We start from the raw sequence: 144,179 nt of genomic DNA, 5'->3' as shown, positions 1-144,179 counted from the left end.
TCCAGAAGCAGTACGGTCATATTCCCCAGCCCTGTGCCAGAAGGCTACAGACTTAATCCATAACATGCTACAGAGTGGGATAATTTGGGAAAGCAACAGCCCATGGGCCTCCCCCATTATCCTGGTATGAAAGAAGGATGAGAGGCTGCAATTTTGTGTGGACTCACACAAATGCTAAATGCCTGCACCCACCAGAATGCCAACCCATTGCCCAGGGTGAAGGAGTCACTTATGGCACTGGGGCAAGCCAAGTTTTTCTCTACACTCGATCTGACTGAGCAATTTCCCTAGTATGTTTCAGCGCTTGATGGAAAGGTGTTTGGGAGATTTCAGTTTTGAGACTTTGATGATATCATAATTTTCTCCAAAACATTTGAGGACCATATCCAACATCTGGACCGGGTGTTGGAAAGAACACGAAATGCGAGAGAGGCAGCAAACTGTATCCCAAGTGGGAGTGCACACCCTATTGGATAAATAAGCAGCCCTTTCCTCCAACCTCCACATTATAGTCTCACAGGGTCCCAATCCTATAAAGAGGTGACTCCAACACCACCTGCTGAGACCCTACGTGCTGAGTGGCGATTGCTCCGCCAACCCTTGATATTGTTGTTTTGCATGGATATTTTGCTAGTACGAGAAGTTCCCCACCAAATGGTACCTGCCTCCACTCATACTAGAGCCTCCATCCCCTGCAGATCTTGGACCATCCGGAAGCCCCTGCGGGCCCTGCTAACCTCCTGGACTCTTTTGAGGAATTGGCCCCCAGTTTGAATGACAGGGTGTTGCTGACACTATTGTCTCCCAATAGCCTGAAGCTTTGAAGCCCCATGTGGAAAACAAAGACTCTGATGATGGCCCCCCCAGGTGATGGTGGGGTCCACTGTTCATTACGAACTAACAGCGGACAACTCCCTGCACAGTGTTCTGAATATGTTGTTTGAAGTTTCTCTTTTATGACTGTATTGTGTATTACTGCACTGTTCTTTGCTCTGTTTGATGCCAAGCACAGCATCTGTCAAATAGAGGGGGGTGTGTTGGCAAGTGCAGTCTGCACTGCAGGTGGCGCTCAGATGGGAGAGGAAGTTGAGAGAAGCTATGTTTCTCTATGATTTCCTCAGACTCTTAGGTAGTGATCCTGTTGGATGCACATGCCCCATATGACCCTGGCAGCCATCTTAGATCAAGCAGAGTTTATTTATGACTCTGACCCCTGGGTTCGGTGCACTTTTTGTGAGTGGACAGGCTAGGGACGGGTTCCCTGCCTGACAGGGACAGTGGCAGCAATAGGGAAAGATTTTGATGGAGTAGGGAGAGAGCAGGGACTATGTCTACCTCTTCAGGATGCTTCCCATTTTGGTCAAACTGGCCAGGTTGCATTTTGCTCCTCGCAGCAGACGCTGCATCTTCTGACTGCTGTCGATTTGCAGCATGGTTGTGTCTGTTTGTGCTGTTGACTTACTGTTTCAATACAACATTCTTTGCAGATTGGGATTCTGAGTGTTTACTGCCTGCCACACCACACTGCACCTACCCAACACAGTGGGGGTTATTTACAAAAGGCAAATCCACTTTGATTTATTTTATGTAAAAGATCTTGCATTGTTTCTTCGCTCAGTGATGAGCTAATGTGTCTGGATTCAGTTCACAGACAGTTCATTGAACCAATAGTTGAATGAAACAGAAGTCTACACAGTTCAGCCTGTGTGTGTGTGTATGCACTGAACGTCACTACCATTTTCCAAATCCTTGTACATTGTGTTAGCTAAGAAATACACCCAAGTTTTTAAATTTTTTTGCTGACAACACCAGCTGTGGAAGGGAGTTCTACATCCTTACCGCACTAATAGTAAAGAACCCCTTATACGGTTTAAGAATGAACCACCTCTCATCCAGCATCATTGTGTGGCTGTGTATCTTCTTTAGAGACCTTAGGTTAAATAGCTTCCTCTCATTTAAATAGTTGTATATGGGGGCGTGGCTGACCAGGGACTCTGAGCTTTGTGACTGCCGCTACACATTGAGCCTCTGTGCATCTTTCTCCAGCACAACCCAAATGCCCAAGTGTGGTACACAGAAGTAATGTGCATGACAAAAGAATTTGTTTTGTTTTGTTTCAATTCATTAATCGAGTTATTTAGTTTCGTTAAATTCGGTTGATTTGTTCAAATAGTATTCAGGATTCATATTCGGAATTCGAATCTGGAATTTTTCAAATTATCTTCGAATTTACAGATTCTTTTCGATTCAAAATGTTTGAATTGATACATTTTGAATTGGTCGAATAAAAAACTTTAGATTTTTATTTTTTCAGATTCAAATGTGGCAAAGTGAACAAACAAAAGAAAAATCTTTATTAAATTATTCCAATGACTCTTTAAATCACCGTTGGCTTAACTAAAACAGCATTATTTTGAAATGGCACTCTAATAACACACACAGTCTTTGATTTCAGCAATATGTGTACAATTAGAATTTGCATGGAGTTCGATGTAAAATTGGATTCAAATTTCAGTCCGAATTTCCGAAATTCGGACGAATTTCGCTTCATTATGCGGAGCATTCAGTACAATTCGTTTATATTATAATTTGGTTATTCAGATATATCCAAATCTCCAAATAACAAAAAATTTGTCCAAATATTAATGCACATATCTAGTACACAGAGGGGACAGCCCCGAGGACCAGGACCCACTATTCTGGATTGCTTTTGGCTTCTTCAACGCCCCGTACCAGATCTGCTTCCTGGGACAGCATGGTGCCTACAGATCTATCTAGGGACAGCGCGGCTCCCTCTTTACTACTCCCGAAATGCATGGTAGGACAGCCACCCTCCTGCATTGCCTCCCAGAGGCCACTGTCACCCCCAAGTTCAAGCTTGTCTGAGCTCCTTACAGTGTTTAGGGAGGATCGTACCCCCTGATCCTATTAGTACAGTACTGCAGGCAGCTGCAGCATTTACAAGTTAGTTTAGTGCATCCTCTGCACAGTGTGCACCTAAAGCTACCTAAACAAAATTAGTGGTGTTCTTCTGATCCTATTAGTACAGTACCGCAGGCAGCTGTAGTATTTACAAGTTAGCGTAGTGCATCCTCTGCACAGTGTGCACCTGAAGCTACCTGAAGAAAATTAGCGGTGTTCTTCTGATCCTATTAGTACAGTACCACAGGCAGCTGCAGTATTTACAAGTTAGTGTAGTGCGTCCTCTGCACAGTGTGCACCTAAAGCTACCTGAAGAAAATTAGTGGTGTTCTTCTGATCCTATTAGTACAGTACCGCAGGCAGCTGCAGTATTTACAAGTTAGTGTAGTGCATCCTCTGCACAGTGTGCACCTAAAGCTACCTAAAGAAAATTAGTGGTGTTCTTCTGATCCTATTAGTACAGTACCGCAGGCAGCTGCAGTATTTATAAGTTAGTTTAGTGCATCATCTGCACAGTGTGCACCTAAAGCTACCTAAAGAAAATTAGTGGTGTTCTGCTGATCCTATTAGTACAGTACCGCAGGCAGCTGCAGTATTTACAACTTAGTGTAGTTGTCACGTACCTGATGACAGAGCCCAGAATGCAGGAAGTAGCCTCTCGTGTGCCTCTGGCTCGAGAACCCATGATAGAGGAAAGAGGGACTCAAGAGCACAGGGGGCCACAAGTGGTTGGCAAGTGGCAGATGTAGAGCTGATCCGGACCTCTGGTGCAGCAGAAGTGGGGCAAGCAGGAACACTGGAACAGATGACTGTGCAGAGAGGTACCGTAGCTGGCAGGAACTCAGGAACTGCAGGAAGCAGGGAGGTGTTCTGTAGTTCCACTGGAGCACTGGAACAGCTGACTGTAGTGAGATGCACTGGAACTCTGGCAGGAACACTGGAACAGCAGACTGTGCAGAGAAGTATCATAGCTGGCAGGAACTCAGGAACAGCAGGAAGCAGGGAGGTGCTTTGTAGTTCCACTGGAGCACTAGCGAGGTCAGACAGGCCGGGTCAGAACTAGCAGGCAGAGCAGGTACCAAACAGAGGCAGAGAAGTAGTCAGGGCACGGACCGGGTCGGCAACAGACAGGCAGCAAACAACCATAGGAGAAGGCAGGAGAATAGTCAAACTAGCCGGGGTCAGGAACTGGCAGCAAAAAGGAGTAGTCAGGAGCAGGCTGAGTAACAGGTATCAGGTAGACAGGAATACTGGTAGCTTAGGGTCGCAGGGAATGCTGTAGACTGGACAGCAAGAAAGCATGCTGTCAGGGTCCTTTAAATAAGTCCACTGGTGCCAAACACTGTCACACTGCATGTCCGCGTGCCCGAGTACCAATCGTACGTGCCCGCTCGCACCATCGCGCACCCGCACACACTCGTTCGTGCTAGTGCGCACCTGCATGCGTCAGTTCGTGCTAGCGCGCACCCGCACGCGTCCGCCGGCTCTAACAACAGGAGTTCTGTGCACTGATCCTCCATCCACAACTGTGTTAACAGGACGTCTTTCATGACATGAAAGATGGATGCCCAACTGTGCCATCTTACTTGGATGGGACCTCTTAAAGGCAAGAATCAACCTTTTCGCATGAATGTTAGACTCCGGCTCCCAAGAGTTCTGCTCGGGCCTGTATCCCTTCCACTTTACCAGAAACTGGACTTGGTTATGTCTCTTCCTGCAATCCAGAATGGACTCAACCTCATATTCAGCTTCTCCATCAATAATCACAGGTTCAGGGGGACTGACCTTCCGGTTGACAAAAGGATCAGGAACTGTGGATTTGAGTAAGGCCATATGAAAAACCGGGTGTATCCGGAATGACTCTGGTAACTTTAGTTCGTAGGCCACATTATTAATTTTCCTTAGGACTGGGAAGAGACCCATGAACATAGGGCCCAATTTCTTGGAAGAACAGGCCAGTCTTAAATTCAACGTGGACAGCCAGACCTGATCTCCGGGCTTAAGGTCAGGCTCCCCCCTTCTCTTCTTGTCGAACACCTCTTTGTTGTAGTTCTGAGTCCTTGCCATAGTCTCCTGCATAAGTTTGTTATTTGACTCAAAGAAATTTAGGTTCTCTTGGACAGCTGGTACTGGGCACTCTGGGATGTTGTTAGACAGGAACAGAGGCAGGAAACCATAATTTGTAAAGAACGGAGATTGCTTTGTGGCGGAATGAACAGAATTGTTGTAAGCAAATTCGGCAAGGGGTAGAAGTGGAGCCCAATCGTCCTGGGAAAAAGAAGAAAAGCAGCGCAGATACTGCTCCAGCGTCTGATTTGTTCTTTCCATCTGGCCATTTGTTTGAGGGTGATAAGTAGAGGAGAAGGAGAGGTCAATTTTCAGAGACCCACAAAGAGCTCTCCAAAACTTGGAAGTAAATTGCACCCCCTGATCTGAAGTAATCTTTGCAGGGATGCCATGAAGCCTCACCACTTCCTTGATAAATGTCTTAGCAGTTTCAGCAGCGGTAGATGTGCCCGTCATTGGTAAGAAATTAGCCATCTTGGACAACCTATCCACTATTACAAAGATTGTAGTGTAACCCTCAGAGGGTGGCAGCTTGACAATAAAATCCATGGAGTTCATCCTCCATGGCTTCTCCGGGACAGGTAGTGGTTTCAACAGACCCCAAGCTTTAGACTTGCTGACTTTGTTTTGAATGCAGGTGGCACATGCTTACACATAGTCCTTGCAGTCTTTTCTTAACTGCGGCCACCAGAACGTGCGCTGAAGAAGTTCAGACGTCTTATGCACGCCGAAATGGCCGGCCAGCATGTGATCATGACAGGAACTAAGAACCGCTGCTCGCATCTCTTGAGGTACAAAGATTCTATCCTTAAACCACAGAAGGTCATCTCTGGCTTGTAGAGTTGTATCAGGTGGAGCAGAAATGTCTCTGGAGACTTGCTTGATTTGTGACAGTAGATCTCCTTGAAGCAACAGAAAGTTTCCTGAGGACAAGATGGTGTCTGGAGGGGAAGATGCTTCAGATCCGCTGTACATTTGTGACAGCGCGTCGGGCTTGGTGTTTTTTGACCCGGGACGATAGGTTATATGGAATGAGAATCTGGTAAAGAAAAGTGCCCATCTGGCCTGTCGTGGTTTCAACCTCTTGGCCGTCTTCAAATACTCCAGATTCTTGTGATCTGTATAAACAAGAATTGGATGAGCTGCTCCCTCTAAAAGATATCGCCATTCCTCAAGCGCGGCCTTAATCGCTAACAACTCTCGGTCCCCCACATCATAGTTCCTCTCCGATTCAGATAATTTGCGAGAAAAAAAAGTGACTGGGTGCAGAAGAGCCCTAGGCCCCTGTCTCTGGGAAAGCACTACACCGACCGCTATTTCCGAGGCATCCACCTCCAAAATGTATGGCAAAGTGGAATCAGGATGTTTCAAAACTGTGGCCGAGACAAACAGATCTTTCAGCGTGGTGAAGGCCACCTGTGCTTCAGTAGACCAGTGAAATTTAAGGCCCTGCTTGGTTAGCATTGTAATGGGGAAATGATGGTGGAGAATCCTTTGATGAATTTTCTGTAGAAATTTGCAAATCCTACAAAACGTTGGATTCCCTTCTTGTCCGAAGGAGCGGGCCAGTCCAGGATGGTAGAGACCTTCTGGGGGTCCATTTTAATGCCCTCTACAGAGATAATTAAACCAAGGAACTGAATACTTTCTTGTTCAAAGACACATTTCTCAGGTTTGGCGTAAAGGCCGTGCAGGTGAAGTCGGGTCAACACATTTCAGACATGTCCACGATGTTCAGCTAAGGAAGAAGAAAAAATGAGGATATCATCTAAATAAATAATCACAAACAGGTGATAGTCTCTAAAAATGTCGTTCACAAAATGCTGAAATGTAGCAGGAGCATTACAAAGTCCGAAAGGCATGACTAAATATTCAAAGCAGTGGCGGAACTACCGCCATAGCGACACACGCGGTCGCTATGGGGCCCGCGGTCGCTATGGGCCCCCGTCATGCAAGCTCCTGAGACTTCCATGGTGTTGCACAGAAGCTAGAACACCAGCCGACGCATCCCCATCCCAGCGGTGTGAGCCACGTGACGTCACTCGGCCGGAGGAGGGAGAAGTGTCGAGACTTGCACAGAGAGAGAGCCTGCAACGAAGAGGAGCCGAGCCAGGCAGCGCCGCTGAGGAGGAGGAACCAACCAACTGTATTGCAGAGCGCCAGAGACAGATTCAGACTGATAGCAGTGAGAGAAGATCATTCACGACCGTTTCACAGGTAAGTAAAAGAATGCAGCAGTACACTCCATCCACACACAGCTAAATTAATCTGAGATGATTCAGTGATCCCATACGGCCAGACTGAGGAATATAAACTAACTGTGTCTGTGTTCTCTAATATGCAGCATGGTGGGGGGTGGGGGGAGGGGGGTAAATGTCCTGCACTGGAGTCAAGTAACTGCTGTATTAATGTCCTGCAGGCTGCACTGGTCACCTCATGGTCACTGAGAAATGATTGCACTGGTCACCTCATGGTCCCTGAGAAATGATTGTACTGGTCACCTCATGGTTCCTGAGAAATGATTGTACTGGTCACCTCATGGTCCCTGAGAAATGATTGCACTGGTCACCTCACGGTCACCGATGAATGATTTACTGGTCACCTCATGGTCACTGGGAAATGATTGTACTGGTCATGTCACGGTCACTGATGAATGATTGTACTGGTCACATCACGGTCACTGATGAATGATTGTACTGGTCACGTCACGGTCACCGATGAATGATTTACTGGTCACGTTACAGTCACTGATGAATGATTTACTGGTCACGTCAGGGTCACTGATGAATGATTTACTGGTCACGTCACAGTCACTGATGAATGATTTACTGGTCACGTCACGGTCACTGATGAATGATTTACTGGTCAACTCACGGTCACTGATGAATGATTGTACTGGTCACGTCACGGTCACCGATGAATGATTTACTGGTCACGTCACGGTCACTGATGAATGATTTACTGGTCACGTCACGGTCACTGATGAATGATTTACTGGTCAGGTCACGGTCACTGATGAATGATTTACTGGTCACGTCACGGTCACTGATGAATGATTTACTGGTCACGTCACGGTCACTGAGAAATGATTGTACTGGTCACGTCAGGGTCACTGAGAAATGATTGTACTGGTCACCTCACGGTCACTGATGAATGATTGTACTGGTCACGTCACGGTCACTGAGAAGTGATTGTACTGGTCACCTCACGGTCACTGAGAAATGATTGTACTGGTCACGTCACGGTCACTGAGAAATGATTGTACTGGTCACTTCACGGTCACTGAGAAATGATTGTACTGGTCACCTCACGGTCACTGAGAAATGATTGTACTGGTCACCTCACGGTCACTGAGAAATGATTGTACCGGTCACCTCACGGTCACTGATGAATGATTGTACTGGTCCCCTCAGGGTCACTGATGAATGCATTTACTGGTCACGGTCACTAGGGCTGGGCAATTTTCTAAAAAAAAAAAAAAACAACAAAAAACTGCAATTTAAAAAAATAAAACTCGATTCACGATTCAAATTTATTTATTTTTTTTTTTGGACACCGCACTGGTCCTGAGGAGCTGTGGGCAGGAGTTTTTAGGCGAGGCCGCTGCTTCGGCCTAGTCCACGGTGTCCGGCCTCACGGACTAGGCCGAAGCCGTGGCCTCGCCTAAAAACTCCTGCCTGCAGCTCCTCAGGACCGGTGCTGTGAAAAAAATAAAGATCTAAAAAAAATCGATTTGCTTAAATTTTGAATCGATTTGACCTCTCAACTCAATTCAAGATTTAAATCGATTTTTTCCCCAGCCCTAACGGTCACTGATGAATGATTTACTGGTCACCTCACGGTCACTGATAAATGATTGTACTGGTCACCTCATGGTCACTGAGAAATGATTGTACTGGTCACGTCACGGTCACTGATGAATGATTTACTGGTCACGTCACGGTCACTGATGAATGATTGTACTGGTCACGTCACGGTCACTGAGAAATGATTGTACTGGTCACCTCACAGTCACTGATGAATGATTGTACTGGTCACCTCACGGTCACTGAGAAATGATTGTACTGGTTACCTCACGGTCATTGAGAAATTATTGTACTGGTCACCTCACGGTCACTGATGAATGATTGTACTGGTCCCCTCAGGGTCACTGATGAATGCATTTACTGGTCACGGTCACTAGGGCTGGGCAATTTGCTAAAAAAAAACAACAAAAAACTGCGATTTAAAAAAATAAAACTCGATTCACGATTCAAATGTATTTATTTATTTTTTTGGACACCGCACCGGTCCTGAGGAGCTGCGGGCAGGAGTTTTTAGGCGAGGCCGCTGCTTCAGCCTAGTCCGCGGCGTCTGGCCTTGCAGACTAGGCCGAAGCCGTGGCCTCGCCTAAAAACTCCTGCCTGCAGCTCCTCAGGACCGGTGCTGTGAAAAAAATAAAAATCTAAAAAAAATCGATTTGCTTAAATTTTGAATCGATTTGACCTCTCAACTCAATTCAAGATTTAAATCAATTTTTTCCCCAGCCCTAACGGTCACTGATGAATGATTTACTGGTCACCTCACGGTCACTGAGAAATGATTGTACTGGTCACCTCATGGTCACTGAGAAATAATTGTACTGGTCACGTCACGGTCACTGATGAATGATTTACTGGTCACCTCACGGTCACTGATGAATGATTGTACTGGTCACCTCACGGTCACTGAGAAATGATTGTACTGGTCACCTCACGGTCACTGATGAATGATTGTACTGGTCACCTCATGGTCACTGAGAAATGATTGTACTGGTCACCTCATGGTCACTGAGAAATGATTGTACTGGTCACGTCACGGTCACTGAGAAATGATTGTACTGGTCACCTCATGGTCACCGATGAATGATTGTACTGGTCACGTCACGGTCACTGATGAATGATTGTACTGGTCACATCACGGTCACTGATGAATGATTGTACTGGTCACGTCACGGTCACCGATGAACGATTTACTGGTCACATCACGGTCACTGATGAATGATTTACTGGTCACGTCACGGTCACTGATGAATGATTTACTGGTCACCTCAAGGTCACTGAGAAATGATTTACTGGTCACGTCACGGTCACTGATGAATGATTTACTGGTCACGTCACGGTCACTGAAGAATGATTGTACTGGTCATGTCACGGTCACTGAGAAATGATTGTACTGGTCACCTCACGGTCACTGATGAATGATTGTACTGGTCACCTCATGGTCACTGAGAAATGATTGTACTGGTCACCTCATGGTCACTGAGAAATGATTGCACTGGTCACCTCACGGTCACTGATGAATGATTGTACTAGTCACCTCATGGTCACTGAGAAATGATTGTACTGGTCACCTCACGGTCACTGAGAAATGATTGTACTGGTCACCTCACGGTCACTGAGAAATGATTGTACTGGTCACCTCACGGTCACTGATGAATGATTGTACTGGTCACCTCATGGTCACTGAGAAATGATTGTACTGGTCACCTCATGGTCACTGAGAAATGATTGCACTGGTCACCTCACGGTCAGTGATGAATGATTGTACTGGTCACCTCATGGTCACTGAGAAATGATTGTACTGGTCACCTCACGGTCACTGAAAAATGATTGCACTGATCACCTCACAGTCACTGATGAATGATTGTACTGGTCACCTCATGGTCACTGAGAAATTATTGTACTGGTCACCTCATGGTCACTGAGAAATGATTGCACTGGTCACCTCACGGTCACTGATGAATGATTGTACTGGTCACCTCATGGTCACTGAGAAATGATTGTACTGGTCACCTCACGGTCACTGAGAAATGATTGTATTGGTCACCTCACGGTCACTGAGAAATGATTGTACTGGTCACCTCACGGTCACTGAGAAATGATTGTACTGGTCACCCCACGGTCACTGATGAATGATTGTACTGGTCCCCTCAGGGTCACTGATGAATGCATTCACTGGTCACGGTCACTAGGGCTGGGCAATTTTCTAAAAAAAAACAACAAAAAAACTGCGATTTAAAAAAATAAAACTCGATTCACGATTCAAATTTATTTATTTATCTTTTTGGACACCGCACCGGTCCTGAGGAGCTGCGGGCAGGAGTTTTTAGGCGAGGCCGCTGCTTCGGCCTAGTCCGCGGCGTCCGGCCTCGCGGACTAGGCCAAAGCCGTGGCCTCGCCTAAAAACTCCTGCCTGCAGTTCCTCAGGGCCGGTGCTGTGAAAAAAATAAAAATCTAAAAAAAATCGATTTGCTTAAATTTTGAATCGATTTGACCTCTCAACTCAATTCAAGATTTAAATCGATTTTTTCCCCAGCCCTAACGGTCACTGATGAATGAATGTACTGGTCTCAGTCTCTAATGAATTACTGTACTGCCACTGCTGATCATGGTCACTGATGGTGATGATTATGAACTGTGATTTTTCTAATATGCAGCATGGCAGGGGGAGGGGGGTAAATGTCTTGCACTGGTCCTAGTAACTGATGTAATAATGTCCTGCAGGCTGTACTGGTCATAGTAACTGCTGTATTAATGTACTACAGTGCTCTCTGTATAACTTAAAACAATTCCTTTTATTATAAGACAGGTACTCACATCTGTAGCACTATACCCAGTGCTAGGAAATAAGGCGCATGTAGTTTACAAGTAGGGATGAGCCGAACACCCCCCTGTTCGGTTCGCACCAGAACATGCGAACAGGAAAAAAGTTTGTTCGAACATGAGAACACCGTTAAAGTCTATGGGACACGAACATGAATAATCAAAAGTGCTAATTTTAAAGGCTTATATGCAAGTTATTGTCATAAAAAGTGTTTGGGGACCTGGGTCCTGCCCCAGGGGACATGGATCAATGCAAAAAAAAGTTTTAAAAACGGCCGTTTTTTCAGGAGCAGTGATTTTAATAATGCTTAAAGTCAAACAATAAAAGTGTAATATCCCTTTAAATTTCGTACCTGGGGGGTGTCTATAGTATGCCTGTAAAGGGGCGCATGTTTCCTGTGTTTAGAACAGTCTGACAGCAAAATGACATTTTGAAGGAAAAAACTCATTTAAAACTACCCGCGGCTATTGCATTGCCGACAATACACATAGAAGTTCATTGATAAAAACGGCATGGGAATTCCCCAAAGGGGAACCCCGAACCAAAATTAAAAAAAAAAAAAATGACGTGGGAGTCCTCCTAAATTCCATACCAGGCCCTTCAGGTCTGGTATGGATATTAAGGGGAACCCCGGCCAAAATTAAAAAAAAAAAATGACGTGGGGTTCCCCCTAAATTCCATACCAGACCCTTCAGGTCTGGTATGGATTTTAAGGGGAACCCCGCGCCAAAAAAAAAAAAAAAAACGGCGTGGGGTCCCCCCAAAAATCCATACCAGACCCTTATCCGAGCACGCAACCTGGCAGGCCGCAGGAAAAGAGGGGGGGACGAGAGTGCGGCCCCCCCTCCCTCCTGAACCGTACCAGGCCACATGCCCTCAAAATTGGGAGGGTGCTTTGGGGTAGCCCCCCAAAACACCTTGTCCCCATGTTGATGAGGACAAGGGCCTCATCCCCACAACCCTGGCCGGTGGTTGTGGGGGTCTGCGGGCGGGGGACTTATCGGAATCTGGAAGCCCCCTTTAACAAGGTGACTCCCAGATCCTGGCCCCCCCCCTGTGTGAAATGGTAAGGGGGTACATAAGTACCCCTACCATTTCACGAAAAAAGTGTCAAAAATGTTAAAAATGACAAGAGACAGTTTTTGACAATTCCTTTATTTAAATGCTTCTTCTTTCTTCTATCTTCCTTCATCTTCTGGTTCTTCTGGCTCTTCTGGTTCTTCTGGTTCTTCCTCCGGCGTTCTCGTCCAGCATCTCCTCCGCGGCGTCTTCTGTCTTCTTCTCCTCGGGCCGCTCCGCACCCATGGCATGGGGGGGGAGGCTCCCGCTCTTCTCTTCTTCTCTTCTTCTCTTCTTCTCTTCTTCTCTTCTTCATTTTCTTCTCCGGGCCGCTCCGCAATCCATGCTGGCATGGAGGGAGGCTCCCGCTGTGTGACGGCGCTCCTCGTCTGACAGTTCTTAAATAACGGGGGCGGGGCCACCCGGTGACCCCGCCCCCCTCTGACGCACGGTGACTTGACGGGACTTCCCTGTGGCATTCCCCGTGACGTCACAGGGAGGTCCCGTCAAGTCACCGTGCGTCAGAGGGGGGCGGGGTCACCGGGTGGCCCCGCCCCCCGTTATTTAAGAACTGTCAGACGAGGAGCGCCGTCACACAGCGGGAGCCTCCCTCCATGCCAGCATGGATTGCGGAGCGGCCCAGAGAAGAAAATGAAGAAGAGAAGAAGAGAAGAAGAGAAGAAAAGAAGAAAAGAAGAAAAGAAGAAGAGAAGAAGAGAAGAGCGGGAGCCTCCCCCCCATGCCATGGGTGCGGAGCGGCCCGAGGAGAAGAAGATAGAAGACGCCGCGGAGGAGATGCTGGACGAGAACGCCGGAGGAAGAACCAGAAGAGCCAGAAGAGCCAGAAGAACCAGAAGAACCAGAAGAACCAGAAGATGAAGGAAGATAGAAGAAGCATTTAAATAAAGGAATTGTCAAAAACTGTCTCTTGTCATTTTTAACATTTTTGACACTTTTTTCGTGAAATGGTAGGCCATTTCACACAGGGGGGGGGCCGGGATCTGGGGGTCACCTTGTTAAAGGGGGCTTCCAGATTCCGATAAGCCCCCCGCCCGCAGACCCCCACAACCACCGGCCAGGGTTGTGGGGATGAGGCCCTTGTCCTCATCAACATGGGGACAAGGTGTTTTGGGGGGCTACCCCAAAGCACCCTCCCAATGTTGAGGGCATGTGGCCTGGTACGGTTCAGGAGGGAGGGGGGGCCACACTCTCGTCCCCCCCTCTTTTCCTGCGGCCTGCCAGGTTGCGTGCTCGGATAAGGGTCTGGTATGGATTTTTGGGGGGACCCCACGCCGTTTTTTTTTTTTTTTTTTGGCGCGGGGTTCCCCTTAAAATCCATACCAGACCTGAAGGGTCTGGTATGGAATTTAGGGGGAACCCCACGTCATTTTTTTTTTTAAATTTTGGCTGGGGTTCCCCTTAATATCCATACCAGACCTGAAGGGCCTGGTATGGAATTTAGGGGGACCCCCACGTCATTTTTTTTTTTTAATTTTGGTTCGGGGTTCCCCTTTGGGGAATTCCCATGCCGTTTTTATCAATGAACTTCTATGTGTATTGTCGGCAATGCAATAGCCGCGGGTAGTTTTAAATGAGTTTTTTCCTTCAAAATGTCATTTTGCTGTCAGACTGTTCTAAACACAGGAAACATGCGCCCCTTTACAGGCACACTATAGACACCCCCCAGGTACGAAATTTAAAGGGATATTACACTTTTATTGATTGACTTTAAGCATTATTAAAATCACTGCTCCTGAAAAAACGGCCGTTTTTAAAACTTTTTTTTGCATTGATCCATGTCCCCTGGGGCAGGACCCAGGTCCCCAAACACTTTTTATGACAATAACTTGCATATTAGCCTTTAAAATTAGCACTTTTGATTTCTCCCATAGACTTTTAAAGGGTGTTCCGCGGCATTCGAATTTGCCGCGAACACCCCAAATTGTTCGCTGTTCAGGGAACTTGCGAACAGCCAATGTTCGAGTCGAACATGAGTTCGACTCGAACTCGAAGCTCATCCCTATTTACAAGTGACAGTGAATGATAAGGCAGATGCAGCGACATCTAAATGGGATAAAACTACGTCGCTGCAGCTGCCTTATCATTCACTGTCACTTGTAAACTACATGCGTCTTATTTCCTAGCACTGGGTATAGTGCTACAGATGTGAGTACCTGTCTTATAATAAAAGGAATTGTTTTAAGTTATACAGAGAGCACTATATTATTTCTTCATTTATTTCATGCGAATTTGGATGAAATCTTTTAAGTCATATTAAGGAAGAGGTTTCCGGCTTTCCAATCAAGATATTACCCCGACCACTATTAAGTGGTGAATGCTTATGAGACCTTCCTGTTAATTCAGGGGTCACAGCAAAAAGGTGAGCGGTTTGACTGGCAAGAGAGGGGAGCACGTATCTAAGAGCACTTTGGATTTGCATGAAAGCACCCTGCATCACCGTTTATACTCTCTGGTTTTTTATTCATTTATGGACTTTTATGATAATTGATTAGTAATTTCAGCGCTGCACTATATTTGTTACTGTATTATATGAAAGGACTTATATATTTGCCTTTAGTGTTCAGCAGCTTTTCTTATCTGATGGTTTTTGCGCTGACTGTTTTGTCTTTGAGTATTAATGTATTGCCACTAGTCACAGTCACTGATGAATGAATTTACTAGTCACAGTCTCTGATGAATGATGTTACTGGTCACGGTCACTGAGGAATGATGTTACTGGTCACAGACGGTCACTGATGAATGAATTTTATTGGCAGTGTTTTTGTTTTGTTGTTAACTATGTAATTGAGGAGTAAGGGTCTTTCCTTGTACTGTATTTTTCAGTTTCAGCCATAATGTCCAGTTACCATCATCAAAGTGGCGCTCACAAGCGTAAAAAGAAAAGGGAAGACACCTACAAAACGGAGAAACTTCCAAAAATTACACATTTTTTTTAATGTGCCCAATGTTGGTCAGAGCTCTACAGCAGACCATGATGCAGAAAAAGTTGCTGAGGCAAGCCCAGAAAGCCTTGACCCCACAATTACTGACATGCCAGTACAGGAGCAATTGCTACTTAGCCAGTTTCCCCTGAATGAACCAAGTACAAGCCAGGAGTTAGGTGGTGTTACTAAGGGGAATATTGAAAAAGATAATCCTGAAACTGAGCCATTTGCAGCAGCCGATGTTCACTTGCCTAGTAGTGACATAGCTATGTTAACTGACATTGCATCTACAAAATATGTCACAGACAGGGCAAACTTTCCCATTACAATTACAGATGCACATGTGAAGAGATTTATCATCACAAATGGTCCTTGCAGACCTACAGGGCCCTTTAAGAGAGACAATGATGAGGAACAGAGGTGTTTTTCAATAAAATATTATGAAAAAACAACAAAAACAGGACTTAAACTCCCCATTATCTGGCTCTGTTATTCCCCCAAATTAAATGTTGCATACTGTGAACCATGCTGGTTATTTGGTGACCATAAAAAACTAGGCTCTGAACCAGCATGGGCAAAGGGGATACAAAAATGGAAAGGCTTGTCAACAAAAATACAGGTTCATGAAACATCTCAAACTCATATAGATTCTTGCATAATCTATGATCAGTGGCGTAAAAAGGGAACAATTGATGAGGAAAGCGAAAAACAATTAAGAAAAGAAATAAACTTTTGGAGAGATGTTTTAAATAGAATAGTGAATGTCACCTTGACTATGGCTATGAATAACATGGCCTTCCGTGGCCACAGAGAAAAAATAGGAGAAGTCAACAGTGGAAACTTCCTGGCAATAATTGAACTGCTAGCTGAGTAGGATCCCATATTAAAGCAATTGCTACAGTTACCACAGGGAAAAGTCAAATACCTTAGTCCAAAAATTCAAAATGAAGTTATAGATATTTTGTCAAAGCAAGTTCTGAATGACATTTTGTCTGAAGTACAAAACGCACAGTTTTACTCGTTGATTATAGATACTACTCAGGATATCTCTAAATGTGATCAAATGAGCCAGGTGCTCCGATATACTTCTATTGAAAGAGATACAAATACGAGAGCAAAACAAATTAACATACATGAGGCATTTCTTGGATTTCATGCTATTCATGACCAAAGTGCTGCAGGTATAGAAAAAGAAATACTTGCATTTATTGATGATAAAGGAATTTCTCTGGATAAGTGCCGTGGTCAGGGCTATGATGGCGCTGCCACAATGAGTGGAACCTATTCTGGTGTGCAGAGAGAGGAAAATGCACTTTATGTTCATTGTGCAGCACACAATCTTAATTTGGTCCTCCAAGATGCTGTGGCAGAGATTACGGAGGTCTCAAACTTCATGGGTGTGGTTCAACATTTACACAATTTTTTTGGGGACAGTGGAAAGCGGTGGGAGATCCTGTCTTCATTTACCAGTGAATCCTCTGTTACAATGAAAAAATTGTGTCCCACACGCTGGTCATCTCGCTATGAGTCGCTACTTGCCTTGTGTTTTCGTTTTGTAGATGTACTTAAAGCGCTATCAAAAATAAGCCTTGTAGCTACCAAAAAAAGTGAAAGAGAAGAGGCAATGGGGCTGAAAAAAAATTAGAGTCCTTCCAAACTATATTTCTAATTGTTCTACAAACCAAAATTGTGACAGACCTAGCCAGAACAGAGGCTGTTGGAGAGGACTGAATGCAAGCCTGTTGCCTTTTGATTATGGGCCCTGGATTTTCAATGGAACAATACTCTTTGTGAGGTGAATTAGAAATCCAGTCTGAACTGTACTAATCGGACTCAGTCGTGTATATATGTATGTATTGTATGTTGTTTGATTCTGTTGGGGACTCCTTACTGTAGATTTGTGTCCCTGAAGAGGGAGGGGGGATTCCTCCAGCAGCCCCCTGCTGATAAGACTGATTCATTCTGTTGGGACACATCCTGTGAGGAGATGCTGGTGTCATCAGCTCCAACTACCTGTGTTTATGTTAATTGAATGAGCTGATGACATTGTCCTCTATACAATGTAGGAGACGGGACGACTCCTATTGGAGCTGCTATTGTGAGAAATGTCCTGTGATAATTAACTCAGTCTGGGCAATAGGTCACGTCTCAGTCACCTAGGCTGTATAAAGGATTAGTTAATTAGCTCATGTCAATTATGTTAATTAGGTTACAGTTCTATTGTTAGAGGAGGTTCCAATGGCATATAAAGTCTTGTAATTTTGAGTCTAAATAAACAGTTCTTGGTAGCAACAAGCAAGTGTCGCCTTGTTTTGTGCTCAGAGAGGTTGGGATATCTGTATACAGACTGGGAGGAAGTGGTATATGATGGAAGCACTCAAGCGGAGTGTGGGACGTTCCGTGACATTGGTGGCAAGCAGCGGGAAAGCTTCCTACAGTCTGGGACATCCAAACTTCCATCTGGATCCAAGGTCCAGATAGCAGGAGAGGAGAGGTACAGATACCAGCCGTCATGGATGAGGAATTCAGAAGGAGGTTGCGAGAGATGCAGATACAGCACAGAGGACCAGTATCGGAGCAGGTCCTGCTGGGATGGTGTGATTCTATTCGCTGCAAACTCTAGAAGGAAGCGCTAGCCCGTGAGCAGCGACACCAGGGAAAAGTTCTCCCCTCCATCGAGGAAAGGTACTGGTCACGGTACGGACTGCGGGTGCGGTTTTTGGGAGAAAAACCACACAAGAAGCAGACAGCTGAATTAAGCAGGCTGGTCTGGGCAGAGATAAAGCTGGATGAGAGCTACAGAGCCCTCCGGTGGCATGTATCCCAAGCATGTCCCTGGATAGCGGATGACAGCCCAACGGAAGGCTTAAGCTACGGCAGCTTGGGACTGTTGTATGTGAAGCTGACAGGGGACTCTAACTTTGGGAGTGATTTGGAGTGGCGGGTGGACAAAATCATGGATTTCAGAGAAGGGCTACTGAACATTTCGGAAGTGCACTGGGCACAGGAAGATTTGGAGTTTCTGGCCATTCAAGAATGGGAGCTAGAGATCGCCTACAGACGGCTGCTAGACATTGCTCAGTGCCAGGGCTGGGCTCCCTTTGCCTGGGACTATCAGGAAATACCAGCTGACAACCCTGAAATCCTGGCTGAAGAGTCGGCAATGTGGCAGAGCAATAGTGTGCTTTGCCAACCTGCCCCCACAGCTAGGGAGGCGAAGGTCTTAATGCGGATGCAGCAAGTGCTGACTGACCTTGATGATCCTGTTTCTGCATGGGATGATCTTGGATGGAGGAATGTGCCTGTCCAGCAGCATGCCAGAGAATCTGCAGTGGAAAATCTGGAGATTGCTATCCCCAAACCTGAAGTGCTGACAACAGGGCAGAGCTCTGCTAACCTCTGCCCAGCACTGATAGCATCTTCTGGATTCCATGGACAGGAGATGGTGAACCTCCATCCCCAGACACCAGTTGCAGAGACAGGGGATTTGATAGACTTTTCTGCTGAGGAAGAACCATCGGGTGAGCCCCCAGCAGAAGAGTTGGGATTAGGGCCAAACTTCATTGCGCTCTGCTCAGCACTGATGGCATCTTCTGAGTTCCACGGACAGGAGATGGTGAACCTCTATCCACAGACACCAGTTATAGAGGTAGGGGATTTAATAGACTTTTCTGCTGAGGAAGAACAACCTGATGAGCCTCCAGCAGAAGAGCTGCTATTGGGGCCAAACTTCACTGTGCTCTGCCCCGCACCAACAGCAGTATCTGTGGAGTTACAGGGAACTTCCCCAGTTGAAGCACCGGCAACCGGGCAGAGTGCTACCAACCTCTGGCCATCACCGGCAACAACTACAGAGTTCCAGGGAGGTGGGGCAGTCAGCCTCCCTCCCCAACAGGTAGCCGGAGCAGATGGTGTGGGGTTTCCAGCAGAAGGGCTGGCAACAGGGCCGAGTACTGCTGGACTCTGCCCTCAACTAACAGAGGATGGATTTCCTGTGAAGGTGGATGGGACTTCAGTCTCCACCTGTATACCCCAGGGATGCTGGGCAGTTGGCTCAGATCCCCAACAGCATGACAGAGTGAGCCCAGTCCCCCTGTCTTCTCTCCAGCGGCAGAAAGGACTCCAGGGAGAAGGGCCAGTCCAGGCCTCTCCCCAGCGGCAGATATGTTCTCTGAGAGAGGCAGAGGTTGGCTGGGTGAGTAATACTCTGTTTGGAACAATTTATTTGGGGTACTGTGTGGGTACAGGCAGTAGAGGACTGGAACTACTGACTAACTTCGGAGTCAACCCGTCTGGGGTCTCCTCCTGTGTTAGTCTCCTGCCAAAAGGGGAGAAATGTGACAGACCTAGCCAGAACAGAGGCTGTTGGAGAGGACTGAATGCAAGCCTGTTGCCTTTTGATTATGGGCCCTGGATTTTCAATGGAACAATACTCTTTGTGAGGTGAATTAGAAATCCAGTCTGAACTGTACTAATCGGACTCAGTCGTGTATATATGTATATATTGTATGTTGTTTGATTCTGTTGGGGACTCCTTACTGTAGATTTGTGTCCCTGAAGAGGGAGGGGGGATTTCTCCAGCAGCCCCCTGCTGATAAGACTGATTCATTCTGTTGGGACACATCCTGTGAGGAGATGCTGGTGTCATCAGCTCCAACTACCTGTGTTTATGTTAATTGAATGAGCTGATGACATTGTCCTGCTATTATGAGAAATGTCCTGTGATAATTAACTCAGTCTGGGCAATAGGTCATGTCTCAGTCACCTAGGCTGTATAAAGGATTAGTTAATTAGCTCATGTCAATTATGTTAATTAGGTTACAGTTCTATTGTTAGAGGAGGTTCCAACGGCATATAAAGTCTTGTAATTTTGAGTCTAAATAAACAGTTCTTGGTAGCAACAAGCAAGTGTCGCCTTGTTTTGTGCTCAGAGAGGTTGGGATATCTGTATACAGACTGGGAGGAAGTGGTATATGACGGAAGCACTCAAGCGGAGTGTGGGACGTTCCGTGACAAAAATATTCTCAAGCATAAATTCTCTGTCTAAACTCCTCCAGTCAGAGAGCATGGACTTGTCCAAAGCTTCTCATTTAATTAAGACATCCTTGGATGAGCTATCCAATTTCAGAAGCAGTTTTGGGGAAGCCAGAAATAATGCTGTATTTCTTGCACAAAAATGGAATATTACACCCAGATTTGAAGCAAAACGAATTCGCACTGTCAAAAAGTATTTTGACGAATTGTGTGTTGATGAGAGATCAGAGGACCTTGAAGAACATTTCAAAATCAACGTTTTCTATAGGTGCTTAGACATAATAGTAAACCAGTTGTCAAACAGGTTCCAGGGACTTAATCGTGTTGTTCAGCGGTTTGAAATAATTCAACCTGCAGTTCTAGTATCAGCATCGGATGATGATTTGTTTAAAGCTGCATCAAATCTACAACAAAAGTATGAAAAAGACCTCTCATCAAGTTTGGCTGGTCAGCTTCTAAGTTTTAGATCAGCACTTAAAGAGGACATTCAGAAATTGTCCTCTGTGAAGGATCTTGCACATTTGCTCTTAGTTGAGAATAGTGCTCTTTCATCAAATCTGCCAGATGTGTGCACAGCGTTGCTTTTATTCCTAACACTACCTGTGACTGTGGCCTCAGCAGAAAGATCCTTCTCAAAACTAAGACTAATAAAGAATTATCTCAGAAGCACTATGTCTGAGCAAGGGCTTTCTGGGCTTGCTATCCTAAGCATTGAAAATGCTAGAGCAAAACAGCTGGACCTAAACCACATTGTGGACACTTTTGCAGAATTGAAGGCACGCAGACATGTTTTCTAAGATGTGGTGTTTTGTGAGTATACAAGTTGGAAGAGCTTTCAAAGTTCATGTTTGGTTTTGTTGCCAGCCATAGCCTTTCTTCTTTGGGTTAAACCATGGGGTCTATTTATAACCTATTCACAGAGCCATTCACCCTCTGAAAATGTCAAAACATTTCTTTTTTGCCACTTGGCACAAAAAGATATGTTCTTTGTTTTTTGGTTTTTCAGGTCAAACTTATGGAATATAATATTGTATTTTGACTATTAGATGAAGCTGAGGAGCATGGGAAATATGTTATAAATAGAACCCTTTGGTTCCAGTTTGGCAAATAATAAAGTGGAACTTTAGGCAAATATTTGAATAAATACATGGTAGAATTGGCAGCTTATGTTTGAGTGTGCAGTAAAGGTACAATGGTGCAAACCTGACTGGCTTTCTAAGATCGCTTTGATGTGTAAAACTGAAAACTGGCTGAACTGAATTATAAGTATTTGGCAAATATTTTGTCTGAATGCTTATATGTATGTCAGCTTTGTACTTTGTTGTGTTGACTAGAGTTCCACTTTACTCGTTTTTTTTTTTTTTTTTTTTCCAATAGATTTTATTGAAAGAAATTGCAATACAGAGTATCACATTAGTTGGTATACAGCATTTTTGAACATTTTACATATACAATTTTGAACATTGTACACATATATATTTACATATATATATATATATATATATATATATATATATATATATATATATATATATATATATATATATATATATATATATATATATATATATATATATATATATATATATATATATATATATATATATATATAAATATATATATATAAATACCAGCAGTCTATGCAGATTTATATATAGTGTAGAACCAAAATAACCAGGGTGGGATATATGGTGTGACTTTTAGATGGACATATCATGACGATATAACTGGATGAATCAACAGGGTGGGTCCTGTGGGAGCTACTGGTATCAAAAACAAAAAGAAAAGAATGGGTAGAATGGGGGGGGGGAGTGGAAGCATATATCAGTCGGTTAAAGTATTAAGTAGCTATAGCGTTACAGGAAGAAGAGAGAACGGGAGTGTCTTCCTCCTCAGGAGTGTTAATGGAAGTGTCATAATAAGCGAATGAAGTGTTTTCGAAGTTTTGTAGTTCCTCTTGGGACAGAGTTGATTGCATGAAGGCCCACCATCTTGAGTAAAATCGTGTGTGGGGGAGTTTTTTTTTAAGTCAGTATTGAGTTTGTCCCTGTGAAGCAAGGTTAGAAGCTCCGTTTTAAGTTGCGAGATCTGTGGGCAAAGAGAGGAGGTCCAGTTTTGTAGAATTAGTCTTCTAGCCAGTAAGAGACTGATCAAAGCCCAGTCCTCATATGTAGGGTGGGTGATTGGGGACCACGGGAGCAGTTGGTCATCCCAGTATCCGAAGATGAGGAGTAGGGGGTCTTTAGGTATTTTTAACAGCGTTATTTTGAAGATGTAGGAGATGATTTGGTCCCAGAAAGCGGAAATGGAGGGGCATGACCATAAACGGTGGGAAAGTGATGGTTTTGGCTGTCGACACATGGGGCAATTTGCTGCACCTTGGACAGTCTTGTCCAAGATGAAGGGTATGTAGGCGCGGTGCATAATCTTTAATTGAGTTTCTCTCCATACCTCATTGGGGGTCAGCTGAAGTGTTTTCTGGTACCCCTGAAGAACCTTTTTCACTATGTCTGAGTCAGGGAAGTCCTTTCCCCAGTTTGCTACCGATGAGGAGGCAAGTGGGGGAGTAGTCCTTATCAAGAAAGGTTTATAGATATCCGAGATTTTATAAGAGTCACTGTGGAGTAGTAAGTCTGTGATGGATGTCTGAAATCTCTTACTTTCCTCTCTGCATGAGTCTTTTATAAAGCTGACGCATTGTGCGTAGTATAAAGTATGAGATGTAAGGAGAGAGAAAGTTTCTGCGATGACAGAGAAGTTATGAGGGCGTCCTGTTTCCCGATCACATAGGGTGGAAAAATGTGTGAGGCCTTTTTGTTGCCAAATAGTGAAGGGTTTGTATTCCAAACCCGGTGGGAAGCTGGGATTTCCTTGAATCGGGAGATGTCTGGACGTAAAGGGTGAAAGTTTCAGTGCTTTCCGTACTTCCCTCCAAGCTATGGCTGTGTCTCTAAGGAGAAGATTGTGTTGTATAGGTGGGGGAGTTGATTTCCACCTGCAATGAAGTAATGCCACCAGGGAGTACGGTTGGGCCATTGAAGCTTCCATGGAGTAATTAGAGCAGCGAGAAAGTTGCGATATCCAGTCTAGGCTTATCCTGAGTAGGCAAGAGAGGTTATACGTTCTGATATTTGGGAGACTAATCCCTCCTTCGCGTCTGGGAAGATACAGTTTAGCAAGGGCTATACGTGGTCTTTTGTTCCGCCAGAGAAATTTGGAGATGGCTTTGTTTAAGTTTTTGATATCTGCATGTTTAAGAAGTAATGGTATCGTTTGGAGAGGGTAAAGTAATCGAGCGAAACTGACCATTTTTATTAGGTGACATCTTCCCAGGAGCGAAAGGGGCAGATCCATCCAGTTATCCAATTCTTGAGAAATTTTTTTCAACAGTGGGGGATAGTTTAGATGGTATATAGAATGGGGCAGTCTTCCTATTTTAATGCCTAGATATGTTATGTGTGACTTGGCTACTGTGAAGGGTGAGTGTTGTGCCCAGCGAGGGACAGATAAAGTGCCTATGGGGAGAATTTCGCTTTTGCTGTAATTTATGCGGAGACCCGAGCAGAGTTTAAATTCATCAAAGATTGTTTTGATGGTGGACATGTCAGAGGAGGGGTTGGTTGAGAAAATTAGGATGTAATCGGCGAAGAGTGACGTGCGGAGTTCTTGGGATCCTATTTTGATGCCGTGTAATGGGGCCTTTAGAGAAAGGTATCTAGAGAGGGGTTCTAAGGCGATGTTAAAGAGGAGTGGGGATAGGGGGCAACATTGTCTCGTGCCCTTGTAAAGACGGAATTCATCCGAGAGAAGGCCTGCCGCCACCAATCTGGCCGCGGGGGAGGCATACATAGCATGTATGAGGTGTTGGAAAGGGCCCATGAAACCCATTTTTGATAGGGCCAGTGATAGCCATTCGAAGCTGACATTATCGAAGGTTTTTTCCGCGTCCAAAGTGATGATGGCGTGGTCCCTCCCTGGGCTGATTTTGGCTTGTTCCAGAGCCATCATTACCTTACGGATGTTCATAGTGGCTGTTCTCCCCTTCACAAAACCTGATTGGGCTGGATGAATCAGAGAGGGAATGATGGTGGCAAGTCTGGAAGCTACTATTTTTGAGAGAATTTTAACGTCTAAATTTAGGAGTGAGATGGGTCGGTATGAACCCGGTTCTTGGGGGTCTTTGCCTTTTTTTGAAAGTAGTTTGACTATGGCCTGATTCCCAGTCGGTAAGTAGGGGCCGCCAGTCCATATACCATTATAGACGGCGAAGAGAGTGGGTTCGGTAATAGTTTGTAGGGCCTTATAGAATTCTCCTGTAAACCCATCTGGGGCTTTAGAGGGAGCTAGGTTCCGGATGACATTAGATATTTCTTGTAAGGAGATAGGTGCGTTGAGGACTTCAAGTTGGGAGGGAGAGATCGTGGGTAGAGACAGCCTGTCTAGGAAGTGTTTGGCTGTGTTCGTGTCGATAGGGTCGGTGGCATATAGCGAGGAGTAGTATTGTAACATTATTTTGTTAATGTCCTGTTGTGAGGTTTTTAAGTCACCTGCGGTGTCCCGAAGGGAGGTGATGTGTGTCGGGCGGAAAGGGCCTTTGCAGAGTCTTGCTAACAGTTTGCCAGCTTTGTTGCCAAATTTATGAAGGGTGGCTGTCATATGTGCCCTGTATGTCCGCTCAAGGGTATCTGCCCAGGTATCAAAATCCCTTTTTGCTACCTGCCAGTGTAGCCTGTTATCAGGGGAGTCCCTAATATAGAGAGAGCGTTGTGCCGAGCGCAGGTTGGCACTGGCCCTCTTATAATTTGCCAAAGTGTTTCTCTTGTGAGAGGCAGCGTATGATATGATTCGGCCTCTGAGGAAGGCCTTACCAGCTTCCCAGAAAAGGTTCGGGTTGTCCGCATGTGGGGAATTAGTCTCGGAGAATTCAGACCAAGCTTTCTCCATGTAGTGTTGAAAGTCTGAGTTATTTTGGAGATAAGTGGGGAAACGCCAAAGTTTAGGAGTAGGATGTAGGTCAGGGGTGTCTAGCGAGATTGAGATGGGGGCGTGATCTGATATGGCTATGTCATGGATATCAGAATTCGAGATCATGGGGATAAGACTGTCAGTGCAGAAGAGGTAATCGATTCTAGTGAAAATGTTGTGAGGGTTGGAGTAAAAGGTGTATTCTCTATCTGCTGGGTGGAAAAGCCGCCAGATGTCATGTAGGTGGAGAGATTCCATAGTGGATGCGAAGTGTGTGAGATCAGACAGAGTGGGAGATGAACGCGTTAGTTTGGAAGAGGATCTGTCGTCGATTGGGTGTATGATGGTGTTAAAATCTCCCCCAATTATATGTGGGAGGTGCGGAGAGTGTAGAATCCAGGAGGACAATTCATTAAGAAATTTTTTGCCGGGATTATTTGGGGCATATAAGTTAGAGATCACTAGAGTGCTGTTACCCAGTTTTATGTGTGTGGAGAGGAAACGGCCCTGGTTGTCTGTTTCCACGGACAGTATCTCGCAGGGAAGGTTTTTGTGGATTAATATGATAACCCCTGCTTTGCGATTGAGTGCACTTGAGCCTAGGACAGTACCCACCCAAAGTTTTTTCATTCGGTGGAGGTCAGAGGTGGTTAGGTGGGTTTCCTGGAGCAGGGCAATATCTGTTTTTAGTCTCTTGAGGTGACGAAGAATTTTAAGTCTCTTGACGGGGGACCTAAGCCCTTTCACGTTCCAAGAGGTGACTTTCATATGAGTAAGGTCGAAGGTAGGTTGTGTGCCGTTAAATTGTTAACAATATATGTAGACCTGAGGAGAGGAGTTGAACTGGTAGTGCTAACTAGGGTGGACTGGCTATGAGGAAGGAGTTGTGGCTGAGAGTCTAGTGACAGATGGATGTTGCTGGGGACAAATAATGGGGAGGGATAAGGGGGGGTAGGAGCAAGAAATAAAAACATCTCATAACAATAGAGGAACTTCTCTTTTTTCCGCATAGAGTCACTGTGCAGGCCAGCTCCCCTAACGATCCAGTCGCTGTAGTGGGTGCGCGCCCTGAATGGCTCAGTGTCAATGGCCGCGACGGAGGACCTCTCATAGGTGCAGGATCAGGAGGAGGCCATACAAAGTGAGGCTATAGGAGGTGAAGTAGTATAAAAGGAAAAGAAATCTGTGCCATAATAAAAGAGAACAGACAAACTTAAACAAGCCATATACCTGAGTGTCCAGACATTGGAGTCATTAATACCGAGGAGCAGGCAGAACATATGCTCCTAAAGAAAATATGGTGGGGTAGCAAATCTTCTCGTCAGCGGGGGGTGTTACGGTGGGTAGGTCCGGAGGATCTGAAGCGTTTCGGGGAATCTTTCCTCGGGCTTCGCTGGTCCAGAGGGCGATTGTTTGGAGAGGCCCTGAGCAGGGAATCAGAGTGAGATTCAGTGCGCAGTGAACGCAAGAAGGCTTCCGCCTCAGAGGTGTCCTGGAAGGAAAGCTGGTCTCCGTTGGGAGCTTTGATGCGGAGAGTTGCAGGGAAGGCCAATGTGAACTTCATCTGTCGCTGATGTAGCTCTGTGCAGATGTGTTGGAATGCTTTCCTCTTTTTTGAGACTTCTATGGAATAGTCCGCGAAGATCAGGATTTTGATCCCATCAACTTCCAGAGATCTGTTTTGCCGAAACTTTTGTAGGATGACAGTCTTGTCATTGTAGTTTAGGTACTTCGCTATGATTGGGCGAGGGGACTTGCGATCAGGGGCGAATGTTCCCACTCGGTGGGCCCGTTCTACCGTAAAAGGGTCGGGGAGGCCTAATGCCTCCGGGACGCGTCTGGCGCAGAATTCTGCAATAGCTGAGGACTGTAGTGATTCCGGGACCCCCACGAATCGCAGATTGCTCCTTCTAGATCTGTTTTCTAGATCGTCCAGTTTTTGTAGTATGTACTGATTGGTTTTCTCCTGTGCTCGTTCGGTAGCTTGTGCCTGATAAACATCTTCTTCCAGGCTTGAAAGGCGGTGTTCCACCTCGTGAAGTCTAGTTGAATGTTCTCCTAGTTGTGCCTTGACTTGCCTCATTCCCGCATCCACCGCCTTTTCCACTGAGGAAGTTATCATAGGGGATAGGAGGGCTGCGACGGCTTGAGCTATACGATTCATATCATTATCCCCCTGGTATGGGGAGGGGGAGGCCGGATGCAGGAAGAGAGGAGAGTGGAGTGAGGAGGGGGGTGCTGTGGGATCGCTCACCTCCATGCCTGGTTCGTCGGGCGTGGAATTCGGGAGGACTGGGGTCTCGGGTTGCGTCCGGGCCGGTTGCATCGTTGCGGCTGCATAAGAGCGCGCGCCAGTTTTCTCCACAAATCGGTCCATAGGGTAACTTGTGGGGGCTTTGGTGAGACTTCTGGCAGCAGGAGGGGGGTGTGCACTCGATATTGAAGTCCTGTTGTTGAAGGCCTAGACCGGGGCTTCAATTTGCAGCTGGGCCAGGCGTGTATAGGTTGTTCTTTTGATTGCCAACAGTCGATCCGTAAGGGACTGTGGGGACCCCTATGAGGTGTCAGGCGACGGGGGGGGAGGTCAGGCGGCTGTATTTGGGCCTTTTCTTGTCCTGCTAGGGCCGCGTAGGCCAAGATCGGGGCCTCCAATTGGCTGGGCCGGGCGAATCTGGCGTGGATCCGAGCCGTTCCCTTGGTTGTTGAATGAGGGGTCCCTGATGAGGAGCAGGCAGCAGAAGGGGGGGTCGGGCAGTTGTTTTAGTACCCAGATTCGTGACGTGAAGGCAGCGTAGGCCGAGACCGGGGCCTCAATTTGTGGCCGGGCCGGGTGAGATCGTTGTGGCCTAGTAGGAGGCCGGTACCTTGGCGATCTGGAGATCCTAGGAGAGTGAGGGGTCCTCGGTTAGGTTGCAGGCGGCAGGAGGGGGGTCGGGTGGTTGTTTTAAAGCCCCTGTTCGTGATGTGGATGCCGCGTAGGCCGAGACCGGGGCCTCGATTTGCGGCCGGGCCGGGTGAAGTCGTCGCGGCCTAGTAGGAGGCCGGTACCTGGCGATCTGGAGATCCTAGGGGAGTGAGGGGTTCCCAGTTAGGTTGCAGGCGGCAGGAGGGGGGGTCGGGCGGTTGTTTTAAAGCCCTTGTTCATGACGTGGATGCCGCGTAGGCCGAGACCGGGGCCTCAATTTGCAGCCGGGCCGGGTGAAGTCGTTGCGGCCCAGTCGGAGGCCGGTAACTGGCGATCTGGGGATCCTAGGGGAGTGAGGGGTCCCCGATTAGGTTGCAGGCGGCAGGAGGGGGGGTCGGGCGGTTGTTTAAATCCCCTGTCCGTGACGTGGATGCCGCGTAGGCCGAGACCGGGGCCTCGATTTGCAGCCGGGCCGGGTGAAGTCGTCGCGGCCCAGTCGGAGGCCGGTAACTGGCGATCTGGGGATCCTAGGGGAGTGAGGGGTCCCCGATTAGGTTGCAGGCGGCAGGAGGGGGGGTCGGGCGGTTGTTTAAATCCCCTGTCCGTGACGTGGATGCCGCGTAGGCCGAGACCGGGGCCTCGATTTTCGGCCGGGCCGGGTGAGGTCGTCGAGGCCTAGTAGGAAGCCGGATTCTGGAGCTCTGGAGGTCGGCAGGAGAGCGGGGAACACCCGCGGATATGTGCCGGCGTCAAGTGTGGATTGGGCAGGTATTTGTAAGCCGATTATTGGATCGTGGTGTGGGAGCTGTGAGGAGGCTCAGCTACTCCATACGGCGCCGGAACCGGAAGTATCCACTTTACTCGTTTAACTAGCCTCAGTTCTTGAATTGGCTTGTTAACCGATACTTTCCTTTTTCATACCTGTCCACAGCTGCCCCATGTGCCCACTTTGAGCATTGCAAATCAGGCAAAATTTCATCCTATGTGAATCAAATATTTTTTTTTTAATCCATTCAAAATTAGTTTTCTGCATACACTCTTTTGTAAAGTGTGTGTAGACCTTGCCCATTTACCCATCTAAATCTTCCTTTTTTGATGACAAATGACACCTTTCTAGTCAATTAAATTAAAGGATGGCAAGTTTTTTGGCTTCTGCACTGCCTGTTTGGCTGGAAAACAGCTTTGGAGAGAAATGGATAGAATCAAATAAAAGAAATATAGTAAGATATTGTTAATTTATCATCATCATATCTTCATATTTTAGATCAAGATTCACTCTTTTTCAGGTTGACTTTTTCTAATGTTCTGTTGCCCTACATTTGGCTTGTTTTTAGCTGTTGGATGTTGAAACCATGGCTTCTTTTCCTTTGGTTATTTTTAAAAGACATGTTGAAAATATGCACGTTAAGCATCAAGGTCTAAATCAAGTAGGTGTGAACTCAAAAATTAAGAATTTTATGCCAAGTTAAAGTGCATAGAATGTAAGACCTAATTTCTTCCTTCCCTTACAAGTTTGTCATCCTGTTAATTTTCCTCTCAAACCGGTGCAGTTTGCGTTGTTTGCCCTTTACAAAACGTAAGTATAAAAGAGTAAGAGTAGTACACACAATGCTTTGAATTTTGCAATTTATTATATGGTTATTTAAATTTTTGTTTTGTTGTTCGAAATTAATATAAGCTGTTGCCTGGGTACTGTGCCACATGAGCGTGGTAATCTGTTGTTCAATGGAATTAGTTATTTTTTTGTGGGGGGGGCCCCATACAACATTTTGCTATGGGGCCCTGTGATTTCTAGTTACGCCCCTGATTCAAAGTGCCCAAACAGGGTACGGAAAGCAGTCTTCCATTCATCTCCCCTACAAATGCGGACAAGGTTGTAGGCACCACGAAGATCTAATTTAGAAAACACTAATGCAGACCCCAGCCTTTGAAAAAGTTCTCGCACTAATGGCAAAGCATAACGGTTTTTAATCGTGATCTTATTAAGTGCCCGATAATCCACACAAGGGCATAGAGAATGGTCTTTCTTCTCCATGAAGAAGATTCCTGCTCCTGCCGGGGACGTGGAGGGTCGGATGAATCCTTTTTCGAGATTGTCATCAATGTAGGTCTTTAATACTCCTAGTTCTAGTTCTGACAAAGGGAAAATCCTCCCAAAAGGAACCTCTGCCCCTGGAAGGAGCTCGATTGGGCAATCATATGGCCAATGGGGAGGAAGAGTTTCAGCACCCTTTTGACTGAAAACATCCAAAAAGCTGTGGTAAACTTCAGGTACAGATCTCAGTGTCAGTCCCCATGCATAGTAGGGAAGAAGGGGCTTTGGTGACTTCTGGTAGACAGTGTTGATGGCAGTAAGAAGACGGAAACTCAATCCTCCCTGAGGTCCAGTCATTTTGCGGATTATGGGCGGATTATAGGCCTTGAGCCACAGCATGATTAATATGATGGGAAATAGAGGAGACTCAATGGCATCCAGACAAAGTAGCTCTTGATGAGTGCCGGCAATGGTGGTGTGCAGAGGTACAGTCTCCTGGATTACTGGCCCTGATCTGAGGGTAGAGCCATCGGCCAAATATACTGAAAGTCCTTTCGCTCTGGGCCGAAGGGGAATGTGATGTCTGGAGGCAAAGGACAAACCTATGAAGCCGCTGCAAGCCCCAGAATCAATGATAGCGCTGGTTGGTATATTCCCTCCTGGGAGCTGTAAGAGAATCGGAACAGCCAGATGAGAAACATTATTCAATACAGCAGGGGTAAGAGCAGGGGAAACAGAAAAGCACTTACGAAGCTTTGCCTGGCAAGTTCGTACAAAATGTCCAGGTTCCCCGCAATACAGGCACAGGTTACCAGCCCGACGGCGTTGACACTCTTCAGGAGTAAGTGAAGGGCGTAAGAGGCCCAGCTACATTGGTTCCGGAGTATCTGAGGCAATGGTGGTTAAAGCTGGAGGAGCAGCGTGGGGAGAACTAGGCACCTGGGGCAGCATCCAAACAGGACGAGAGGGACCAGAGGATCTCAGACTTCTGTCTATCTGAATAGAAAGGTCTATGAGGCCTTCTAAAGTCTCTGGAATACCCATTCGGGCTAGTTCATCCTTTAAATATTCCGAAAGGCCCATACGGAACTGATATCGTAGGGCAGCATTGTTCCAATTCGTGTCAGAACTCCAACATCTGAATTCTGACACGTAGTCCTCCACAGATCTGCGGCCTTGTTGTAAGGCGTGCAAAGCTGCCTCTGCAGTAGCGGTTAGCTGTGGGTCCTCATATAATGACGACATGGCCTGAAAGAAGGTGTCCAGGGTATCAAGTGAGGTATCCTTCTTCTCTAGAAGGTGGTGGGCCCAGAACTTGGGCTCGCCTGACAGCAGCGAGATCACGAACCCCACTTTGGTTGCCTCTAGAGAGAAAGTCCTTGGTTGAAGGGCAAAAAAGAGTTCACATGAGTTCCGGAAAGACCTGAATTTACTTTGGTTACCCGAGAATCTTTCAGGCGTGGGGACCCTGGGTTCAGGCGGCAACATCACCACTGAGGGTGCAGCAGAAGCCCCGGATGCTGGGGGTGTGGATGCTGCTAGAGCTTGGATTCAGCCTTCCAGCTGGGTATAGCCCTCTTGTAGGCTCTTTACTGCCTGGGTAAGTCCAGCAAGATGGCGACAGAGCTCGTCCATCGGAGAGGCTCCCTGCGTGGGCTCGGACATGGCTGTCCGGTACTGTCATGTACCTGATGGCGGAGCCCAGAATGCAGGAAGTAGCCTCTCGTGTGCCTCTGGCTCGAGAACCCCTGATAGAGGAAACAGGGACTCAAGAGCACAAGGGGCCACAAGTGCTTGGCAAGTGGCAGATGCAAGCAGGAACACTGGAACAGATGACTTGCAGAGAGGTACCGTATGGCAGGAACTCAGGAACTGCAGGAAGCAGGGAGGTGTTCTGTAGTTCCACTGAAGCACTGGAACAGCTGACTGTAGTGAGATGCACTGGAACTCTGGCAGGAACACTGGAACAACTGACTGTGCAGAGAAGTACCGTAGCTGGCAGGAACTCATGAACAGCAGGAAGCAGGGAGGTGTTCTGTAGTTCCACTGGAGCACTGGAACAGCTGACTGTAGTGAAATGCACTGAAACTCTGGCAGGAACACTGGAACAGCAGACTGTGCAGAGAAGTATCATAGCTGGTAGGAACTCAGGAACAGCAGGAAGCAGGGAGGTGTTCTGTAGTTCCACTGGAGCACTGAAACAGCTGATTGTAGTGAGATGCACTGGAACTCTGGCAGGAACACTGGAACAGCAGACTGTGCAGAGAAGTATCATAGCTGGCAGGAACTCAGGAACAGCAGGCAGCAGGGAGGTGCTCTGTAGTTCCACTGGAGCACTAGTGAGGTCAGACAGGCCGGGTCAGAACTAGCGGGCAGAGCAGGTACCAAACAGAAGCAGAAGAGTAGTCAGGGCACGGACCGGGTCGGCAACAGACAGGCAGCAAACAACCGAGGAGAGTAGTCAAACTAGCCAGGGTTGGGAACTGGCAGCAAACAGGAGTAGTCAGGAGCAGGCTGAGTAACAGGTATCAGGTAGACAGGAATACTGGTAGCTTAGGGTCACAGGGAACGCTGTAGACCGGACAGCAAGAAAGCATGCTGACAGGCTCCTTTAAATAAGTCCACTGACGCCAAACACTGTCACACTGCATGTCCGCGTGCCCCCGTGCGCACCCAAGTACACTAAATTAATTTAGTGTAGTGCGTCCCCTGCACAGTGTGCACCTAAAGATACCTGGAGACAATTGCTGTTGTTCTGCTCCTATTAATACCACAGGCAGGCAGCTACAGTATTTACAGTTAGTGTACTGTGTCCTCTACACAGTGTGCACCTAAAGCTACCTGAATAAAATTAGTGGTGTTCTTCTGATCCTATTAATACCACAGTCAGGCAGCTACAGCATTTACAGTTAGTGTAGTGCATCCTCTGCACAGTGTGCACCTAAAACTACCTGGAGACAATTGCTGTTGTTCTGCTCATATTAATACCACAGGCAGGCAGCTACAGTATTTACAGTTAGTGTACTGTGTCCTCTGCACAGTGTGCACCTAAAGCTACCTGGAGACAATTGCTGTTGTTCTGCTCCTATTAATACCACAGGCAGGCAGCTACAGCATTTACAGTTAGTGCACTGTGTCCTCTGCACAGTGTGCACCTAAAGCTACCAGAAGAAAATTAGTGGTGTTCTTCTGATCCTATTAAAACCACAGGCAGGCAGCTACAGTATTTACAGTTAGTGTAGTGCGTCCTCTGCACAGTGTGCACCTAAAGCTACCTGGAGACAATTGCTGTTGGTCTGCTCCTATTAATACCACAGGCAGGCAGCTACAGTATTTACAGTTAGTGCACTGTGTCCTCTGCACAGTGTACAACTAAAGCTACCTGAATAAAATTGGTGGTGTTCTTCTGATCCTGTATTATTACCACAGGCAGGCAGCTACAGTTGTTACAGTTAGTGTACTGCATCCTCTGCACAGTGTGCACTTAAAGCTACCTGAAGAAAATTGATGTTGTTCTGCTCCTATTAATACCACAGGCAGGCAGCTACAGTATTTACAGTTAGTGTACTGTGTCCTCTGCACAGTGTGCACCTAAAGCTACCTGAATAAAATTGGTGGTGTTCTTCTGATCCTATATTAACACCACAGGCAGGTAGCTACAGTATTTACAGTTAGTGTACTGCGTTCTCTGCACATTGTGCACCTAAAGCTACCTGAAAAAAATTGCTGTTGTTCTGCTCCTATTAATATCGCAGATACCACAGGCAGGCAGCTACAATATTTACAGTTAGTGCACTGTGTCCTCTGCACAGTGTGCACTTAAAGCTACCTGAAGAAAATTGATGTTGTTCTGCTCCTATTAATACCACAGGCAGGCAGCTACAATATTTACAGTTAGTGTACTGTGTCCTCTGCACAGTGTGCACCTAAAGCTACCTGAATAAAATTGGTGGTGTTCTTCTGATCCTATTAATACCACAGGCAGGCAGCTACAGTATTTACAGTTAGTGTACTGCATCCTCTGCACAGTGTGCACCTAAAGCTACCTGAAGAAAATTGATGTTGTTCTGCTCCTATTAATATCACAGGCAGCTACTGTATTTACAGTTAGTGTACTGTGTACTCTGCACAGTGTGCACCTAAAGCTACCTGGAGACAATTGCTGTTGTTCTGCTCCTATTAATACCACAGGCAGGCAGCTACAGTATTTACAGTTAGTGCACTGTGTCCTCTGCACAGTGTGCACCTAAAGCTACCTGAAGGAATTTAATCAGTGTTCTTCTGATCCTATTAATACCACAGGCAGGCAGCTACAGTATTTACAGTTAGTGTAGTGCGTCCTCAGCACAGTGTGCACCTAAAGCTACCTGGAGACAATTGCTGTTGTTCTGCTCCTATTAATACCACAGGCAGGCAGCTACAGTATTTACAGTTAGTGTACTGTGTCCTCTGCACAGTGTGCACCTTAAGCTACCTGAAGAAAATTAGTGGTGTTCTTCTGATCCTATTAATACCACAGGCAGGCAGCTACAGCATTTACAGTTAGTGTAGTGCGTCCTCTGCACAGTGTGCACCTAAAGCTACCTGAATAAAATTGGTGGTGTTCTTCTGATCCTATATTAATATCACAGGCAGCTACAGTATTTACAGTTAGTGTACTGCGTCCTCTGCACAGTGTGCACCTAAAGCTACCTGAAGAAAATTGATGTTGTTCTGCTCCTATTAATACCACAGGCAGGCAGCTACAGTATTTACAGTTAGTGCACTGTGTCCTCTGCACAGTGTGCACCTAAAGCTACCTGAAGGAATTTAATCAGTGTTCTTCTGATCCTATTAATACCACAGGCAGGCAGCTACAGTATTTACAGTTAGAGTAGTGCGTACTCTGCACAGTGTGCACCTAAAGCTACCTGGAGACAATTGCTGTTGTTCTGCTCCTATTAATACCACAGGCAGGCAGCTACAGTATTTACAGTTAGTGTACTGTGTCCTCTGCACAGTGTGCACCTAAAGCTACCTGAATAAAATTAGTGGTGTTCTTCTGATCCTATTAATACCACAGGCAGGCAGCTACAGTATTTACAGTTAGTGTAGTGCATCCTCTGCACAGTGTGCACCTAAAACTACCTGGAGACAATTGCTGTTGTTCTGCTCATATTAATACCACAGGCAGGCAGCTACAGTATTTACAGTTAGTGCACTGTGTCCTCTGCACAGTGTGCACCTAAAGCTACCTGAAGGAATTTAATCAGTGTTCTTCTGATCCTATTAATACCACAGGCAGGCAGCTACAGTATTTACAGTTAGTGTAGTGCGTCCTCTGCACAGTGTGCACCTAAAGCTACCTGGAGACAATTGCTGTTGGTCTGCTCATATTAATACCACAGGCAGGCAGCTACAGTATTTACAGTTAGTGTACTGTGTCCTCTGCACAGTGTGCACCTTAAGCTACCTGAAGAAAATTAGTGGTGTTCTTCTGATCCTATTAATACCACAGGCAGGCAGCTACAGCATTTACAGTTAGTGTAGTGCGTCCTCTGCACAGTGTGCACCTAAAGCTACCTGAATAAAATTGGTGGTGTTCTTCTGATCCTATATTAATACCACAGGCAGCTACAGTATTTACAGTTAGTGTACTGCATCCTCTGCACAGTGTGCACCTAAAGCTACCTGAAGAAAATTGATGTTGTTCTGCTCCTATTAATACCACAGGCAGGCAGCTACAGTATTTACAGTTAGTGCACTGTGTCCTCTGCACAGTGTGCACCTAAAGCTACCTGAAGGAATTTAATCAGTGTTCTTCTGATCCTATTAATACCACAGGCAGGCAGCTACAGTATTTACAGTTAGAGTAGTGCATCCTCTGCACAGTGTGCACCTAAAGCTACCTGGAGACAATTGCTGTTGTTCTGCTCCTATTAATACCACAGGCAGGCAGCTACAGTATTTACAGTTAGTGTACTGTGTCCTCTGCACAGTGTGCACCTAAAGCTACCTGAATAAAATTAGTGGTGTTCTTCTGATCCTATTAATACCACAGTCAGGCAGCTACAGTATTTACAGTTAGTGTAGTGCGTCCTCTGCACAGTGTGCACCTAAAACTACCTGGAGACAATTGCTGTTGTTCTGCTCCTATTAATACCACAGGCAGGCAGCTACAGTATTTACAGTTAGTGCACTGTGTCCTCTGCACAGTGTGCACCTAAAGCTACCTGAAGGAATTTAATCAGTGTTCTTCTGATCCTATTAATACCACAGGCAGGCAGCTACAGTATTTACAGTTAGTGTAGTGCGTCCTCTGCACAGTGTGCACCTAAAGCTACCTGGAGACAATTGCTGTTGTTCTGCTCCTATTAATACCACAGGCAGGCAGCTACAGTATTTACAGTTAGTGTACTGTGTCCTCTGCACAGTGTGCACCTTAAGCTACCTGAAGAAAATTAGTGGTGTTCTTCTGATCCTATTAATACCACAGGCAGGCAGCTACAGCATTTACAGTTAGGGTAGTGCGTCCTCTGCACAGTGTGCACCTAGAGCTACCTGAATAAAATTGGTGGTGTTCTTCTGATCCTATATTAATACCACAGGCAGCTACAGTATTTACAGTTAGTGTACTGCGTCCTCTGCACAGTGTGCACCTAAAGCTACCTGACGAAAATTGATGTTGTTCTGCTCCTATTAATACCACAGGCAGGCAGCTACAGTATTTACAGTTAGTGCACTGTGTCCTCTGCACAGTGTGCACCTAAAGCTACCTGAAGGAATTTAATCAGTGTTCTTCTGATCCTATTAATACCACAGGCAGGCAGCTACAGTATTTACAGTTAGAGTAGTGCGTACTCTGCACAGTGTGCACCTAAAGCTACCTGGAGACAATTGCTGTTGTTCTGCTCCTATTAATACCACAGGCAGGCAGCTACAGTATTTACAGTTAGTGTACTGTGTCCTCTGCACAGTGTGCACCTAAAGCTACCTGAATAAAATTAGTGGTGTTCTTCTGATCCTATTAATACCACAGGCAGGCAGCGACAGTATTTACAGTTAGTGTAGTGCGTCCTCTGCACAGTGTGCACCTAAAGCTACCTGGAGACAATTGCTGTTGGTCTGCTCCTATTAATACCACAGGCAGGCAGCTACAGTATTTACAGTTAGTGTAGTGCGTCCTCTGCACAGTGTGCACCTAAAGCTACCTGGAGACAATTGCTGTTGGTCTGCTCCTATTAATACCACAGGCAGGCAGCTACAGTATTTACAGTTAGTGTACTGTGTCCTCTGCACAGTGTGCACCTAAAGCTACCTGAATAAAATTGGTGGTGTTCTTGTGATCCTATTAATACCACAGGCAGGCAGCTACAGTATTTACAGTTAGTGTAGTGCGTCCTCTGCACAGTGTGCACCTAAAGCTACCTGGAGACAATTGCTGTTGGTCTGCTCCTATTAATACCACAGGCAGGCAGCTACAGTATTTACAGTTAGTGCACTGTGTCCTCTGCACAGTGTGCACCTAAAGCTACCTGAAGGAATTTAATCAGTGTTCTTCTGATCCTATTAATATCACAGGCAGGCAGCTACAGTATTTACAGTTAGAGTAGTGCGTACTCTGCACAGTGTGCACCTAAAGCTACCTGGAGACAATTGCTGTTGTTCTGCTCCTATTAATACCACAGGCAGGCAGCTACAGTATTTACAGTTAGTGTACTGTGTCCTCTGCACAGTGTGCACCTAAAGCTACCTGAATAAAATTAGTGGTGTTCTTCTGATCCTATTAATACCACAGTCAGGCAGCTACAGCATTTACAGTTAGTGTAGTGCATCCTCTGCACAGTGTGCACCTAAAACTACCTGGAGACAATTGCTGTTGTTCTGCTCATATTAATACCACAGGCAGGCAGCTACAGTATTTACAGTTAGTGCACTGTGTCCTCTGCACAGTGTGCACCTAAAGCTACCTGAAGGAATTTAATCAGTGTTCTTCTGATCCTATTAATACCACAGGCAGGCAGCTACAGTATTTACAGTTAGTGTAGTGCGTCCTCTGCACAGTGTGCACCTAAAGCTACCTGGAGACAATTGCTGTTGTTCTGCTCCTATTAATACCACAGGCAGGCAGCTACAGTATTTACAGTTAGTGTACTGTGTCCTCTGCACAGTGTGCACCTTAAGCTACCTGAAGAAAATTAGTGGTGTTCTTCTGATCCTATTAATACCACAGGCAGGCAGCTACAGCATTTACAGTTAGGGTAGTGCGTCCTCTGCACAGTGTGCACCTAGAGCTACCTGAATAAAATTGGTGGTGTTCTTCTGATCCTATATTAATACCACAGGCAGCTACAGTATTTACAGTTAGTGTACTGCGTCCTCTGCACAGTGTGCACCTAAAGCTACCTGACGAAAATTGATGTTGTTCTGCTCCTATTAATACCACAGGCAGGCAGCTACAGTATTTACAGTTAGTGCACTGTGTCCTCTGCACAGTGTGCACCTAAAGCTACCTGAAGGAATTTAATCAGTGTTCTTCTGATCCTATTAATACCACAGGCAGGCAGCTACAGTATTTACAGTTAGAGTAGTGCGTACTCTGCACAGTGTGCACCTAAAGCTACCTGGAGACAATTGCTGTTGTTCTGCTCCTATTAATACCACAGGCAGGCAGCTACAGTATTTACAGTTAGTGTACTGTGTCCTCTGCACAGTGTGCACCTAAAGCTACCTGAATAAAATTAGTGGTGTTCTTCTGATCCTATTAATACCACAGGCAGGCAGCTACAGTATTTACAGTTAGTGTAGTGCGTCCTCTGCACAGTGTGCACCTAAAGCTACCTGGAGACAATTGCTGTTGGTCTGCTCCTATTAATACCACAGGCAGGCAGCTACAGTATTTACAGTTAGTGTAGTGTGTCCTCTGCACAGTGTGCACCTAAAGCTACCTGGAGACAATTGCTGTTGGTCTGCTCCTATTAATACCACAGGCAGGCAGCTACAGTATTTACAGTTAGTGTACTGTGTCCTCTGCACAGTGTGCACCTAAAGCTACCTGAATAAAATTAATGGTGTTCTTGTGATCCTATTAATACCACAGGCAGGCAGCTACAGTATTTACAGTTAGTGTAGTGCGTCCTCTGCACAGTGTGCACCTAAAGCTACCTGGAGACAATTGCTGTTGGTCTTCTCCTATTAATACCACAGGCAGGCAGCTACAGTATTTACAGTTAGTGCACTGTGTCCTCTGCACAGTGTGCACCTAAAGCTACCTGAAGGAATTTAATCAGTGTTCTTCTGATCCTATTAATACCACAGGCAGGCAGCTACAATATTTACAGTTAGAGTAGTGCATACTCTGCACAGTGTGCACCTAAAGCTACCTGGAGACAATTGCTGTTGGTCTGCTCCTATTAATACCACAGGCAGGCAGCTACAGTATTTACAGTTAGTGCACTGTGTCCTCTGCACAGTGTGCAACTAAAGCTACCTGAATAAAATTGGTGGTGTTCTTCTGATCCTGTATTATTACCACAGGCAGGCAGCTACAGTATTTACAGTTAGTGTACTGCATCCTCTGCACAGTGTGCACTTAAAGCTACCTGAAGAAAATTGATGTTGTTCTGCTCCTATTAATACCACAGGCAGGCAGCTACAGTATTTACAGTTAGTGTACTGTGTCCTCTGCACAGTGTGCACCTAAAGCTACCTGAATAAAATTGGTGGTGTTCTTCTGATCCTATATTAATACCACATGCAGGCAGCTACAATATTTACAGTTAGTGTACTGCGTTCTCTGCACATTGTGCACCTAAAGCTACCTGAAAAAAATTGCTGTTGTTCTGCTCCTATTAATATCGCAGATACCACAGGCAGGCAGCTACAATATTTACAGTTAGTGCACTGTGTCCTCAGCACAGTGTGCACCTAAAGCTACCTGAAGAAAATTGATGTTGTTCTGCTCCTATTAATACCACAGGCAGGCAGCTACAATATTTACAGTTAGTGTACTGTGTCCTCTGCAAAGTGTGCACCTAAAGCTACCTGAATAAAATTGGTGGTGTTCTTCTGATCCTATTAATACCACAGGCAGGCAGCTACAGTATTTACAGTTAGTGTACTGCATCCTCTGCACAGTGTGCACCTAAAGTTACCTGAAGACAATTTCTGTTGTTCTGCTCCTATTTATACCACAGGCAGGCAGCTACAGTATTTACAGTTAATGTACTGTGTCCTCTGCACAGTGTGCACCTAAAGCTACCTGAATAAAATTGGTGGTGTTCTTCTGATCCTATATTAATACCACAGGCAGGTAGCTGCAGTATTTACAGTTAGTGTACTGCGTCCTCTGGTCATTGTGCACCTAAAGCTACCTGAAGAAAATTGATGTTGTTCTGCTCCTATTAATATCACAGGCAGCTACTGTATTTACAGTTAGTGTACTGTGTCCTCTGCACAGTGTGCACCTAAAGCTACCTGGAGACAATTGCTGTTGTTCTGCTCCTATTAATACCACAGGCAGGCAGCTACAGTATTTACAGTTAGTGTAGTACGTCCTCTGCACAGTGTGCACCTAAAGCTACCTGGAGACAATTGCTGTTGGTCTGCTCCTATTAATACCACAGGCAGGCAGATACAGTATTTACAGTTAGTGCACCGTGTCCTCTGCACAGTGTGCAACTAAAGCTACCTGAATAAAATTGGTGGTGTTCTTCTGATCCTGTATTAATACCACAGGCAGGCAGCTACAGTATTTACAGTTAGTGTACTGCATCCTCTGCACAGTGTGCACCTAAAGCTACCTGAAGAAAATTGATGTTGTTCTGCTCCTATTAATACCACAGGCAGGCAGCTACAGTATTTACAGTTAGTGTACTGTGTCCTCTGCACAGTGTGCACCTAAAGCTACCTGAATAAAATTGGTGGTGTTCTTCTGATCCTATATTAATACCACAGGCAGGTAGCTACAGTATTTACAGTTAGTGTACTGCGTTCTCTGCACATTGTGCACCTAAAGCTACCTGAAAAAAATTGCTGTTGTTCTGCTCCTATTAATATTGCAGATACCACAGGCAGGCAGCTACAGTATTTACAGTTAGTGCACTGTGTCCTCTGCACAGTGTGCAACTAAAGCTACCTGAATAAAATTGATGGTGTTCTTCTAATCATATATTAATACCACAGGCAGGCAGCTACAGTATTTACAGTTAGTGTACTGCATCCTCTGCACAGTGTGCACCTAAAGCTACCTGAAGAAAATTGATGTTGTTCTGCTCCTATTAATACCACAGGCAGGCAGCTACAATATTTACAGTTAGTGTACTGTGTCCTCTGCACAGTGTGCACCTAAAGCTACCAGAAGAAAATCGATGTTGTTCTGCTCCTATTAATACCACAGGCAGCTACAGTATTTACAGTTAGTGTACTGTGTCCTCTGCACAGTGTGCACCTAAAGCTACCTGAATAAAATTGGTGGTGTTCTTCTGATCCTATATTAAAATCCACAGGCAGGCAGCTACAGTATTTACAGTTAGTGTACTGCGTCCTCTGCACAGTGTGCACCTAAAGCTACCAGAAGAAAATTGATGTTGTTCTGCTCCTATTAATACCACAGGCAGCTACAGTATTTACAGTTAGTGTACTGTGTCCTCTGCACAGTGTGCACCTAAAGCTACCTGAATAAAATTGGTGGTGTTCTTGTGATCCTATTAATACCACAGGCAGGCAGCTACAGTATTTACAGTTAGTGTACTGCATCCTCTGCACAGTGTGCACCTAAAGTTACCTGAAGACAATTGCTGTTGTTCTGCTCCTATTAATACCACAGACAGGCAGCTACAGTATTTACAGTTAGTGTACCGTGTCCTCTGCACAGTGTGCACCTAAAGCTACCTGAATAAAATTGGTGGTGTTCTTCTGATCCTATATTAATACCACAGGCAGCCAGCTACAGTATTTACAGTTAGTGTACTGCATCCTCTGCACAGTGTGCACCTAAAGCTACCTGAACCAAAATTGATGTTGTTCTGCTCCTATTAATACTACAGGCAGGCAGCTACAGTATTTACAGTTAGTGTACTGTGTCCTCTGCACAGTGTGCACCTAAAGCTACCTGAATAAAATTGGTGGTGTTCTTGTGATCCTATTAATACCACAGGCAGGCAGCTACAGTATTTACAGTTAGTGTACTGCATCCTCTGCACAGTGTGCACCTAAAGTTACCTGAAGACAATTGCTGTTGTTCTGCTCCTATTAATACCACAGGCAGGCAGTTACAGTATTTACAGTTAGTGTACTGCGTTCCCCTACACAGTGTGCACCCAATGCCCTGTACACACGATAGGATTTTCCGATGGAAAATGTGTGATAGGACCTTGTTGTTGGAAATTCTGACCGTGTGTAGGCTCCATCACACATTTTCCATAAGAATTTCCGATACACAAAGTTACGAAGCTAGTCGGTCAGCTATCCACTTTGTAGACCTTGAGATCGCAGTGGTTGACGGGCACCTTACTACTAAAACCTTTTTCAAGGCCACCGATCGGAATGGATACATTCCGATCGATAGCTGCCACCACACAGCTTGGCTGAGATCCATTCCTCGGAGTCAGCTGTTGCGAATTAGACGCAACTGTTGACAACTCACTGACTACTTTGACCAAGCTAATATCTTAAAGTCCAGATTTACTGATAAGGGCTACAACGCATCGGAGATAGATGAAGTGATTCATAATGTTTCCTTAGTGGACAGGAATTCACTTATTTCTGAACAACCTAAACGTAATTCAGAAAACAAACATAAATGGTCTTTCCTTACTAACTTTTCGGTGCAGCATAAACAGGTTAAGGACATCTTCCATAGGCACTGGAAAATCCTAAAAAATGATACTATTTTGGGACCAGTTTTGCCAGAACAAGCGGGGGTGATTTATAGAGGTGCCATGTCCTTGAGAGGACAGATTGCACCCAATATAACTGACCCCCCCTCTGTCCCTTCATTTTTTCAGAATATGAAAGGTTTTTTTCCCTGCCGAAGATGTAGGGTGTGTAAATATAACACACACAAATCCCGCAAGGTTGAGACGTTCGGATCGACTGTTACTGGGAAAGAATATTCTGTCAAACATTTCGTTACGTGTTCGACTAGGTACATTGTGTACCTCATCACGTGTCCCTGCGGGAAACAGTACGTGGGGCGGACCATTCGTACATTTGCCATAAGGGTTAATGAACATATTAAATCTATCAAAAAAGGACGCACTAACCATAGTGTGCCCAATCATTACCTACTATGTCATAATCGAGACCCCACTGGTACTAGGTTTCAAATAATAGACAAGTTCACCCCTCATTGGAGGGGTGAGTCTTGCATAAGAGGAGTATCAAGGCTTGAAACTTTTTGGATACACCAATTAAGATGTTTTACTCCACATGGACTCAATGTGGAGTGGGACATCAATTCATTCATTAATCAATCGTAATTACAAGTTCCCCTTTCTTTGTATGTATTCTTTCCAGTCTTCTACTATCCAGCTGGTAAGAGTGTCTTACTTAATTGATGACTACTTTTGGGTTTTGTTTATAGAGGTGATGTGTCTTACAATAGGCAGGGGGTAGTTCTTTATCTACTTTTAGTCGGAATTATCAGGTCCTGGTCCTAGTTCTTTGAGCTTCTTTTTCATATTTTCTTCTTCTTTCTCTTTTCTAATAATTTTTAATGCCAGTTTTATTTTCATATTTTTAGTAATTGAATCTGCTAATTGTGGATATGTGTGCGTTTCAACATGTTTTTTTTTGCTTGGATAATATTACACTAGCTTTGTACGCCTTGTGACTGAATATGAGTTTAGATATCTCTATCTGTCTTATATCCATGTCTAGGAATCAAGACGTACAACATATATGTTTTTATTCTAGTATTTTTGTCATCACGCATACTGACTTCCTGATCCGACTTGAAATTTGAACATTTCAACATGTTAAATTTATCCCCGGACTCTAATTTTTATTTACCATTATGGCTGACTGTCTAGTGTGCCATATTTACTTTATTCAAACCACTTCCGGCCTCGATGATCCATTTGGAACGCAATCGCGCTCCAACGGCCTTAGAGATGTGTTCCTACTTCCGGGTTGACGCAATGAGGTATATCCAATGATACGTCAGACGGTATCACGTGACGCCGGTCACGTGTACGTCATACGCGATGACGTCTTACATTGGGCGGGTAACTGGTGAGTTTACACTCCCGCCCACTGAGAGTGCACTAGGATAGGATATTCACACTGAGGCTTGGTTGGTAGAGGCGGACTGGTCCCCTGATTGGCTATTGCGGGGAAACACATGACCATGATTGGAACGCACGCCTGGTATCCAGGAAGTTAGAGCGCGCGACGCTGTAATCAGCTGTGTATGGGTCATTAATTTATAGTATGTATAAAAGCGTGGTGGTGGCGGGATGGCATATACCCCAGCAGAAGTCTCTTCAGACGAAACGCGTCGGGTCTCCTTGCTGTACTCAGCCACCCACACCACGCTTGCCTTTTTTATTACTGGAATCGATTCTATTACATTTCTTTTATATTGTCATATTTTTATGGATTGTCTGATGATCGTGACTGATCAAATAAATACCAATTGAATTTTTGGATTTACACCATGTGGAGGCTCCTTGTTTCTTTCTTTATACATGGTTTACCAATGGTGACAAGGACGGTGATCGTTTAGACCATCCGGGCAGGATCCTGGTCCCCCATCAGAAGGAAGAGGTTTACCAACGCATGGTCCACTCTTATACTGTCTTCCATCTTAAGACAGTGCAAGCCTTTTTGACTCACCGCCGACGGCCTGTGAGTCCACCAAAGTCGGTAAGAGTACCTTATCCCTTATCTTTCGGATCATTACGGAGGAGATACTAATGTATCATCTGCACTGTATGGAATTCGTTTTATCTGCATGATATTTACTGGGACTAGATTATTTCCAGACTCATTTGGAGGCCATACCTCTCACTTAAATTGTGGACATTTTATTATTATTATTACTAAGCTTGCCATATATATTTCACTTTCTCTATGAATGTGGACACATTGAGTTATCACTTTATTTGTCCCAATTATCATTTTACACTATATATATTTTCTTATGTTTTTTTCATCACTGATGAATGTATGTTTTACATGTCATTAGATTACACATTTGGGACTCACTTCTCCAATTTATGTAATTTGGAGACTAGATACGGTTAGTCTTTATCTAATTGTGAAATAATTGTCACTTTATTTTCTCACATAGTTTGTACTTTAGCGCTACACTGTTTATCTTCATGTACAAAGTTTGAGAGCTTGCTATAAAATTTTCTGACAACAAAATCCGTTGTCAGAAATTCCGATCGTGTGTACACAAATCCGACGCACAAAGTGCCACGCATGCTCAGAATAAATTAAGAGACGAAAGCTATTGGCTACTGCCCAGTTTATAGTCCCGACGTACGCGTTCAGAACGATCGGATTTTCCGACAACTTTGTGTGTCCGTGTGTATGCAAGACAAGTTTGAGCCAACATCCATTGGAAAAAATCCTAGGATTTTGTTGTCGGAATGTCCGATCAATGTCCGACCATGTGTACAGGGCATAAAGCTACCTGAAGACAATTTCTGGTGTTCTCATACTAATAATACTACAGGCAGGCAGTTGATTCTGCTAGCTGCAGTATCAGTATATATATATATATATATATATATATATATATATATATATATATATATATACATCCCAGCTTTGTGCAGCTACATCTCACTGCAGGCCATTAGTATGTCTGGAAGGCCAACAAGGTGAGGCAGATAGTCACAAGCCAATAAAAGAGGGCAAGCGGGCTCTGTGTCTAGAGGCAACAGTGCTGGTCGTGGAGACAGTGCATCCTCATCAGCACGTGGCCGTGGGACATGCTTGTCCTTTTTTTTGGTCATGTTGAGCCGCAACATGCGGAAGACTTGGTAGAGTGGATGACCAAGCCGTCCTCATCCTCCTCATCCTCTCTCACCCAGGCTCAGGGTACTTTGTCTGGCAAAGCAGCTGCCAACGCGGCCTCTTCCCTCGGCTCAATGGCATCAGTCACTCCTTCCCTAGCCCCACCATGTCCTCCTGAGGAGTCCCCCGAACTGTTTGACCACAGTGTTGGGTACATGCTCCAGGAGGATGCCCAGCGTTTTGAAGGCTCCTATGATGATACCCAGCTAGAGGAAGGCAGTAACGTGAGCCCAGAGAGAGGGGGTGCCCAAGAAGGACAGCAATCTGGCAGTTATGTTCCCCCAGCTGCAGCATAGTGCCAGCTTTGCTCCAGTGATGAGAAGGGAGGGGATGATGAGGTCACTGACTCCATGTGGATGCCTGATAGGAGAGGGGAGGAGGAGGAGGAGGAGGCACATCACCAAAGAGGCAGGATGCCCTCCAGGGGCCAGCTTAAGGGTAGCACACTGACTGCATCACACCACAGAGCTCCGCATGTGCTATCTCTGCACGTTATTCCAAAAGTTCTTTGGTGTGGGCCTTTTTTGAGACGAGTACATCAGATCCCACCGCTGCTATTTGCAACATATGTCTCAAGCGTATCTCTCGTGGCCAAAACATCTCCCGCTTGGGCACCACATGCTTGACCAGACATATGTTGACCTGCCATGCAGTTTGTTGGCAAGCGTACATAAAAGACCCACACCAAAGAACAAAGAGGACCTCTCCTTGCGCCTCATCAGCTGGGATCTCCAACCCCACTATACCTTCAGTCCTCTCTGAGACCTGCACTGAGAGGAATGAAGGTGTAGAATTAGGTGTGTCACAGCCAAGTACTTGGGAGCAATCTGCTATCGGTACACCGACGTCAGATTGTACCAGGCAAATTTCCCTGCCCCAGCTGCTGCACCACCGAAAAAAGTTCGCTCCCAGCCATCCACATGCCTATCGGTTGAATGCTAGCTTGGCTAAATTGCTATCACATCAACTGCTGCTTTTTCAGTTGGTAGACTCTGCCCCCTTCCGTGAGTTTGTGGAATGTGCGGTTCCTCAGTGGAAGGTTCCCAAACGCCACTTTTTCTCACGGAAGGCGATTCCGGCTCTCTACTGACATGTGGAAGGCAATGTCTTGGCCTCGCTGGACAGGGTGGTCAGCGGTAAGGTGCATATTACCGCTGACTCATGGTCCAGAAGGCATGGACAGGGACGTTCCCTATCTTTCACCGCGCACTGGGTGACTCTTCTGGCAGCTGGGAAGGATGCAGGACAGGGTGCAATAGTGTTGGAGGTTGTTCTGCCACCACGCCTCCAAAATACTACTACCCTGTTTCCCCGAAAATAAGACCTAGCGTGATTGTCGGTGATGGCTGCAATATAAGCCCTACCCCCCAAATAAGCCCTAGTTAAAGTCCTTGTAGGTCTTGTTTTCAGGGTAGGGCTTATTTTCCGGGAAAGAGGGTAGGGCTTATTTGGGGGTAGGGCTTACATTGCAGCCAACACCGACAATCACGCTAGGTCTTATTTTCAGGGAAACAGGGTAGTGGTGATTCTGCCACACCTCTCTCCTCCACCCCCTCCTCTTCTTCTTCCTCCATGGCCTCTTCCTGTGCTGATTTGACTTTGGAACCAGCGGTGCTCCGTAGGCGTTCAAGGGGCTACGCAAGCACGCAGGCCAAAAGATGCCATGCGGTGCTTGAGCTGGTGTGCTTGGGGGACAGGAGCCACACTGGGGCAGAGATTCTGTGAGCTCTGCAGGGGCAGGTTCAGAGGTGGTTGACACCACGCCAGCTTAAGGCAGATATGGTGGTTTGCGACAATGGCACCAACCTCCTCTCTGACCTTCGACAGGGACAACTGACCCATGTGCCCTGTTTGGCTCACGTCCTTAACTTGGTGGTGCAGCAGTTCTTGGGCAGGTACCCGGGCTTACAGGATGTCCTGAGGCAGGCCAGGAAAGTCTGTGTGCATTTCCGCAGGTCATATAATGCCAGTGCTTGGCTGGCTGACCTCCAAAAGGAATTTAACCTGCCCAAGAACCGCCTAATCTGTGACATGCCCACCAGGTGGAAAGCAACATTGGCCATGCTGAAGCAGCTGCACACACAGCATCAATGAGTACCCGTGTGACTACGGCACCAGGACAGGGTCAGGGGAGCTTGTTTTTTTTCCCCATGCCAGTGGGACATGATCAGGGATGCATGCACTTTCCTGTCACCATTTGAGGAGGCCACGAGGATGGTGAGCAGTGACAGTGCATGCATCAGTGACACTGTTCCCCTTGTCCACCTGTTGGAGCACACTCTGCATGGAGAAATGAACAGGGCACTTGAGGCAGAACAGAGGCAGGAAGAGGAGGACTTCCTTAGCTCTCAAGGCCCCTGTCACGGAACGTCCCACACTCCGCTTGAGTGCTTCCGTCATATACCACTTCCTCCCAGTCTGTATACAGATATCCCAACCTCTCTGAGCACAAACAAGGCGACACTTGCTTGTTGCTACTAAGAACTCACTTTATTCAGAACCAGAATACAGTCTTATATACACAGGAGAAGATTACTCTAACAATACAAACGTAACCTAATTAACATGAGCTAATTATCTAATCCTTTATACAGCCTAGTTGACTGAGACATGACCTTTCACCCAGACTTGTGGTCACCGAGCTTCATACAGTTAATTAACACAATAGCAGTCGTCCCGTATCCTACATTGTATAGAGGACAATGTCATTAGCTCATTCAATTAACATAAACACAGGTTGATGACACCAGCATCTCCTCACAGGATGTGTCCCAACAGAATGAATCCATTGAAAATCCAGAGCCCATAATCAAAAGGCGACAGGCTTGCATACAGTCCTCTCCAACAGCCTCTGTCCCGGCTAGGTCTGTGACATTTCTCCCCTTTTGGCAGGAGACTAACACAGGAGGAGACCCCAGACGGGTTGACTCCGAAGTTAGTCCATAGTTCCAGTCCTCTACTGCCTGTACCCACACAGTACCCCAAACAAATTGTTCCAAACAGAGTATTACTCACCCAGCCAACCTCTGCCTCTCTCAGAGAACATATCTGCCGCTGGGGAGAGGCCTGGACTGGCTCTTCTCCCTGGAATCCTTTCTGCCGCTGGAGAGAAGACAGGGTGTCTGGGCTCACTCTGTCATGCTGTTGGGGATCGGGGCCAACTGCCCAGCATCCCTGGGGTATACAGGTGGAGACTGAAGTCCCATCCACCTTCACAGGAAATCCATCCTCTGTTAGTTGAGGGCAGAGTCCAGCAGTCTTCGGCCCTGTTGCCAGCCCTCCTGCTGGAAACCCCACACCATCTGTTCCAGCTAACTGTTGGAGAGGGAGGCCGACTGCCCCGCCTCCCTGGAACTCTGTAGTTGTTGCCGGTGCTGGGCAGAGGTTGGTAGCACTCTGCCCTGTTGCCAGCACTTCTGCTGGGGACTCCGCATCCTCCGCTCCGGCTAACTGTTGGGGCAGGAGGCTGGCTTCCTCCACTCCCAAACTGTGTAGCTGCCATTGGGGAGGTGAGCCGGCTGCTTCCTTTTCCATTCCCTCATCTGGCTGCTGGGACAACATGTCGATGGTACTGTCTCCCAGGTACACGGATCTTTGCTGGGGAGGAAAGCCCACTTCCTCCACCCTGGCCAACTGTTGGGGAGGGACAACACACACCTCCTCTCCCTTCTCCCCCTGTATCTGCTGCTGGGAAGTGATTGCCATCTTCTCAGCCTGAGCCTCCACAATTGCTGCAGGTGTGGGGCAGAGGTCTTGGACCCTCTGTCCGGTTGCCAGCACTTCTGCTGGGGGTTTGCCAATTGGTTCCTCCTCTACAGAAACGTCTATTAAATCCCCAGTCTCTGGAATTGGTAAAAGTGTGGGACAGAGGTCTTGGACCCTCTGTTCAGTTACCAGATCTTCAGCTGGAGAAGTTTGTTTTAACTCCATAGATGCTGCTGGCAGAAAATCACATGTCCCTGTCAGTGTTGTGGGAGAAAGGCCGACTACCTCTTCTCTCAGGAAGGCTGAAGCCACTGTTGGTGCTGGGCAGAACACAGTGAACTTTGGCCCTGATAGCAGCTCTTCTGCTGGAGGCTCATCAGGTTGTTCTTCCTCAGCAGAAAAGTCTATCAAATCCCATGTCTCTGCAACTGATGTCTGGGGATAGAGGTTCACCATCTCCTGTCCATGGAACCCAGAAGATGCTATCATTTCTGGGCAGAGGTTAGCAGAGCTCTGCCCTGTTGTCAGCACTTCAGGTTTGGGGACGGCAATCTCCGGATTTTCCACTGCCGATTCTCTGGCATGCTGCTGAACTTGTTCTAGCAGTTTCCTGTATGCCCTTTCCAGATGCTGTTCCTTCCTTAGCAAATGGTCCAGATCAGGTTTGAGCTCTGAGACCCCTGCAAGACCGAGCATAGACTCTCTATAGTCTCTCAGGTCCTCAAGGTCAGGTTCCCCTTCATCGCCAAACATAAAAAGATCTGTAAGGCTCTCCCACAGCAATCCAGGGCCGCCAAAGTCATATCCCTCCGCAGAGCATTCTGTTGTCTCCCCTAAATATCCCTCCTCTGCGTGCCATTGCAGAGCCCGATAACGATTGTCCAGCTCTATCTCCTGCTGGACCAACCTGTCCAACTCAGTCACCCATTGCTCCTGGGGCTGCTCTCCCAGGAATGCCATCCGCAATGCCCGTTGGTCACTGGCCCGTTGCTCTTGGGTTGGAAAGCACTTGCCCTGTTTTATACCAGCGAGACGGAGGGCTGCAATCCAGAGCTCCACCCGAATTTGCTGCCTAAGCTCCAGGTATTCATCCTCAGACACAGTCCTGGTGTATGTTGAAAGGATGATCCGCAGCAGCCCCGGGAATTCTGATGCCAGGTCCATATCTCCGCTGGGGTGACTGAAGTCTGCTATGCTGATCTTGGATCCAGTTGGAGGTTTGGATGTCCCAGACTTCAGGAAGCTTTCCCGCTGCTTGCCACCAATGTCACGGAACGTCCCACACTCCGCTTGAGTGCTTCCGTCATATACCACTTCCTCCCAGTCTGTATACAGATATCCCAACCTCTCTGAGCACAAACAAGGCGACACTTGCTTGTTGCTACTAAGAACTCACTTTATTCAGAACCAGAATACAGTCTTATATACACAGGAGAAGATTACTCTAACAATACAAACGTAACCTATTTAACATGAGCTAATTATCTAATCCTTTATACAGCCTAGGTGACTGAGACATGACCTTTCGCCCAGACTTGTGGTCACCGAGCTTCATACAGTTAATTAACACAATAGCAGTCGTCCCGTCTCCTACATTGTATAGAGGACAATGTCATTAGCTCATTCATTTAACATAAACACAGGTTGATGACACCAGCATCTCACAGGATGTGTCCCAACAGAATGAATCCATTGAAAATCCAGGGCCCATAATCAAAAGGCAACAGGCTTGCATACAGTCCTCTCCAACAGCCTCTGTCCCGGCTAGGTCTGTGACAGCCCCCTTTATCCAGACAGTGTTCCTGCATGCCCGCTGATCACACAGGAACAGGACGAGGAGGAGGAGGAGATGGAGGAGGAAGAGGAGGATTGTGTCAGCATGGAGGTGGAGCCTGGCACTCAGCATCAGCAGCAGTCTTTAAGGGATCATTTACAGTCCCAAGAAACCTATGGAATTGTACGTGGCTGGGAGGAGGTGGCTGTGGATCATGTCGTCCTTAGTGACCCAGAGGACTCCGGACCGAATGCCTCAGCAAACCTACGCTGCATGGCCTCCCTGATCCTAAAAAGCCTGTGGAAGGATCCTCGTATTCGTGGTATCAAGGAGAGAGATCAATACTGGCTGGCAACCCTCCTTAATCCACGTTACAAGGGTAAGGTTGCAGACCTTATCTTGCCATCGCAGAGGGAGCAGAGGATGAAACATCTTCGGGAGGCCTTACAGAAAGGTCTGTGCAACGCGTTCCCAGAGACTGGGAGTAGGGATGAGCCGAACACCCCCCTGTTCGGTTTGCACCAGAACTTGCGAACAGGCAAAAAATTTGTTCGAACACGCAAACACCGTTAAAGTCTATGGGACACAAACATGAATAATCAAAAGTGCTCATTTTAAAGGCTTATATGCAAGTTATTGTCATTAAAAGTGTTTGGAGACCTGGGTCCTGCCCCTGGGGACATGGATCAATGCAAAAAAAAGTTTTAAAAACGGCCGTTTTTTCGGGAGCAGTGATTTTAATAGTGCTTAAAGTGAAACAATAAAAGTGTAATATTCCTTTAAATTTTATACCTGGGGGGTGTCTATAGTATGCCTGTAAAGGGGCGCATGTTTCCCGTGTTTAGAACAGTCTGACAGCAAAATGACATTTCGAAGGAAAAAAAGTCATTTAAAACTACTCGCAGCTAATAATGAATTGCCGGTCTGACAATACACATAAAAGTTCATTGATAAAAACAGCATGGGAATTCCCCACAGGGGAACCCTGAACCAAAATTAAAAAAAAAAAATGACGTGGGGGTCCCCCTAAATTCCATACCAGGCCCTTCACGTCTGGTATGAATATTAAGGGGAACCCCGGCCAAAATTTTTTTTTTAAATGGCGTGGGGTCCCCCTCAAAATCTATACCAGACCTTTTAGGTCTGGTATGGATTTTAAGGGGAACCCCGCGCCAAAATATAAAAAAAAATGGCGTGGGGTCCCCCCAAAAATCCATACCAGACCCTTATCCGAGCACGCAACCTGGCAGGCCACAGGAAATTGAGGGGGGTCTAGAGAGCGCCCCCCCTCCTTAACCGTACCAGGCCACATACCCTCAACATTGGGAGGGTGCTTTGGGGTAGCCCCCCAAAACACCTTGTCCCCATGTTGATGGGGACAAGGGCCTTGTAACGACACCACGAGTATGAAAGGGGTTAAAGTCATTTAGGACATTCCATACCCAAACACAAAGACAGCTACCGAACACTCCAATCAGCCGAACAAGGAACCCATACAAATAATCCACCCCAAAAACGAGACAAGATGCTCTGTCTTCAGGGCCAAGCAGGAATCAACTCATTTTTTATAACACATGGTCACAACAGATAAAATAACTCAGAGACTCTTCCCCGCACCCTTGGAAAAGAGGGCGGGTTAAACTGTCCAATGACACACAGGTCAGGTGTGTTTAATGTCTCATCAGTACACAGTGTTAGCAGGGAGAGCTGTTGGAAGAATCCCCCCTCCCTCCAATGCAATACACATCCTGTGATCCAAGGCAGACAAACACAAACCCTCCAATGCAATACACATCCTGTGATCAAAGACAGACAAACACAAACCCTCCAATGCAATACACGTCCTGTGATCCAAGGCAGACAAACATAATAGAACATTGGTTTGCAGGAGGCTGGCATTCAGTCCCCTCCAAAAGTCTCTCTCCCGGCTAGGTCTGTCACATTTCTCCCCTTTCGGCAGGAGACTAACACAGGAGGAGACCCCAGACAGGTTGACTCTGAAGTTAGTCAGTAGTTCCAGTCCTCTAATGCTGGTATCCACACCATACCCCAAACAAATTGTTCCAAATAGATCATTACTTACCCAGCCAACCTCTGCCTCTGTCTTCAGGGCCAAGCAGGAATCAACTCATTTTTTATAACACATGGTCACAACAGATAAAATAACTCAGAGACTCTTCCCCCCCACCCTTGGAAAAGAGGGTTAAACTGTCCAATGACAATGGACAAACAGGTCAGGTGTGTTTAACGTCTCATCAGTACACAGTGTTAGCAGGGAGAGCTGTTGGAAGAATCCCCCCTCCCTCCAATGCAATACACATCCTGTGATCCAAGGCAGACAAACACAAACCTTCCAATGCAATACACATCCTGTGATCAAAGACAGACAAACACAAACCCTCCAATGCAATACACATCCTGTGATCAAAGACAGACAAACACAAACCCTCCAATGCAATACACATCCTGTGATCCAAGGCAGACAAACATAATAGAACATTGGTTTGCAGGAGACTGGCATTCAGTCCCCTCCAAAAGTCTCTCTCCCGGCTAGGTCTGTCACAGCCTCATCCCCACAACCCTTGCCCGGTGGTTGTGGGGGTCTGCGGGCGGGGGCTTATCAGAATCTGGAAGCCCCCTTTAACAAGGGGACCCTCAGATCCCGGCCCTCCCCCCTGTGTGAAATGGTAAGGGGGTACAAAAGTACCCCTACCATTTCACAAAAAAAGTGTCAAAAATGTAAAAAATGACAAGAGACAATTTTTGACAATTCCTTTATTTAAATGCTTCTTCTTCTGTCATCTATCTTCTTTCTTCTATCTTCTATCTTCCTTCGGTTTCTTCCTCCATCTTCTTCTTCTTCTGGTTCTTCTGGTTCTTCCTCCGGTGTTCTCATCTGGCATCTTCCTCCGTTCTTCTCCTTGGGCCGCTCCGCATCCATGATGGCATGGAGGGAGGCTCCTGCTGTGTGATGCTTCTCCTCTTCTGACGGTTCTTAAATAACGGGGGGTGGGGCCACTTGGTGACCCCCACCCCCCTCTGACGCACGGGGACTTGACGGGGACTTCCCTGTGACATTCCCTGTGATGTCAGAGGGGGGCGGTGTCACCCGTTACGTAACCCCGTCCCCTTCTGACGTCACGGGGAATGGCACATGGAAGTCCCCGTCAAGTCCTTGTGCATCAGAAGGGGGCAGGGTCACTGGGTGGCTCCGCCCCCGTTATTTAAGAACTGTCAGAAGAGGAGAAGCGTCACACAGCTGGAGCCTCCCTCCTTGCCATCATGGATGCGGAGCGGCCCGAGGAGAAGAAGGGAAGATGCCGTACGAGAACACCGGAGGAAGAACCAGAAGAACCAGAAGAAGAAGAAGATGGAGGAAGAAACTGAAGGAAGATAGAAGATAGAAGATAGAAGAAAGAAGATAGAAGAAAGAAGAAGCATTTAAATAAAGGAATTGTCAAAAACTGTCTCTTGTCATTTTTAACATTTTTGAAAGTTTTTTTGTGAAATGATAGGGGTACTTTTGTACCCCCTTACCATTTCACACAGGGGGGAGGGCCGGGATCTGGGGGTCCCCTTGTTAAAGGGGGCTTCCAGATTCTGATAAGCCCCCCGCCCGCAGACCCCCACAACCACGGGGCAAGGGTTGTGGGGATGAGGCCCTTGTCCCCATCAACATGGGGACAAGGTGTTTTGGTGGGCTACCCCAAAGCACCCTCCCAATGTTGAGGGCATGTGGCCTGGTACGGTTCAGGAGGGGGGGCGCTCTCTCATCCCCCTCTCTTTTCCTGTGGCCTGCCAGGTTGCATGCTTGGATAACGGTCTGGTATGGATTTTTGGGGGGACCCCACGCGATTTTTTTTATATTTTGGCCCAGGGTTCCCCTTAAAATCCATACCAGACCTGAAGGGCCTGGTATGGAATTTAGGGGGACCCCCCACGTCATTTTTTTTTTAAATTTGGTTCGGGGTTCCCCTGGGGGGAATTCTCATGCTGTTCTTATCAATGAACTTTTATGTGTATTGTCGGACCGATAATTCATTAATAGCCGCGAGTAGTTTTAAATGACTTTTTTTTCCTTTAAAATGTCATTTTGCTGTCTGACTGTTCTAAACATGGGAAACATGCGCCCCTTTACAGGCATACTATAGACACCCCCCAGGTACGAAATTTAAAGGAATATTACACTTTTATTGTTTCACTTTAAGCATTATTAAAATCACTGCTCCTGAAAAAATGGCCATTTTTAAAACTTTTTTTTGCATTGATCCTTGTCTCCTAGGGCAGGACCCAGGCCCCCAAACACTTTTTATGACGATACCGTGCATATAAGCCTTTAAAATTAGCACTTTTGATTTCTTCTATAGAGATTTTTAAAGGGTGTTCCGCGGCTTTCGAATTTGCCACGAACACCCCAAATTGTTCGCTGTTCATCGAACTGGCGAACAGCCGATGAACTCATGTTCAACTCATGTTCGACTCGAACTGGGAGGTTACAAACTCCTGTTCCTGGACAACGTGTTGCTGAGGCTTCGGTCAGTCAAAGAAGGAGCGGTGGAGAAGGTGGCCATCTGACCGATGCGATCAGACAATTTTTTAGTCCACAGCCCCAAGGTATGATCGGTTCCAGCAACCATCGCCAGCATCTGTTTTACATGGTGCAGGAATACCTAGGGGCAAGATTTGACTTGGACACCTTTCCCACAGAAAATCTTCTGGGTTACTAGGTCTTGAGGATGGATCACTGGCCAGAGCTTGCACAGTATGCAACTGAGCTACTAGCCTGTCCTTCATCCAGCGTTCTTTCGGAACGCACATTCAGTGCTGCTGGAGGTTAACCGATCACAGAGTGCGCCTGTCCACTGACTCGGTCGATCGACTGACCTTCATAAAAATGAATCAGTCTTGGATCACCACCAGCTACCAAGCACCTAATGGTGATGTAAACGAATAATTTTTTTTGAAATGTCAGATCCCTTCAAGACTGCCTATGCTGATGCTGAGTGACTATCCTGTTATGCTGAGTGATTATCCTCTTCCTCCTCAATGATCATGCTGATAGCTTGTAAGAACATTTGGTTCTGGGCACCGCCACCAGTGGCTAAGGCCCAATTTTTCAGCCCCTGTTTAACAGGGGCATGTAATTACAATTTTTGATGAAATACTTTGCAGCAGGGCTCATTCCTGCGCTCCAACTAGAGTATCTGTGAGGGGTTGCAGTGTTGTGGCACCAGCACCAGTGCCTAAGGCCCAATTTTTCAGCCCCTGTTTAACAGGGGCGTGTAATTACAATTTTTGATGCAATATTTTGCAGGAGGGCTCATTCCTGCGCCCACCAAGAGTAACTGTGGGGACTTACAGTGTTGTGGCACCAGCACCACCACCATCAAAGACCCAATTTTTCTGACCCTGTTCAACAGGGGCATGTAATTACAATTTTTGATCTAATATTTCACGGCAGAGCCTGTTCCTGCGCCCACCAAGTGTAACTGTGAGGGCTTACAGTGTAGTGGCAACACCAACACCTAAGGCCCCAATTTCTGCAGAGTATATAGGGCAGGCCCCTACTTTCAAACATCCAACTTACAAATGACTCCTGCTTGCAAACGGAAGGAGACAACAGGAAGTGAGATGAAATCTACCCCTAGTAAGGGAAATTCTCTACTGTAAGAGTTAATATGGGAAAAACGTGTCTCCTTTCCACTGATGCTTTATCACCAATCCTTGTTTCACTAAACACCCCAAATTGTCAAAAAACATTTGTCATTGGGACAGAAAGTGAGGTAAAATCTTCTGCAGAGGTGCACAGACAGCAAAACAAATGTCACAGGGGTGATAACCCTTCTCTATGTTTTCCAAAAAGCTTAAAAATAGATTTTTTGACTGAAGCTACACTTTAAAAATGTATTACAAACAGATTCTACTTAACAACAAACCTACAGTCCCTGTCTTGTTTGCACTGCCTGTATACTGCTGTTCAGAGGGCCCCACGCCTTTCCTTTTTTAATTTGGGTGCGGGGTTCCCCTTAATACCCATACAAGACCCAAAGGGCCTGGTAATGGACTTGGAGGGGTACCCATGCCCTTTGTCTCACTGATTTTCATCCATATTACCGGGACCGGACATTACATTAAAGCCGTAAGCAGTTTTAAATTACTTTTATTACTTTAAAAATGTCATTTTGTGCAGGGACTGTTCTAAGCATGGGAAACATGCGCCACTTTACAGGAATACTATAGACACCCCCCGGGTACGAAATTTAAAGGAATATTTCACTTTTTTTTCACTGTAAGCATCATTAAAATCACTGCTCCTGAAAAAACATCAGTTTTTAAAACTTTTTTTTGCATTAATACATGTCCCCTGGGGCAGGACCCCGGTCCCCAAACCCTTTTTAGGACAATACCATGCAAGTTAGCCTTTAAAATTAGCACTTTTGATTTCGAACATTCGAGTCTCATAGACTTCAATGGGGTTCTAACGTTCATGCGAATTTGCGGTCCGTTCGCAGGTTCCGGCTCATCCCTAATCAAGACCTGTGGTATCCCAGAAGCGAAGGGGGCGGCTGATTTAAGGACCACCATTACAGGAATCTTTAACGATCTTCTGGGAAGACCAGCCACTTCCCCTATTGCATTGGACAGGGTCCACAGGGTGAATGAATGGGGAAATGCTCTCAACCATAATGCACAGAGCCTGGAACAGTAACCCTTTTCAGGTTTTCAGGGCGACTATTCAGCTCCTTCCTGATTTATTGTGCAGAACCTTCTATATGCAATGCCAACTGTGACCTCTGCTGGAGAAAATCCGTGCATGTGGTGGCACTTACAAGTGGGTTTATCCCTTCAGTATCCTGGTGTGCCTAATTGGTGACAACTTAGCGCTATATGATCCAGAACAACTTCTGAACCTTTTCACCTTCCTGAATGTGGCACACATCGATCTGCTGGACTCGTTAGCACTTGAACAACCTCCTACCCCAAGGCCTTTACCGCAATGGAGATGCCGGACAACATCTTTCAAAGGCAGGCCCCGCTCATCCTCAATTCTCTGTCCAGAGAATTCTAACAACGGTTCTACTTTATACTCAAAGCCTAGTACATTTCCATTCCTAATAAAAAAGAACTCCGTACTAACAGAACTAGTACTAATAGATTATACTATGAAATAAAAATACATTTAAAGTTAAAAGCTGCTCCCCTCAAAGTGCTTGGTAAGCAGGCTTTGAGCTTGTGGGGGATGTATATTAATAAGGGGGCGCTAATAGTATTGAGCTTTGCAATAGAGTACTTGTGCTCAATAGTTCATAATCAATGCAAACAATAGCATACAAAATGTGTTCATGGGACCATGGCTTGGATGGCTTCTGTGTTGCAGAGTACGATTGCTGGGTGCAATTAATTCAGATTAGACATTGTGGAGTAACAGGAACTGGCTTCTTTATTGGAACATAACCACACTAGCAAAAATGTCACCTCACATGGTAAGAAGAACACAGACAGGAAAAAGAAACCAATGAGTACAGCATTATGTACAGGAAATACAACACATCACAAAAAAATGTATAGCATAGCATATCACTGAGCATTAGCGACATCTAGTGTCCTGATTGTGAACTGCTGTCAATAGGCTAAGCTGAAAGTTGTTGTATCTCCAACATTCCGGAGCGGATGTGTCTCCCTGAAGCACCCAGCCTGCCTGCACACAGCTAAAACATGCCTAACAGAGCCACTAACTATGGGCAAACCCCGCAAGGACAAAGCAGCCGACTCCCAGGAACATTCCACAAGGTCTTCCTAAGCTCCACCACCGCTCATCACGGAGTACTTTGGTCACAGAACTCCGACGGGACCACACGTGGCCAAGATGGCAATGGTGTCAGCTCCATGCACATCAGCCCTCTCCTCTTCATGGCCACAAGCCTCAACGGGACATGGGACCCACAGGTATGGCTTTGAGGGGGATCTCCTAGCTGTTCATACCCCAGCTCCCCCTGCTAGGCCCCTGATCGGGTCCCCCGCTCCCGCTGGAGGACACCTGTTGGGGAGCCTCTCACAGCCGCTCCCCCCTGTTTTGTGGACTCCCCACCATCTCCAATAGCACTCACTAATCAGCCATCCCCCTCTTGGAACTCATCCATACCTGAATGGGACCCCCGCTCCCTACCACAGCGATCCCAGGCTCACAGAGACAGAGCCCCAACCTCTCTCTCCCCATCAGAGGGATTCATCCCAGGCTCCGGTACATCCCCAAGCTCCATAGTCATCAGGGCTCCAGGGGGCTCATTCATATGCTGAATGCCAGCAAGGACCCTCCAAAAAAACAAAGCTTAAAGCCTGCACTCTTTCCTAACCACCCCAGGGAGGCTATCCCCCGTCAACACCCTATCCACCCCCAGCACAGGTTTTTTATGCTCACGCCGCAACGGACTCTGATGTGGAACCCGAGGCATGCACATTCTGGCGAGACTATGTTTGCTGCATGCCCACAAAGCAGGACTTTCGTATGCTCATCCATGAAGTATGTAAAACCTGCAGATCTGAGATTAACATGCTGCGCACTGACCTCCATCAGCTATCTACTAAAGTCACACCTCTGGAGGAAGAAGCCTGCGACACCAAGATTGAACTCTCACAAATACATGAACGCCTGGCCTCACAGGCCTCTACTCTCAGGGACTTCCAACGCCACCTCAAGGACCTCGATAATAGAGGCAGGCATAACAACAATAGGGTCCGCGGTCTCCCAGAGGCGACCCAGGATGAAGATTTACCCATGACTGTGCAAGCTATCTTCAACAATATACTGGGCCGCCCGGAACACCATAGAGTTAAATTAGACTGAGCCCATTGCGCCCTCCGCCCTTGTGGACCAGGGTCCAGACCACGAGATGTAATCTGTAGGGTGCACAATTATGCCCTCAAAGAGGACATCATGAGAAAAGCGCGCAACATGCACACCATTGACTTTGATGGCGCCTCCATACAGCTCTTTCTGGATTTGTCATGGATTACACTCCAGCAACGATGCTCCTTACAACCAGTCCTCACCTCACTAAGAGAACATGATTTCCGATACAACTGGGGTTTTCCCTTCAGCCTCACTGCAAAAAGAGACGGGAGGTCCACCACCCTACAATATCCTGAAGATCTCCAATCTTTTTCAGAGAATTGGATATCTCGGTTCCACCCACTCCTGGCTGGGACCCCCTACAGGCTCCTCTGCCTCATCCTGATCCCTGGATCCAAGTCACTGGAAGAAAGAGCCTGAGGCCGCATTCTGCTGGCCTCCCTCCGCCTGCCCACCAGAGATAAAACTCTCCTCTCCAAAGTCCTTCTTCATGCTAGTGACTTGTCAATCGGCTCCTCTCACCCTACTCCTCCAATAGGGCTCCTGAACGGGACCTGTTAACCCCCTTAACCAATTGCTTGGACTTATACAGCGAGATTATATGCCTATGATCTCACCTGGTATATTGCTATGGTTGCAGGTATTCGACACGAGCCCCTCAGCTAACAGATGTTTCTCCCCTCACCCATCCTCCCCCCACTCCACCACCCCCTCCGCCCCCTTTCCCCCTCCTCCCTTTTTTTTTCTCCTTTCCCCTTTCCTTCCCACCATGCAAGGGGATGATGCACTAAGCTTGCAAGGACCTCCTCCCCCCCAGGCGCTCTCTTGTGGAGCATCGGAATGGAGCATATACCTGTCCCGAATCCTGAGGCCTCTAGACTGCATCCCCCTATGACTGATCCCCCGAGTAAATAGTTTTATCAGTTCTTTTCGGGGTATAGTTATGTTTATAGATACAGCTGATTCCAGTTGATAAATGCAGGTTCTTTTTGCATTCCTAATTGCAACTGCAGGCAGGCCTGGGAGAGGATCACTCCTGTCCTGGGCCTACACCCCCCTCGGGGATCTCCGAATGGCTCCCTACTCTAATTTCTCTGACGGGGGCTTTTTTGCTGCCCCCCCCCCGTCGGGAGGAGACCTCCGGAGATTCCCAACACGCCACTTTTTCTAGGTGGGTTATACTGTAAATGGTTAACTAGTTCTCATTTTGTACTGAATTTTATGTTTTTTCTATGCCTCCTCCTCTCTTCTTCTGGATTCCTTTTCCCTCTTTCTCTTCTAATCTTTGACCTCTTGGACGCCTCCCACCTCTGGAGCTCAGATTCCACCCACAGGGTCGTGAATCTCCAACCCGAAACTGTCCCGGGGAAACTCCTAATGAACCCCCTGACCACCTGGACTCCACCAAGCCTGCTGGGTAAGCTACTTCCTCCCCCCCAACACATCCACCAAGATTGACATACTATCACTTAACGTGAAGGGTCTCAACTCTAGTATCAAGCAGAGCCTAGCTCTATGAGAGTTTAAGCGGTCCGCATCATTTTTATCCAAGAGACACATCTCTCTAAAACCGGCACCGTGGCATTCTCCCTTAAACACTTCCCTCAAATATACATGGCCTCCAATCCACGCAAATGTGCAGGGGTAGCAATCCTTTTTAGGCAAGGTTCCCCCTTTCAGCTACAATCCCTTTACTCAGATCCACTAGGACACTATCTTATCCTTAGAGGTTTCTGGAAAGGTACCAGCCTCACGTTATGTAACATCTATGCCCCGAACACTAACCAAAATTCCTTTCTGTCCAAAGCATATAAACAGCTATTTGCTGCTCCCCACCAATATTTGGTCATCGGAGGGGACTTTAACTTGACCTACTCTCCTTGTCTTGACAAACACTCCCTAGGGCATTGGAAAATCCCCACGGCCGCCGACAGAAAATCCACCCTCTTTCGACAATTGACCAGGAAGTATTCCCTATTCGATACTTATCACCACCTATCACCTATCCATCAGCTAAACAACTCACCTTCTAATCCCACCCTCACAAGTCCCAGTCACGACTGGACTATTTTTTCGTCAATGCTCCAACCCTGAGAGCCTGTACAGGCTCAGATATTCAGGCTATCTCATGGTCGGACCATGCTCCGATTAAACTCACCCTCGCACTCTCCCCAGGATCCTTTCGCACATGTCACTGGCACTTAAATGATTTTTTACTCAAACATGACCCTACCAGACTGGAATTGGAACAAACCCTGAAGCTGTACTTTGCAGAAAACAGCTCCCCTGAGGTCTCTATCTCCTCTCTGTGGGAAGGTCATAAAGGCAGTCTTTAGAGGTCAGTGCATATCACTCTCCACTGCTTTAAAGTGAAACGCTAATGCAGCCCGCCGAGCCCTGTTAGATAAACTCAAACACTTGGAAGCACGACTGCTTTCCTCCCCGTCCCTGACCATTCTCAGGGAACTTATAAGCATCAGGGTCAGACTGAATAGACCTGGGTAAGATAGAGAAAGCACTGCTTAGGCTCCGACATACCTACTACGACAGAGGCCAATAAACCACATACGCTTCTAGCCAGACAACTTCACGAACGGGTGGCGACCTCCTCGCGCACCCACCTTAAAGATGCAACTGGCGTCCTTCAATCCCACCCCACTAAAATCGTCCAACTTTTTCATGATTATTACTCGACTTTATACAACAACCCGAGTGTTCCGCACAATCCTCCCTCTCCTGATCTATCTCAGGACATCCGTTCCTACCTGGTGGACTGTGACCTCCCCGTGCTCTCCTCTTCTGCCCTGGAGAGCCTCAATTCCTCTATTACAGAAGAGGAAGTAACGGACACAATTTAATCTTTGCTGAATAACAAGGTCCCCAGTCCCAATGGCTTACCATACCTTTACTATAAAACCTTTCTACCACATTTGCTTCCCCACATAACAACCCTGTTTAACTCATTTCTTTCCAACCCACCTATACTGAGGGATATGCAAGCTTCCTTCCTCACGCTAATTCCCAAACCGGGAAAAGATCACACCCTTTCCTTCAACTATAGACCGATTGCACTCCTCAATACGGACTTAAAAATTTTCATGAAACTATAAGCAAATAGGTTGAACAACTTTATGCCGTCGCTAATCTACAAGGACCAAGTGGGATTTATTCCTCTTCGTCAGGCTGGGGATAACACTCGGAGGGTCATTGACCTCCTGGAGGTTGCAAACAGGACCAGACCGGAGGCAATACTGCTCAGTCTAGATGCGGAAAAAGCCTTTGATAGGCTGAGCTTGCCCTTCCTGTTTGCAACTCTCCATCGGGTAGGTATTGAGGGCTCTTTCCTCCGAGCCATCACTCGCCTAGGTTCATCCCCCTCGGGCCTGGTCCGCACCCAATTTGCCTCTTCCTCTACCTTCCAGATTTCCAACGGGATCCAACAAGGTTGCCCACTTTACCCTCTTCTATACGCCCTATGTATTGAGCCCCTAGCAGCCCATATCAGAAAGAACCTAAACACCCACGGTATCCCAGTCTGTATTAGAGACTTTAAGATTTCCCTATTTGCAGACGATGTCCTCCTCACCCTCACGCAGCCCCATGTCTCTCTCCCGAATCTACACATAGAGCTAGACCGATATAGTGCCCTCTCAGGTTACAAAATCAATAGCTCAAAAAAAGAGGCCCTTCCCCTTAATATACCACACCAAACACTATCGGCCTTCTCGCAAACATTTAATTACACATGGAAGATGTCTCGGTACCTCGGGGTCCACCTAACACCCACACACGACACTCTCTATAAAGCCAACTTCCCCCAACTCTATGCTTCCATCAGGGCCTCCCTGGCCAAGTGGAAATCTCTAAAGCTGTCACTTTTTGGTCTCCTTGCGACCTTAAAGATGACAATTTTACCTAAACTTTTATACTTTTTTGAGACATTGCCCACCCCATCCCAACTTCGCACTTTAAGAGATTCCAGGGCGACTTGTTAAATTTCTTCTGGAACTATAAGAGGCACTGGATCACTAGATCGGTCCTGTATGTTCCCCGCAATCAAGGCGGCCTTGCTTTCCCTAATATAGCCAAGTATTATGTAGCTGCCCAGTTATGTCCTGCAGCCTCTTGGTGCACTCTCCATTCCTATAACCGATGGACACAAATTGAGAAATTATGGTTAGTCCCCGTCCATCCGAATTCCATGCTATGGAGCTCTGATGTATTGGCTGGGGGTATGCAGCTATTAGGGCCAATGGCGCTCCTGCGCACGCTATGGTGGTGTGCAAAATTGACATATCCGCTTACCACCACCTCCTCTCCAGCCACATCATTCTTGTTCACACCCAATATCCCAGATAGTCTGACCTCGCAGATGTCCCACTTCTGGATGGATAAGGCCCTATTCCGCTGCGGTCAATTGATAGATCCCAGAACCAGAACTTTAAGATTCTTCCAAGATCTGCAAGACACCTTTAATATACCCAGACAGGCTTTTTTTAGTTACCTGCAAATACAGCATTATGCACAATCCTTGGTAACAAACCTTCAATTCATCCCCTTAACTGAATTCGAAAAACTATGTCTAGAGGGCTCGTCCCCTAAAGGTATGATTTTGCGCACCTATCAGCTTCTGACCATAGTTTTATCAACAACCGGACCACGGCATGCCTACATGGGAAAGTGGGAGCAGGTCCTGGGTGTAGATATACCCCTAAACGTGTGGCAGTTCATTTGGTCGCAGGCCTCTAAGAGCTCCATCTGTATGCTTTATAAAGAGAATCAATACAAGATTCTATTTCATTGGTATCAGATCCCTGGCCCGCTTCACTTCATATACCCCTCGGCCAACTCTCAATGTTGGTGATGCTATAAGGATAAGGGGATGTTATTTCATGTCTATTGGACTTGCCCTCTACTCACCTCCTATTGGCAGATGGTGCACTCCGTGTTTCAATCCATCTTTGGTACTGAGGTGCCCTTCGACCCGAAAACCTTCCTTCTGGGCCTACCACCTACCTCCTTTTCTAAACTGTCAAAGAAGCTTTTGTCACACGTGCTTACTGCAGCGCGGTGCTTGGTGGCCCTGAAGTGGAAAAAGAGGGAACCCCCCTCACTATTCGAATTGCATTCCAGGATCAGAGATATTAAAACAATTGAGTACCTGACAGCCTCTCTAAATGACACTCTTGATAAGCATATTAGAGCATGGGAGCCCTAGGTCCTTGATTTCCGTAACCCTTGATTTCACAGAGACTGACGATACTTTTGATTGGTGCCTTCCAGGTGGTGCCGGGCTCCTGGAGCGGGCGGTTGTCCACTCTTCTCCCTCCTTCTTCTCTACTTTCTATTCTGCTCCTTTTCTCTAATCTAGACTCTTCTCAACCTTTTCATTATATCTTTTTCTTCCTCCATTGATTAATGCGCCTTTATACAGGCTAGACTATGTCGCATCTTCCGAGTAACACGATACTTCTGTATACTGCCAATGGTTGTAAACTGCACAAGCCTGTACCGAACTATGCCTTTGGCTAAAATGTTTGTTGTTTATATGCCTGAAGTATTATCACCACTATAATGCGTATTTTCCTGTATTGTATGTTGGAAATTCCTTTTTTTTTTCTCTTGGAAAATCAATAGAAATTGTCAGTTTTCAAAAATAAAATGTGTTCATAAGTATGTATACAATAAAGTGCTTGTGCTCCATAATAAATGTGAACAAAAATGTACAAAATATAACGTGCAAATTATTGTGAATATAATATGCGTCAGTAAATAGCCAGCGGATATATAATAATCCTAGCAGACATAACACACACCTGCCTGCAGATAATCAGACTGGGCATCACAGATTGTGTGGAGTTATCTGGACTGCTAGACCATCATCTGTATCATTTTTAAACATGAATAAACACTAAACACAAACAATTCGAAAGTGCAATGTGCAGCAATGAACAAGCAAAGCATGTGCCAAGGTAGCGTCCATGAATAAAGTAAGGTGATCTGATCTTTCACACCATCACCACTACCAATTATTGATGTTGGATAAAACGACACCCGGTGAGTATAGGTAAGTAGCCTACTTACCAAATCACCATGACCTCTTTAATTAAAAAGATAGGTCAGGTGGGGCTTTATATGACCGTGGTCTGTGGTCTTTACTGGTGTCAGGTGGATATGCCAAATGAAGCTCCGCCAGAATGGTAATTCAGAAAAAAAGTGGAAAAGGCAATACCATAGTGTGATTCTGTTTATTAAAAAACGTCTTGTATATAGTATATATTGTATATAGGATAAACTCAAAAATAAAATGAATTTTAAACCTATTTTAATAATATGATAAAAATGAAATTTAGGAACATTAGTAATATCTAGATGGCATCTAATTGGTATCGCCATCTTGTAGATAATGACTGGTAACCCATTATCTATGACCAATAAGTAACATTAAATTAAATTGAAGTACATGAGATATATAAAAAAAATATAATGAAATATGTATGGGCCATGTTTATATCTTAAAAAAGACACAACTTCCTAATCTATATATTTCAGCGAGTTATATATAGTCTCCAAACCCAAATATTACTTTAATCAGTACACCAATAATTGCTGATACCACTCACAATCATTTAACCACTTCCCGACCGGCGCACGCCTATGTATGTCGGCAGAATGGCATGGCTGGGCAAATGGGCGTACAGGTATGTCCTTTTGAACTTGCCGGCGTGCCATTGCGTGTGCGCCGCCGGTGGCGCGCGCGCCAGCCGGGTGCTCCATGAGTTGGGTCACGGGTCCCGCAGACTCGATCGCCATGGGGATACCCACGATCACCTCATGGAGAGGACGAATGGGAAGATGCTGATGTAAACAGCATCTCCCCATTCTTCCTAGTGACAGTGTCGCTGATCTCTGCTCCCTGTCATCGGGAGCAGAGATCAGTGACATGTCACAGCTAGCCCATCCCTCCCACAGTTAGAACACATCCCTAGTACTGACTTAACCCCTCCCCGCCCCCTAGTGGTTAACCCCTTCACTGCCAGCGTCATTTAGACAGGAATCAATGCATTTTTATAGCACTGATTGCTGTATAAATGACAATGGTCCCAAAAATATTTCAAAAATGTCCAACATCTCCACCATAATGTCGCAGTCACAATAAAAATCGCTGATCGCCGCCATTACTAGTAAAAAAAAAAAAATAATAAAAATGCCATAAATCTATCCCCTATATTGTAAACACTATAACTTTTGCGCAAACCAATCAATAAGCGCTTATTGCGATTTTTTTTTACCAAAAATATGTAGAAGAATATGGATCGGCCTAAACTGAGTAAAAAAATTTTCGCTCTTAATTTATTTATAGCGCAAAAAATAAAAATCGCAGAGGTGATCAAATACCACCAAAAGAAAGGTATATTTGTAGGGAAAAAAGTACGTCAAATTTGTTTGGGCACGATCGCACAATTGTCAGTTAAAGCGACGCAGTGCCGAATCGCAAAAAGTGCTCTGGTCAGGAAGGGGGTAACATTTTCTGGGGCTGCAGCGGTTAAAGATGGTTGGTACATATCAATCATTGGTTAAAAAACTATTTAGATCAACATCTATATTGATTCTTGACGGCTGTAAAGTATCCAAATTATACAGCCATTTTGTTTCATTTTGTGATACTAATTTTTTTACTTCAAAAAGTTTTATTTTGTAGTTAATCAAAAGTAAACAGATGGTTGACAGTGAAGTAGAATCCAAACATAATACAATCCTCAGATATCAAAGTACAGTTAAATTTTGTTACATAACAGCATAACATAAAACTGATTTGCTTCGTTCGGGGTCTTATCCCGATAACATAACAAAGTATAAGCAGCCCCCTGAACAGGAATACCATAATATTTGCAAGCTGGCTTGTGAAAGTAAGGGGTATGCCTTGCTAATAGAGCTCTGGTAGGGATCGGAACGGTCAAGGGCAATCTTTTTAAACTCCCAGCACCCCCAAGGGGATCAGACTGTGCTGGGTGGAGTTTTCTACTTCAGGACCCCTCCCTCTTCCACCAGACAGAACCGGTTTGACTTGAACCTAGGGAGAAACGTGAGCTCCACTGTCTTCCCAAATAGACAGGGGAAGAAGAAGCGATAGAAAAGAAAAGCAATGAGAAGGGAAAGGATAGAAGTGAAGAAAGGAAATATGGGGGAGTCGCTAGTTATTGTCTACCAATAATAATTTATGCATAAGAAGTATTATCAAGTAGGCCCACTGACTGGGAGGAGCAGAATGCCCATGTATTGTGCCCATAGATCCCACGTGGCTTCAAATTCGGTGCGGGTATCTGACAGTATACTGGATAATTTTTCTTGGGACATAATCCAAGAGATTTTCCTCTTAGCAGCTGTGATGTTTTGCTCTTTCCACCCCTTAGCTATTGTAATTTTAGCACCCACTAGTATAAAGTGGATTAGCTTCCTCGAGTGAGTAGAGATTCTTGGAATCTGTTCATTGAGAAGGGCTATCATTGGAGATCTGGGTATCTGGCAGCCGACCAGCCTATCAATTATAGTAAATATTTTTCTCCAGAATGATCGTATCCTTGGGCATTCCCACCAAATGTGGGCCATTGTGCCCAAAAGTTGGCATTCTCTGAAGCACAGAGGGTCTGCTGAGGCAAACACGGATGCTAATCTACAGGGTGTGTAATATCACCTCAAGATTACTTTTAAACTGGCCTGAGAGATGTGTTAAGGATCCCCTTAAATTATTTAAAGCAGGTCGATTGCCATACCTCCAGATCCCAATTGAACTACAGCTCCTCCTCCCACTTCAACGTGCACGGAGATTTAGAGGCTGGGGTTACCAGTGATGAGCAAATGATCGATATTCCCCCCCCTCTGCTCCGGACCCTGCCAACACCATAGTTTGTATGCTGTAATTCTGAGTGGGAGTGGTTTTTCTGACCAAATGGAGTGTAAATAATGTACGATTTGTTGAAATCTAAAATGTTCTGTTGTGGAAAGCTCCAACTTGTTGATGCAGTGCTTGAGGGAGAGAGGACCTGCAGGAGAGAAAAAGTGCCCAATTCGGTACAGTCCCTTGTCCAGCCACCATTTAAATGCCACAACATTTTGGCCTGGAGGAAAGTCAGGATTGTTGAATAGATGAGCTAAAGGTTTGCTGACTGATGTTAGTGTTCTGAACTTGCTTAACTTGTCCCATAGTGCCAGGGAATGGGAAAGGGTCGGCGGATGTGATTTTGGGGAAGCCCACATTAAGAAATCTATAGTGTGGCATGGGACTGCTTGTCTTTCAGTTTGAACCCAATCTGGTTTTTCATATCTTGAGTATATGATTGAGATTTGAGCTAATCTGGCAGCATTGTAATATTGAAGGAGATTGGGAAGCCCCAAGCCCCCTCTCTTTCTATGAGTGTACATGGAATTTTGTGGTAGCCTGTATCCCGTTTTGCCCCATATGAATTGTAATATTTTGCTTTGAAAGGATTTGATGTGACTCCTATTAATTGGTATGGGGAGGCACCGAAAATCGGAAAAGGAGTTTGGGAAGTAGAGTCATCTTTATCGAGTTTATCTTCCCTATCCATGATAGATTGTGTCTAGCCCATAATTTAAGTTCCGTTTCCAACTTCCTAAACATGGGAGGCTAATTGGTATTGTAAAGAGATTCTATCTTGGGTGTTAAATTAATTCCAAGATATTTAATAGATTTATCATCCCATTTATAAGGGAAGGTAATTTGAAGTAGGGAGACAGTTTGTAGTGGGAGGGAAATATTCATGGCAAGAGACTTAGAGTAATTGACTTGAAGCCCTAAAATATTGTAGAATTCTTCTAGGGAGAGTCTTAAGTTTGGTAAAGTCGTTATGGGTGAGGTGATGAATAGGAGGATGTCGTCCGCATATAGTCCGCATTTGTGAATATGTGTGCCACAAGAAACTCCTGTTATGTTGGGGTTTTCTCTAATCGAGATCGCAAGGGTTTCAACTGCCAAAGCAAAGATTAGGGGGATAGTGGACAACTTTGCCTGGTGCCTTTTGCTATATGAATTGGATTAGAATAGTATCCTTGAAGTGGAATTCTCGCTTGGGGCTTCAAATAAAGAGCTTTGACAAGACCCAGGAATTTATTTCCAAACCCCCATTTTTGCAGTAAAGTGATAATATATGGCCAGGAAACCGAATCAAAGGCTTTTTTCAAATCTAAGGAGAGTAACATGCCTTCCTGTTTGAATTCCCCTTCCCAGTTAGATTGCAAAATAGATATTATGTCTATAGCGCTTCTAATTTGATCTGGGCCTTGTCTGCCTGGTATGAAGCCCACTTGGTTTTTGTGTATGTATTTGGATATAAAGGAAGTGAGACGATTGGCAAGGGTTTTGGTTAAAATTTTGAGGTCACAGTTAATCATATTGGGCGGTAATTATTTTATTTTATTTATTTCAGGTACTTATATAGTGCCGTCAATTTACGCAGCGCTTTACATATACATTGTACATTCACATCAGTCCCTATCCTCAAGGGGTAAGGGACAATCTAAGGTCCCTAACTCACATTCATACATACTAGGGACAATTTAGACAGGATCCAATTAACCTACCAGCATGTCTTTGGAGTGTGGGAGGAAACCGGAGTACCCGGAGGAAACCCACGTAGGCACAGGGAGAACATGCAAACTCCAAGCAGGTAGTGTCATGGTTGGGATTCAAACCAGTGACCCTTCTTACTGCTAGGTAAGAGTGCTACCACTACACCACTGTGCCACCCAACTAATTATTAACTTCTTCTGGATTTTGATCTGGTTTGGGAATCACAGCAATAAAATCTGAGTTGAGCTGGGCCTCCAGAGGGTCTCCCTGGGACATGGCATTGAAAAATTTGACCAAATGCTGCACTAGTGTGTTAGCAAAGGATTTATCATATGAATTGGACAGCCCATCTGGGCCTGGGGCAGATCCATTTTTTAGTTCTTTGATAACTTTAAGTACTTCACTCTTCAGTGAAAGGAGCTTCCAAGGAGTCTTTATGCTCTAAGGAGAGTAGTGGGATGGGTAGATTGTCTAAGAAGGTTCTTATATCCTCAATGTCTTTCAGGGTGGAGTCTTTATAAAGATCCGTGTAGAAGGAATGAAAAGCATCTAGAATTTTTGCCGGATTGGTGGAGAGGCCATAGCCAGAGATTCTGATTCAGGGCATTGAGTTTATTTGTATTCTGGGGGATAACTTGGCTTCTAGCATGGAGCCGATCTTATCCTTTTGTGTATAATATTTGTTTTTACTCCATCTTATGCTTTTCTCTGCTTGAGCCGTGAGGGCTAAATTAAGTTCCAATTTGATTTTATCTAGTTGTGGGATGTTGTTATTTGAGGGATTTTTTTATAGTGGGGGCTTAATGTTATATATTCCCTCTTAAGTTTCTCTATTTCTGCGGGTCTTTCCCTTTTCAATTGAGTGGACATTTTTATGATTTCCCCCCTAATGAAAGCTTTGTGAGCTGCCCACACAACTTCCATTGAAACATCTCCTGTCGTGTTAATTTTGAAGTATTCTGTTAGTGATTTTTCAAGCATCGTGACTCTGACAGGATCCGTTAAGAGAGATTAATTCAGTCTCCAAGGTTTGAGTCCTGATTTTGGGCTAGCAAGTCGCAGAGACATGCTTACTAATGCATGATCTGAGAGGATCGTGTCTCTAATACGTGAATGAGTAACTCCAGGAATTGAATGTGTATGCAATAGGATGTGGTCTATTCTATGTGGTCTATTCTGGCGAATGTGTTATGGGGGGCTGAAAAATGTGTGTAGTCAATGGAGGTTGGATTTAGTTCTCTCCACACATCAGACAATCCCTGAGTGTGAATAATTTTGGCAATTTTGTGGCTGGCCTTGAGGGGGCGTGTTGTCCCTGGGGTTTTGATCTATCTAAGCCTTGATCAAAGGCAATGTTGGAGTCACCTCTGAAGATTACTGTTTCTTCTAACATGGGATTAAGGATGTGAAAGAGGCGGGCAAAAAATAAAGCTTGTCCTTTATTAGGAGCATAGTAGGATACAAGAGAGTATTTTTTTTCTTCTATTGTGCCTTTGACCAATATGAACCTGCCTTCAGTGTCCTTATACTCAGAGATCCAGTTAAAGTTACAGGATTTTGAACAGAAGATGGCTACACCTTTTGTTTTGTTTTCCACGTTTGCTAGAAAGAATTTAGGGAATTGGCCGTGGATGAACTTAGGACTGTACCGAATTGGGAAATGTGTCTCCTGTAACATAATAATGTCCAATTTGAGAGATTTGTAAAAGTTGAAAATTTTATTTCATTTCACAGGCGAGTTTAAACCTTGCACATTGTGGGAGGTAACCTTTAAAATATGTGGGGTGTCACTGGCCATGGGAGCAGAGGGGAGGACCATGGAAGCATTCACCATCACTTACCCTTGTAGAACTTCGATCATGTTCATCAGAGTTTGTAGGAGCCTCCCAGGGCCTTCTCGAATGTTTCTCATATAGAATCCACATTGCGTTGTTATCGGCTGGAGATATAGAGGTTAATAGAGCTATGATAGACAGAGTAGGAAGGTAAGCAAGAAATGGGAAAGGAGAAAGAAAGGAAGATCTTCTCCCAGGAAGGAACGAGGAGCCCTGTCTAGCTCAAGGTTCTGTGTGCTGATGTTAGGTAGCAGGGATTTAAGCAAATCCTGGGTCGCTGAAGAAACATCCGTCACAGTCTCTGGAAGTCCCCGTATCCTAAAATTATAGCGTCTGGACCTGTTTTCAAGGTCATCTATGCGTGATAAAGCAGTTTCCAGTTGGTCTTGTAAGGTTTGAATCATGTCAGTGTTTTGATTGGATACTGCGGAAGTCAATTCCAGTTTGTTTTCTATTGCCTCCATTCTGGTTCCTATGTTTTGTAGGTCAGATTTAATGTCCCCAGTTATTTTAGCTGCCGTTGTGGCCAAACCTCTTTCCAGGAGGATAGAAAGTTTGTCATAAAGGTCCGCTGTGGAAAAGCAGTGATCCTGTGGTTGTAGACCTGGTGTGGGGGAGTCAGAGTATAAAGGCCTGTTAGGTCCCATGGGAGAGAAGGCCTGGCCTGCCATAGTGTGACCTATGAGTGATTCTGTGGAGCAAGAAGAGGGGTGGATACTTGCTGGCGGTTCCCAGATAGGAGCGGGGTATAGGTCAGGGTAGCTGGGGTGAGGACTTGCCTGTGATCCGGGACCCCTTCTGAGCTGAAAGCATGAGGCTGCATGTGGGGCTCGGGAGTGGCGGCCATCTTGGTACACCCAGCGCAAGAAGATGCCTCAAATTGCAGGCCCAGATCGCGATGGGCAACCGCGTTGATCATTCGTGGGGGCTCACCAGAGGATTGTGCAGCAGGTACCCTCTTTTGTGGTCGTGATAGGAGGTTCAGAGCCACCTTAGATGCGCCGTTGGTCTGGCGTGGTGCGGAGGATCAGACACTCGTGGCCATCTTGGATCCCTCGCGCATGTGCACTCCGATACTAATTTTTTTAAATTAGTCCCTCTCCAATGTTTTTTTTACCTTGTCGATACCATAGAATGTTAATAATGTGGGATCTTGATTGTGGAATAATCTAAAATGATTGGATACACTATGTTTTGGGAAGCCATTGGCAATGTTGGCTATCTGTTTGTTGATTCAGACACGTAATTTCCGTGTTGTTCTGCCTATGTACTGTTTTGGGCATGGGCATTCCAAAACATAGGTAACATTTTCTGGATCACAAGTGATTAAGGATTTAATTTTAAAATTATGTTTAGTTACTACTTATTGGAAACTTTCAATTTTTCTTTTAGCTCTTTATTAAGTTTTACATGCTTTACACCTAGTGCAATAATGGAAACCTTCCCTATCTAGGAAGGTGGACAAGATTTTAGGAGGATCAGGAACGTTGGGCGCGATTCTATTATGTAATCCTGGTGCTCTTCTATAGATAAATTGTGGCTTTGCAGGTAGTACACTTCTTAGATCTTTATCTTTGAGAAGAATGGGCCAATATTTTTTAAAAACTTTTTCTACCTCTTTGTACTGACAATTAAATCCTGTCAAAAAAGCTGTGTCTGCCTTGAAAGGTAATTTATTATTTTTAGTTAGTAGATCGGATCTGTTCAAATGTAAAACTTGTGTTTGGCATTGTTGCAATGCCCTAAGTGAATAGCCTTTTTTAACGAATCTTTCAGTGAGGATGAAGAAAGGGGGGCGAGAGGCTAACCTAAGTTATTAAAACAGTGCCACATCCAATAAACAGAATAAATATAAAGGAAGGTTCCCCTAGGCAGACTTTAAAGGCACTTAGTATTTGACTTAAGTAGAAATGCATCGGAATGTACAACAATATAATAATAAACACATTTTATTTAGAAACAACATTTTAAAAAATATTAACGGAACATTGACATATCTAGATAATTCGTTTATATCACCATACAGGATAAATACATGAAAAGGGGGAACTCTCCTCACACCCAATGCGTTTCGGGATATAGTTTAGTCCTTCTTCATGGATGCAGAAAAAAGAGGAGAGGAGTTCATCTAATATATAATTGAGATATATAGTCAATGGATTACCATAACATGTGAAGGCATAATGCTACATGCTTAAGTTAATATAATCAAAACACTTACATAGAATTGAGTGGTGAGACAGTTGTTACAGTGTTTCGTTATAGTGTTTCGTTAAATCACATTAAAAGCTTGGAGTCAACATAGCACCGGATATTGATACAGGTGGGATTGCTGTCTAACGACAAAGTGGGCATCAGAAAGGTCTGAAGGTATAGACTGAATAGTATTGTCTTCAGGTGAAGGAAGTTCCCCCCGCGTTCCGCGGCAACATGGCGGCCAGAGTGATATACTGAGGCAAATGGAGTCCCTGGGGGGAAGAAAAGAGTATACCAAAAGTATAAATCCAGACTGAGGCCACTGGACATATAGTTTGAGCATTTAGACAATTCATAAAGTGTATATACCTGTTGATGGTAGTGAATTGGTAAAAATGGTATTGTGGCAGAAAAGAGGGGGGATGTGGATCTGGTAACTGAAAATAAAGAACACACATAATACTGCCATAAGGGGTCTGTTTAAATGAGGTTCAAGACATGATTCTGTGGTACTTGGGGGTATGTTCAAGTATAAAGATGACCAGCAGAGTATTAATATATAATATTGTTGAATACAATATGTTGTATAATTACAAGTACCAAAAGAAAAATGATTAAACACTCCAACAACCGATAAGGGTCAGTGAGTAGTGTGTTAGAAATTTAATAGGTATTAGAGCCTATGTATATAGATTACCTGATCAATCTATGATATAGTGGGGGATGTCATAAGGAGTAACGTTTGGTTTTAAATAGACTTAGATTTTTTTTAGATTTGTCTGTAAACATGAGTTTGAGCAGAGGACTGACCAGTGGTTACATCAATTAATATTATAATGTAGACTAAGGTAAAGAGAGGAGTATATTAAAATAAAAATTACCTTGACAAGGAGAAGTTGAAAAGACCTGCCACACGTCCCAGCATCCCACTATCCAATGCTTGATTTGGGAGTGGGCTGGTCTGGTTTTTAAAGATAAGAAACTCCAGTCAGCTGGCACAGTAAATTGCACTCAGCGGAATGCGGGGGGAATTTCCTCCACCTGAGGACAATACTATTCAGTCTATACCCACAGACCTTTCTGATGCCCACTTTGTCGTTAGACAGCAATATAATTTTGATTATATTATCTTAAGCATGTAGCATGGCACCCCTGAAGAAGGACTAAACTATATCCCGAAATGCGTTGGGTGTGAGGAGAGTTCCCTTTTTATGTATTTATCCTGTATGGTGATATAAACAAACTATCTAGATATGTCAATGTTCCATTAATATTTTTTTAAATGTTGTTTCTAAATAAAATTTGTTTATTATTATATTGTTGTACATTCTGATGTATTTCTACTTAAAGCGGGGGTCCACCTATCTATCGTTTTTTTTTTTTTTGGAGTTCATTCACAAACTTTTCTTCTCATGATTATCTACTCACATGTTCTGTGTAATAAGTCCGCCTGTGTCCGAATTCGTTGTAAAGAATACCTTATAAAATTCACTGAAGGCGGTTTCCATCTTCATTGTGGGCATTTGAAGCCCACAAGCATGTATTTCCTGGATGCGGTGAATGCTGTGCTTCCAGCATTCACCGAGATGTTGTGATGACGCTGTTGCACAATGCATGCTGGGAAGCCTGAGACTAGCTCCCAGGGGACTGTGGGAGGTCTGGGAGAGGCTAGAAACACGCCTACTCCCATGGGAGGAAAACCAGGAAGTGCTAAGAAGATTAGAAAAAAAAAGGTAATTACGGCGATTTAAATTTTTTTTATACAGCATGTCAGCATCCAGGCAAGGAAGAGAGTGCATAGAGATAATGTTCAAAATTTGGGTGGAACCCCGCTTTAAGTCAAATACTAAGTGCCTTTAAAGTCCGCCTAGGGGAACCTTCTTTTATATTCTTTCAGTGAAGATGGAAGATTGTGCTTCATAATCCCTTACGGTGGCACAATTCCTCCTCAACCTCATATATTGTCTCTTAAGAATTGCTGAGAGCCATTTAGGATGGTGACAACTTTGTATGGGTTCAAAATAAAAAAATCATAAAAGTGTAGCGCTATATATATTAAAAAGGAGGTCTTACGTGCGTAGAAACAGTGAATAAAACCTTGTAGAACAGAGGTGTGAAGTGCATAATGAAGGGACACTGTGTAATTCAAAACAGCAATTGAAATACAATATAAATATTAGTGACCAATTATAAAAATGAATACAATATATCTGAAAAACCGTAGAGGTTCGGCAGATCAACCACTCAAATTCATATAAAAAGTCCAAAATATAAATGAATAATAAATTGTGAAAAGGAAACCACCACCGAAAGTCTATGGGGGTTGTGCATTTAAAATAATGGAAATATGACTCCCAAGTTCACACGTAGATGAAATTTGTCACATCCAGCAGGTTGGTAAACAATGAGGTAACCACAGGTGAACAGAGGGTCTAGATGGGTGGCAGTACCATCACCAGAACATCAAGAGGCTTACCAGAACTTAATGACTTGAAAAGACCTACGTCTTACAAGTCAAAAAGGCTTATTGACCAACCGGTCTGGACAGGGTAACTCGTCAAATATCCTCAACTTGCAATGGGAAGAGGGGTATCAACACAGCTTTCCACATCCACAAACGATCCAATAAGGCCAAACGAAAGTTTCATATGCCATGCGAGAAATAAAACTCACATAGCGTGATAACGTTTAAAACATCGATTTATTAAATAAAAAAATATAAACTCACATATTTCGGAGATCAAAAACAGCTCAAACGGTCAAATAGCGGTAATCGTGAAGGGTCCATGTCACAGACCTAGCCAGAACAGAGGCTGTTGGAGAGGACTGTATGCAAGCCTGTTGCCCACTGATTATGGGCCCTAGCATTTGAGGTGAATGAGAAATCCAGTCTGAACTGTATTAATCGGACTCAGTCATGTATATATTGTATGGGGACTCCTTACTGTAGATTTGTGTCCCTGAAGAGGGAGGGGGGATTCCTCCAGCAGCCCCCTGCTGATAAGACTGATTCATTCTGTTGGGACACATCCTGTGAGGAGATGCTGGTGTTATCAACCTGTGTTTATGTTAATTGAGAGAGCTGATCACATTAGCCACCAGCCCTGGCTAGGAGACGAATGGTCTAGGCTGAGGAGGGGGGAGATTGTTGTTTGTATTGTTAATTGTAATTAGCTCCAGCTATTGTGTTTATATTAATGTGTGAAGCTCGGTGCCCACAAGACTGTCATCTGGTCTGGGTACATTTTGTAGTAAATTAGCTCATGTTAATTAGGTTAGCTTTGAGTCATCCCTGCTGTATAAAGGTCTGTGAGATCTCAAAGTAAAAGACAGTTCTGATGTACTCCAAGACTGGTGTTGTCTAGTTCTTGGGGTTCCTATAGCCAGATCCATTGGACTCGTGTTCCAGAACTTAGGAAGCGGTATATGACGGAAGCACTCAAGCGGAGTGTGGGGCGTTCCGTGACATTGGTGGCAAGCAGCGGGAAAGCTTCCTGAAGTCTGAAGTCTGGGACATCCAAACCTCCAACTGGATCCAAGATCAGCATAGCAGACTTCAGTCACCCCAGCGGAGATATGGACCTGGCATCAGAATTCCCGGGGCTGCTGCGGATCATCCTTTCAACGTACACCAGGACTGTGTCTGAGGATGAATACCTGGAGCTCAGGCAGCTGATTCGGGTGGAGCTCTGGATTGCAGCCCTCCGTCTCGCTGGTATAAAACAGGGCAAGTGCTTTCCAACCCAAGAGCAACGGGCCAGTGACCAACGGGCATTGCGGATGGCATTCCTGGGAGAGCAGCCCCAGGAGCAATGGGTGACTGAGTTGGACAGGTTGGTCCAGCAGGAGATAGAGCTGGACAATCGTTATCGGGCTCTGCAATGGCACGCAGAGGAGGGATATTTAGGGGAGACAACAGAATGCTCTCCGGAGGGATATGACTTTGGCGGCCCTGGATTGCTGTGGGATAACCTTACAGATCTTTTTATGTTTGGCGATGAGGGGGAACCTGACCTTGAGGACATGAGAGACTATAGAGAGTCTATGCTCGGTCTTGCAGGGGTCTCAGAGCTCAAACCTGATCTGGACCATTTGCTAAGGAAGGAACAGCATCTGGAAAGGGCATACAGGAAACTGCTAGAACAAGTTCAGCAGCATGCCAGAGAATCGGCAGTGGAAAATCTGGAGATTGCCATCCCCAAACCTGAAGTGCTGACAACAGGGCAGAGCTCTGCTAACCTCTGCCCAGAAATGATAGCATCTTCTGGGTTCCATGGACTGGAGATGGTGAACCTATATCCCCAGACATCAGTTGCAGAGACATGGGATTTTATAGACTTTTCTGCTGAGGAAGAACAACCTGATGAGCCTCCAGCAGAAGAGCTGCTATCAGGGCCAAAGTTCACTGTGTTCTGCCCAGCACCAACAGTGGCTTCGGCCTTCTTGAAAGAAGAGGTAGTCGGCCTTTCTCCCACAACACTGACAGGGACATGTGATTTTCTGCCAGCAGCATCTATGGAGTTAAAACAAACTTCTCCAGCTGAAGATCTGGTAACTGAACAGAGGGTCCAAGACCTCTGTCCCACACTTTTACCAATTCCAGAGACTGGGGATTTAATAGACGTTTCTGTAGAGGAGGAACCACCTGGCAAACCCCGAGCAGAAGTGCTGGCAACCGGACAGAGGGTCCAAGACCTCTGCCCCACACCTGCAGCAATTGTGGAGGCCCAAGGTGAGGAGGTGGCAGTCTATCGCGAGCTGCAGATCAGGATCCAAGGAGAGAATGCAGTCATCACCTCACAACTGCAGCTTGATCTGGTGTTGGTTGATGGGGCTTCAGTCCCCACCTGTATACCCCAGGGATGCTGGGCAGTCGGCCCAGATCCCCAACAGCAGGATGGAGTGAGCCCAGTCCCCCTGTCTTCTCTCCAGCGGCAGAAAGGATTCCAGGGAGAAGGGCCAGTCCGGGCCTCTCCCCAGCAGCAGATATGTTCTCTGAGAGAGGCAGAGGATGGCTGGGTGAGTAATACACTGTTTGGAATAATTTGTTTGGGGTACTGTGTGGGTACAGGCAGTAGAGGACTGGAACTATGGACTAACTTCGGAGTCAACCCGTATGGGGTCTCCTCCTGTGTTAGTCTCCTGCCGAAAGGGGAGAAATGTCACAGACCTAGCCAGAACAGAGGCTGTTGGAGAGGACTGTATGCAAGCCTGTTGCCCACCGATTATGGGCCCTAGCATTTGAGGTGAATGAGAAATCCAGTCTGAACTGTATTAATCGGACTCAGTCATGTATATATTGTATGGGGACTCCTTACTGTAGATTTGTGTCCCTGAAGAGGGAGGGGGGATTCCTCCAGCAGCCCCCTGCTGATAAGACTGATTCATTCTGTTGGGACACATCCTGTGAGGAGATGCTGGTGTTATCAACCTGTGTTTATGTTAATTGAGAGAGCTGATCACATTAGCCACCAGCCCTGGCTAGGAGACGAATGGTCTAGGCTGAGGAGGGGGGAGATTGTTGTTTGTATTGTTAATTGTAATTAGCTCCAGCTATTGTGTTTATATTAATGTGTGAAGCTCGGTGCCCACAAGACTGTCATCTGGTCTGGTACATTTTGTAGTAAATTAGCTCATGTTAATTAGGTTAGCTTTGAGTCATCCCTGCTGTATAAAGGTCTGTGAGATCTCAAAATAAAAGACAGTTCTGATGTACTCCAAGACTGGTGTTGTCTAGTTCTTGGGGTTCCTATAGCCAGATCCATTGGACTCGTGTTCCAGAACTTAGGAAGCGGTATATGACGGAAGCACTCAAGCGGAGTGTGGGGCGTTCCGTGACAGTCCACCCGACATGTTTCAGCTACACAGCCGTCATCTGGGGTGTGGAGCCCCCCCACCTCACCGCTTAATAAACAAATAACGACCCCCACTGGGAGTGTCATAATACCGGATTTTACGGAACGTCCCTCACTCCGCTTGAGTGCTTCCCTCATATACCACTTCCTCCCAGTCTGTATACAGCTATCAGATATTCCAACCTCTCTGAGCACAAAACAAGGCGACACTTGCTTGTTGCTAACATGAACTCACTTTATTTAGAATCAAAATTACAAGACTTTATATGCCGTTGGAACCTCCTCTAACAATACAACTGTAACCTAATTAACCTAATTAACATGAGCTAATTAACTAATCCTTTATACAGCCTAGGTGACTGAGACATGACCTTTTGCCCAGACTGAGTTAATTATCACAGGACATTTTCTCACAATAGCAGCAGCTTCAATAGGAGTCGTCCTGTCTCCTACATTGTATAGAGGACAATGTGATCAGCTCATTCAATTAACATAAACACAGGTAGTTGGAGTTGATGACACCAGCATCTCCTCACAGGATGTGTCCCAACAGTATGAATCAGTCTTATCAGCAGGGGGCTGCTGGAGGAATCCCCCCTCCCTCTTCAGGAACACAAATCCCAGATGACCACAGCAAGGAGTCCCCAACAGAATCAAACAACATACAATATATACATATATACACGACTGAGTCCGATTAGTACAGTTCAGACTGGATTTCTAATTCACCTCACAAAGAGTATTGTTCCATTGAAAATCCAGGACCCATAATCAAAAGGCAAGAGGCTTGCATTCAGTCCTCTCCAACAGCCTCTGTCCCGGCTAGGTCTGTCACACCGGAAGTGTAACATTAATAACACTTCCGGTTTAGTAAAGATCTAATTTATAGTTGTTAAACTCCCACAGGCACAAGGATAAAAGGCAATAAATGACAATCAGTAAAACCTATCACCAGCATATTGCAGAAAGTAATGAGTAGTGATTATAGCAATGGCTTGGTCTGCTAGTTCGGAAGTAATCCGAACGCAAACCAAGCCTCGCTATCATTGTGGCCAGGCCTCATTGGCTATAGGGGTATAGCAGCGCCGCCGCGCTCCACCTCCCTAATCAAGCCTCGTTGTCAGTGTAAGCGCGATGACGTCACCTCCGCACTCCCAGTGCGGCGTCGATGCGCTCCACCTTACAAGCCAAGCCTCACTTTCATATTCTCAACCATATCACGTCTCGTATGGGAAAAAGAGACGCTGCTGCACTCCAATGGCCTCAATCCGGGAGCAGTCCACCAAAAGTGTCAGCAGAGATGGATCGAACATAAACTAATGGTTAAATATACCAAAGATGCCAATCATCATCAAATTTAATTAAGATCATAAAGGGGCATCAACCCAAAACTAAATGGTAATAATTTATAAAAAATGTTTTAAAATGACACTACCAATAAGGGGCATCATATATCATTATTAGTAACATAAAAAATTGGAAGAAACCTCATCATATTCATGAAGGGACATCCACCAGACAATAATAATATGTATATATGTATCTTAAATGACAGTAACTACATATAAACTGCTATAACAAGCTAAAAATCATATTATTCATGAAGGGGCATCCACCAGACAATAGTAATGTGTATATATGTGTCTTAAATAACAATAACTACATATAAACTGCTATAACAAACTAAAAAGGAGAGAATGTAAGTATAATTGTTAGGCTTGATTAATAAAAGAATTGATGTACCACTCCACATTAATACCTTGCGGAAGTGGGACCCCAATTCGTAGATCCAATATGTCTCCAAATGGGAGACAGCCCTAAGGGTCGACCCCCCCCCCGCCAGGGGGCAACATACCTATCGATAATGAGAAATTGAGTGCCCACAGGGTTTCGGTCATGGAATTCCCTGTAGTGTCGAGGCACGGTGTGTTTGGTACTACCTGCTTTAATAAGATTAATGTGTTCAGAAACTCGTGTCGTAAAGGATCTGATGGTCCGTCCCACATACTGCTTACCACATGGGCAAGTCAAAAGATAAACTACCCCTGTGGTAGCGCAAGTGCAGAATTGTTTGATCTTATAAGTACGACCGGTTACAGTAGAAGAAAAGCTATGACTTGCCTTTCTACCACAGGTGTTAAACTGGCATACTAAGAACTTTTGGCAGGGGTAAAAGCCAATACAATCATGGAAAAAGGAAGGTTTGCTCGGAGGATTAATGACATTGGGTGCCAGCTTATTCTGGAGGGAAGGGACACCTTTAAAGACCACCTTAGGGGTGCTGGGCAGCAAAGGGCCCAAAACCTTATCCGTCTTTAAGACATCCCAATGGTGTTCAAAAATTCTTTTAACGTGCTTGTGCTGAGTAGAAAAAGACGTAAAAAAAGACCACTTAAAATCTTATTTGATTGTCGAGGTCTATCCTCCAACAATAATTGGCGGTCATACCCATTTCTGTCGGTATCTTTGAAATACGTATGTGTGGTAATTTTATTTTGTATGTTAGTCAGTACCAAATCCAAATAACTGATTGATTTGTTGTTCCATACAGCTGTGAACCTCAATCCATAGTTATTGACGTTCATCAGCTGTATGAACTTAACTAGGCTACCTTCAGAGCCCTCCCACAGCAGCACTACATCATCTATGTACCTCTTGTATAATTTGAGGCCTTCCCATTGGTGTTTATAGATGAATTCTTGTTCCCATTTATTGAGTACCAGTTTTGCTATACTTGGGGCATAACGAGCACCTATTGCAACCCCTTTGATTTGGTTGTAGTGTGTCCCCTGGTACCAAAAATGGTTGTTTGTCGTAGCCAGTTGTAGTCCTTCTACCAAATACTTTATTTGTGCTGATTTAAGCTGGGATTGGTTTTTCAAAGCCCATCTTAGAGCTGTAAGTTAATCTTGTTGTTTAATGTTAGTGTACAGGGATTCTACATCCACTTTAATTAAAAATGTATTTGGATTGCTAGTTACATTGGGATGAATATTTATAAGTAAGTTCTCTACTATCTTTGAGATAGGATTGGCCATTCATCACCAAAGCCTGGAGAAATATATCTAAATTATTCCCCAACCCTTGAGAAAAGGGAGCCAATCCCACTCAAAATGGGCCATCCTGATGGATTATCTTTAGATTTGTGGACTTTTGGGGACAATGTAAAGAACTGGAAGTATAGGGGCTTGGGGAACATGATATTTACCGTCTTTTTTATATAAAATTTTCATTTTAATTCCCTTTTTTACCCAATCGGTGAGTTCAATTTTTAATTTTGGTGTGGGATCACCTTTTAATTTTCTATAGGTGGTCTTATCACCAAGTAGTCGAAGGACTTCTTGTAATATTCTTTAGTCAATATCGGCCGGTTTTATTACCACGTTTTTATTTTGTTCTAGTATTGTTTTTTTTTGTTTTTAATTTTTTCATTTCATCCTGAACCATGTTTTTAAACACTTCTATGAAATAATGAGTGCTTTTTTGGATTAAATACAGAGTTGTTTTTAAGTCCACTATGTATACAATTATCTGTTTCAATAGTGGGTGAAAGAAAGAGTAAGAGAGACAACTAAATTTAGGATTTTTTAATTAAGCAGGAGTTGAGTTTTCTAAAGAGGAGATGGAAGTCTTAGCACTAGGTCTCAAGTTTGTACCAGACAAATATCTGGACAAGTTTGAGACCTATATAGACATAGAAAAATTTGCCAGAAAACTAAATATTAAAAAACATTTTTGTGGACAACCCTCTGGGCCTCCACCCACTATTGTAACAGATAATTTTATACATAGTGGACTTAAAAACAACTCTGTATTTAATCCAAAAAAGGCACTCATTATTTCACAGAAGTGTTTAAAAACATGGTTCAGGATGAAGTGAAAAAATGAAAAACAAAAAAAAATAGAATTTGGGAGGTTATCAAGAAATTAGAACAAAATATAAACGTGGTTATAAGATCGGACGATTGGGAGGGGGGGGCTAGTAATATTGACTAAAGAAAATTACAACAATGAAGTCCTTCGACTACTTGGTGATAAGACCACCTATAGAACATTAAAAGGTGATCCCACACCAAAATTAAAAATTGAACTCACTGAGTGGGTAAAAAAGGGAATTAAAATGAAAATTTTAGATAAAAAAGAAGGTAAATATCTTGGTCCCCAAGCCCCTATACTTCCAGTTCTTTACATTGTCCCCAAAGTCCACAAATCTAAAGATAATCCCACAGGATGGCCCATTTTGAGTGGGATTGGCTCCCTTTTCTCAAGGGTTGGGGAATATTTAGATATATTTCTCCAGCCTTTGGTGATGAATGGCCAATCCTATCTCAAAGATAGTAGAGAACTTGTAAATATTCATCCTAATGTAACTAGCAATCCAAATACATTTTTAATTAAAGTGGATGTAGAATCCCTGTACACTAACATTAAACAACAAGATTAACTTACAGCTCTAAGATGGGCTTTGAAAAACCAATCCCAGCTTAAATCAGCACAAATAAAGTATTTGGTAGAAGGACTACAACTGGCTACGACAAACAACCATTTTTGGTACCAGGGGACACACTACAACCAAATCAAAGGGGTTGCAATAGGTGCTCGTTATGCCCCAAGTATAGCAAAACTGGTACTCAATAAATGGGAACAAGAATTCATCTATAAACACCAATGGGAAGGCCTCAAATTATACAAGAGGTATATAGATGATGTAGTGCTGCTGTGGGAGGGCTCCGAAAGTAGCCTAGTTCATACAGCTGATGGTATCCATAAAAATCTCACTGGCTTCTGGCGGAACATCTTTCGGTTCAATTCCAACATAACAGGAATTTTCAGATTGCCAGATCCTGGCTTAGCAATTCTTAACCTTGGCATAGATAACTTTCCCTTCTCTTGTCGCACTCTGGTCACTCATATATTATTGGCAGCCAGATTGCTTATAGCGAGAAGTTGGAAATAAGATAAAGCCCTAAACCTGTTGGAGGCCATTTAGATTATCCGCTTGCATTACAAATATGAAGCCATGATAGCTAATAAATAAGACAATAGGAGGAGCTTTGAGAAACAATGGCAAATGTGGACTGACTGGAACACAGTGAAATGTTTTTCTTCTCACTTTGTATTTTGACATTCAATATTTTGCCAGATGTTGTCTCTGTATACCCTGTAACTGTTGTACCCTTTTTTTCTCTTCTCTTTTTACACTGCTTGTACTATGTTTGTACATTTTGTCTTTAAAGCGGTTGTATACCCTTTTAGACAATTTTTCTGTATGTGAACAATTGCAGGTTATGAAATGTATTGCGCTCTATGAATATCTCCTTACCTGCTTTCCTTCCAAGTAATCTATATTTTTCTTTCTTATGACGTCATTCACACATGCGTCGTGTGTCCTAATTCTACGGCAAGCATAGACCCTGCCGGAAAAATGCAGGTCTATGACGGGGCTGCGTCATTTCCTATTGACTACATCAGCCTTGACATCCCGCGGTACAGCCTTATACTAGCTCCGCATTGAGAAGAGGGTCGTGGACATCTTGCTATTACTGTGCATGCGTGGGTATATGGACAGGAAAAGCTACAGCGGGCGGAGCTAGCTTACTGGACAGATGCAAAAGACCATAGTTGGGATTGTGCCGATGAGCAGCAGCTTTTCAAATAGACAAGCAAAAAGAAAGTTCCCCTAATGGTGGACTTTAAAGGCACGTATGGATAAATATAGGAGAAAATGTATAATATATAAAAAAAGTCATTTATTCATTTCAGAAACATCTTAAAAACATCAATAACAATATAGATATAGCAAGCAATGAAAGGAATGCGATTTATGCATTTATACATATGTTGGATATTGGTACCAATGTATTTGCACCCGACGCGTTTCGGAGATGTTTAGCCTCCTTCTTCAGGGGTGGATGTGAGTTATAGCAAGGGTTTCTAAATTAGAAATAATGTGTTTAGCAAAGAAATCATGAGTACGTATACATATTTAGGCTTTACAGACAAAGGTACATATCATATTTTCATTCCATTACACTCACATTGGCAAAATGTAGACTAGCTTCGCATTCCAGAAAAGCAGTTAAAAGCAGAGGCGCTGACACTGTCTGCCCATCCAGCGTGTTTCCCGAATGTGATCAATACAGGTTGATTGTCATACCCAAAGTCTTAGTATTTTATGCGTAGCAAGTACAAATGACTAGGTAAAGGTGTGTGTGGATAGATTTGATTCCTCATAAATCAGAGGAAAAAGACCACATATGTGGGACATAGAGAAGTTTTGGATCTGAGATTCCACTGAGGCCAGATGCGGGTCCTGTAATATGTAAAATGTAGAAGTATGTAGTAACCAATCAATGATTTAAGATATTACTTATTTGTGAGAAAAGAGGGTCTTATAGTAGTAGGGGTACAACATACCTGATCCAGCTATTGTAGGGGATTCAAGAGAAAGTGATGAAAATAACTGGTGTGAGTTGTATATCCTGAGTTGCTGGAAGAAATTGGTACAGAAGGGGAAAGGAAAGATATGAGGATATCATTAGATAAATATATAATTTATCCAATTAGGATTTGTTAACAGTTAGGGGTATATATTTTTTTCTCAAGGGTTAGTGTAATCCAGATACATCTGGATTATCCTTGGTAAGATAGTAGTGGTTGGTTAAATGTTATTCAGATTAGTGAAAAAAGGGGAAAGGGGGAGGGGGGAGGGGGGGAGAGCGGGGAGGGAAACAGGGGGGGTGGGGGGTGGAAAGGAAAAGGGGAGAGGGGGGAAGGAGAAGGAGAAAGAGGGGAAGAAAAGAGAGAAGGAACAGAGGATCTCAGCTACAGCTATAAAGAATCTCTCACAGCTGCAGCGGTATACTTGTATAAATAAAACAGCATGAGGGTAAAGTAGAGGCATAGATTGTGTATTAAAAACACAGAGACAGCATATGAGTTGAATGAGAGCAATAGATTGTGTATTAAAGATACTCACTTTTTTGTATAGACTTGTTGGGCATCAGCTCAGACCGACAGCGTCCTGCACACAAGAGCGGGCGCTCAGTCTGGGCTGTGTAGAAGTATATAAAGCCCTCCCCACCAATCAGCTGCTGATGTGATCACCAACAGCTGATTGTGGTAGAGGAGGGACGGACGCACTCAGAAAGGCCCCCTGGGTGGAGCGAACGCCGCCAGGCCCCCACCGCGCATGCGCCGGCATCCACGATGAGGCGTGGCCACGCCCACTACACCCGCCGGCACGTCTGGCTTCCCCGGCGCATGCCGCCGGGGTCGCAAGATGGAGGACAGTGTCAGCAACACTGTGTCCTCACACAATGCCACCATGAGCCAGGAACGCTCAGGCGGCTTTGTGTGCCGGGTAAACCACAGATCGCTGGTAGGAATAGTAAAGGCACAAGTAGCCATACATAAATAGGAATCATGTAAATCACAATTTTTTGGGAAAAACACCGCTGACTGACAGTTTTACAGGCTGGGATTTTTCATGTAATGAGAAACAAATTACAGGAAATAAATTATATAAATACATACATAGATTGCACTATTCAATAAAAACTGTTTTACAGGCTGGAATTTTTCATGTAGTGAAAGACAAGTTGTGGAAAATAATTGAATCGAATCGAATACAAATACATATATAGATCATACTAATCAATAGAAACTGTATAAGTTGGGGTGACCACACCGTACAAAAGTCATCGTACATTTTAACCATGTATGTATACAGTAAAGATCCTGTGAATGTGTCACAGTCTTCAAAACATATTACTTAGATTTAGCATACAGAAACCAAGTTACAGACTGAGATTGTATATACACTGAAGGCTCCAACTTTGTTGGACAGTGATCAAAATAGATGCATATAGGGGTTACACTACTTAAAGAGATGTTATATATATTTTAGTGGCGGTTATATTTTTCTGGGGCCTGGGCTAGATAAGGGTAGACGGTTACATGAGGAGGGGGGGGGGAGGGAAGAAGTAAACTGGTTAAGATGGCATATGGGGGAGGGGGCATGGGTGCTAGAGAGATGTTTTTAAAGGTCGTCATTTTGCTCATTGCTCCCTACCACCTGACGAAAAGCCTTCAAGGAAAGGCTTGAACCAGATGGTTTCGTTCAAGCCTGGGGGTTGGGTAGCTTTTAGATTGTATATCCAGCGGGATTCTAACTGTAACAATGTCTTGTTCCAGTCACCTCCCCTAGGCCCCAGATGTATCCGGTCTAAAATAAGGAATTTGATCCTTGGAAATTTACCCCCATGCACTATTGTAGTATGTCTCCCAAGTGGGAGGTCAGGGTCACAAGGTTGCATACTCAAGATGTGTCTATATGCTCTCTTCCAAAATTCTGTTTTGGTTTTTCCTATATAGAAGCATGTACATTTGCACAGGAGCATATAGATCACACTGTATGTTTTACAATTAGCAAAGTGTTTAGGATGGAAAAGCTGGCCATTCGGGAGGATCGGATTTCTGTCCGTGAGCATGTATTTGCAGTAGTTACAATCTCCACATCTAAAGGTTCCCTTGTATTTGCAATGTATTTTATCCACTTCCCCCCTTAAATTCACTCGTAGTGACTTTATCTCTTAAAGAGGAGGTTCGTTTGAAGGTAAAGAGGGGTTTCTGTGGAACAAAGGGCCCCAAAGTCGTCTCATATTGTAACATATGCCAGTATCTTTCCACAATATTCCAAACTTGTCTATGTTGGTTACTGTATTTTGTGATGATCCTAATAGTGTCTGTGTCATTTTTACCGGTTTTGTTTACTTTTTCAGAGTGCAGTAGCTCATTTCTTGGTTGCATAAGGGCTTTTTTGAAAGAGCGTTTGAGTAACTCATGAGAGTAGCCCCGTATTAATAGTCTGTCACGTAACTTGTTTGCTTCCATTCTAAAGGTGTCATCATTAGAGCAGTTGTGTCTCACTCTAAGGTACTGACTATATGGAATTGAATCAAGGAGGGGTTTTGGGTGGAAACTAGTAGCGTGTAAAATTGCATTACTCGCAGTGGGTTTCCTGTATAGTTTACTCATAATGTTACCTCCCTCTCCTCTAAAAATCTCCACATCCAAAAACGTGACACATTGCTTGTCAAATGACATTGTAAAATTAAGGTTAAATTCATTCCGATTCATTCTCAGCAAGCATTGTTGGAGGAGATCAATCGATCCATCCCATATAATAAACAGGTCATCGATGTATCGGTACCATCCACGTATGTGGTCCGTATACATCGATAAGCTTTCGTCACTCAAAAAATGCAGGTCTATGACGGGGCTGCGTCATTTCCTATTGACTACGTCAGCCTTGACATCCCGCGGTACAGCCTTATACTAGCTCCGCATTGAGAAGAGGGTCGTGGACATCTTGCTATTACTGTGCATGCGTGGGTATATGGACAGGAAAAGCTACAGCGGGCGGAGCTAGCTTACTGGACAGATGCGAAAGACCATAGTTGGGATTGTGCCGATGAGCAGCAGCTTTTCAAATAGAAGGATTTATGACAGTAAGAAATATTTTTGGGCATACTCTTATTATCAATTTAATTGTAAATAAATAGTTATATTAGAATATTGTTAAAATCCAGTATCATTGGGAGAGTTTACTATCGCTTTAACTATAACAAAAACAAATGGAACAAAAAAAAGAAGGGAATGAAGAGGACATTTCAGCAGTGTTGGAGGGAACTGCAGAAGATTTTTCATCCCCAGGTTGTGAAGAGAGTTTCATTGAATATGCTTGGTAACAAAGAAAAGCTTACTGTTGCTATACATAAAAGCCTTGGCATTGTGCAACTTGACTCTCCTCTGTATCCTTTGGGTACAAAAAGACCTTCAAAATCTTTTTAGGCATTCCCTGTTTATGAACAGATAGAATGTGAAATCTTTTATAACTATCCCGATGAGTGGAATGGAAGGCTGTATAAGCAGTGGCAGGCTCATTGTCTTGCCCTAGAGTATGGCTAACCAGACTGTTTGATTTAAAGTGAAAAAAGAAAAAAAGAAAGAATCTGTTTTCATGTAAGTGCATAGTATACTCAGCTGCCTTGCGTGTAAATAAACATTAGGGTAATAGGTGAAGTCCCCACAATATAGATTGCTATATCAGCAACTTCTAAATATGTTATTTTCTTCTATTTTTTTGCTTACTTTCTTTTGTTCGGATGCCTACAGAAGCCGGTGCCATATTAGATCCTGTCTACTGATTCCAGGGCGTTATTGCTTCTGCCCTCTTTCTATGCTGTTGGCCTGTAATCCCGTGCATGCATAGTAAGATTTAGCCAAGCCTTGTTTTCCTCCTTAGTTGCTATTGGAACATAACCCTGTATGATCAGTTCCAGCTCAGAGGATGGCCAAGCATCAGCACTCTCGTAATATTATGCTGCAATGTCGCGAGTGCAATTGACGGCACACTGATCATGCCGGGAATGAAGGAAGAATTGCACATGCGCTGGTGACATCACTAAAGATGAAAACGAGCGACATCTTTTGAAAGGCAGAAGTGCTGATGGTATAAAGGACAAAGGACAGTAAGTTGCTACACACAGTATGTATTGAAAAAAACCTTTGAATTCTGATTTTACTACCAATTTAATAAATATTTTGATTTGCGGAGAACACTATGGTGTTTCCTTTTGTATCACTCTGGGTTGGTTACATGGATTGATCCTTGATGCATGATAAGAACATTGGTGGAGTGACAGACTTGTCCAGGGTCTAAGGGAGATAAACGCATAAGACCTTTTTTTTTAGCGGTCAATAAGATAAGGTGATAGTGTGCCCATAAGAGGTGGTACACCAGAAAACAAAATGTAATGCCCCGTACACACGGTCGGATTTTCCGATGGACAATGTCCGATCGGAGCGTGTTGTCGGAAATTCCGACCGTGTGTGGGCGCCATCGGACATTTTCCATCGGATTTTCCGACACACAAAGTTAGACAGCAGGAGATAAAATTTTCCGACAACAAAATCCGATCGCGTCAATTCTGACCATGTGTGGCCTGTTCCGACGCACAAAGTGCCACGCATGCTCAGAAGAAATTCCTACACGGGACAGCTCGTTCTGGTAAACGTAGCGTTCGGAATGGATACAGCACTTTCGTCACGCTGCAATGTTCAAAATGGTTTAATACAGCGCACTCTCTTCTTCTTTATAATGTGACAAGAATTAAGTAGTTTTGCTGCTCATATTCACACACACTTCTCACAAACTTATTTCGTTACTATTTATCGGGATTCCCTCAATATATTTTGATTTCTCACATCTGACGACAACATTTTTTTTTTTTTTTGGACTTTAATGTAGATTCTTTTTTTGTGTTTCTCTTTTTTATTTTTAATTTTTTTGGTGATTTTGATTTGTATTCCCGAAAATGTTTGTGTGTTTTTGGTGACAAGTTCCCACAACACCACTAATATGTTGTTCTATTTAATCTGTAGGAGATTGTTTGGTGTTGTTGTCCCTTGTTAATTTCACATTGTACTTTAGAAATGTACCTGAATCGTCACCAACAAACTGTCCTTTTTGGATGAAAACACACACAGGAGAGTAGAATTTACCCCAAAAAATTTTATTAAGGGCTCACAACTAAACAAAGAGGGAGGCAACGCTGGAGAAACTGCAGAAGTGGGCGAAGCCTTGGACCCCTGGGGCAGACATCAACTATTTAAAAGCAAAATTGGTGGCCTGAGGAGTCCATATCATAAGGGAGGGCAGTCTGGTCCAGAAGTCCCAGAGATCCGGAAAGCAGCAGATGACATATATGTCCCCAGGCTGTGGTCATACGAGAGACTGCATCTTCTGTCAGACCAGACTGAACCCAGGGTCATCACTCTCAGGTCTTCCTTCCACGCTTCCTTACAGGCTTTGGCTGTGGTGGTGGAGTTGTGGCAGCAGGAGGAGGAGGAGGAGGAGGAGGATCATCCCTCTCAATGACATCCGTCTTGTGTGTCAGTTCCCCACTCTCCCTCTTACGAAGGACTTTATAAATCAGGTCCTCAGAGATCTTGCGTTGACCCTCCTGCATGCCCTGCAATTTTGTGGCAGCCATGCAGGCAAAGGCCTCTTCAGGACTGGGGAAGGCTCAGAGGGACGCCGAAGCCTCCTGGATCAGCCTGTACGCTGAATCCTGCACGGGACTCGGAGTGGCCTTCCTGGCTCGTTTATATGGCAGGCGGAGGGGAGGGACCTGAGACTCAGTCAGGCTGCGACTTGTCCCAGGCTTCTCTTGGCTGCCACTTAGCCCCGCCTCCTCCTGGCTGCCACTAATCCCCGCCTCCTCCTGGCTGACACTAATAATCCCCGCCTCCTCCTGACTGCCACATTCCACAGCCTCCTCCTGGCTGAGGTCTTCCTGTGTATGAAAAAGGGACATAGTTTTAGTTTTTTATTCATCAATCACACACAATTTTCACCTCCTGACTGCTGCAAATTGAATGTTAACAAATATAACAGACTATCCTTCTGAGCCCAGCAGTTTTCATTCTTTTCCCAATTTTGGGTGCCCACTACTGTCTATTGATATGTAAAGCACTTTTTTTAATCAGCAATTAGTGATCAATAATAACATCTAATAAACATCATTTATTTATTGACCAGAAATCTGTAGAAGAATGCTATACCTGACTCCAGCTGGGCTCCTCCATTTCTTCCTGGCTGGAAGGCCCAGGTTGGACATCGGAAGCCTCAGCTGGGGTGGAAGGAAGCGTGGAAGGAAGAGTAGAGAGGGATTCCCTGACTTCAGTGTGGTCTGACAGAAATCGCAGTCTCTCATAGTACCACAGCCTGGGGACATAAACGTCATCTGCTGCAGCTCCGGATCTCTGGGAATCTGTGACCTTCTTGCGCTCCCTAAGATAAGTGCTCCTCAGGCCACCAATTTTAGCCTTCAAATAAGGGATGGTTGCTGTGGGGACCACCGGCTTCACCAACTCCAGCAGTTTCTCCAGCGCTGCCTGCCTCTTCTGTTTGTGATTATAGTGGGGGTGTCTCACTTGCCACAGACAGGGCAGCTCCCTGTACTTGTCTATGAACAAGGGCAGGAAATTGTGGTCGTTGAACCCATCCATTTTCTCTGTAAGACACAACACAAGACAAAGCCTAATGTCAGGCCAAACTCCCCTAATCTTGTTACAATATAGGCTTCCATTTCGAAGCAGTATAGGCCCAAGTTTAGATCCTACCTTCGTTAGCACGATCGGCGTCTCCGATGCTCCTTCCTCCGCTCACAGATCGTACGTAAGACGCACGCGTTACGATTTATACACACTGCGCATGCGTATAACTCCGCCCGCCCCTGATGTTCTTTCTAGTCTATTCCCCGCCCCTTTTCGTTCGGCGCAGTGGGGGAAGAGCACATGGCGGATAGACAGCAGGATCGTGCTAATTGTAGCAACGAGGAGGAGGAGGAGGAAAGGCTGGAGCCTGAAACGTCCCGATCCAGAAGGAGATTAAAGGACTCAAATATGTCCTTTGGGGAGATGTTGGAGATGGTGGACATCCTGAAGAAGGCCGACTATGATGGAAAGTATGGGCCTTACCCCAACCCCAATGTCAGAAAGGCCAAGATCATGGCGAAAGTGGTCAGGAGTCTGCACCGGAAATTCGGGGTACGACGATCGAAAGATCAGCTCAGGAAGCGGTGGTCGGACCTGAAATTACGAGAACACGAGCAGTACAGAAAGATCCGGAGATTGCTGCAAAAAAGTAAGTAGTTGTGCTGTGCTCCTATTCTTTGTGTTTATTACGTTCGTGCTGCTCCATGTGCTTTTAGGAACTGTTGTACAGTTTAAAATGGCAACTTTCATGTTCATGGGCACATTATTCGTTCGGATCACACATTGTTATTTCGGACGATAAAATACCATTGTTTAGGCCATATGCATTTGGCCACCATTTTGACGCCCTATACTTGTCTTCAAAGAATTGGGTTGTGTAGATGGCTTTGTTACTAGAATGAAATGCAAACTAGATTGTGTGTAAGGAGAGGACACTGAGCAGCTGTTTTCACATCTGGACACTGGAGCACTAGTGTGAGACACAAGAACACCATTTTTATTAGGGGGGCCACACAGGTGCCCCAGTGTATACTATAGGGGGGCTACATCTGTGAAGCTTTTACCAAACAGGTAAAGTATTGCAGCTTGACAAAGGGCACTAAAAAAGCTACATCTTGGAACTCGGCTAAAATAGACAATTGTACCCCACTTCCAAGCAATGTTTCATCTTTATAGTTCTGACATTAAATATCTGTGTGCTAATTATACCATTTTTGTTTTACATAGGGGAGAAAAGACTCGGAGGACACCCCTCATCCGAGGAGACCAGAGCCCCCCCCCCCCTCTGGAAGAAGGGGAAATCCCCCCAACACAAGATGAGCAGGAGGATGAAGACGTGGTGAAAGTAGTTACCACAACAGGTGAGTGTCTGCGACCACAGGCTCAGATAAGAGATGGATTGCGGCATTTTTTTGAAACCTAATTTATTTTGGGTTTCCTCTCTTTTTAGGTGATCGTGAGGCTGTGGATCCAGATCCTTTCACATCCGAAAGTGCCCAGATCCTGATCGGGGAGATCATGGGGTGTAATTTACAATTGGAAAACATCAAGCAAAACATCAATGATGTTATTCCAAAATATAAAAACATCATTGATGTTTTGGGTCGAGTTTAAAACCCCTCCAAATCACTTTCTTCTTTTGTGTGCTACAATGTGCGAAATGTTTTTGTGATTTTTCCCAAAGCCAAATTTGGAGGATGCACACAGTGTGTCAACATGTGCTATCTGCCATCATGGGAGATCAATGGACGCGTTTTGGGGGTGCAACCCCTTCCTCAATTATAAAGTAGCGGTGAGGAAGGGCTTTCTCCCCCAAAACACATCCCTTGATCCCCCATGATGACAGATTGCACATGTTGACATTGGGAAATTTGTGTGCATCTTCCAAATTTGGCTTTTCCAGGGGTGATTTCCCCCCATCTGAACGCTATATCAAACACAGTTCCTAAATACTCATGTCTGATATAGCCTTCCAGTTCTACCAAATGTGAACTTTGTAAGATCAAGATTTGTGTCTTTCTTGTTGGTTTTACACAGGCCTGTTTTCTATAAAATGGACATTTTGATTTTGGATAATGACACCACAAAAATTGGTATACAACAAACATGTTGGTTTGTCAGAAAAACCTTTGGTAAATGCACATGTGATTGTGCAGGTATTAAAAAGATTGTTCATCAAGAATGTGTGGATTATTGTCTCACGCTACAACACTTTTGGGGTGATGTAATTGTTGTTTTATGAGAAAATGGGGGTTAAATCCACTTTGCACTACAAGTGCAGTTTCAGTGCAGTTGCAAGTGCACTTGTAGTGAAAAGTGTCTTTGCATTTAGTAAATAACAGCCAACAGTGCTTTGTATAAGGTTACACAATCACGACATTTTCTGCACTCCACACATTTCTGTCAGGGTCAGCTCAAACAAACACAAGCAGTAAATGTCCACAAAGAAGAGCCTGGGGGGAGATGCCTGTCGAGAACTTGAGGTCCTGCAGGCTTCTCCCTGTGGCCAAATACCGCAAGGTAGTGACCAACCTCTGCTCCGGAGTGATGGCTTGCCTCATGCAGGTATCCTGCCTGCTAATATAAGGGGTCAGCAAAGCCAACAAACGGTGAAACACGGGGTCCGTCATCCTGAGAAAGTTCCTGAAATCATCAGGATTATTCTCATGGATCTCACGGAGCAAAGGCATATGAGAGAACTGGTGACGCTGAAGCAACCAATTCTTGGTTCATGAACTCCTCCCCACCCTGTTCATGGACTGGACTTGTGTCAAGGTCAGGACCCCAACACCAAGCCCCCGCACAGCATGAACTGTACGAGGAGTACGCATATGAAACATGGCTAGAAAACGGTCGGTGCTCAGAACGAAGTAACAGAACGCACTGAAGAACAGCAAGGCCTGTGAAGAGCGACCTGAAAAACAGCAACGAGCAGGCAAGATCACACAGAAAACTCTGATACGAACTGACTGCACGCACTGAAGAGCAGATACAAACCCACAAGCACAAACTGAACAGCAAAAAACGATCTGAAAGCCACGAGTCTGACTCGAATCGTCTCTCACCAAACTTTTACTAACACGAGATTAGCAAAAGGAGCCCAAAGGGTGCCGCGCTTGGTTCTGAACCGGCCTTTTCTAGTCTCGTCTACGTGGTGTACGTGACCGCGTGGTTGTCGATTGGAAATTCCGACAACTTTGTGCGACCGTGTGTAAGCAAAACAAGTTTGAGCCAACATCCGTCGGAAAAAATCCTAGGATTTTGTTGTCGGAATGTCCGAACAAAGTCCGACCGTGTGTACGGGGCATAAGAGTTTTTCACTTATGGAAATTTTCTTCATTATTTATGGACACTTTTCTTTCTTATCACTTAAAATTGTTCAACACATATATTTTCATAAATAAATGTAGCGCTATGTGTAAAATTGTAAATATAAAGTGCAAATCTCTAAAATAAATAAATCCTACATATAAATGAATAGTCCTTAAAATGAAAAAGAAGAAATAAAACATGAAAAACTCTTCTTATGATCAGTGTATCCACACAATTCCACCAAAGTGATTGTTCGTCCTCAAAAGGAGTGCACACCACCCCCAGTAAAAATGCGCGCTCACCTCCCAGATGAGTCAAAACTCATATGCGGATCTCCCAACAAGCTCTTTGCTCTCACTTCCTCTTCCCAATCAATGGCGGGTAATCCAGATGGCTCTTTTCTTAATGGAAACTCAGCTCATTAATATCCAAGGAAACGGATCACCTCCCAGCTTGGCTCAAGTTTCCATGAGTTCAAGACATGTAAATAATAAGTATAGAGACCATAGTGTTCTCCGTATACAAATTTATTCAAAGCCCCCAAACAGACAAGTTGCACTTACAAGATAAAAACTTTTAAAATCACATAAAAACCTCCAGAGTGGTACCGCTGTGACCACATACACAGTGCCTGGCTGAACGTGACTATCAGCTCCTCCCTTCTAGACGCATATCAGCCCATCACAGGCCTTCTCAGTAGATTAGTAAGTCCAGGTCTTAAAAGATAGAGGGGTGTCTGACTTTATTTCCACAATGCTAAAAGCAAGAAAAGGCAGTTCCAGGAAGATCTATTATTGTACCTGGAAATCCATTCTTTGCCTCAACACAGGAACTTCAGTCCCAAAGAATACTCTGTGCCTCATATTCTGGCCTTCGTACAATCAGGACTTGACAAGAACTTGGACTTAGGCACCCCGAAAGGACAGGATTCAGCTTTGTCCATTATCTTTCAAAGACCGTTGGCTTCACTCTTCCTTGTAAAAGCATTTCTTCAAAGTGTATCTTCACTTGATTCTCTGTGCCTTGCAGAAACCACACTTTGAACCCATCAGGGATATTCCCTTAGATCAGGGGTCTCCAAACTATTGCCCTCCAGTTGTTCAGGAACTACAATTCCCATCATGCCTAGTCATGTCTGTAAATGTTGGCGTTTTACAATGCCTCATGGAACATGTAGTTCCGCAACAGTTGGAGGGCAGTAATTTGGAGAATCCTGCCTTAGATTATCTTTCCTGAATGTAGCCTTTTTGGTTGCTATCACGTCTGTCAGATTTGCCTCTGAGTTGGGGGATCTCTTCTGTCTTATGTTGTCTTGCGCCTAGGGCCATCCTTTCATCCCAAGGTGGTATCAGTCTTTCACCCTAATGAGGACATAGTCCTACTTTCCTTATGCCCTGCTCCAAAGTATCAAAAGGAAATCTCTCTTCATTGTCTGGATGTAGTCAGAGCCATTAGAGCCTACCTCAATGCTACTGCTTTGATCAGACAGACAGATTTCGTATTTGTCCTGTCCTCAGGACCTTGCAAGTGATACCCTGCTTTCCTGCTTTAAAGTCCACCATCACTTGATGAATAAGAAATCTGATTGCTAGAGATTACACTCCAAGACAAATTTCCTCCTGTGCTTTTACACACCCATTTCAAATGATCGATTGGTGTTTTCTGGGTATTTTGGTACCAGGTTCTTGTAGCCCAGCTGTGTAAGGCCACCACCTGGTCCTCTGTTCATTTTTTTTCAAAGTTCTACCAGGTGGATGTCCAATCTTTTGCAGATGCAGCTTTTAGCCACAATGTTTTTGCAGCAGCACTTATGTTGGGTCTGTTGGAATTGCTGTTGTTGGGCCTGTTGGCACAGTTCTTTTCACCTATTTGTTGCACACTCTTCTCATTCATTGCTTCTGGTCTATGAATACTTTACTCATGTTCTGTTCTCTACAATTAAGATATTAGGAATTTGGTCTTACATGAAAACTCCATATCTTGGAGTACAGTGCAGCCCACAGGCCACACTCCTTTCCATTCTTTGGTTACACTGCATTGCTTGTTACAAAACGGAGGACTCATGAAGTGGGGTAGGTTTATAGGGGAAGTGCCCAAGGTGGAGGACAAATCCCAATAAGCGTATATTGATTGGTTTGCGCAAAAGTTATAGCGTCTGCAAACTATGGAATATATATATATTTTTTTACTAGTAAAGGCGGTGATCAGCGACTTATAGAGGGACTTGTTACCATAGAAACATTTGTAAAGGGGAGGAGTTAGCAAGATGACCATGACCATGTGGGGGTGCCAGAAATATTTCTGCACCCAGGCGTCTGTGACCCGAGAATCGGCCCTGCCACTCACAGCTCTAGACAATTAGAAAAATATGCCAAAAAAAATCCCCTGCAAGGAAAACAATGAAACACATACTAGCACATTCTTAAATACTTACCTTAGAAGGAAGCCCTTCAGTGACACACCGTCACCACTGACAGGGCTTCCATCTTTACTTGGTCTTCTTTGCAGGTTTGCAGGCTCCAGCTGTATGAATGATCGAGCCGCGATGACGTAACACCCTTGCATGCACATGAAAGTCAAGACCCTGTGGGAGCTCAGAAGGGATGGCATTAAAGTTCATGTGCGTGTAAAAGCAGGTGTCCCAATACTTTTGACAATATAGTGTATGTGTGGTAGTAGCATGCAATTTACTAGAGTAAGGGAGATATCCAAAACAGAAACAAAGGCTATATGCTGCGCACGGGTAAAGTCAAGGTATCCATGAAAAACAAGTAGATAAATTGGAGGATGATGTATAAACAAATAAAACTCGTTTCCATATAAACCATGAAGTAATATTTATTATGTAGCCATGGATAAAGCACACAGTTCAGATAAAAACACAGTGAATGACACAGTCTAATATAAAAGGTAAAAGCCCAAGTCTCACCCAGCCTCAAAATCTAAATGGAGGGCCCAGCACTTGTGATGGAAACAGGCTCAAGGTTCACATACCAGCCAGAAGGCACTGTTTGTGTGTGTGCTGTGTAGAAAAGCTGGAGCCCAGACATACATACTAATACACTCACATACATACTAATTTCAAACCTAAATTATTTTTTCCCCTCAAAATCGAAAGGATCATTTATTGAAACTTTTTATGAAGCCACTTACAGCAATTAATGGACCACCAAACTCCTTTGTCAGCTTCACGTCAATGACCAATGATGACCAATAGAGAAATGCATGCCTGCTCAGTCTCCCTATAAATTTAAAGCAGCCTATGGGGTGGCGCAGACAGGGACAAGGCGCAGACTAGGGATGAGCTTCGAGTTCGAGTCGAACTCATGTTCGACTCGAACACTGGCTGTTCACAAGTTCTCCGAACAGCGAACAATTTGGGGTGTTCGCGGCAAATTCGAATGCCGCGGAACACCCTTTAAAAGTCTATGGGAGAGATCAAAAGTGCTAATTTTAAAGGCTTATATGCAAGTTATTGTCATAAAAAGTGTTTGGGGACCCGGGTCCTGCCCCAGGGCACATGGATCAATGCAAAAAAAAGTTTTAAAAACGGACGTTTTTTCAGGAGCAGTGATTTTAATAATGCTTAAAGTCAAACAATAAAAGTGTAATATCCCTTTAAATTTCGTAGCTGGGGGGTGTCTATAGTATGCCTGTAAAGGGGCGCATGTTTCCCGTGTTTAGAACAGTCTGACAGCAAAATTACATTTCGAAGGAAAAAACCCATTTAAAACTACTTGCAGCTATTGCATTGCCAACAATACACATAGAAGTTCATTGATAAAAATGGCATGGGAATTCCCCACAGGGGAACCCCGAACCAGAAGAACCAGAAAAAGAAGAAGATGAAGGAGGATAGAAGAAAGAAGAAGCATTTAAATAAAGGAATTGTTAAAAACTGTCATTTTTAACATTTTTGACAGTTTTTTAGTGAAATGGTAGGGGTAAGTACCCCCTTACCATTTCACACAGGGGGGGGCGGGATCTGGGGGTCCCCTTGTTAAAGGGGGCTTCAAGATTCCGATAAGCCCCCCGCCCGCAGACCCCCACAACCACCGGCCAGGGTTGTGGGGATGAGGCCCTTGTCCTCATCAACATGGGGACAAGGTGTTTTGGGGGGCTACCCCAAAGCACCCTCCCAATGTTGAGGGCATGTGGCCTGGTACGGTTCAGGAGGGGGGGGCGCACTCTTGTCCCCCCTCTTTTCCTGTGGCCTGCCAGGTTGCGTGCTCGGATAAGGGTCTGGTATGGATTCTTGGGGGGACCCCACGCCGTTTTTTTTTTTTTTTTTGGTGCGGGGTTCCCCTTAAAATCCATACCAGACCCTTCAGGGGGAATTTAGGGGGAACCCCACGTCATTTTTTTTTTAAAGTTTGGCCGGGGTTCCCCTTAATATCCATACCAGACCTGAAGGGCCTGGTATGGAATTTAGGGGGACTCCCACGTCATTTTTTTTTTTTAATTTTGGTTCGGGGTTCCCCTGTGGGGAATTCCCATGCCGTTTTTATCAATGAACTTCCATGTGTATTGTCGGCAATGCAATAGCCGCGAGTAGTTTTAAATGGGTTTTTTCCTTCCAAATGTCATTTTGCTGTCAGACTGTTCTAAACATGGGAAACATGCGCCCCTTTACAGGCATACTATAGACACCCCCCAGCTACGAAATTTAAAGGGATATTACACTTTTATTTTTTGACTTTAAGCATTATTAAAATCACTGCTCCTGAAAAAACGGCCGTTTTTAAAACTTTTTTTGCATTGATCCATGTCCCCTGGGGCAGGACCCAGGTCCCCAAACACTTTTTATGACAATAACTTGCATATAAGCCTTTAAAATTAGCACTTTTGATTATTCATGTTCGTGTCCCATAGACTTTAATGGTGTTCGCGTGTTCGAACGAACTTTTTTCCTGTTCGCATGTTCTGGTGCGAACCGAACAGGGGGGTGTTCGGCTCATCCCTAGCGCAGACATCATGGCTCTATCCTGAGTGGCTCTGTCATGAGTGATTCACCGCCGCAGTTATCAATTCTGATCATGTCTTCTCCTCTGTTTTTTTACAGATAAATGTCTATCCATCTGTACGCTCTACACTGCTGAACTGACATTACTGTAACATATTTGGTAAATGTCTATCCATCTGTATGCTCTACTCTGCTGAACTGACATTACTGTAACATATTTGATAAATGTCTATCCATCTGTACGTTCTACTCTGCTGAACTGACATTACTGTAACATATTTGGTAAATGTCTTCTGCTGTCATATCTTTAAACTTCTATATTTAATGCTAGCTATATAATAAGCACACTACAATAGCAACATTACTGGTGATTGATTCTCAACCCCATTTGGCTTGAGTGATCAAGAGAGGCAATTAGCTTTACGACCCTAGCCTGCGTCTGGTATTGGCCATCTTCTCTCCCATATTCAGGTGTCTCAAATCAGACCCTATGATGACCAATAGAGAAATGCATGCCTGCTCAGTCTCCCTATAAATTTAAAGCAGCCTATGGGGTGGCGCAGACATCATGGCTCTGTCCTGAGTGGCTCTGTCATGAGTGATGCACAGTGTTACTGCAGCAGTTATCAATTCTGATCATGTCTTCTCCTCCGCTTTTTTACAGGTAAATGTCTATCCATCTGTACGCTCTAGTCTGCTGAACTGATATTACTGTAACATATTCGGTAAATGTCTATCCATCTGTACGCTCTACCTTGCTGAACTGACATTACTGTAACATATTTGGTAAATGTCTATCCATCTGTACACTCTACTCTGCTGAACTGACATTACTGTAACATATTTAGTAAATGTCTATCCATCTGTATGCTCTACTCTGCTGAACTGACATACTGTAACATATTTGATAAATGTCTATCCATCTGTATGCTCTACTCTGCTGAACTGACATTACTGTAACATATTTGGTAAATGTCTTCTGCTGTCATATCTTTAAACTTCTATATTTAATGCTAGCTATATGATAAGCACAATACAATAGCAACATTACTGGTGATTGATTCTCAACCCCATTTGGCTTGAGTGATCAAGAGAGGCAATTAGCTTTACGACCCTAGCCTGTGTCTGGTATTGGCCATCTTCTCTCCCATATTCAGGTGTCTCAAATCAGATCCTATGATGACCAATAGAGTAATGCATGCCTGCTCAGTCTCCCTATAAATTTAAAGCAGCCTATGGGGTGGCGTAGATGATGTGCAGTTTCACCACCGCAGTTTAATGAAAGCAGGATGTCAGGGGGGCGGAGCCGGCAGCCAGAGCTGATGGATGTGTGACACCTAAGCTCTGCTACAGCGGGCGATATTAAGCGGCTCACAGCGCATTACAATACCCCTAATACACATCTATCGACTCCTCAGGACGTGGGGCACACAGCGGCAGCGATGTCCAAACGGAAGGACAGAGAAGGACCGAGAAAACTGACGGATTTCTATTCCCTCAGCACAGCCCGGGATTTCCAAGATGGCGCCGGCGCGGAGAGTCGCTCATCAGCCTCCACAGCACAGCCACACAGCCATCCAGTGCCATCCTCAGGTGAGTCAAGTGCCAGTGACCATCCACTGCCATCCTCCCCATTTAGCAGCCCTGCCAAGCAAAAAAGGAGGATTGGGGAAGAGGATGAGACCCGGGATAGATTAGGGCTGGAGGGGGAAGATATGGAGGAATCCTCTGCTTATACGCAAAAACTAGATGCCTTCCCCACCTCAGGGCAGTCCATATTAGACACCACCATGAAGGAGATGTTACAAACACTAAGAGGGGCCCTCCAGTGCGATATGGCAGCGTTTATGCATACCACCAAACGTGAAGTGGCAGAAGTCTCTACCAGAGTAACACATGTGGAGAAGAAAATGGAAGAATTCACTTTAGCTCATAATGAGCTGGTGGATGCACACTTTGATGTTGAGGAAGAGATGAAAACCATGCGACTTAAAATGGCCGACATCGAAGACAGGGCCCGCAGGAACAACATCAAATTCAGAGGTGTCCCTGAGTCGGTCAAGCCGGCTGAACTTACGGCTTACCTTCAAAAGCTCATGCTAACGGCCCTCCCTGCACTAGGTCCTGCGGACTAAACAATTGACAGGGCCCACAGACTTCCAAAGCCATCCTTCCTGCCTGCCCAGATCCCCAGGGATGTTATCGCACGCATCCACTTCTACCATATCAAAGATCAGCTGATGAGGTACGCAAGACAGCACCCTGCTCTTCCTGACCCGTTTACCGGGATTGCATTGTATGCTGACCTGTCACAAGCGACTCTTACGGCACGGCACAACCTGGTACCAATTACCAAAATTCTACGTAACCATAAAGTCATCTATAAGTGGGGCTTCCCAGCCAAGCTAATCGTGGATATGCATAACGAATCGCATGCGATCACATCACTTGATAAAGGCCTGGAGCTCCTCCGCAAATGGAAATTGCTGCCTGAGAATGGTGAACAAGCAGACCCTGACCCACTACACGGGAGGCACAGCACCCTCAACCGGCAAAGAAGAACCACCTCTCACAAGCCTCCAACCTACTCTTAAAGTTCTCGGTATACCAGATATACCCTAATCTGTGTGCCTTCACCCTGCACAGCAAGTGTAATGCTCACAGAACAACCGCCTGTTGTTCGGCTGTTTTCTTTTATTTTTCATTCTTCTTTTTGACCTTCTACTCTAGTACCCCAACTCAAGTTACGAGATGTTGCCCGTAACCTACTTTCCGTGTTTGATGCGATCTATACGATATAAGATCTCACCAGTTCAAGTTTTTATGGTTCCTCATACCACAAGTTTCTCTGCTCAGCATGAGGCGGAGGTGCGGGGAGCTTCCTGCGCGCTGGACAGGCCACCTATGTCACCTTCAACGCCCACCTCCACCACCAGATGGCATAGTTGCACCCTCTACCACCTACATGAATCTTAAACTCATGACTTTCAATGTGAGAGGCCTGAACAGTCCCTACAAAAGAAGAGCCCTTTGGAAAACTGCCATGGAAGCGAACTGCGACATCCTGTGTGCTCAAGAGACTCACTTTTCCAGCACGAAACCACCAAATTGCTCACATCCCAAATTTCAGCAAGTAATCACAGCCAACAACAACACTAAGAAGAATGGAGTCCTAATAGCTATCAGGGACAGATTAACCTTTTCTCTCTTGCAGGTAGATGCTGACTCTCGAGGCCGCTTTATCATCCTAGTGGCTGAAATGAACCATGTCACCTATACCCTGGTAAATCTGTATGCACCGAATGTGAGATCTCTAAAATGTATTCGTAAAATACTCACAATGGCAAAAAAAATGCAGAAAGGTAGTTTAATTGTCTGTGGCGATTTTAATATGGTTATGAATGCAGAATGGGACACTTCTTCCGTGGCTCTTAGGCAGAGGCCTTCTTTGGGAGCCCTCTGTCATGAGGAACGGCTTTTTGATCCCTTGCGCTGCCTTAGATCCACCGAAAGAGATTATACGCACTGCTCGGCAGTCCATAACAGCTACTCTAGAATAGATTTTTTCCTTACGGATATGCACACGCTACAGAAGGTCCAGACTGCTGACATCCATAACATCACCTGGTCTGACCAGGCTCCTGTGACAATTGAGGTTGTGGATGGCAGCAAGACCACTCAAAAACCATTCTCCTATCGCAACCCAAAATTAGGGATGAAATAGCAGAAAAAGTGAATGAGTATTTTAACTTTAACAATACTGAGGAATGCTCCCGAATGACAGTATGGTGTGCTCATAAGGCTTTTGCTCGGGGTGTCCTCATTCAGATTGCTTCTAGAGAGAGGAAAAAAAAAAATTTACCGTATGTCACAACTCCATAACACTATAGCAGATCTAGAGCTGAAACACAAAAATCCCAGTACCAGAACCAACGAGGTTCTTTCCCGGCTTACAACCTGCCGGGAGGAACTGAGGCAGGAACTTAGAGCAGATCACAAAACGTACTTTAAAAAACTAAAACTTACTTACTACTCCCAGAATAACCGCTCGGGTAAACTATTAGCAGCCCAACTAAAGAAAAAACAAGCACGCTCGAATATCGCTCAAATTAGGCATCACATCAACGACACTGTATTCCAAAACCCCAAGGACATAGCTAACGTATTTAAAGAATACTACGAATCCCTGTACAATCTTCAGAATGACCCCGCAACGCACCAGCCCACAAACGCGGAGATAGACGAGTTCCTTAACGGAATTCGCCTACCTTCGGTGGACAAAGCGTCTCTCCAGAAACTAAACTCCCCCATTACACACCAAGAAGTAGAAACAGTAATCGCAGCTCTACCCATGAACAAATCGCCAGGTGCGGATGGATTTTCCGCCGAGTACTACAAGGCACTCACCCAGGCTCTCACCCCTGCGCTAGTTAGGGTTTTCAACGTAGCGGCCACATCAGGTAGCTTCCCCAGAGAGATGCTACAAGCTGTTATAGTCACAATACCGAAAAATGGCAAGGACACATCGAACCCCCAAAACTTTAGGCCCATATCCCTCTTGAATTCGGACCTCAAAATCTATGCTAAAATAATAGCGAATAGACTAAAAGACACCACCCCTTCCCTTATAGGATTGGATCAGGTCGGATTTGTCAAAAACAGGCAGGCGCCGGACGGAACTAGACGTATGTTGAACCTCCTGAGAATGGCTGAAACCAAAAAGGTACCTAGCATATTCCTGGCCTTAGATGCGGAAAAGGCCTTCGACAGGGTCCACTGGGGTTACCTGTCTAGGACCTTGCACAAATTTGGCATCTCGGGCCTGATCCACTCAGCCATCATGTCTTTATGCACGAACCCCACAGCACAAATCTATACTTCCACGATGCTCTCAGATCCCTTCAGATTATCTAATGGTACCCGGCAGGGATGCCCACTCTCGCCAATAATCTTCTCCCTAATTATAGAGCCACTAGCAGAATACGTAAGAGGTGATACTGCGATAGAGGGCATCGACACTGGTCACGAATCCCACAAAATAGGACTCTTCGCTGATGACATTATCTTAACGTTAACTAATCCGATTAAATCCTTACCTGCTATTAACTCCCTTTTACATAAGTTTGGAAATGTTTCCTACTACAAGGTCAACACCAATAAATGTTTTGCTTTGACCATCAATATACCCGAAAAAACAAAACCCAGACTAAAGGAAATTTTTCCATGCACCTGGGACCCACCTTCAATCACATATCTGGGTGTGCAGCTGTCCTCCTCCTCCACCAACATCTACTCTTGCAATTTCCCTCCACTCTTGCTTAAAGTAGAAGCAGAATTAAACCAAATAAGTAAACTTCCACTTACGTGGCTGGGGAGGATAGCTGCATATCAAATGCAAGTAATGCCCAAACTGCTCTATGTCTTTAGGACCGTACCCATCCCTATCCCCCAGCAATTCTTTACACACATAGATAAACTACTTAAAAAATTTATATGGGGCGGAAAACCGAGGATCGCACTAGCACAGCTTTATAAACCTAAACACCTAGGCGGAGTTGGCCTCCCCAATGCGCAACTATACTATAAAGCTGCACTAATGGACCAGATGCGCTACTGGTTCTCCTGTCAAACGGACAATAGATGGTCAGATATCGAACGTACAGTGACCCCTGGTCATGATTTACCAGCACTAGCTATAGCCGCTAGCCTCCATCACAAACCCAACATTCCCTCATATCCAACCATACAAGCTACTGTTCATGCTTGGTCCTCTCTAGTGAATACTAAGTTCACTTACATTCCAACCTGTACATTAAGAATACCACTAGCAGCATATGAGTACCTAATACCGAACTTCTCAGCCTACAGCTGGAAAAAACAGGGAGTACACTTCCATACTAATGACCTGGATACAACGGATGAACTTGATAAATACAAATTGTTCCAACTAAACCACTACTCAAACTCCAATTCGACCTGTCCGATCATAGTCCCACAGATACTATGGGAATTCCTGCTCAATAAATCCCCGCCTACTCGCAAAGGCATCTCCTTGTTTTACACTTTCGCTTCCCCTACCTATCTACATACTAAATTACCCAATATGCATAAGTGGGAGCGGGACCTTCAAAGGGAATATCCCCTGCACCAATGGCACATATCTATAAAATACAACAGCAAATCTTCCTCTTGCATAGACCACTGGGACAACGCGCAAAAATTACTACATGGGTGGTACCTCACACCCTCCCGACTGAACAAGATGAAACCCTCCACCTCAGCACAATGCTGGAGAGAGTGCCTATCCACAGGCAATCTCCTCCACATATTTTGGAGCTGCAAAAACATCCAACCGTTCTGGGAGGAGGTCCAATCCCTCATCTACAATGTTACCAATACCCATCTCAAACTTGAACCAGCGCTAACACTGTTGAGCCTGGGTATTGATGCCTATCCCCCCCTAATGAGGAAAGTAGTAATCCATATACTATTTGCGGCACGTATTTCAATAGCAAAAGAATGGCTTTCACTAGCACCCCCTAAAATAGAAGAAGTTGTCGCTAGAGTAAACACCCAATATATAATGGAAAGAGCTCTTGCCTACACTAAAGGAGGATCCCCGAGTTTCCATAAACAGTGGGAAATTTGGAGATCCTCAAAATACGCCTCCTCACATTTATGAAATCCTTTTACTGATACGCTAAACCACATGAATGCCTCTGGTGCGGTGGTATACTAATAGGTTCTTTCAACCTGCATAGGTTGGATACTTACCAAAGAGCAACTAATGGTGGTGTGTTGGGTGTGTGGGGATAACTCTGCACTCTGCAATTATGACAACTATATATCTTTGTTGTGTTTTATAACCCTGAATTGATAGCACTTACTGCTCACAGTCTACCTTCCCGTGGATCCTTCACAGGACCCACGGCAAGCTACTATGCAGGTACCCAGCAATAAGCCTGGTCACAGTGTGAACCCTAAGGGGGTGACGGGCTGTACCTCTTAAGGAGGTCAAGCATACAATCCAATCAGTAGCTTGAACATATGATGTATTTTCCTGATTATATATGTAGTAGGTGTTGTATATGCATAGTCACCTTGTATAATCTTAGAAATGCATATATTGAATGCTCTGTAATGTACAAAGTGAAATTCAATAAAAATCTATTGTTTAATGAAAGCAGGATAACTAAAGCTGGATGAAGATACAACAAGAACTCTGCTCCACTCTGCAAGATGGCAAGCAAACCAGCATTTGACATTTATTTTATATCAAGTCAGATTCCCACTCTATCCACTAACATGCTCTTTATTCTCTTCCTTCTCACATCAGTGTCTTCTATCCTCAAATTATCCTTACTCTACCCCTCCTCTCTACCCTGCAGCATGCACATATCACCCTCACTCCTACCCTCTCCCTACTACTGCACCCATCGTCTCTGCATTTGCTGCACCCACATGCTGGCATAAACACCAGGGCCACTAGACATGTGCGCTCATGCACATCCCACTCCCATCTTGCCTTCCTCACCCTCCTCCTTTTCCTAGTCTCAGGTGACATTTCTCCTAATCCCGGTCCGCCATTTTCAAACTGCAAGCCACATCTCCAATACCCCTCCCTCTCTGGCAACTACCGCAATCCACTTAATTTAGTTTCTATCCCCCTGCTTCCTCAAAGCAGCCCACCTATCTCATGCGCCCTTTGGAATGCCTGCTCCATCTGTAACAAGCTCTTCATCTCTCATGGCTTTAACATACTTGCCATAACCGAAACCTGGCTTTAAAATTTGGACTCAGCTTCTCCTGCTGCCCTCTCCCATGGTGGCCTTCATTGGACTCACTTCCCCAGACCCAATGGACAGAAAGGAGGTGGAGTTGGATTCCTTCTATCCCCACAAAGCACCTTCCAAGTCCTTCCTATCCCTCCCTCTCTATCCCTTTCTTCTTTTGAGATGCACTGTAATCGTCTGTTTTCTCCTATTTCTCTGAGGATTGCAGCAATTTATCAGCCTCCTGGACCGGTGTCACGCTTTCTTGATGACTTTGCTGCCTGGCTACCCTACTTTCTCTCCTCTGAAATACCCACGATCATTCTTGGTGACTTCAATATTCCTGTCAATGTTAACCACTTAACAACCAGCCCATAGCTGAATGACGGCTACAGGGCGGTTGATTAACTCTGGGAGGGCATACAGTGATATCCTCCCAGAATTCCGCTCTCGCACGCCCCCTGGGGCGTGCACCCGAGAACATCCATGACCGTCAGGTACAGAGGACCTGGCGCATCACGGATCACGGTAAACAGCTGCGATCATTCAAATGACGGATCGATCACATGTAAACAAACTGGCATCATGTCATGACGCCAGTTCCTCTCTCCCCTCTGTGTACCAATCCGTACAGTGGCGGGGAGAGATCGGATGGCAGCAGCGCTGTGGGCTGCATCTGTAATGCCCACAGCTCTGCTCTATAACACAGAGCCACAATCCATCCATCCATGCTCAGCCACCCCTCAGCCACCCCTCCATGCTTAGAAATACCCTGCAATACTCTGCAATACCCTGTGCAATACTCTGCAATATCCTGTGCAATACTCTGCAATACCCTGTGTAACACCCTGTGCAATACTCTGCAATATCCTGTGCAATACTCTGCAATACCCTGTGCAATATTCTGCAATACCCCGCAATACCCCGCAATACTCTGCAATACCCCGCAATGCTCTGCAATACCCCACAATGCTCTGCAATACCCCGCAATACTCTGCAATACCCTGCAATACTATGCAATACCCCACAATACTATGCAATACCCAGCCATACTCAGCCATACTCAGCCATACCCAGCCATACTCTGCCATACCCAGTCATACTTGGTGATACCCTGCAATACCCTGCCATACTCAGCCATGCTCAGCCATACTCGGCTGTACTTGGCCTCTGTATGTGGCCAGGATGTGGAAGTCTCACACATGTGGTATCACCGTACTCAGGAGGAGTGGGAGAATCTATTTTGGGGTGTCATTTTTGGTATGTACATGCTATGTGTTAGAAATATTGTATAAATGGGCAACTTTGTGTTAAAAAAAAAAACACTTTTAACCACTTCCCGCCAGCTGTCAAACGACATCCTTGACTTTGTGCGGGGACATCTGAATGATGCCTGCAGCTACAGGCATCATTCAGATATCCGCTTTTTTAGCTAGCGATTCCCTACACCATAAGAATGATCATAGTGGTTCCACTGCTTGATCGTTCTTACGGGAGGCGAGAGGGGACTCCCCGCCTCCCTCCACCTTCCATTGCTTTTACCGACTCACCTCTATGATCGAAGCCAGGATAGTTTTTTTTATTATTTCAGGCTTCCCAGCCTACCACATGTGTCTTATTGACCCCACATGTCACTGTAAAGAGGACCTGTCATGCCATATTACAAGGGATGTTTACTCTCCTTGTAATAGGAATAAAAGTGATCAAAATATTAATTTTTTGAAAAAAAGTGTCAAACTAAAATGAAGTAAAATGAACAATAAAAAAAATACAAATTTTAAAGCGTCTGTCCCCGTGTGATCGCATGCAGAAGCGAATGCATACGTAAGTCCCGCCCACATATGAAAACGGTGTTCAAACCACACATGTGAGGTATTGCTGTGAACGTTAGAGCAAGAGCAATAATTTTGACCCTAGACCTCCTCTGTAACTCAAAACGTGTAACCAGTAACAAATTTTAAAGTGTTGCCTATGGGGATGTTTAAGTAGTGAAGTTTGGCGCCATTCCATGAGTGTGTCCAATTTTGAAGGGTGACATGTTAGGTATCTATTTACTCGGCGTAACTTCATCTTTCACATTATGCAAAAACATTAGGCTAACTTTACTGTTTTGTTTTTTTTTTAAAGCACAAAATTGTTTTTTTTCCCAAAAAAAGTATTCGAAAAATTGCTGCGTAAATACCGTGCGAGATAAAAAGTTGCAACGACCGCCATTGTATTTTCTTATAACATATATAATGTTTTGGGGTTCTATGTAATTTTCTAGCAAATAAATGATGATTTTTACATGTAGGAAAGAAATGTCAGAATTGGCCTGGGTGCTCCAGAATGCCTGAAGGTGCTCCCTGCATGTTGGGCCCCTGTATCTGGCCTTGCTGTGTAAAAGTCTCACACATGTGGTATTGCTGTACTCAGGAGTAATATCAGAATGTGTTTTTGGGTGTAATTTGTTGTATGCATATGCGGTGTGTCAGAAATAACCTGCTAATATGACAATTTTGTGAAAAAAAAGAAAAAAAAAATCTTGATTTTGCAAAGAATTGTGGGAAAAAATGACAACTTAAAAAAACTCACCATGAGTCTTTATAAATACCTTGGAATGTTTTCTTTCCAAAAAGGGGTCATTTGGGGAGTATTTGTACTTTTCTGGCATGTTAGGGTCTCAATAAATTAGGCCGTCAGTAATTCAGGTGTGATCAATTTTCAGATATTGGCACCATAGCTTTTGGACTCTATAACTTTCACAAAGACCAAATAATATACACCAATTTGTACTTATTTTTACCAAAGATATGTAGCAGTATAAATTTTGGCCAAAATTTATGAAGAAAAATTACTAATTTGCTAAATTTTATAACAGAAACAAAGAAAAATTCATTTTTTTACCGAATTTTTAGTGTTTTTTTTTTTATAGCGCAAAAAATAAAAAACTCACACTGAGGACAATTTCAGCCTCTTCTAACACCGCCAGCCAGATTAAGCCATGGATGAGCCGAATAGAAGCACCTCGGCACCCCGCTCCACCATGGAGACAGAGAAACAATCTGGGACACAGCTAAGTAATAACATCCCGGACATATTTCGCACAAAGGCCGCAACCCTCCACGAGGAGACACAGGCCTCACAGGCATCCAAGGCCTCATCCCCGGCCTCGCTTAGCTGCTCCGCGATCGCGCCGGCGGACATCCACAGCGCAACATCCACAATCCCATCCTTACTGGATCTGCAAAGAGACCTGCAGAGGGTCGCTCTGGACATAAAACATACCCTAACAACTGCCATATCAGATCTGAAAACGGACATCCAGGCAATGCATAATCGCCTATCTGAAGTGGAGGAATCATCTCAAATACAGGCAGCTGCAATCAGGCAAGTACAAAAAGCACATGATATGCATCTCCCACATATCTTTGAACTCCACAGACAAGTGGAAGACCTCGACAACAGAGGACGCAGACATAATATAAGAGTAAGGGGGGTCCCTGAGGGCATAGATCCATCTGCACTGACGCAGACAGTTTTCACAATATTCAATGAACTCCTTGAACGGCCTGCAGATACCCCCATTGATATGGAGAGAATCCATCGTGCACTAAGACCACCTCCCCGGGACACAGAACCCCCTCGGGACATAGTGTGCTGTCTAGTAAACTTTCCACTTAAAGAGGAGATTCTTAGAAAGGCGAGAGATAGAGGCCGTATTTTATACAATGGCGCAGACATTAAATTGACCCAAGACCTATCTCAGATAACATTACAAAACAGTCCCACACTACGCCCCCTGCTGGAAACGTTGCGGGCACGCAACATACAATACAAAATTCCATTTTGCCTCTCAGCCACCACCAGAGGTCGCACCGCACTCCTCAGAACACCAGAAGACCTCCCCATGTTCTGTGAACAGCTCGATATCCCAGCAATTGAATTACCAGAATGGTACTCCTTCTACTTCTCATCGGAACCTTGGAAGGCAGTTTCCTACAATGCTTCCCCAAAAGCACAACGCCACAGATCCAGACGCCAAAGACTGGACCCTACATCCCCGGGAGAACGCTTTTCACGTCGAGATGTACCACCGCATGCCATGAACCGTGCAGACACCCCGGGCAGGAATTACAGAGATGATTAATTTAGTGCTCAACATACCCCAGTCATATACTGTATATGCCTGAACTTTTGTATATGTAAGATGACGGAAACTCTTCAGAATCAAAATATCAACTGAGATACTGTGTTCTATCCAGAAAAGTACCTTATTGTGTTACGAATACAAACACATCTCTTCAACTCCATTGGACTGAATTGCCAAAGACATGCAGAGGCTAAATACCACATAATCTTTCCCAAAACCCTTTTGCCACAAGTTAACGGGAAAGGTAAAAGTTCTAAGTTTTGATTGACTTAACGAAATACATACTTCAAGCATAACAAGGTAGGGGATTTTTATTAACTGCCTCTGTGGAACTGGTCCTATATAATTTCTTGTTTTTGCCTTTTTACCTTTTTGCATTTTTTTTTTTTTCAATTTTTTCTCGCATGTGTCTTGCTTTAACAGATAATATTCAGCTCTAGGCTGCACAATAGTGGAGGGGGGACCAGTCCAGTTCTTGCAGACTGATCCTCCCCCACTATGCAATGCTGACCACTCGTGGATCCGTGGGACCCGCTTCCCTACTGTGTGGGAGGGGAGCCCGGGAACCGTATCGAGGGGTAAACAGACACAGGGAATTCCCAATAGGCATGGGGAGTCCCCTTATGCTAATATTCGTACAATTTACTCACAGACACCCCTATTCAACTTACTCAGACTGAACTTTCATAGTAATGAAGAGACTACATCTTGAGCAATTACTCAAAAATTCTATCACCACAAATTAATGGGGATAGGTAAAAGATTTACTTTCTGAAAGCCTTAACGAATAACCTATTCCCTAAAGCGAGAATAGTTATATGATCAATTCATAGCAAAGATTTAAATCCACTCCTTGAGTAGATATGTTTTTTCTTGTATGTGTTTTTCTTTTATTTAAAACTCTCGCTGAAATGTAACAGAAAACGATCAGTACTAGGATGCACAATAGTGGTGGAAGGGACGACCCCTTGTTTTGGGCTGATCCCTCACCGCTATGAAAGGACAGCCCTTCTTGGCTTCGAGGGACCTTCTCCCCCACTATGGAGGGTGGGACCCGAGAGCTGAGATGGGAAGTAATTAGACAAAGGGAATTCCCATCTAACATGGGGTATACCCTTATGTTATAGTTAGCACTGTTGGCTATGTTTATTTTTTATTTGTTTTAGTAAGATTTGAATGAGTAGAAATACATACACTTAAAGAAGTCTTGATCATAGACTCAGAATCTTAAAATTCACATAAGTAACATTTGATCTGGATAGATTAATTATTGGGCTTACAAATCACATGACTAAAGAAAGAAAAAGGGAAAAAAGGGGGGTATGTATACAAATATCCCCCTTATAACCACGGCTTACACCACATAGTTAACTCCATCTCTTTATCACCCCATCGCAACACACTTGAAGACACATTATTGTACCTTACTAGTCCTTATGTGTGCCGACACCTCTGATCACTTTCCAGGTTTATTGTCCCACCACAGTAGTCCTATTGGACTCTAACTGACACTCCGGAACCCCTCATAACTAGGTGGTTAGGTTTTCCGATAGCCACCTCCGGTAAAGATCATACACAGAGCGTGGATTATCCACGACTGTGCAAGCTAATACTTTCTCATACCCCAAGCTACAATCCGTGGGGAAGTAACGGATAAACATACGATCTGAAACCCCTTTACCCCCTCCCCCTCTGGTCATCTACCTCCTATATAGCCCTACCTATTATTCTTACTACCCTAGATCCTAGTGAGGGCTGCTCTTCCAAACCACACATATACCCTTCCCCTCTCTCTCTAGACTTTTAAAATGCTTTCGAAACCAGTAAGATGCAAATCTCACTAAAATGCTTATCCCTTAACGTTAAAGGTCTAAACCTACCAGAAAAGAGGTCACAAGTCCTTGCAGCTCTGACAAAACACAAAGCACACTTTATCCTACTTCAGGAGACACATTTCAGAATGAACGCCATACCCAAATTGACAAACCACATCTATAAACAAGTCTTTCACTCCACCAACCAGGAATCCAAAACAAAAGGAGTCTCGATTCTTATTTCCAAACAAGCTGACTTCCAAGTGACAGACACATTAGTTGACCCAGACGGCAGATTTATATTCATAAAAGGAACATATGCTGCCAAACCCATCACCATAGCCAACATTTACTGCCCAAACGAACACTAAGTGTCCTTTGTCAGAAAAATCTGTGACCTTCTACAAAATTTCCAAACCGGATTACTGCTATTAGGAGGCGACTTTAATGTACCATTAAATCCCAGCCTCGACACGTCCACAGGTACATCTGCACTTACATACCGGGCCTTACGCCAAATGAAACTTCAATTACAAAACCTCACTCTTCATGATACCTGGCGCACCATGTACCCATCTGATAAGGGCTATACATTCTACTCAGCCCCACACCAAAAATATTCCAGGATAGACTATCTATTCCTATCGCAAAATGATTTACCCCTACTCACGCAGGCGACTATTGAACCAATGTTTTTGTCGGACCACCACCCTATCTCAGTAACACTCACCTTCCCCGAAAAAAGAGAAATTACCAAAACATGGCGACTGAACCCCGCAATACTTAAGGACACTGACAATTTGACCCAGTTACACTCTCGCTTACAAAACTACTTCAGAGAAAACAACACCCCAGACATCACACCAATCACTATATGGGAAGCACATAAGTGTGTACTAAGGGGGGAAATCATTACACTCACATCCACAATCAAAAGGAGACATCAGGAACAAATTAGATCTTTGATCCAAACCATAAACTGACTAGAGGCTACACATAAGCAAACAACATCACAAAACACACTACAGGAACTACTACAAGCCCGCTCTTCATTACTAGACATATTAGGAAAGCGTACCAGAAGGAGATATATCCTTCAACAGAAAGTGTTCTATGAACACAGCAACAAGAGCGGGAGACTGCTCGCTCGGGCAGTCCAAGCAACCAAAGCACCCTCTAGAATCCACATGATTCAAGATAAACACAGCACTCTTCTCTCCAAAAATGCAGATATAGCCAAACACTTCGAAGAATATTACTCTAAACTGTATAACATAAACCAACATACCAACTTTAAACCAAAACAGGGCGACCGAAAGTCCCAACTAAAAGAATTTTTAACACAGTTCTGCCCCAAACCTATCACCTCTCAACAAGCAGAATCCATGGAAAGCCCCCTGTCATCAGAGGAACTCCAACTAGCAATCAAACAGATGAGCGTAGGCAAGAGCCCAGACCCAGACGGTTTTCCATTAATATATTACAAAAGCTTCCAAGATATTTTGATTCCAGAAATGCTTAAATCCTTTAACTCCCTCGCAGACTCACACACATCAACAAGCAGACTACTAGAAGCACACATAACCCTCATACCAAAGGAAGGCAAGGATCACACACAAGCCCCGAACTATAGACCGATTTCTCTACTGAATGTAGATATCAAACTATACACCAAAATGCTGGCAAATAGGCTACTACCACTTATCCCTGGTCTCATATCCCCCGACCAAGTTGGGTTTATCCCGGGAAGAGAGGCCAGGGATAACACTATTCGTATCCTAAATATACAACATTGGCTAGCCACTTCTGGAACCAAAGGCTTTCTCCTATCCCTGGACGCTGAGAAGGCGTTTGACAGGGTGGCCTGGGATTACATGCAGGAGGTCCTCAAGGGCATAGGCCTCAAGTCACGCATGTATACACTTATCAACGCACTATATACTAACCCCTCAGCCAGGGTAAGAGTCAATGGCCTCCTGTCAAACGCCTTCTCTATAAGCAATGGTACCCGCCAGGGATGCCCACTTTCCCCACTGATCTATGTCCTGACATTAGAACCCCTACTGAATAAATTACGCAACAACTCAGATATTAAAGGAATACCCATTGCACATAAAGAGTTTAAAGTAGCCGCTTTCGCGGATGACATTTTACTTACCCTCCAAGAACCTCGAATCTCCCTACCCAACTTAGTGAGAGATTTAAAACATTTCGGAGAATTGTCTAACCTAAAAATTAACTATACCAAGTCCAATACCTTAAATGTATCTCTTACCCCGCAAGAAGTAACACATGCCCAAATACACTTCCCATTTCATTGGGAAAAAGAAGCCATTACGTATCTAGGAATACGGATTACTGAACGAACATCAGACCTGTATAATCATAATCACGCAAAAGCACTAATTACACTTCAAACAAACTTTAAAGAATGGACCAACTTAAACATTTCCTGGTTCAGCCGCGCAGCCCTAATAACAATGATTGTTCTTCCCCACCTCTTATACCTCATGCAGGCAATCCCTATACACTTACCCCCTCCTTTTTTGCCAAATACAAAATTATGTGCACAGCCTTTCTTTGGAACAACAAATCTCCACGCATAAAATATACCCGATTAACCCTCCCGAAACTTAGAGGGGGAATTGGCCTTCCTGACTTATACAAATACCACATGGCATGCCATCTGGTCAGGATTGTGGACTGGAAGATACACCATATAGAAAAAGCATGGGTGACAATAGAGCACCTTTATACTCACACCCCCACTCATTTTCTCCCCTGGCTTCCTCCAAGACTATGGCCTCAGACCCTCAAGACACACCCCTTTATATATCCCACTCTAATGGCCTTTAATAAGGCCATAACAGTGCATAAATTATCCACACATCTAGGACCTCTTACCTCCATACGAGGAAACCCAGAATTTCCACCTGGTGAAACTTTGAAGTTCCTACAAACTGAATGGCCACATAAAGAGATAAAGGCCCACAAATTTTTTGACAAAGGCACTATACGTTCATATCAAGACCTGAAATCAGAATGTCATACAAATACGCTCCCTTTTTGGCCCTACAGACAAATAAGACACTATTTAACATCTAAAAGATCAACCGCAATATGGACTAGAAAATGAACAACATTTGAACACCTCTGCTCAAGCGACTCACCTCAGAGACATATCATCTCTCAAATCTACTCAATGCTCCATGACGACGACCTAACAAAACCTTCTGAAATCCCACGATACTCATGGGACACAGACCTACAACTCACACTGACGGAAGGAGACTGGGAAACCATATACTCTTACGCACACAAAGGGTCAATGAATGTAGCGATACAAGAAAATGGTTACAAAATCATAACTAAATGGTATAGGACCCCATCACAATTACACAAATTTTCTCCATCTATACATGATGTATGTTGGAGATGTAAAAAAGCAGTAGGCTCCATGATACACATTTGGTGGGAGTGCGACTCCATCCAGACTTTCTGGAGGGAGGTCCACTCCATCATAGAACAAGTCTCCACATACACCTTGAACTTCACCCCTGCCCAATATCTATTACATCATACTACACTCCCCAAACACGAGTACTTTAAATCCCTGGCCATGCATATTGTCAATGCTGCAAGATTATGCATTCCAACCCACTGGAGAACAACAGACATACCCACAATTAGGGAATGGTTACAGAAAATATCCAAGATAGCAGAAATGGAAGAGTTGATCCTTATAGCTCAAGAGCGCATACAAAAATTTACAACCACTTGGGCCTGTTGGAACCACTTCAAAACGACGGATTATTATAAATCTTTATTCCCAACATAAAGTGCAATAATTCAGATCCCTCTCCATTACTGGATTCCACAGTATTCCCTCCTCCCATTGTGCGGGAGGGAAGATAAAGCATACAATGGAAGAGCAGCCCTCACCCCCCCCCACCCTCCCTCCCCGCTTACCTCACTATCCCCTTTTCTAAAACTACATTTAATCATATTTTCCCGTTTCTCAATACTTAAGCCCCCTCTTTAAACACCACACATGGGAAGTTTTCTTTGATCATCATGTCATAAGCTGACTAAAAGGGAAATTCATACAATCATCATAACTAACCATTGGGTATCAAATAAGCCTTTAGAGACACTCTATCTCGAACAAAGCTAATTTAATTCAAATGCTCTAAATGTTATTTAAAGGAGTATCTCTATCTCAAAATCCAACTATACCGAACATAATTACAAGACTCTCTAAGGAACTAAATTTAAAACATATTGTTCGATTTTCCATGACTTAAGATGTAAAATTATGCTTTTTTTTACTTGTATGAAACATGGAAGCTTCTTGTACTTTCTACATATGTAACACAGATTGTAAAAGTTGTATGTATAATTGCTTGAATAAAAATCTTTTATGGAAAAAAAAAAAAAAAAACAGCGGTGATTAAATACCACCAAAAGAAAGCTCTATTTGTGTGAAAAAAAGGACACAAATTTCATATAGGTACAGTGTTGCATGTACAAAATGTGAGAGCACTGAAAGCTGAAAATAGGTCTGGTATTAAGGGGGTTTAAGTGCCCAGTGGTCAAGTGGTTAACAGCCCAATTACAGCTAAACTTCTCGACTTAACCTCATCTTTTGACCTAACACAATGGACACATACTTCCACTCACTCCAATGGTAATACCCTTGACCTTGTATTCTCCCATCTCTGCAACCCTGGCAACCTCACAAACACCCCCTTTCCTCTTTCTGATCACTACCTCATTGGTTTCACTGTATCCTCATCTCCAACCACCCATCCCTCCAAGCAGCAAACAATTACCTGTAGGAACCTTCTTCACCTTAACCCTTCTCTTCTCTATTCTGCTACTGACCACCTATATGACATAATCTCTCCCCTGTCCTGGCCACCTCTGTCTACAATAGTTTGCTCTCATCATCAATAGATGCACTTGCTCCTCTTACCACACGCAGAATCAGGCCCTGACCGTTACAACCCTGACAAACTGACAACACTAGAAATCTCAAGAGACATTGCTGTGCTCTTGAACGACTGTGGCGTAAAACCAAATGCCTGCAAGACTTGACCCTATATAAATCTGCCCTTCTAAAATACAATTCCTGCCTCCATGCTGCCAAACAAGCCTACTTTGTTTCTCTTATTAATACTTTGTCATCCAGGCCATGTCAGCTCTTCTCAACCTTTAACTCTCTGCTTCGTCCCCCACCCCCTCTACCCACTAACTCACACACTGCCCAAGAGATTGCCAATCACTTCAAAGACAAGATTGATGCAATTTGTGAGGACACCTCCACTGTGCGTACATCTTCCCCACTCAACATACCTGGCCTAACAGCACATTCAACACTCTCCTCTTTTGAATTGGCTACTACTGAAGAGGTTACAAAACTTTTCTCAGATGCCCACCTAACCAATTGTCCCTCGGATCCTGTTCCCTCACAACTACTAAGGTCACCCTCTTATTCTATCCTTTGCTCCCTCACTCACATCTTCAATCTCTCCCTCTCTAGTGGTACCTTCCCCTCCCCTCTAAAACATGCGCAGATCACTCCCATACTTAAAAAGCCCTCACTGGACCCCACCAATCTAAACAACCTAAGACCCATCTCATCGCTCCCATTCACCTCTAAACTTCTAGAACACTTAGTCTACAACCATCTTAGCTCCCACCTTAGTGAAAATAACCTTCTTGACCCATTACAGCCTGGCTTTCGCTCGCAGCACTCCACAGAAACTGCCTTACTAAAACTCACTAACGATTTACTAACTGCTAAAACCAACAGCCAATACTCCATACTCCTACTACTTGACATCTCTGCAGCCTTTGATACTGTTGACCACCTGCTCCTTCTCAATAAACTACATTCCCTTGGCCTCCGAGATTCTGCTCTATCCTGGTTCTCTGCCTATCTATCACAGCGCTCCTTCAGTGTCACCTACAACTCTGTCTCCTCCTCTCCATTGCCCCTTTCTGTGGGGGTCCCCCAAGGCCCTGTTCTTGGACCCCTTCTCTTCTCTATCTACACCTCCTCCCTTGGTCACTTGATAACTGCCCATGGCTTCCAATACCACTTATATGCTGATGACACCCAAATCTATCTGTCTACTCCTCACCTCACTCCCTCAGTCTCCTCTCGCATTACTAACTTACTAACTGACATATCAGCATGGATGTTGCACCACTTCCTTAAACTAAATCTCTCTAAAACTGAGCTATTAATATTCCCCCCTGCACATGCCCCCCTCCATGACTTTTCCATCAAAATCAACAATGCAACCATCAGGCCCTTCCTTCACGCCAGGGTACTAGGTGTAATCCTAGACTCTGACTTGTCATTTCAGCCCCAAGTCCAATCATTGGCAAAAGTTTGTAGAATTCACCTCCGTAACATCTCTAAAATTCGCCCCTTTTTAACAAATGAAACCACCAAGCTCCTCATTCACTCTCGCCTTGATCCATATCTCTCACCTTGTCTATTGCAACTCCCTTCTCATTGGCCTGCCTCTCCATAGGCTATCTCCTCTTCAGTCTATCATGAATGCTGCTGCCAGACTTATCCACATTACCAACCGCTCAGTTTCTGCCAACCCTCTCCTCCAATCCCTGCACTGCCTCCCAATCACCCAGCAAATTAAATTCAAAATACTAACCACAACATACAAAGCCATTCACAACTCTGCCCCGAGCTACATAACCAATCTTGTCTCCAAATATCACCCAAATCATCCCCTCCACTCTTCTCAAGACCTCCTACTCTCAAGCTCTCTCGTCTCCTCCTCCCATGCTCGTCTCCAGGATTTCTACAGAGCCTCTCCCATCCTCTGGAACTCGCTACCTCCACCGGTCTGGCTATCTCTTACTCTTGCTACCTTCAGGCGATCCCTGAAAACTCATCTCTTCAGGGAAGCCTATCATGTCTCCAACTAATCTCCTACCACTTCCATCAGCTCATTCCCCACAGTTACAACCTTTTGTACCACCTGCCCCACTCTATTAGATTGTAAGCTCTTCTGAGCAGGGCCCTCTTAATCCTCTTGTATTTTATTGTATTGTAACTGTATTGTCTCCTTTTATATTGTAAAGCGCTGCGTAAACTGTTGGCACTATATAAATCCTGTATAATAATAATAATAATAATGATATTTTGGTTGGTCAAGGTTGGAGTCATATCTCAGGTTGTTGGCAGATAGTCATCCATATAAACGGTTGTCTCATGACCACCTACCTGACTTCATGAAAGAGCTGAGAGCATTGGTTGAAGAAGCATATAGAAATGAATAGAAATGAAGTTATAAATAAAAAAAAGAGCTTCTAATATTACCAAAAGATTGTAACACACCATACTTTTCTAAATATATCTATTTTTTTCTGCAACCCATTGTCTCAGTGCTGCCATAATTTATCAGAGACTCTGGACATCTATTAAATGTTCTAAAGGCAGGTGTGCATGCGCGGGACTCCCGAGGAGACGCTCTAATCGAGAGCTCCGCACCGCTCCGGCCCTTCTCCTCCCCCAGAGCTCTCAGATCAAGCGGAACCAGCACCGAATTATCCCTTGGGCTCACCGAACCTCCCTAGCCCAATCCTACATGCCGAGCGGCACGCAAAAGAGCGAGGTGAGCCGCCAACTGATCTTCAATCAGGCGGCCCCTGACCCATCCAAGATGGCGACCACAGCTTCTCTGAGGGACGGCATGGAAGTCACAGAACATTCATCCTCCACCCAGCAGCGCGCTGACATGCTGGCAACAACTGTGAGTCAAAGCACTGCTCAAGGGATCCCCCCTGCTAGCACAGACTCCTACCTCAACAGGACACTAGGTGATATCATTCACCCACCCAGGCTCCACTCTCCTCTAGGCCTAGCAGGGCCCATCCATCCCTTAGCCTCACAGCAGCCCCGGACCCAGGACATGCAGCTCTTACTACAGAGCTTTTCAGATATGCTAGCAGCAGGTCTAGCTCAAAATGCCACTCAGATTACAGCCGTTATCAAGGCTGATCTACAGAACTTGGGCTCTCGCATAGATGCGATTGAGCAGGTGGTGGACAACACTGCTGCACGCACTAACCAGAACACGGCCTGTATTCAGTCTTTACAAGACCAGCTAGATACAGCCTTATCCAAAATAGACGATTTGGAAAACAGAAATCGACAATACAATTTCCGCATACGTGGGATACCTGAAACAGTAACAGATATACCGAACACCGTCCAATTATTTATCAAAGATCTCATTCCAGACATCCAAAGTCACAGACTTGAACTGGACAGAGCACACAGAGCCCTCCAGCTTCCCCGCCAAGATGGCCTCCCGAGGGACATCGTGGTCAAGCCCCATTATTATGGCGTGAAGGAGGAGGTCATGAGAAGATCCCGCAACATGGATAACCTGTCATTTCAAGGGCATAAGATTCAAATCTTTGCGGACATCTCGCCAGCCACGGTTCAAAAACGAAGAGCGCTCAAGCCACTGTTGGTAATACTCGCCCAAAACTCCATCAAATATCGCTGGTCGTTCCCTTTTCGCCTTCAATTTCACTTCAAAGATGTTCCCTACCACTTCTCCAACTTCCAGGACGGGGAGCACTTGCTCCTGCAACTAGGCCTGATCTCACAGACCCTGGCTCCTCTGCATGAGACACCTACCCCGGGTTCTTCCAAGAGGCCCCCCCTGGGTAGCCCCCTTACTCCACTTTGGAACAAGCAGCTACCAAAGCGGCTACGGGAATTGCTTCTTCCAACCTACCTGTTGGACTGAGGACCATATTTTTTCTTTTGAGTAGGGGCGTCCCTACATTGATCCAACCCCTGACAATCTTTTTAAGCCGGCCTATGCCCACAGCTAGGCCCCCCTAGCCCTATTAATGGCTATTGGGGATCCCTTTCCGGGCTATACTGTACCCTCCTGATGAGGATATCTACCTTACGGCATATCACAGTAGATAATACAACAGCTACCCTTGTAAAGAAAAAAAAAAAGGAAAGCATAAACATTTTTTTTTTGTTTTTCTTTTTTTTTTTTTACCCCCCCCCCCGCAGTGACTCTCCCCTTTTTTGCTGCATTATTGGTCTCGGTTACCTAATTTATACCTATTGTCCTACAAACAACTTGCAAATTAGTTAACACTCCTTCCTTGTGACCGATCCCACATTTTCTCTAGACGGCCGGAGCGGCCCTGCATACCACCCTCTCTGTTGTGACTCGAGGGGACACAGTGCCCCTCTGGTGACATCGGGTAGACAACCCAATTTGAGGTTGCCCTCTCCCCTTTTTTCTCCGGGCTCCCCCGCTTAGGGGAATCCGGACTAGGACTAGTAATACTAGTCCGAGTTTTGGCTATTTCTTTTATATACTATTTCCTAGTATTGTTCTCATTATTTGTTGGTTTTGCACTTAATGTTTGCGGTATTATTATGCCTGATTAATCTTCATGCTCTACATTCTTCTCATTCCTCTCTTTTTTCCCCCTTTCCTTTCTTCTCCTCTCCTTTGTCTCTTCCCCATTCCCCTCCCTCTCTGTCCCACTCTCTCCAGGAATCCTCGCGGAGCATGCCTACCTACCCAGCCCTCAGGAAGAATTATGAATCTATTCCTCTTCGATCCGACGTCCACTCCTGGGTGGTGCAGGTAAGCTCCCTTTGCTTCATATCGCTCCACACTCCTTGCACCCATGGCTGACCCGACTACCCAGATACATTTGTTAAAAATAGCTTCGCATAATGTTCAGGGACTCAACTCCCCCTCTAAACGCCGCAAGGCATTTCAGAGCTACCACTCTAGGGGCCTCGATATTGTTCTACTCCAGGAAACCCATTTCCCAGCCAGTTATAACCCCACCTTTCTACACCGTACGTTCCCGACTTTTTTCCTGGCGAATGCTGACACCAAAAAAAGGGGTGTCGCCATTCTCCTATCTAAAAGTACTCCCTTCACGCTCACACATATGATCAAAGACTCAGAGGGCAGGTACATTCTAATAAAAGGAAATATAGGGGGGATTCTGTACTCTATTATCTCCTACTACGCTCCTAATCAAAGACAGGCACGCTTCTTCACCTCTATGCTGTCGACCCTAGCCCCTCACTTGGAAGGCAGGGTGATCATGGGTGGTGACTCTAACATCACTTTTGATCAATTGCTGGACAAGTCCTCCCATGGGAGATCTCGGCTTAAGAATCCGCCCACTCAAAGCCTCAGAATTGCCCGCCTTCTACATGACATGGGCCTAATAGACATGTGGAGGGAACTAAACCCCACGGCAAAAGACTATACCCATTTCTCGGCACCTCATAATACTTACGCCAGAATTGACCATATATTCCTCCCAAATTCAGATATCCACACAGCATCCCATGCCTCCATACAGGAAGTCCCCTGGTCAGACCACTCCTTAGTGACACTTAAAATCTCCTGCTCCCTTTCTCCCTCTGGGCCTCCACAGTGGCGCCTAAGTAAATCACTACTATCCAACCCTGTCCACTGTATAATTTTAGAAAAAGAAATTAGGGAATTTCTCCGTCTCAATGATACATCAGACATTTCTCCTAGTGTTCTCTGGGGAGCACACAAGGCCGTCCTGAGAGGGAAAATGATCCATCTGGCGTCTCAACTCAAAAAGAAAAGGAAAAGGGATATTTTGCAAATGGAAAGGGAATTCCATTCCCTTAGTAAGTCCCATAAAGCTGACCCATCTTCCACAACCCTGACTAAGTTGGAAGCTTCCCGAGTAGCGCTCAATCTGGCCCTTACATCCAATGCAGACAAACATCTGACTTGGCTAAGTGGCAGATTCTATATCCAAGCAAATAAAATTGGTCCCCAGTTGGCTGATAAACTATCTCCCAAACTAAAAACCTTCTCACTGCCCAAGATCAGATCCCAGTCGGGAACTCTCACCCAAAACCCCCAAAAGATCTTGGAAACCTTCCAGGCTTTTTATTCCAAGCTATACTCAGCCCCCTTTCCTAACAAATCAGACTCTATTGATTCCTTCCTGAATAGCCTCGATATTCCTACACTTTCGGACTCCCATAGGTCCATTATGGAAGCCCCCTTCAGGGTGGAGGAAATTCATGAAGTCATAAAGAACCTCAAAACAGAATCAGCCCCAGGCCCTGACGGCTTCTCCGCACATTATTATAAAGCTTTTTCAGATGCCCTCTCTCCTTATGTGGCCCGCCTCTTTAATTCTCTTCGCGCGGGGTCCCCCCTGGAACCGACAGCCAACTTGGCATACATATCAGTAATCCCCAAACAGGGTAAGGACCCCAGTGATGTATGCAACTATAGGCCAATCTTGTTGATTAATGTTGATTTAAAGATTATGACGAAAATTCTGGCAAACAGACTTTCTTCCTTCATTGCTAACTATATCCACAAGGACCAGGTAGGGTTTATTCCCGGAAGACAGGGGCCAGACCAGATCAGGAGAGCAGTAGACTTAATTTCCCTCATGCAATCGTCATGGGATGGGGGGCCGTCTCAACCAGGATATGTCCCTTCAATAGACCTCCAAAAGGCCTTCGATACGGTCACCTGGCCATACCTCTTTACTGTCTTACGGAAATGGGGCTTTGGCCCGGACTTCATTACCACCATATCGTCCCTTTATTCCTCCCCTAAAACACGTATTAAAATACAAGGCCACCTTTCTGAAGAATTCTCTATTTTGCAGGGGACTAGACAAGGCTGCCCTCTTTCGCCGATCCTCTTAGCAATAGCGATAGAAACCTTGGCTCTGGCCATAAGACAAAACCCTGACATCCATGGAGTGCAATGTGGCCAAAAGACTCATAAATGCGCCCTCTTTGCCGATGACGTCCTCCTGTTTGTCACCCCCCCCTCATCTCCACCCCCAACATTCTACAACTACTTAACTCGTTTGGCTGCATATCGACAGCCCCGCTATCGGTTACTCTCTACAAATTTTGGTGCTCCTCAGCCATGGGTATAAGGGGAGGAATTTCCCTAATCTACTCTGCACTAGCGGAGCCCCGGGAGAAAGCGAATTATATGTTGCAATGGGAACGGGATCTACTATTCGACTGGGACATGGATACTTGGCATACTTCTTTCTCCCGATCCTTTAAGGGCATGCTTAGTTCCTCTCTGATGGAGGCGGATCTTAAAGTCATGACCAGGTGGTACTTGGTACCCACCAGAATTACTAAATTTTATCCACATTCATCGCCCCTCTGTTTCAGAGGTTGTGGCCATATAGGTTCTCTACTTCACACATTTTGGGAATGTCCCAAAATTAGAGGGTTTTGGAATGGAATTTTTTCTCTCATCCACAAATCCACAGGCTTTGCAGTCCAACAAAGCCCCACCATAGCTCTACTAAATGACAACATCCCGAAAGTACCTAAATTGTCTCGGTCTCTGATTCACTTCATCCTGCTTGGGGCCAAGATTATGCTAACTCACGCCTGGAAAAAACCTTTGGTATCCCTTCGCCAGGCCAAACAGAAAATTTCCTGGATTATGACACAGGAGAAGATCTCGAGCAGAATTTTAGACACCTCTGATAAATTCAGACTTATTTGGGAACCCTGGGCTCTTTTCTTGGGTATACCTCTTACCTGATTCTGTATAATGTCCAGGTAACCCTCAGGTTCGGGGCGGCTCTGGGCCCTCCTCTTTCTCCGCGAGGATTCTTGCTCCTAACATTCTCCTACCTCTTCTTCTCTCCCCCCACTTTACCCCTCTCTTCTTCCTCCTTCTCTCCCTTTCCTCCTACTGTCATCTTTCTAAATTTTATTAAGTGTTATTTGCACAGGTTGAGAGTAACGTACCTTGCAGAACTCTCCTTCACTCTTTATTTTTCCTTTAATTACATGTTAAGTCTGTGCACTCTAAGAATGGAAAAATCCATAACATAGTGGTTTAGCATGTACCATCTTTAATTTTTGGGGATAGCCCCCAGTATAAGTGATACTATTTCTTACATTATTGTTGGGCTCATAATATTACTAATTGTTGCGACAGAGTTCTTGTTTTGTTCAACGATGGGTGGTCCGTGAGTTCAGGATAGGACCAGGGAAGGTCTTTTTGATCCCCCAGTGCTCCACTCGGTTGGTCTGCGCACAGCAGGTTCCCATTCGGGGTGCGTGGCCTACCCTTGAGGAGCCCTGGTACCTGCGAGCTTTAGCTTCCCTGTTCTGACCTCCGGCAACCATTCTCTAGGAGATAGAGTGTTTAATGATGCCCTTGAGTTTATAGTTGTTTATACTTTTATCTTGAAGCCGACTCTGTGGCAGGTACATGTATTTATCGCTTCTAATGTTATTAACATTGTTGTGTTATCTCTTTTGGTCTTTGCCAATTTGACTCCTTTGTACTGTTATTTATTTTCCAATAAACAGTATTTAAACTTAAAAAAAAATAAATAAATAAATGTTCTAAAGGACTAAACATGGAAACATGAATATATATAGGTATCATTAAATGTTAGAGCAGAACAGATTCTACTTAACAACAAACCTGCTGTCCCTGTCTTGTTTACACCGCCTGTATACTGCTGTTCAGAGTATATAGGGCCTGGGGGCCCCACGCCTTTCCTTTTTTTAATTTGGGTTCCCCTTAATATCCATACAAGGCCCAAAGGGCCTGGTAATGGACTGGGGGGTGGGGGGTACCCATGCCGTTTGTCTCACTGATTTTCATCCATATTGCTGGGACCCGATATTACATTAAAGCCGCAAGCAGTTTTAAATGACTTTTAGTCCTTTAAAAATGTCATTTTGTGCAGGGACTGTTCTAAGCACGGGAAACACGCGCCACTTTACAGGCATACTATAGACACCCCTCAGGTACGATATTTAAAGGAATATTTCACTTTTTTTTCACTTTAAGCATCATTAAAATCACTGCTCCCGAAAAAAACGGCCGTTTTTAAACTTTTTTTTGCATTGATACATGTCCCCTGGGGCAGGACCCGGGTCCCCAAACCCTTTTTAGGACAATAACTTGCATATTAGCCTTTAAAATTAGCACTTTTGATTTTGAACGTTCGAGTCCCATAGACTTTAATGGGGTTCTAAAGTTCGCGCAAACTTTCGGTCCGTTCGCAGGTTCTGGTGCGAACCAAACCGGGGGGTGTTCGGCTCATCCCTATTCATCACTAACCTTAATTCAAAATACCAGAACATCCGTAAGGTCATTCAAAAAAACTGGCACCTACTACGTTTTTAGATCCCAAACTGAGCCCTTATCTACCTGAAACTTCTGACATTGTGTTCAGGGGAGCCAGAACAGTTAAAAATATGATAACTCCCTGTAAAGTCATGAATATAAATAGACCTAGGCCTGATCTACTTGGTTATTTTGACAATAGAGTAGGGATTTACCAGTGCAAGAAAAGCGGGTGTCTCACCTGCCAATTTATTGAACAAGGACAGTCCACTTTTCTACACAATTTCAATTCTAACATCTGTCAGTTTATAACCTGTTCGAGTGAATTTGTAATATACATCCTACAATGTCCTTGTAATTTGTTGTATGTTGGGAGAACGAGATGCACGTTAAGGAAGAGGATAGGTGAGCACCGCAGGTTTATCCAAAAGGGTTGCACCAAACACAGTGTCCCTCAACATTTCTCTCAACATCACAACAAGAATATTTCTGACTTAAGGGTTTTTGCCATTGAATTTATGCCCACCCATCTTACCAATAATGAGAAATTCCTTAGACTGTGCAAGGGAAACATTTTGGATTCATAAATTAGACACTCTGAGTCCTAACGGCTCAAATAAGGATATTGATATACATACTGTGGTGTGATGTGGTGATGGTATGCAGTCCTTGGCCTTTCTTCCTAATTTACATCTGTGTAAGGGTGTGCACTGATGCACAGAAACACATGCAATGTTTTCTGTGTTTGTATGCGTGTGTGCGTGCATATGTATAGATGTGTATACACACATATACGAGTACCTATGTGTATGGGTGTGTGTATTTATGTGTGTGTTTATGTGTGAGTAGGTGCACGTGGCCAGGTGTGTGTATATACATGCATGTATGTCACAGAGGTGTGTGTATATGCATGTGGGTATATATGTGTAGTGGTTTATACACATGGTCCTATGCAGACATGTGTGATGTCATGTATGTAGTCAGTGGGTAGTCCATGGGTCAGTGTCCTTTTATTTTGTATATATCATGATCCTTTATTATTTATTTATATTTTGTATTTTGCTGTTTTAATTATTTATTTAATTATTTATTGTTGTTTTTTTCTCATTGTATATTTTCTATTATCAATACCAATATTATTATTATTATTATTATTATTATTATTATTATTCATAATATTATTTTTCATTATTATTAATAGATTATGGATTCTTGTAATTTTTTAATTTATTTTACATACAGTAATGTAATATAGTTACATAGTAGGTGAGGTTGAAAAAAGACACAAGTCCATCAAGTCCAACCTATGTGTGATTATGTGTCAGTATTACATTGTATATCCCTGTATGTTGCGGTCATTCAGGTGCTTATCTAAAAGCTATCGATGCTCCCCGCTGAGACCACCGCCTGTGGAACGGAAATTCCACATCCTTGCCGCTCTTATGCCCCGTACACACGGTCGGATTTTCCGACGGAAAATGTGTGATAGGACCTTGTTGTCGGATTTTCCGAAACACAAAGTTTGAGAGCAGGCTATAAAATTTTCCGACAACAAAATCCGTTGTCGGACTTTCCGATTGTGTGTACACAAATCCGACGCACAAAGTGCCACGCATGCTCAGAATAAATAAAGACATGAAAGCTATTGGCTACTGCCCCGTTTATAGTCCCGACGTACGTGTTTTACGTCACCGCGTTCAGAATGATCGGATTTTCTGACAACTTTGTGTGACCGTGTGTATGCAAGACAAGTTTGAGCCAACATCCGTCGGAAAAAATCCTAGGATTTTGTTGTCGGAATGTCCGATTAATGTCCAACCGTGTGTACGGGGCATAACAGTAAAGAACCCTCTACATAGTTTAAGGTTAAACCTCTTTTCTTCTAATTTTAATGAGTGGCCACGAGTCTTGTTAAACTCTCTTCTGTGAAAAAGTTTTAATTCTATTGTAGGGTCACTAGTATGGTATTTGTTTATTGAAATCATATCTCCTCTCAAGCGTCTCTTCTCCAGAGAGAATAAGTTCAGTGCTCGCACCCTTTCCTCATAACTAAGATCCTCCAGACCCTTTATTAGCTTTGTTGCCCTTCTTTGTGCTCACTCCATTTCCAGTACATCCTTCCTGAGGATTGGTGCCCAGAACTGGACAGCATACTCTAGGTGCTGCTGGACCAGAGTCTTGTAGAGTGGGAGAATTATTGTTTTATCTCTGGAGTTGATCCCCTTTTTAATGCATGCCAATATTCATTTTTTTATATGGATGTTTATTTATTCAACCATGTATTTATTATACTCTATTGGCATTGAATTATAATTACCTTCCTTAATTGGTTGTAGGATATACTTTATAAAAAACTGTCTCTTGTCATTTTTAACATTTTTGACACTTTTTTTGTGAAATGGTAGGGATACCCCTTACCATTTCACATGGGGAGGGGCTGGATCTGGGGGTCCCCTTGTTAAAGGGGGCTTCCAGATTCTGATAAGCCCCCCAGTCACAGACCCCCACAACCACCGGGCAAGGGTTGTGGGGATGAGGCCCTTGTCCTGATCAACATGGGGACAAGGTGCTTTGGGGGGGACCCCAAAGCACCCTCCCAATGTTGAGGGCATGTGGCCTGGTACGGTTCAGGAGGGGGGGAGCGCTCTCTCGTCCCCCCCTCTTTTCCTGCGGCCTGCCAGGTTGCATGCTTGGATAAAGGTCTGGTATGGATTTTTGGGGGGACCCCACGCCATTTTTTTTAAAATTCTGGCACGGGGTTCCCCTTAAAATCCATACCAGACCTGAAGGGCCTGGTATGGAATTTAGGGGGACCCCCACACCATTTTTTTTAATTTTGGTTTGGGGTTCCCCTGTGGGGAAATCCCATGCCTTTTTATCAATGAACTTTTATGTGTATTTTCGGACCGACAGTTCATATAGTCGTGAGTACTTTTATATGACTTTTTTCCTTTGAAATGTCATTTTGCTGTCAGACTGTTCTAAACATGGGAAACATGCGCCCCTTTACAGGCATACTATAGACACCCCCAGGTACGAAATTTAAAGTAATATTACACTTTTATTGTTTCACTTTAAGCATTATTAAAATCACTGCTTCCAAAAAAACGGACGTTTTTAAAACTTTTTTTTGCATTGATCCATGTCCCCTGGGGCAGGACCTAGGTCCCCAAACACTTTTTATGATAATAACTTGCATATAAGCCTTTAAAATTAGCACTTTTGATTATTCATGTTCGAGTCCCATAGACTTTAACGGTGTTCGCGTGTTCGAACTAATTTTTTGCCTGTTTGCATGTTCTGGTGCGAACCGAACAGGGGGGTGTTCGGCTCATCCCTGATCTCCTGTACTATGTCTGCAGTCTCTGACCATCTCTTGTATCATGTCTGCAATCTCTGACCATCTCTTGTATCATGTCTGCAGTCTCTGACCATCTTTTGTATCATGTCTGCAGTCTCTGACCATCTCCTGTACTATATCTGGGGGCTCTTTCTAATAGACTCTCTAACAGAAGCCCTCTCTGTGTGCATCAGAGAGACTCCCCTCCAGGTCTCATTGGTGTACGCTCTTCCTGTATTTTCTTTATTGTTAAAAAATCATGGGAGGATCCCAGGGTAACGAATACTTCTTAGGGGAGCATCTCTGTGCTTGAGTCATTGCCATAGATACATTTGTAAAGGGGAGGATTTGGTAAGATGACAACACCCATGTGGGGGCGCCAGAAATATTTCTGCACCCAGGCATTTATGACCCTAGGATCGGCCCTGCTGTGTTTTTATGTGGACTGTGTGCTTTATCTTATGGTCACTTAACAAATGTTACTTCATGGTTTATATGGAAGCAAGTTTTTTTTGTTTATTCATCATCCTCCAATTTATCTACTAGTTTCTCATGGATACCTTGACTTTACCAGTGCGCTGCTAATAGCCTTTGTGTTTAAGTTTTGGATAGCAAGCAAAGCTAGCAGCCTATTAGCATGCACTCAAAAGTGTATTTCCTCAAGGGATGAAACTATAATTCTACCACTTTACACAATTCTGGTTTGTTCACATCTTTATTATGCCAGTTAGAATCTGTATAGAAAAATGTGATGGCTAGGGGGGTACCTCCATATGACAATTGTTTAAAGAGATTTGGGAGGAGGAAGAAGAGGGGAGAAGAAGAAGAAGAGGGGAGAAGAAGAAGAAGGAGAAGAAGAAGAGGGGAGAAGAAGAAGGAGAAGAAGAAGGAGAAGAAGAAGAAGAGGGGAGAAGAAGAAGAAGAAGAGGGGAGAAGAAGAAGAAGAGGGGAGAAGAAGAAGAAGAAGAGGGGGGAAGAAGAAGAAGAGGGGAGAAGAAGAAGAAGAAGAGGGGAGAAGAAGAAGAAGAAAAAGAAGAAGAAGAAGAAGAAGAAGAAGAAGAAGAAGAAGAGGGGAGAAGAAGAAGAAGAAGAAGAAGAAGAGGGGAGAAGAAGAAGAAGAAGAGGGGAGAAGAAGAAGAAGAGGGGAGAAGAAGAAGAAGAAGAAGAAGAAGAAGAAGAAGAAGAAGAAGAATTTAGGGGGACCCCCACGCCATTTTTTTTTATTATTTTGGTTCAGGGTTCTCCTGTGGGGAAATCCCATGTCGTTTTTATCAATGAACGTTTATGTGTATTGTCGGACCAACAATTCATATAGCCGCGACTCGTGGGGCCACCCAAAAATCCATACCAGACCCTTCTCCGAGCACGCAACCTGGCAGGCCACAGGAAAAGAAAGGGGATGAGAGAGCGCCCCCCCCTCCTGAACCATACCAGGCCACATGCCCTCAACATTGGGAGGGTGCTTTGGGGTCCCCCCAAAGCACCTTGTCCCCATGTTGATGAGGACAAGGGCCTCATCCCCACAACCCTTGCCCGGTGATTGTGGGGGTCTACGGGCGGGGGGCTTATTGGAATCTGGAAGCCCCCTTTAACAAGGGGACCCCCAGATCCCGGCCCCCCGTGTGAAATGGTAAGGGGGTACAAAAGTCCCCCTACCATTTCACAAAAAAAGTGTCAAAAATGTTAAAAATTACAAGAGACTTTTTAGAATTACAAGAGAGTTTTTGACAATTCCTTTATTTAAATGCTTATTCTTTCCATCTTCTTTCTTCTATCTTCTTTCTTCTAACTTCCTTTGGTTTCTTCCACCATCTTCTTCTTCTTCTTCCTCAGATCTTCCTCCGAAGATGGAAAGAAGAAGCATTTAAAAAAAGGAAATGTAGTAAATGGGATAATTGGCGCTACCTAAAGATAATTCTGTTACAACGTGACTACAGGTATGTGTGTGTGGCCTTGCAGTATTTTACAACCTCTTAGTACACAAAAATAAAAATATAAAAAGATAGTGACACATCTATCTCAAAAATAATACTAAAAAAAACAACATGTATAACCCACTAAGCAATAACATGCTACAGGTTCTCTGGTGATTTCCTGGTGCTTAGTGACCGTATTTAGGAAAGAGAACCTTTTAAATAGTGAACCACATTCATAAAAGTAACACCTTATGTGTATCCAAATATAAATAAAAACAACAACAAAAGTGAAAATGCCGTGAAAGATAAGACCGCAATAAGCGGGCACACTATAATTCCGTGACTCTGCTTCCATGGCATATACAAGAAAAGTTCATATATAAACGTGCAAATAATAGTCCATATACTGTGCATATATTTTTCTTCAAATGGTGTGACATAAAACACAAATGGTGACTTGAGTGCTCTCAATATCTTCTGGTGACTCTGTGCTCCCCCTCCAGGGTCCCCACTCACCGAATACCCACAAATGTCTGGAAAACTATAAAATCTTTGGGTAACAGAAAGGAAGTCGTAATTCGGCCCGCAGATAAAGGGGGTGGACTGGTGATCCTAAACAAAAGGGACTATGAAGAGGAAATGGAAAACTTGCTCCAGGTGGAGAATACCTACAACAAACTTAAAAAGAACCCTAAAGGCGTATATGAGAAGAAGTTGAAGGCGTTTGTTAAAAAAGGAAAAGATATGGGCATTCTCAATAGTAAAGAAGCCGAATACTAGACATGTGCACACTGAAATATTTTGTTTCGGAATTTCGTTTTCGTTTGAAAAATAAATTTATTTAGTTACTCCCGAAATTTGTTTTTATTTATTTCATTTTTCGTTAAAAATTGCATTAGTCCGAAAATCCAAATTAAGGTCGAATCTGTCATTGAAGGCTTATGGTGTCTGTCGAATGTTCAAAGAAGATTCGACGGAGCAGCTAAACTGTACAATGCCGTATAGTTTACCTGCTCCGTCTAATCTTCTTAGAACTTTCAACAGACACCATAAGCCAAAGTACGTGTTTACTTAGTTCTAGCTATTTTACTGCTCCACCTCTTTGGTTACAATCAGCCAATAACATTCATCATCATCATTATTTTTATTTATCTTTCCTCCCCTACGTCGAATCTTTCCTCCCCTACGTCGAATCTTTCCTCCCCTACGTCGAATCTTTTCTCCCCCACGTCGAATCTTTTCTCTCTACGTCGAATCTTTTCTCTCTATGTAGAATAATCTTGGACTAATAGAGCTAAGGTTAGGCACATTCGACCACAGGTTTGATGGACACAGATTGTTATTGTCATCATCATGTCGAATCTCCTATCTATATCGAACTGTTGTAGCAACGAAAACGAAAATAAAGCATTTGTTTATGTCAGATCTTTCGTTTTTCGGACTCTGCACTTTCGTTATCGTTTGTTAAAACGATAACGAAAATACCTGAAATTCGGACGAAAATGCAGGACGAAAACGAATGCACATGTCTACCGAATACCTGGTATCCAGTTCCACCAAAACCCCAGTCATCTACTATACACCTAAAATCCATAAGAGGCTAGACAAACCACCTGGAAGGCCCATTATTAGTGGCATCAATTCAGTATTCTCCCGGTTGGGTGACAAATTCCTCAAACCATTGGTTTACATGGGGAAATCTTATCTATGAGATAGCGCCCAGCTCCTAGAGGAATTACAGCAAGTAAATGGGGCCCAGGATTACCTATTAGCCACTATAGATGTGAATTCTCTATATACAAGTATCGTCCAAAAAGATGGAATATTGAGTGTAGAAAAAGCCCTCCATGAGCTTACTTCCATGAAGCAAGAACAGATTGATTTCATACTTGAAGGTCTACAGCTCGCCATGACATGCAACTATTTCTGGTACAATCAAGAATACTACGTCCAAACAAAAGGAGTTGCTATGGGCGCACAATATGGCCCAAGTGTAGCCAACCTCCTTATGACGATGTGGGAAGAAAAGTACATTTATGCTAAGAACATTCCCCAATTGAAGTTGTACCGCAAGTACATAGATGATCTTATTATATTCTGGGAAGGTACACCTGAAAGCTTTGAAGATTTCCTGCAGAATTTAAATGCTAATAAATATGGCCTCACTTTTACCGGAAAATGGAACAACCACAAGATTGAGTATCTAGACCTTGAAATCCTGAAGAGGGGGAATAGCCTGCATACTAAAACCTTCTTTAAGGTAATGGATAGAAATGGGTATATCCCAATAACCAGCTGCCACCACCCCCAATGGAAAGGGAATATTCCCAAATGCCAGCTTATTAGACTGCAGAGAAACTGTGCCACAATGGAAGACTACCTAGAACAAGCAGACATTTTGATAGAGCGATTCCTTGAAAAAGGATATACGTTAGACCAACTGCTTAAACTTAAGACCAATGTAGCAAACATGGACCGCAACAATCTGTTCACCAAATCCAAAAAAGGGGAGAATAAACTAAATATGGCATTTGTCACAGGGTTTAACACTCAATATAAAGAATTTTAACACATCTTAACCAAATACTGGCCTATCTTAAAAGAGGACCGCGTCCTCGCAGACTTACTACCGAATAAACCTAAGGTGATATACAGAAAAGTCCCAACACTGAGAGACTACTTAGTTCACAATGTAATTGATCCACCCAAATCCACAAAAATCTTTCCAGTCATGAAAGGCTTGTACAAATGCCAAAGATGCCTACCATGCAGGGTTAGCAAAAAACAACCCCGTAAAAGGGAAACTTTCAAGTCCAAAACTGCCCATAAAGAATACCGCATTAGGGAACTCATAACTTGTCAGAGCACCCATGTAACTTACATCATAGAGTGCCCATATCAGTTGCAATACGTTGAAAGAACCACCCGCCCTCTGTATGTACGCATACGGGAGCATATCAAAAATATCAGGAAGGGGTTCCCAAAACATCACCTTTCACGCCATTTCGATGTAGTTCATAATCGTGACCCCATGGGCCTGATCTTCTATGGGATTGACTGCATTAGGGACCACTGGAGAGGTGGAAACAAAACTACACTTATCTCGCAAAATGAAACCGCCTGGATCGGTTGGGGACCCTTGCTCCAAGGGGCCTCAACCTAGATATTGACTTAAACTGTTTTATAGCCAACCCTTGAGAACTGTATAGCAGGACAATTTAGAGCTCTGGGATCACCCGGAGCGATCAATTTATGAGCACCATATGCACTAGGATGTGACTAGCAACATACGTGGGTGTATTGCTCCTCATGTCCCCTACTTCACAAATACCTTTGATGGGGGCGTATGCTTCCCTTTACCTTAAATAACTATTCATAAACACACTAGTGCCCTGGCCTAGTAGTTACCTCTCACCCCTCACTTTCTAGTGAGGTGACTTCATATACCAGATTTGATTTCGGGATGCCCTATACATAGCCATCTTTGTGAGGGGATATATGAATACCGGCATGATCAGCCGGGATTAGCACTGTTCTTTCCAATATTCCCTGTAGATATATGAGTGTTTATTCTATATAATTTATTAATATTTTGGCAATAGAGAAAGGGATTCATGTATTTTAGTTACACATTAGGTAAATTAGGCTATGGTATTTAACTCTATCTAAGGTTTGCACTGTAGTCACACCTATCATATACATGCATATCTATCCTGGTTATAGCCAATTTTTTAATGGATAATATGGTTATGATATCTTAGGCTTTCAGTATATTTCCTAGTACTTTATGGCAACCATGAAGATTAATATAGAGTTTTACTAGGTAATATCTGGGATAGTATGTAATGCAGATACGAGCTGCTCCCACTAGGGGGATTTTAATGTGTGGGCTTTGGTGTAGGGCAGCCTGTAATACTCGAGTTTGTTATGCCTTACATCTACAAATATTTTCATGCATGCAATGTATACCTAAAGAGTCCGCCATGGCGTCCATTTAAAGATATCATAGTTATTGTATTTTACTTATATGTACTGGTAGCTCTTAGAATTAGCAAGCATTGCAGACACTGCATTGAGAACTGTACACCCGATGCTCCGCCTTCACTTCTAATCATGATTGGCTGCCCCGTGATTGGAGGACGGGACAGGCATGGGGACTCTTCCATTTATTGACGTGGTGCGTGGCATGCTGGCACCGTCGCTGAGGACGTCTATGATGAAACGCATACAATGGCGCCATGCACGCTACGTCATTTCCTGTTTTCATGAGCAGGTGGAACGCAGATGGAACACAGTGTGGCGCTGCTGTCTCCACTGTGTGTCCTAGCGCTTGTTTTGGACTCTAAGGCTTGACCTCCATTATTAGCCGTCTACATTATGTTTACAGATTAGCGAACGACCTTCTGGTTAGGTACACAGCCTTGTCCGGGACTTTTTCTTATTTTGCATCTAGTGTTTTTATATATTTTTACATTTTTTGTTGATGTTTTTAAAATAAATTTACAATGATTTACTACACCATGGGAGTCCACATCTCATTCCTTCTATGAGGAACCAACTACAGATCATACCATAATCTACCTGAAGACGGAAGCCTATCCTTGGTATCGCAACAACTATGGGGGAATAACTGCAGTGGTTGCACCTATATGCGCATTGCCCCTGTGGGGGTGAGTGAATTTGGTGAGTGGGGACCCTGGAGGGGGAGCACAGAGTCACCAGAAGATATTGAGAGCACTCAAGTCACCATTTGTGTTTTATGTCACACCATTTGAAGAAAAATATATGCACAGTATATGGACTATTATTTGCACGTTTATATATGAACTTTTCTTGTATATGCCATGGAAGCAGAGTCACGGAATTATAGTGTGCCCGCTTATTGCGGTCTTATCTTTCACGGCATTTTCACTTTTGTTGTTGTTTTTATTTATATTTGGATACACATAAGGTGTTACTATTATGAATGTGGTTCACTATTTAAAAGGTTCTCTTTCCTAAATACGGTCACTAAGCACCAGGAAATCACCAGAAAACCTGTAGCATGTTATTGCTTAGTGGGTTATATATGTTGTTTCTTTAGTATTATTTTTGAGATAGATGTGTCACTATCTTTTTATATTTTTATTTTTGTGTACTAAGAAGTTGTACAATACTGCAAGGCCACACACACATACCTGTAGTCACGTTGTAACAGAATTATCTTTAGGTAGTGCCAATCACCCCCTTTACTACATTTCTCTTATCTGGAGACCCCTTAGGGGAGCTCTATTAGGGGAAGCTGCAGACCTATCGGGTATCCTAAGCGCAGTCACATATTATTCGTGTATATCATTTAAAAAAAGGAATTGTCAAAAACTGTCTCTTGTCATTTTTAACATTTTTGACACTTTTTTGTGAAATGGTAGGGGTACTTTTGTACCCCCTTACCATTTCACACACGGGGGGCCGGGATCTGGGGGTCCCCTTGTTAAAGGGGGCTTCCAGATTCCGATAAGCCCCCCACCCACAGACCCCCACAACCACCGGGCAAGGGTTGTGGAGATGAGACCCTTGTCCTCATCAACATGGGTCTGAAGGGTCTGGTATGGATTTTGAGGGGGACTCCCACGACTTTTTTTTTATTTTGGCACGGGGTTCCCCTTAATATCCATGGAATTTAGGGGACCCCACGCCATTTTTTTTTAAATTTTGGTTCGGGGTTCCCCTGTGGGGAAATCCCATGCCGTTTTTATTAATGAACTTTTATGTGTATTGTCGGACCGACAATTCATATAGCCACGAGTACTTTTCAATGAATTTTTTTCTTTGAAATGTCATTTTGCTGTCAGACTGTTATAAACACGGGAAATATTCACCCCTTTAAAGGAATATTACACTTTTATTGTTTTACTTTAAGCATTATTAAAATCACTGCTCCTGAAAAAACAGCCGTTTTTAAAACTTTTCTTTTGCATTGATCCATGTCCTCTGGGGCAGGACCCAGGTCCCCAAACACTTTTTATGACAATAACTTGCATATAAGCCTTTAAAATTAGCACTTTTGATTATTCAGGTTTGAGTCCCATAGACTTTAATGTTGTTTGCGTGTTCGAACAAATTTTTTGCCTGTTCGCATGTTCTGGTGCGAACCGAACAGGGGGGTGTTTGGCTCATCCCTGATCTTTATTATAGCATCTAGTTTTGGACACAAATCCTCAGGAAGGATGTGGTTAAACTGGAGAAAATCCAGAGAAGGGGAACACAGCTAATAAGGTAACTGGAGTACCTTAGTTGTGAGCAATGACCACAAACATTAAACTTAGTCTCTCTGGGAAGAGGCACTTAAGGTGGTTGTGAACTCTAAACATTTTTTACTTTAACGCATTGCTTGCATTAAGGTAAGAAAAGTTTCAAGAAGTGTATCGCTTCCTCACCCCCTTATACTTACCTGAGCCTGATCTCAATCCAGCGCTTTGTCTTTCTGTAGCAGCTCTCTTCTCCCTGCACTGGCTTCCACTGCTGTCAAGCAAATCCTGGAACAAAGTAGCAGATCCAAACCTGTGTTTATAGATGCAGGCAGAGCAGTTTGGAATCAAGTCTGCACGTGTGCCACACAAGGCAGCGGCTTCCTATGGTGGCATGCAGAAAAGAGGAGGAGTCAGGAGCTCCATCAGGGGTCCCCAGAAGAGGAGGATAGGGGCTGTTCTTTGCAATAATATTGCACAGAGCAGGTAATTATATCATGTTTGTTATAAAAAAAATGATGTTACAAACACTTAAGGGTTGAGAATGCAATATACAAATATTTATGGTTTAATCTATTTTTATTTAGTATTAATCATTGCATACATAAAAACATAAAGAAGGACATCCTATTCCTGAAACATTCGTTCCAGAATGTGATGATCCCTATGTATTGTAGGTAGTATTTATAAAAAATCAAAAGGCTAACCTTGTGCTGAATTGTAACCAATGGCGTGACTAGGGTTGGTGTCACCTGGTGCGGAAAAACAAGGTGTCAACCCTTTCAACCATTTTTATATGTAATATTACACACAAATTGAATTTGTGACAGAGAAAGTCAGATGGGAGTTTTCATTGTATATTCCAACCGTGTGTATGCACCATCGGACTTTTTCCGTCGAAAATTCAGACAGACTTAGAGAACATGTTCTATATTTTTCCGACGGAAAAAAATTACTATCGGAAAAACCGCTTGTCTGTATGCTGTTCCGACGCACCAAAAAAGACACATGCTCTGAAGCAAGTACAAGACGGAAGCGCTCGGTCTGGTAAAACTAGCATTCGTAATGGAGATAGCACATTCCTCACGCTGCAAATTCTGTGATATTTTAATGCAGCGCATTCTTTTGTGCTTTATAATGCTAGAATAATGAAGTTGTTTTGCTGCTGATATTCACACAGAGTTCTGACAAACTTATTTCTTTATTATTTCTCGTGATCTCATGAATAATCTTTTATTTTTTTTAAACCAGATCTCCATAATAATATTTAGAATTCATTTTTATAGTCATTTTTTTTATTTCATCAAGATCTCCTTTTTTTTGGATTATTGAAAAATTATTTCCTAGTGATCTCCATATTTTTTTTTTTTTTGTGTGTCAAGTTACCACAATAACATTATTATCTTGTATATTTTATTAACCTCAAGGAGGTTGGTTGTTGTCCCTTGTTAATTTGTCTTTTTGAAATGTACCTGCCTACTCACAAACAAACTGTCCTTTTTGTAGAAAAACACATAGGCAAGTATTTTCAGAAAATACAATAAAAATAATTTATTCTGGGTAACAAAATAAAGAGGAAGGCAACGCTGGAGAAACTTTTGGAATTTGCGAAGCCTTTTGGCCCCCAGGGCAGACATCAAGTCTGTGGAAAATAAAATTCTTAGCTTGAGGAGTCCATATAATTTGGAGCCCAATCTGGTCCAGGACTCCCAGAGATCAGGACCAGCAACAGATGATATCTATGTCCCCAGGCTGTGGTACTACACCAGCCTGCATCATCTGTCAGACCAGACTGAACCCAGGCCATCACTTTTTTTCTCTTCATTGCAGCCTTCCCTCCGCGCTTCCCTGCACCCTTCCCTGCAGCCTTCCCTGCAGCCTTCCTTGGAGGTTGTGGCTCTGGTGGTGGACTTGTGCCAGGAGGAGGAGGATGGGCGAGCTCACATACTTGGCTGTTCTCAGTCAGCTGGCCCCTCAACCCCTTCTGAAGGGCCTGAGCAAAAATTCCCCTTACAGAGGAGGCATTGGCCCTCCTCCAATTTCTGCAATCTAGCAGCCATAGGCCTCTTCAGCATTGGGGGGGCTTCTGAGGACAT

The sequence above is a fragment of the Aquarana catesbeiana genome, linkage group LG06, assembly GCF_042186555.1.
Source record: "Aquarana catesbeiana isolate 2022-GZ linkage group LG06, ASM4218655v1, whole genome shotgun sequence".
In the NCBI taxonomy this organism is placed as follows: domain Eukaryota; kingdom Metazoa; phylum Chordata; class Amphibia; order Anura; family Ranidae; genus Aquarana; species Aquarana catesbeiana.
The sequence above is the reverse complement of the archived record's forward strand: the minus strand, read 5'-3'. Positions refer to the sequence as shown.